The sequence below is a fragment of the Coloeus monedula genome (genome assembly GCF_965178545.1).
Source record: "Coloeus monedula genome assembly, chromosome: 2".
In the NCBI taxonomy this organism is placed as follows: Eukaryota; Metazoa; Chordata; class Aves; order Passeriformes; family Corvidae; genus Coloeus; species Coloeus monedula.
Window position 1 is genome coordinate 104,353,693 of NC_138782.1, and position 121,896 is coordinate 104,475,588.

A 121,896-nucleotide genomic window follows, 5' to 3' on the forward strand; every position below is an offset into this window, starting at 1 on the left:
AACTACTGATATACAAGATAAACCCTAATTTTTTTTTTATTTCTATCAGAAAGCGGCTTCAGAAATATTCCAGAATGAAAAATTGCTTAACCACAAAATGGTAAATCCATCAATACAAAAAATTGCTAAAGATAGTCTGCATTAATGGCAACTATGTTCTAAAAGTTTTCCTCAGTTCACCATATGTATGAGCTTTGCTTTAGCAGCAATGGTTTAAGATTTGTTCAGGAATAAACACAAGAAAATTTATTTCTGCAATAAATATGTAGATACTGCCTTGATATGAAAGCACAAGGTAGCTTTATTGGAAAACTATGTCTTTCTTGTAGCGATAATGTACTTGAAGAAATATTATCTATAAAATGGGTATCATTACAGATGTGTATGTGTGTGCAGGTTAACCATGTGCTGACTGAAGAGGATAGTTTGTTACTTACAGTTAGTGTAGGTTTCTGAGATGGTCTGTCAATACACATTTCACTTCTGGTCTGCCTGTATGCTGACAATTTTTTTGTATGAGTTAGCACTGTGTCCTGGTAAACTCTGGCATTTTGGATTCGAAAGCAGAAAGGTGCAGAAAGATAAAGCACACGCAATTCCCCTTCTTCACCCCAGCATAACATCCATCCAAGTCCCTTGGCCAGAGGGAAGCAGTATGGCTTACAGACAGTGGCTTGGGAGCAGAGTTACAGTGGGTTCATGGGACAAGTGAGGGCTCTTCTTAGAGAAACTGTCTGTGGTGTCCCTCCCAAGTACTCTTCACAGTGCTGGTCCCAGCGCCTCAAGGCAAATGTAGTAGACTTACTGCATGTACAGACAACTAAAACAATCAAAGGGATAGAACAGTTGCTCTAAGAAGGAACAAGGGACTAAAAAGATTAGAGTTCCAATCTGATGAGGAGCTAGCTGAGAGAGGGAATATAAGTTTTCTAGAATCACAAAGCACAAGTCTTCATCAACTTTTGCAATCCTAGAACTAGGGGTCACTTGATGAAATCAGTAAGTGATTAATTTAAAAGAAGTAAAAACACTTCTTTACAAAGCACCTAGCGAACTTCTGGAGCCTGCCAATGCAGAAGGCTGAGGAGGGAACTGCAGGTGTAGGATCATTAAAAAATGAGATAACTTGATGGACCAAGAGTCCATAAGCAGATGCTGAAAGGGCTAAACAGGGCTACAGTCTAACATTCCTAACACAACTGCTCCAGGTATGGAAGTCAAGAGGAATGAATTGCAGAAAGTGACCAGGCTAGTATGGTCTCCCTAAATAACATCTCCTGTTTCTGCTTTCAGAGACACAACACCTGGGCAGCTGGACACTGGTCTGACCCAACTAGTGTCATTACCAAGTTCTTTTTACACCTTGGGAATGTCATTCAGCCACCACTCAGATCCTAAAGCTTAGTGCTCATTCTACTGAAACAATGACTACCACACTCTGCCAAAACTGGCATCACCCAGAGATCTGCTATTCAAAGTAAAGCCATCTAAAGGTAGATGGAGCATAAGACCAAGTCATAGAGAATAAGAAACTGCTTTGAAGCAGAAACTGAGAGATATCTTATTTTCATCTGACACAAAAATTTCCTAGTGTCTCCAATATCAGAAGACAATATCAGTGAGTGACAATTAATGGTTGTCTTTGGGGGGGACGCTCCAACTGGATATGAGAGACCACATATAGTCACTGACAGCATCTGTGCTGGATTAGATCCTGGGAAAAAGTATCCTTTTCCGTCTGTGCTTACTGCAGTGAGGTGCACCGTCATGATTCTTGAGATGTATGTTACTAATTCAGAAAAGGAGCAACAAAAAATACCGGTAGAACACATATGCTCCTTTATGGGTGAATTAACTCATTATTAGTGGGATTAGCAAGAAAACATGTCTTTAATCCTGACATCTTTAAGTCTGTCATGTTTAAGAATACAAAGTCTGAAGATATTCCTTCTATACTTTTAATCCCACAGGGCTAGAGAGCTGTAAGGCGCAGTGACAGCTCCACCAGCACAGTTAGGCAGAAACATTACCCAGGGCGCACCCAAGCCTGACCTGGGATAAATGCAACAGCCTCATGAAAAGTAAAGAAGCGCTTGATGAACATGAACAACATCCTTAAAATACTTCTGGCAATTGGGGAAAAATAACTTGCTGCTTGTATAAAAATAGAAAGAAATGAAGAATAATTAACATCTGCAAAGAAACACTGCACAAGAAAAACATATGGAACTTCTATAGTAGATTATGCAAAAGAATACCCTTTACACAATAAATTTGTTTTACCTATGCATGAAAACCAGCTGCTGAGTCAGAGTCAGCCCACTCCATTTTTTCATGCTTTGGCTTTCAATTTAACTAAACTTTCTAGCACCTAATACAATGCTAACTGCTCATGCAGGGCATATAGAGCAAAGACAAATACCACTCTACCTACAGGCCTCTCTGGTCCCTCTGAATTCGGACAGGACTCTATCTTGAGAAGTGATACTGAGCCTTGATGCAGCAACTGCTGCAGGAAAAATGTGGAACTGAGAGCAAAGCCCAGGCGAGTTTCAGGTCCTGGTTAGTAAATCCTGCTGTGGCAGCTTCACACACCAAAAGGATGGTTTCTACCAAGGTTTTCTGCTGCCCTTTGGCACCAGGCAGTTATGAAGAGGAAATGTTACCACTATCCTCAAGAAATCACACACGCCATCTCCACAGCACAGTGTGTCTCCTCCTTTCCAGGCAGCAGAGTTTCCAAGCTAGTTAAAGCCAAGCTATCCTGCATAGCAGAGAGCTGAGATGTTGAGTGGCCCCTTGGAGAGCAGTGGAGGGCAGGGGGAGGGGACACAAATCCCCAGTGCTGGTGAGGAAGATGCACTTGCTCTGTCTCTGAGGACAAATGCTAAAGAAGTTGGCCATTCTCTGTGTTTGGACACCTACTGACAACTGATCTCATCCTTTCTTGGAAAAAGCTTTTCAACTATTCAGTGCATTTTAGACCTCTTTAACCACAAAGTTTCAAAGTAGCCTGGGGCATGGATGTATGGCATTGTGTTGCAATTGCTTCCACGATATTTGCAAAGGGATTGCTTATCTATTAGGTATTGTGCATCTCCCCTACTTGCTTCTTCCTAGAGGCTACTATGACGATCAATGCAATTGTGCTTAAAAGTCTTTTAATCCAGTATACAACCAACCACCTCTCTGAACAGCTCACACAATGTGTTTGCAAAATGACTACACCAAATATTCTGAAATTTTGATGTAGTATCTCCTTGTCTGCCACTTACCTATGAACCAGTGGAGATGTATGCCAAAGGTAATGGTGATGGAGGGAAAAGACAGCTGGTTTGAAATGGGACACTGGCACCTGGTCAGAATGGTTCTCATTCCTTGGTTGTAGCTGCTCAGCCCTGCTCTCGATTGCTCTAATTGCCAGAAGATAAGGAGGAACTAAAGAGGCAAATCTGTCTCCTCAGCCGAGACTTGCAGGTGAAAACCTGTATTCTAGCTCTTTCTTGCATGCCTGTAACAGTGATTTCCACTGCAACTTCTGTATGGGTACAGGCTGTTTGATTTAGTGACACTACATGAGACAGGAAAAAAATTCCCTTTGCTCCTCAATTACATTTATTAGATTTGTAATATATGAAAGCAAATGAAAACATAATTTTAGTTGGAATAAGAACCACAGGATTTTGTAAAGGAAGGCAGAATCCTTTACAGCCTTGCTCAGTGCATCTCCCCCTGAGTAAAACAGCATCTACTTCACATCTACTCAGGGATTTGATGCAGCAAGATAATCACTTAATTCCAGTTACACTAAGGAGCTGGAAAAAAATCTCCAACACGAAGAACAGCTTTGCTAGACACTCAGAAGAGAGGTTGCCTTAACATAGAGGTTTGTTGCCAACGCAGGGGCCTGCATTTGGGATGTAACAAAGAGGCCTCCAAGTCTGGCAAAAGCTGAGGACTATCATCTGCTCCTACTCTTTCATGTATGATCAATTGAAGCTGTGACAGATTCCAAAATATCAGAAAGGAATTCATGTCCCTCTGAAAGACATTGAAAGGATCTGGGGCACAGGTAGTGTTCTCTTTTATCCTCCCAAGTAGGGCACTGGGACCCAGGCAGAGTGAAACAAGTGGATAGGGTGAAGGACTGGTCGTAAGACTGGTGCCATGCTCAGAGCTTTGGGTTCTATGATCTGGGACGTGCCCTTGAGAGACTGGGAACATTGCCAGCAGATGGGGCACACCTGCACAAGTGGGGTACAAGAGTTCTGGGGAGCAAGCTGGTGGGACTTATTAGCCAGGGCTTTAAACTAGATTCAGTGCAGAAGGGGATGCCCTACTTGATGTCAGTAAGGAACCAGGAAACAACAGCCCTATAGCAGGGAAACACCTGCAAATCATCCTAAAGGAACTGGAGAGATCTCCTCCCAAAAAATGAAGAGGTCAACAAAAGATGAAGAGGTCAACAGCCCAGTTACACCAATGCACGCAGCATGGGTAACAAGCAGGATGAGTTGGAAAATGTGGTGCAATTAGAAAACTACAACCAATTGCTATCACAGAAACACAGTGAGACGAGTTGTCATGTATGACTGAAGCATGGCAACTGAGGGCCACAAGCCCTTTCAGAAGAGACAGTCTGGGAAGGAGGGGATAAATTGTGAAGAGCTGCCCCTGAGTAACATCCATGAACTGGTTGAAAGCCTGTGGGTAAAAATCAAGGACAGGACCAACAAAGGACACTTGGTGATGGGGGTCTACTCTAGGCCACCTAATCAGGGGGAGCCTGTTGATGAGGTTTTTTTGCTTCACATACGGGAACCATCACACTTGCAAGTTCTCATCCTGATGGGTGATTTCAAATACCTGGACATCTGCTGGGAAAGCAATACAGCTGGCTGCAAGCAATGCAGGAGACTCCTGGAGTGTGTAGATGACAGCTTCCTGGTCCAGGTTTTAGACAAGGCAACCAGAGGTGAGGCATTACTGGACCTGGTGCTCACCAGTGTGGATGAGCTCACAAAAGGAATTAAGATTGGAGGCAGCCCGGTGGTGACCACACTCTAGCCTGGTGAGCAGCAAAGTCAAGACCCTGAAATTTGCAAGGGTGAACTTCCAGCTGTTGAAGGAGTTGGTGAATGAGCTCCCCTGGGTAACTGGCCTTAAGGACAGAGGGGCTAAACAGAACTGGCATTTTTCTGATAGTACAAAAGCTCTCAATCCCAGTGTGCAGGAAATCAAGCAAGGCAGGCCAGAAAGTAGCACAGGTGAGCAAGGATCTGCTTCTCAAGCTGAGGAATAAGAAATAAATGCACAGCCAGTGGATGTAGGGACTGGTCACCTGGGGAGACTACAGATTTTCCCAGCTAGAAAAAGCCCAGAAGATGCTGCTGTTTCCAGTGAAGGAATGAGGAAAGACATTTCAGGGTTTTCAGTCCTCAAAATTTTCCTAAGTATGAACACCCAATTTACAGAACACAAAACATCATATTAATCACATGTGTAAGTTTAGGACCACAGCATGATAAAAACACTGATTTTTTTTTTTCCTCCATAGCTCACAGCATTCAATTCTGTTCTGATAAAACCAGTGGAAATCTTTGCCTTTTTCTTTCAAAGGGCAAACATGTCCTTTTACTCTCCCCTCAAAGGGTCCTTTGACTTTTCACCTCCCTTGGTTTTAGTTCAGCTTCCAACAACAGTCACTTAGGGATTCTGGGAAATCAGTGGTAAGTGCACAACACTTCTAATTTTTATCTCATTATTTTCAGTCCTTCCTGCCTACTGTTGGTGGGGCTTGGGGCTTTTTTTCATTTCTGGGCAAGTATTTTCAGCTTTCTCCTCATCTGCTCCATTCTGGAATTGCTGCTATCCTTGCCACTTCTCTACATTTTTGCTTTCCACTTGATGTTTGTGTTTAGGTATACTTCATCCACATTGTTTCAAATCAAACCACTACATGCCACTTTTGTTAGCATTGATCAACAGCTCCCTAATAATTGCTGCCTCTATGTTTAATCCATCACTAGACACAGAAGACCCTTGAAATGAAGACTGCAGATAATTTGTAGGATTATAATCCACAGATACATAATTCAATAAAGAAACTTAGTTCAACTGAAGACCACCCATACTTTCCAAACTAAAAATTAAACACCAAAGTAGTAAGATGTTTCTCTGGTTACTTCAGCATTTATCTTCTAGGTGTCTTTTTTGGCCCTCCATAAGAACATGAAGAGTTCAGATAAGCATTAGGGCACAGAAACAGAACACATCCATAAAATAAGGTACTCATTAACCGTAAATTTCAGTATCCAGATTCCTTACCAATATGCCAAGAAAATCAAGATGAAGGACTGGCAGGAATTTCAAGCCTGCTGTATATATTCTTCTGTAATTTCTTTTAAGATGAGGTGGGGAAAAATGTGCTTAGTTGCTTGTAAGACTCTTTAAAAAGAAGCAAAGATTTCTTTGAAGTTCAGAAACTTGCAAATATTTCAGCTCATGGCTGTTATATTGAACTGCTTGTTAAGTGCAGCACGAACAATCTGTTGCACTATTATTTTAAGAGATCTGTATACCTGCACTACTAATGATGCTGGCATTAAGAAAAGAGGGAGTGCATCCTTCATAAGACCAGATCCCGCAGTGAACTTCACATTGGCAGGTTATGCATCAGTCTGGAACTTGCAGCCAAACCAAGTACCAAGTTCCTACTTTCTTTTCTTTACAGTTTGTTTACAGCTTTTGTAACTTGCTTAATTTCAAGTCAATTTAGAAACTTTAGGTGGTCACCAACTGATCATTGAGTTCACAGGTGTGTCAACAAGACATTTGAATTCACTTGCATATAACTTATTTAGCCATGTTAACTGCAGCCATAGCAGAGCCCAGGTACCTGTGGAGGGCTGCTTACTAATGGCAGCAACACCAGAAACAGAAAAAGAGACAAAATATTTCAATAAGCAAAGCATCTAAGAACCTGCAGGGTGTTACACAGCACTGGAGTAGGGGCACAGGTATGCAGTGGGGCCTTTGTCCCCGTGCTGGGTGCTCAGGCCACTCCACAAAGGCACAGTACAGCAAAAAAATCAATTATGTAGGGTGGAAATTAGCTCCTGGGATAAAAGAAACAGTTTCAGTGTTTATCTGTCCGTGTCAATTTTCAAGTTAATGGTCAGTGACTGCTGAGCCATGCAACTGACTCAGAGGCAGACATAGCTTGGGACTCTGGTTCAACACTCCCTGGAGACTGAGCTTACTGATTAGATGTTCACTGACTAGAACTGGTGTCATTTGAGATGCCAAGATGAAATCAGGCTCTCCTCAGTGGTGCCAACAAGAAGGCAATGGGCAGAAACAGCTGTACAGGAAGTTCCACCTGAACATGAAGAAGAACTTCCTTTCTGTGCAAGTGACCAGAACAGGTTGCCCAGAGGGGCTGTGGGGTCTCCTTCACTGGAGATATTCAAGAACTATCTGGACACAACTCTGTCCAATGTGTTCTAGGACGACCCTGCAGGAGCAGGGAGGTTGGAACAAATGAACCACTGTGGTCCCTTCCAACCTGACCCATTCTGTGATTCTGCAGAGTGTGTCATCTGAATTCCAAAAATCTTGCTCCTGAACAAGTAAACAACTCTGGAAGACTCCATGTTAATAGTTTGGACTTTGTAAGAGACAGAAACATAAAAACTTGCTTCTTAACACTGACAAGAGACATCCCGTGCACTTGCAGTGCAAGGGATGTTGCTTCAGAAGGTCTGAGACATGTTTATGGAGAACAGAAAGGTGCATTCTGAAAAGCAGATAAAAACTGCAAACCAAATTTGCTGGGCTACAGGGAAAGCCTACAACTTTGTCACAGATACTCAGAAATAAAAGCAGCCTTTGAACTGTATGTTATATGCAGCAGGCTGCTGCTGATGAGCCTCAAATGGGAAAGCAGTGACAGATCAGGCAGCTTCTCTTCTAGTTGGAAACGTACCTAAACTGGTTTTGGGCAAAAAAGCTCCCCAGTTCTGTTTCTCATTGGAATTAACTCCTCACAATTAAGGCTAGTCCTTAATTTCATGTTTACTCAGTTTATTGCTTTTCTGCATTCTGCATTGTCCACATCTGGCATTACACTTTTTATTTATTTTAGTCAATATACATCTATTCATCAGCTGTGTTTGTTCTAGCTATGGTTGAGATGGCAATTTCATTCTAAATCTCTGCATACATTGATGGATACATTACCTTTCAACTGAATTTTCTCATGCTTGTTCTCAGGCCAGGACTTGCATATTTTTTCTGAAAGTTAGATGAAAACATGCGCTCCTTTCCTAACCTCCCATATTTAAATGTGAGAACACAACATTTTAACAAAATACTTTCAATACAGAGTGGATTTTTATTTCTCTTTTTTAGTCTTTCAATTTTAAAGCAACTCTGAAGTTATAGGAACAAGTGTTTCTTCAAATGCTATCAAAAGTGTGAGAAAGGCACAAGACTGTTTAGGAAAGGTAAGGTTTGTAAGGAAAAGGAACACCACCACTCCCATTTGTGCATGAACTCCAACGGAGGTTGAAGCATGTGACTGTGAGAAAGTTTGAGCCGCATTTGCATACAAATAGTTACAGAGCACTCAAATGAGTCATGAAAATTCACTCTGTTTCTAAAAATGAGTGGAAATGCTAATGCAATGGTAAGGCTGAGATTTCAATTGATGATAAGCAAAAATATTTACTGTTCTGGCTTCAAAGAGACAAACTTCTGCTCATTATTCCTACCTACTACAACAGCCCATGCAACAGTTGTTCAATTCAGATCTTGCCAGTATTTATCTACATACATTTTTTGATTATTTGGGTATTTTTTTAAGGGAGGGTGGATTTTTTTTGTGCAATACAACATTATTTTTTCCTGCATTAATGTTGAAGGACATTAAATCACAAGAGGTGATAGCGATATCTTATGAACAAATCATAAATATACTTAAATTCTGTGCCCTGGCAAAAACAGAATGGTCTAGGATGGTCTAATATGTTGTTCAGGAAAGCAAGAAAGGTGTCAGAGCTGGGATTTGTGCAAAGAAAAAGAAGGGAAGGGAAAAGAGATACTCTTTTTTGGAAGAAGGCTTGGGTGTTTACTTGCAGAGCTGTGTAAAAGCAGTATTAGAAGATGACAGAAAGTTAGGATGAGTAGTCTTCTGTCCCTACAATGACAAAAAATTTTTTTTTAAATTAAAAAGGCTTGAGTGCTGTTCAGGGCCCAGGAGACAAAGCAGCAGGCTCGCCACCACAGCTTGAAGAGCTCACTTTCCATTACAACCGATTATAAAAGCCAAGGTAATGCAGCCAACAGCACAAAGTACAGAGGATTTTTTTTTTTCTCCAGTACTAAGTGGAGCAGCTGAACAACTCAGAAAGATGACTCTCACTGACAACCCTGCTCCCAAACCAGCTATCATTAGCACCCATCCACACCACAGGTAACACTTCTATTGCTCTAGGGGAATACGTCACGTGAGGACTACAGGAACGAAGTACTGCCTGACTTTTGCAGCTGTCATCCTCACAAGCTGCCTGGTTTTAAAACATTAGCAAAAATGGCAAGGTAACAGCTTGTGTTTGTTCTGTCATCCCCCCACTTCAAGACCCCTGATGCACTGAGAGACAGACTGTGGGTCAGGTTCTGCTCTGCCCCGTTCTTTCTGTCGTTATTTACACCTGAACAAACTGAGTGGAAAACATGCAAAATGGTACCATTTTGTTTTGATAGTGTTTTACCCTCACTTCACAGGGGTGAGAATGAATAGACAGGGTGCAAGGCAGTGGAGAATCAGGGATTCTGTATATTAAAAAACAGTGCAGACAGCCACAGAAAGTGTCAAACACCATACAAAAGGATTGTTCATGCATTCATGCTCAGCATCTGTGATCTGGACAGTATAAGCAGTCACTACCTTTGGGCTATGCAGCTTTTACACGGTTTTGTTTATAAAATTTAAAAATCAGCAGACCTGCAAGGCTGAATGTTGCAGGATGCCTTGCAAACAGCAATCTCACCCGTTGCAGGAGCTTCTGGGGCTTACGCAGAGGAATTCCCTCATTATTGATAGATGGTGAAGGCTACTGTCAGATGACTGACACTGGCTCTCCACCACATGATACTGGAGCCCACAATATTAATTTAAAAACCTAAAACAATTTGAAGAATTGCCTGTCTGAAGCTCTGATTAGCTAGGATGCCTTCCCCTTGCATATGGAGTTGGGCAAGTAATAACAACAAAGAAGGAAGCTTTTCTGACACTCTGAAGGGTTAAGATCTGTGACTCCATCACCTCCCCAAAACAGATGTTTGATGCTTAAAGCCAAGATGTGCTAATAAAGCCTGCAAGGGTGGACTCTGCATCAGTCCCTCAGCCAGGCACAGGAGCTGAATTCACAGATGTGCAAGAGCCAGGAAGGATGGAAGCAGCACGGTGGCTAAAAGCAAACTGGGACAGTTGGTAGTGAAGGAGAGGGAAGGTAACAACCATCAGAGCCAAGAGCTGCTCCTGTCTTTGTCAGGTTCCAATGACTGCTGATGATTACTGAAATGGCATCATGGCCTTGTTGTCCCCAGCAGGAAAAGGGTTGACAGCAGATCCACAATACAAATAACATGAGCATGTTTTCACACAAGCTGCCGAGAAAACAATTTAACTTCCACTCTTCCCAGCTACTGTCAGCAAAGCCCCACAGACATGTGGGGGGGAAAGTGCATCTTAAGGAGTGATTTGAAGAAGAGTGGCTGGAAAGAATTTTCCAGACCTTCGTCCCACACATGGAGGCTAGGACACGGGAAAACTTGAAGATATCTGTGCAGTAAAAGGCCGAACACGTGGTAAAGGCCGAACGCAGGGTAAAGGCCGGCATCGCTACCAGAGCAAAGGTCATGTTCAGCTATGCAATAAGTTAATAGAGCTGAAAAGAATGGATAAAGAGTCCAAAAAAAGAGCAAGGGTTTTTTTTGCCTGGAGCACAGAGGATGTTAGGTAAGGTCAGTAGTTGTAGATGCAGGTTTTCCTCTTTAACTATCTGGTTTGAGAATTGATGGCGGTTTTTGTTGTTTGGAATAAAATCTCACGCATTCTGGGATTTTGTTTTGGTCTCCCTCATACTATAAGCACCCTTCAGAGCTATTAAGTTGAACAGCCATTAGTTAAGCAGTCAAAGATGGGCTCTGACAGGTTTCCCAAGCTGCTTCTGAAATGTATTTGGCAAATAAATTCCTCCTCATCTGCTAATTTCAGACTTTTAAAATAATTTAGCTCTCAAGTACATAACATAATGTTATTATCTTGTTCTTTACAATCTGAGGGCAGAATCTATTTAGAACGTGAGCAGGCTGGCTATGTGCAAGTGACAAGCTTTAGATAAAATTCACTTGCCAACCCAGAGCAGTAAAACAAATTCCCTCTCCACTCTCACAGGCACCTGTTATGCTAGCCAAAAAACAGCCACATCCCACATACACATTCACAAACACACCTGAAGCTGGATCTAAAGCCGTGAACTGACAGGGAGAGCCTTCCTGGGTCTCACTGGATTTGCATCAGGCCCCATATGTGTAAAGTATGAAGACTACTGAGTCTCCATCAAAGGAGTTTCCACTGCCTGTTTCATGTCTTACCCACAGCCACCCCCATAACAGCTGATTCACACAGACAGCCTGCTTATTCTATACAGGAATGTACATTTGCAGCTTATATACATGTGCTTCACTCCACAAAACACTACCAAAATAGCAGAAAAGAGAGAAATTGGCACACTCCAGACTGCTCCTTAAAACAATTCTGCAAGGTGTGTTGCTGCTCTCAGTACAGAACAGAGAGTATCATGTCCTCAAAAGCTATGCCTTTACCATTAAAAAAGGAGCATCTGCATTACAGCAAAAAACACCCAGTCAATAAAAAAATTACCAAAAACTTTCCCATGATGTTTTTTTTCCTTAATAGAATATATAAAAACACTTCTGAAAACAAAGTAGAAGCTCATGTAAAAAGAAATACAATCACACTTCAGAAGAAAACCAAGCTTATACTCCTGAATATTTTCTCAGGAAATTCTCAAAGAAGTGGTCTGATGTTTACAAGGCCTGTCAAAAACCAAGGCTTCATACCCCATTCTTCCCAGTTTAGACTGTAATTTAGAATTTCCATTGCACCAGTGAATGTCCCAAATGACCACTTCTAGTGTTTCTTATCTGAGGATTGTAAGCACCTCACTGGATCAACCCAGAACCTATGTCTCCTATAACCTAAGAAATTGATTTAGTTAGGGCTAAAATCACCACAGTTTACCTCACAGGTTGTCCTAACAGGAGACAGAAATACAAGAAACTTCTTCAGAAGCATTCACTTTCTGGATAGTGTTGCTTATTTTATCTTGACATTTCAAATGAAAGAAATCTAAATTGATGAAGAGATCTGAAACTTGAATTCTCCCTCTCCCCTGTTCCCCTTTATTCCTTGGACTTCCTTGTTCCTGCTCCAAGTCCTCATCCAGCTCTGACTGGTACTTTCTCTGGTCTCTGGCAGTCACCCTACTGTCACTGCACCATCTTGCAATTTCCCATCTGGAGAGCTGGAAGTAGAATCTCTCTATAGGCCCTGAAAAGGACACTGGAATGTCCCTTATTATAATTATTACTTCTGCCACTCCAGAATCTTTTCCCACATTTATTAGAAAATATTGTGTTCTACCCTCAAAAGGGATATTCCCTTTTCAAGAAAAAAAAAAAAAAAAAAAAGCTGTTATCTTTAAACCAATGGTAATGTGTGAAGCATCTGGTCAGAAAATATACTGGCTACTAACTCTAGCTCTAGTTCTGGATGCTAAACTTGTGATCAACAGGACCTGTTACTTCAGAGTGGTGTCTTCATCACATTTTAGATCTTTAAGGACAATTCCTATTGACTTCCCAGGTGATATAAACAGTCTCCTGACAAAGGTCTGCTCTAAATGACTTGTCCATTATCTCACATATAAAAAGAACTTTGTGGCAGAGACATGGATTAAGGTCTCCACAACATAATTCAGCTGTTTTAAGGAGCATCTTCCTTCTTTGTGTACCTTGTACAACCGAGGTAAGGCTTCCACAGAAAGCAACCTCCCTCACTATGTAAGTCCCATCTACGCCACAGAGGAAAATGCAGCCCTGCTAGTGAATGTTGCACAGCTAACAAGAGGCAGAAATGCACAAAACTTACAACTATGAGCATCTAGCCTAGAGGTTACACACTGTGGACTGCAAAACCCTAGCACTCCAGCAGACCACAGCCAGAAAAGCTTCTTGGTCAAAATCTAATAGCCACTGCTCATTCTTCTCAATGCTGTCAAACATGTCAAGTCACACACATACCAAAAAAAACCCAAAAGTGGAGAATTATCAAGAAAGTCTAAGAATCAACCCTGACATGGGACATCCACATCAAGGCCAGGGTGTCTAGTTAAACCACATACTGTCTGAGCTAAGGACAGCTGGACTCAGAAATCAAGAGTATCAAGGGTAGAGTTAGGCTTTTAGACTTCTGTATTAGGTAGAAATAAGTCATCACAGAAGCAACGATTTTCTCAATTGTCTGTAAACTGAGTCTTTAAAGACAGGCTTAGATGCAGACATCAACCAGACACTGCCATAAATCAAGTGAGGTGAATCCCATCTCCGGAACCAAGAGACCTGTGAAAGGGAATAAGGAACACAAAACTATCGCTAATGAGGTAAAAACAAGCAGAGTGATAAGGCGGGAAAAAAAGAAACTGTTAAAAGTCCAAATTCTGATTGTTCAACGGAGAACAATCCAGAGATCCTCAGCTAGGTAGGTCTAAATGAGCTGTTTTGTTCTGGCTCAAAATATTTTAACAAGTTTTTGCATCCTTTTCATATTTTCAGATCTCTTGTCTCTGCTGTAAACAATAGCTCGAGGTCTTAAATAATTTAATTTTAGTCCATTCCAAATTACTTTTATGTTGCCAAATTTAAAAACATATCCTTCGTATTTTGACAAAAGAAGTAGAAGGATTTCTCAACCATGTTTTGGAATAGATGAAGGCATTCAGCCTTATGGAGTGATTGACATGAACAACATGGTGGCATCATCTCCAACTGTATTTGTAGCTAAAAAACTATCAAGAGAACACGTTACTCTAATTTTGCCAAACTGGACATTTATTTTCCACAATTGTTTCTACAATCTAAAATTTGCAAAATGACTGGACAATAAGCCTTTGGTAACTTCTAACAAATATTAAATTATAAAAACACATAGTTTGTCTTTCCCTGAAATCATCCATTTGCAAAGAATATATGTGCACCAAACTCAGACCAGCACAGAAAATACTTGCACTCCAGTAATCTGAAAAGAAAGCTGGGTGACCTTTTGCTGATCTCTGATGAAACAATGAAGTACATAGTTGGGATTCATCCTGCAGTACACCACAGCACTGTTCCACATTATCAAAAATGAAAAAAACTATAGCTTTTTGAAACTGAAAATTGCAGGCTCATCTCTTCAGGGCCAGTATTAAAGGTGGTATTTTTAAAGGCATCCAACCTCCAGTTTTAGAAGTTAGAGACAGATTTTTCTGGGTACTCAAGTGCATAAAATGCAGTATACACTTATTCCATTTTCCATAGTACTTTACTTTCTTTGATTTAAATACAGAGCCTTTCAGCTTTCCGAAAATCCCAACTGTAGCCTCGTAATATCGTCAAACAATTTTTATGCATATTTTACACAGCTAGCTCCTCCCTTAAAAGCAGCATATAGTGCCTCTAGTCACCTAGACCATCTACAAAAGAAGTTCACAAAATGGCATGTAATAGTTTGACACTTACATTTCCAACACATGGCAGGCACCAGGATTCACAAGCGCAGACTAGGAACACACATGGCCACTTGGTCTTTAGGCTCTACAGGCTCAGCAATACTTCATCCCAGGATATTCCACTATCCATGTCCAGCCTTCTGATGGAAGGAATGATCATGATACAGAGACAGAACTCAACTAACTTTTACTACATATCCAAATTTTAAAGACTAAATTCAGGTATGATAAATCAGGAAAATTAGTCATCCGCAGTGGAATCCGCCTCACTTGGCATCTATAAGTCAGGCTTCTGGTTGAAATTGGTTGTCCGGCTTCTGCTGAGAACTGATGGTGAGCAACGACCCCCAGCAAGGAGATTCACTCCATCCTGAGAGAGGCGTCAGATGGGCCCAGAATGAATCACTCTCTGCAGGTGTCTCTTGTTCTCTCTTCCCACTGACTATAGAGAGATGAGACATAAAACCTCTAAATAGCTAAGATAAGGTGAGATCAACCTCACCCTCAAGAATGGGTGAGTCTGCCAGGCCAGCAGGCCCAGACTTCGGGCTTCTTGCCATCCAGGAGATGCCTTTACCCCTGAGCTACACTGTTAGGCTCCCTCTTGTTTATAATCCCTCTGGCCCTCTGAAATTTGCATCTGTTTCTTTACTGTGGCAAACTTGAACAGGATGGGTGGGTGTCCTCCACCTTAGCCTTATCTCTGGTTGTTAGGGTTGCTTTGCAAGCAGGAGGGAGTTTATATCACCTCTTATGAGGAGAACATTGAATCTGCATCCCTCACTTCCAGGACAAGTGCTCTCATGAGAAAAATTGCTTATGAGAAAGCAGCAGTTCTTTTCCTTCTTTGCCCCTGAACTTTCCGGCAGCTCCAGCTGCTGCGCCTTGTGCTCAGCTCCATGCTGTCAGTGTGCATTTAGCCATGATCTTGAGCACACCTCCTGGACCAGGCCTCTCCAGAGATTCAGACACATAGCTATTTTGTGATTCTCAGGGGGGTTTGTGCAGGCGACAGTCACTAAGAAAGTCAGCTTAACCTAGATAATGCTCATTCTGGGCCTATAAAGAAGCAAAGTTTTAACAGCCTGAGAAACTTCACTGGAACCCACGTGGTCCAACAGGACTTGTGAAGGCACACATGCATTTGAGATGTGGTACACATATTTTGCTAAACTGCACTTCCAGTACCCAAACCCTGAGTGGAATTAGGCTTTCCTGACCATACATTGTTTTTTTCTGTACTTTAGTTTAAAAAGACTGAGAATTATGTGGGTCCTGTATAACAGTAGCTTTGGTAAAGTTAAACTAGTACTGCCTGCTTAATATTACAAATCTTTCCACCATGGAACTGAGGTATTCTTCCTGAAGACAACAGGAAGGCCAGACTGACCAACAATTAGATGCCAGTTGCAGTACAGACTCAATTTCTTCTCTATGTTCATGAAATATTATTATTGAGCAAAAACAAAACACACAGAGCATACTACATAAACACACTTATACTTGAAATTATCATAATTTTACAATTTGGGGGGTCGAGTGGGATGTGTGTGCTTAAAACCATACCTGGAACAGATTTGCAAAATCTTCTCCCACCAAGCCAATTCCCATTGTATCCTTTTTTTAGTGAAATTAAGCCAAGCATTTTGCAATCTTATTCCCACAGGCCTGTACCTAAAGATCAAAATTGGGCCAAAGTGGGAGACTGAGGGGAGCTGGACCAGCCAGCCAGATAATTAACAAAAGAATAAGCTCATTTTTTTACTCCTTGGTTTATTCCTTATTGCATGTGGGGTACTGTCAGTAATCTCCTGCCTGGCCCCTCTGCCTTTCCTATCCTGACTAGATTTTCCAGAGAATTGGTGGGGAGTGCAAAATCTGCAACACTTTAGACCTACATTAATTTAAATGTATCACTAGAAAAGCTACACTAGATGAAAACCATCTGCTACACAAGCCACGCACTAATAAGTGAACTTGCTTGATCCTAGATTTTACTACAACCGTGCTAAGTTAGAGAGCCACCTAACTGGTTCACTGTAAGCACTTCTAGAAGACGATATGTAACTTAATTAAAACATAGACGTTGCATTAATAAAATAATTAAAGATTTTTTTAAAATAAATGTATTTGGATTTGAGTAAAAACCTCAGAGTTAATACATGGATCTAATACACCTAATACCAGTAGCACTTACTATGCCTTATATACGCACTTAATATGCTGCTCTCAGAAAGATTTCATGGCAATTTTCTTCAAGTAGAATCAGGTAAGCAACAGCCCTTTGCAGGTAGCAGTTTATGTAGCAAAGCCTTCAGGGCACTGGTGCTACTTACAAAAATGAGAAATCCTACAAAACTGAAGTAAACATTAGAACTAAAGCATCTGAATTTGGATTTGATATAAATGTTGCAGCAAAACCATGCAATTCGCATGGAAACAGCCGTCTTTGCAGGGTGGTGCTGGAAAATACAGTCTGAGTAAAAGGCATTTTACTGCACAACAGCAGTTTAGGAATACGATCATAAAATGATACACATGTCAAAACAGAATCTGAACAAAGGCCTGCCCATCCTATAGTCCAACACTTCTAGCCAAAGTGGAGATGTCTCAAAAGAATGAAAAAAACATTTATGTTTTGCCACAATACTTCTAAAGCATCCAAAAGTGAGGACGAAGGGGATGATACTGTGAAAAAGCAACATTATTCAAAAGCACAATGAGAAGAGAGGAAAAGATATCCTAAAATTTGGTGAATCTGTGGCATTTGCAACTACGGCCCAGGAAAGAACACGGTTTGGAAACGGAACTCAGGGACGGTGTATCCATATGTTCCTTGAAGCAGAACCCGGAGGGGTTCGGAGCGGGCTGGGTGAAAACGATGGGCAGGGCATTCTCGTGCCCAGTGAAGGACCTGGAGGCGAGGGAGCTGTGGTGCCAGCCCCACTGCCCAAGAGCAGCTGCCGGCAGGGCGGGACGCGGAGAGCCCTGCCAGGGGCAGCACGGGGGTGCCGGGAAGCAGGACTGCTGCTCCCAACAGCACAGCTGTTCGCAGACCGCCGCGGGAGCAGGGAGATGTCACCCTGCTGCTGCCGCGCCGGGGCTGCCCACGCAGATGGGGCGCGCCAGGGCCCCGCTCCCCAGCCGGGGGGGCACGGCAGCGCTGTCCCACGCGCGGCAGCCCCGCTCCGCCGGGCCGGGCCGGGTGACACCCACTGCGGTGGCACACGGCAGCACACGCACGACACGCGCGAGGCGGGGGACAGTGGCCGCAGCCGCACCCCTGCCAGCCGGGGCTGCAGCGCTGGGGACGGGGGCACGGGGAGGGCTGCTGCCGGCAGGGCGAGGAGTGGGAAGCAGGGAAAAGTAGAAAGAAAATTAAAAAAAAAAAAAAAATTTAAAAAAGTCCCTTCCCCCAAGGCAGCTGCGGAGTGTGCTGAAACCCCCTTTTAGGCACAATCAGCCCCGAGCATCTGGGCAAGGATGAGGTGGGTGCAAAGTGCACGGGGAGGAAATGTGTCAGCTGCAGCATCCGAGAGCAGCGGAGCAAGCTCAGACGGGAAATGAGCTTGCGAAGTGCACCCGACAAGATGATCGTGGGGATAAGTTGCTTCTATGGAAACTGCAGCCCGATGAACCAAAAAACAGTTTGATGGCAAAGTTTTAGCAGGAGCCGGCTCATGCCTGGTTTCAGCTACATTCCCCACCCCCTGAAGAAAAAAAAAAAAAGAAGAAGAAGAAAAAGCTGCACAATGTGTTTCTTGTTATGGACAAAAAAAAAAAAAAAAAAAAAAAAAAAAAAAGAAAAGAAAAGAAAAGAAAAAAAAAAGGGGACACAGGTTTTTTCCTGTATGGGCTACATCATATTAAGCTGTAAGTTTAGTTCTGGACAAACAATCTCTTGTTGCATCTCTGGGATGGAGGTTAATGAATTCCCACAGATGATGTTGGCCAAACAGTGGTCGGCTTGTGACTTGATTTCCAGCATCATGATGTGAGGGGATCAGTATAGAAAAGCACTTTGAAGGGAAGAGGCTGCCTACAGCAGGATTGTTTCTACAAGCTAATTGTACTGAGTGCAGCTGCACAAAGCTGGATCAACAGTAATAGAAGGCGGCGCAGACTTCCTGACGCCAGCCCCGCAGAGCTCCCACCAACAGCCTGGCAATTCCAGATTGTTTTCCAGACCTTATCTCTCCCCCAAGTTTTTTTTTTTTTTTTTTTTTCCTTCTTCTTCTTCTTCGTTCGCTTTTTTTTTTTTTTTTTTTTTTTTAATTTTCTGACCGGAACAAAAGTAACAGGAAAATCCTTTGTGAAAGTAGAAAATGCTGTTACAGATCGGTGCCTTTCGCAGAAGTTGTAACTAAATATTTTGCATGCGTTACTCTTCCACCCGCTCAAAAGAAAGGAGGAAAAAAAAAGCCAACCCCCAAACTTCTACAACTTTTCTTTGAATGAATTGGAAACGTGAGGCAAACAAAAGGGAGCGGGTAGTTAAAAGCGACCGGGTTTAGCGAGATATTTTACCTGCTACATTCAAAACTGCTGTATCAAAACATACTTGGACGCCCTGCTTGGACAGGCTGGATGGTGTCAATGACTTGGAACCTGGCCAATTTTAACAGGTTTTTTTTTTTTGGTTTTTTTTTGGTTTGTTTTTTTTTTTTTTTTTAGTTTGGTTTGATGGCTTAAATACGCGGCAATTAAAGCTATTTACATTATTACTGGATGTTTTAGATAGATTTCATTAGAGCCAGGGGACAGGGCCGCGGAGGAACTCGCCGGTCCCCAAGGGCGGCCGTAGCGCAGCCTCGCAGGTTCTTCCCTCAGCCCCCCGCCCCGCACACGCACCGGGGGGAGCCAGGCCGGGGGTGACTGTGTGACCCTGGGGCTGGGCTAGAAAGACCTTCAGAGGCGAAAGAGCAGGCAGCCTTCAAAAAAACCCGTGACTTTTCCTCTTAGAAAATACTTTTTTTGGGGGGGGGGGGGGGCGAGGTGGGGCGGCAGGACCGAAGCCCCCACCTTCTAGCCCACATCGCAGTCTGGGAAGCCCGGCCCGCTCCTTCCTGCCCGGGTCGCGGCAACCCGGCCCGGGGGAGCAGCCCCGCTGGGGGGCGAGCGGCGCCGGGACCGTTCCCCCCCCTCGTCCATCCGCAGTTTTGCCCGTTTCACTCTTTCCTCTCTCCTTTCTGCGGGCGCCCCCCCCCACCCCCCGCCTTCCCACATTCCCTCGCCCCCCCCCCCCCGCGGCATGGCGGGGCGTCCGGCGGCGGCCCCCGCTGCAGGTGCGCCCGGGAGGGGGAAGCGGGGCCGGGCTGCCGCCGCGGGCGCAGCCCCGGTCGCCATGGCAGCCGCCTGAGCGGCGCCGCCGGGCCCGGGCGGCGCGGGCGGGGGGGGCGGCGGCGAGGGGCTGATGTCACGGGGCTGGCGCCGCGCAGTCCGGGCCGGCCCCGGGCGCGGGGCGGGGCGCGGGGGCGCGGGGGGGACGGCGCCCCCGGGGCGGCCGCGTTCCCGTCGCCGCTCCGCGCACCCGGAGCCGCCGCGGGCTGGCGCCGGGCAAGGGGGGGGGACGCGCGCGCCCGCGGAGCGCAGCCCCGGGTTTGTGATCCGGGGGCGCGGAGGCGAAAGCGGCGCCTTGTGCGTAGCTTCGAGTGGCGGCAATTCCTACCAGATGTTTGCGGCGGCGGCGGCGTTTCGGGGCTGGGAACCGGCCGTAAAAGTCTCGGCTGAAAACTAAGAGGCGGACGCGCGGCTCCCGAGGCGCCCGGAGCTGCCTGGGACGGGTCCTGGGAGAAGCCTCCGAGGAGCAGCTCGCAGCCCCGCTGGTTTCGGGCTCCCCCCCTGCCCCACGGCCCCCCCGGCTCGCCGGGCAGCGGGACCGCCACGGCTGTGGCACCGCTCGTGGGACCCGTGTCAGAGCGCAGGAGCTCCCAAAGCTGGCGAGCCTCTGCCAAAGCTTTCAGTGCTAAAACAGCAGAATTGAGCGAATGAAATGTTATCAGCCGCTCGCCTGGGGGAAGCGGAGCCTGGCTGCTCGCGGGCTCTACTTCGCGTGCAGAAAGCGCACATGACAGTCATTTGATGACAGGGAAAATAGCCAGGTTAGCCCCTCCACACAACTCCCCGGTGTTCCAAAAAGCGTGCTAAGCCCTTGGTGCGGAAAAGCGAAAGCAATAATACAGGGTCCTCTGCAGCGCCCGGCCGGCCGGTTCTGCCGTGCTGCTGTGCTGTCCAAGAACTACAAACAGTGATGGGAGAAGCATGAACATATTTACGTTGGCTATTATTACACCAAAACCACTCAACATTTCTTCCACTAGTGCCTTCATTAGACAGAAATGCAAGTATGTTGCAGGACCAAAACGGGTGGCCGCAGGTCAAGTACCACCACTAATTGGTATCTTAGCGATGTAAAGGTTGAAGTCCCTCTAAGTGGTGATTTTAAGCAAGTCGTTAATTGGCAGGGTGTTTTTTATTTTTATTTACTCTCTGTAACTGCACTTGAACAGTGTACTTGTCTTTCTATCAGATTGAATGTCGAGATTCACTTTCACCCTTCGCGTTTCAAAACGCTTGATTTGTGTTCCTGTCAGCCTCGGCACCGCCTCCAGTCCACCCAGGAGAACAGCCGCGGGGCAAACACCCTGGTGTGACAGTCACCAAAGTGCCCTGTTAAAAGAATAGCCAACCACCGGCTCAGGAATGCCACGCTAACTGGAAAAAACACTGATGCGGCTCTTCGTAGCTTTGTCTTCAAGTGTCCATAATGTTCCTCCCTCACAGCCCCGACCCCCTTCGTGTAGCTATGCAACAACAGCGCAGATAAATCCCATATTTGTCTGCTTTTAATAGTTATGATTGGCAGCACAATCCTCACTGATTTTATGGATGTGTGCGTTTACTACGGTTTTGTTTGCCATGAACACTAACGCGCTTTAAGCATCCATGTGGTTTTACAGAATTGCTGCGATTTGTGCAGAATTTCATTTATATTAGTTGTGTATATACGGTCCCGCTTTCGTAAGTTGAACTTTCCTCAGGTAGTGTGTGCAATGGGAGGTGGAATCTCTGTCCGTTTGTGATACGGCCGGTAGTATAAGCAAAATATGAGAAAATACAATGGAACTAAACTTAAGAAAAAAATCAAAGTCACTTCTCCAGCTCAACAAAACAAAACAGAAAAACCCCGAAAACTTTTTCCTCTGGAATGTTTCTGGAAGAGGTTTCATTGGCTGCAACCAAAGCTGCTAAAAGTACAGCGTGTAGTAAGCATTTGCATTTGTCACCAGAAACAATCTTTGCATAATTAATGGCAGTACTGTGTCACGAGCACTGATAGGGCGCAGATGAGCAGCCTTTCAAGGGTAATACATGTAAATGCACTTCCAATATGCACATTTGCTTAATGATCTCCAATTAATAGCATCATCTGAAGTAACCCTGTTCTCAGGAAGCAGGGCGCTAGGAGTGACGCCTGCCTGGCTGTCTGGGTGCTCAGTGCTCCGTTTTCATCAGGACAGTAAGTTGCAGTGGGGTTTATAGGCTTGTTTTATCTTTAATCTTGATTTATTTAATTCCTGCTTACACCCGCAGCCTATAGCTCTGGCTGCAAACGCGGCCACTGACTTTCCCTGCCGTGTGTTAAGTGGGGACATGCAAGCATCGCCGGGATGCTCCAATTCACGGTGACCTGGGGAAGGCTCAGCCCTCGCCATCCCGCACTGCAGCGGGACCTGCGCATCCCGCAACGCGCACCTGGCGCGGCGCCGCCAGCCCCGCACAGCAGTGCGAGCCCATGCAGAGATCGGGGCAGGGGAGGGCAGGGGAGGGCCAGAGGGATGCCAGAGGGATGTCTGAGGGATGTCTGAGGGATGTCTGAGGGATGTCTGAGGGATGTCTGAGGGATGTCTGAGGGATGTCTGAGGGCCGGGCGGGAGCGCGCCGCTGCCGCCCCGGGCCCCGCGCGGGCCCGCGCAGCCCCGCGCACTATTTACTCCCTCAGCTGTGCGCGCGGCCACGCCCCCCGTCGCTATTGGCTGCCCGGGCGGAAGGCCCCACCAGTGAGGGCGCCCCGCGGTGATGGACGTGCGAGCGATCGCCAATGGCAGCGAGCGCGGGCCGGGCCCGGCGGCGGCCGCCATATAAGAGCGGCCGCGCAACGCCGGCCCTCAGTGCGAGCTCCGGCAGCGCCCGAGCGGCTCCGCAGCGCTCCGCAGGCTTCAGCCCGTCCGCCCCCCGGAATCGCTCTCTCCGCCCGCCTGGCAGCATGAAAGCCTTCAGCCCTGTGCGGTCCGTCAGGAAAACCGGCCTCTCGGAGCACAACCTGGGCATCTCTCGGAGCAAGACCCCCGTGGATGACCCCATGAGCCTGCTGTACAACATGAACGACTGCTACTCCAAGCTGAAGGAGCTGGTGCCCAGCATCCCGCAGAACAAGAAAGTGAGCAAGATGGAAATCTTGCAGCACGTCATCGACTACATCCTGGACCTGCAGATCGCCTTGGATTCGCACCCCAGCATCGTCAGCCTGCACCACCAGAGACCCGGGCAGAACCCTTCCTCCAGAACTCCTCTGACCACCCTCAACACAGACATCAGCATCCTCTCGCTACAGGTAGGTGCCTCCCCCGCGCCCCGGCTCGCCGCTGACCTGGCTCGGGGAGCTCGGGTGGCGTTAGCCGTGTCCCCAGCGCGGGTGGCGAGGTGACAGCACCCGCGGCGCGCTCCCTCTCCCGCGGCGGGGCTGGACCGGGACCATCCGATCCCGCCTCCCTGAGTGCTCGGCCACCTCGCCCTTACCCTGCTCTTGTTCTCTCGCAGGCGTCCGAGTTCCCCTCAGAGCTCATGTCAAGCGAAAGCAAAGCACTTTGTGGCTAAATCTAACGGTGAGTGCTGTGCGCCTTATTCCTAAACTTCGGGTAAAAACTGCCTCCCCAGGGAATGGGAGGCGTGATGGCAAGTGCTAAAAATAGGTCCTAAAAGTTGATTAGGAGATGCCTTTGTAATCAGTAAGAAATGAGACTAATAACTGAGTCTTGAGGTCCTAAGTGTGTGTGTGTGTGTGTTGCTGAGGTTCACCCAGCAGCACAGGCTGCTCTGATCCTGCTCGCTGCTTAATGCAAATTCTTATCTGTTCTTGGAGTCTTAACTTCCTGGGCCAAAGTGACTGATTAAGTTGGGAATCTTGGCACAATTCCTTGAATTCTGTGATGTGGGATTGTCTGCGCTATCAGTTAAATAAGTGACTGCTTTTAATCAAATAATTGCTCTAAGAGGCAGGCTGGCGCCTCTGAACATTGCGTTTACAGAGATCTAAATAAAGATTGGACTGAGAATCCTCTTTCTAGCCTTTCCCTGGAGTGTATGTTATTTTTATGTTCAATTTGTGCTCTTGAGAGCGAGTGTGTGAGCGTGTATGTGTTGCATCTGGACGCCAGGGTTTGCCCAATCTCTGAGTGTTTGGTTAAATGTTCAAACTGTGGCTTCCTCTCTGGCGCCAGTCTGTCCGGATCTCTGCCCTGTTAGCATTCTCCTAAATATGCTTCTTTTCAATCTCTTGCAGGTGTTCCACTGATGAGATTTTTTTTTTTTTTGCACAAGAAAATGTCTACAGGATTTTTTTTTTTTTTTGAGGTGCTGAATTTATTTTTCAGCTGTATATCTGGAGGGGGAAATCCACGTTCAAGTAAAAGGACCTTTAAAATTAATAAAGAAGAAAAAATCAAGATTGACCTTTATCCCCACCCCATTTTTCAACTTGGACTGAACCTAGTTATTTATGAAGAGACTCTTAAATACCCTTTCCCTAGTTGGAAGGCTTCCTTTATATACTATTCCCAACGTGGGGAGCGAAACAAAAATCTCACAAGGAGTTGCCCATTTTAAAGCAGACTTTGCCTTTTTTTCCAAAGGTGGAGCGTGAGTACCAGAAGGATCCAGTGTTCAGTTTTTTAGGAAAGTCTGTGGTCAGAAATTACCTTTTTGACACAAACCTAGGACTGAATGCTGTGTATATATTTATATATAAATATATATATGAGTGAAACCTTGTGAACTCTTTAATTAGAGTTTTCTTGTATAGTGGCAGAAATATACATTTCTGCAAAAAGTGTAATGATGTACCTAATCATGCTAAACTTTTTATAAAAGTTTAGTTGTAAACTTAACCCTTTTTATACAAAATAAATCAAGTGTGTTTATTGAACTGATTGCTTGCTTTATTCTTTGGGGACCAATTGTTTGCTGGCTTTGATTTGTGTTGTGGTTTTGTTGTTTGTTTTTTTAATACTTATACATTCTGTTACGAATTCATCAAGTAAAAATTCAAATATGTAGAGACTATAAAGAATAAAATTACCTGAAGTGAATAATTCTTGTAACTTGGAAAATCTTATTTGAGTGTATATTGCAAACTTCTAAGTGCTCTGCCTGTAAACAGTGTGAAAGGAACTAGAAAAGGAATTTATTACACAGGGGATGCTATTGACAAAAGTGCTTGGAAATGTACAAAAGCAGTTAATCCTGAGGCATTCCCATGGAGTACTGCCTTTTTTATTCCCTCCCACCCCTCTGAATGACTCAATTTGGGGTAGTAAGGGCCCAGATCTGTTAATTTGTGCTTAAAATAATCACTCAGAATTAAGGGTTGTGGGTGGTTATTAGTCCCCCAACTCCAAAAAGGCTTTGAATGTGAGAGTTGGTGATGCGTTAACATGGGATCTAGAATGATGAAGTGACTGTTGCCTTTCCTCACTGGAATTTTCATGCTTCCATGCAATATTTCAATGAAATGAGCTTTCTAATCAGTTGCAGCAGCTTCTCCATATGACTAAGATACTGAGAATTGAGCTAAATCGCTGTTGTGTTACTGATTAAACTTTGGCTGCTCCTACAGGGACTCTCTCCATAAGAATTAAATTAAGTTTGAAATAGGAGTCTAAATTCCTGAAAGCCAGAAATGGTTTATTCTTTCTCTTTTGCCCTCAGAAGCGATGCAATATCCCTTATTATTCCAGGGACACTTACTGTACCCTATGGCCTCACTGTTGATTAAAGATGTTTAGTTGTCATAAGACAGTGGATGTGGGAACTGTGCCTTATCAGATGACATTCTAATTTAAGCACACGCATAAACTTCCCCGAAATGGGAAGTTAAATTGTGGGTCCTACATAGGAATTAAAGAGAGTCACTTGTAATCTGAACGAAAGAAACTTCCCTGCTGCTTGGGGTAAGTTCAGCTCCCTGTCAGGCGCTGCGCTTTGGGCCTGAGGGAGCGTGTTTAGGGTTTCTGTGCTCTGGGGACTCTTAGTGTGAAAAGGCAGGAGCCTCACCTGGGGCCAGTAACACTTTCCCCAGCGAACAGGTGGGTGGGTGGTGCTCTGGGGCAGCAGCAGCTGCCTTTCCTTGCCCTTGACACCAAATCCATTCACGTAGGCTGGGAGAAAGCCAGCTCTGATCTCTTAATACTGACGCTGCCCTGCCCAAGCAGAAGCGCGCCCTCTCAGAGGATCAATGCAATCAGAAGACAAGAAGGGTTAGCAAAAGCTGGGACGGGCCGGGCGGGGGGGGGGTGGGGAGAGAAGGACACGGCCCAGAGCTGATCTTGCATCGCCCCATGCCCAGCCCCGCAGGGATTAGGGAAAGCTCCGTGCAGCGCACACCGGCTGTGCCTCCTGTGGCCAAACCTCGCTACTGTCTCAGCGCCCGGAGCGCAGGGCTCGTTCCAGCTTCGTGCAATCAACGTTTAACCCTGACAGCCCAGTAGTGAAATACTTCATTGCCGCAAATCGGCACGCCTCAGTCCCTAAAATACTCTTTTTCCTGTATATTTTACCCAACTCTTAATAGCACCACAGTCGGGGTTGTAATCAGAGTATTGAGATGTTTGTAGTTCCAAACCAGTAACAATCCAATGCAATAGCCACCAAATTTCACTGTCAAAACTAATTTTTCACCCTGCTGCTCATTTTAGGGTGAGACAACAGTAAGTCACTTTAAACCCACAGTTCATTTTATAAAATTAAAGAGCTGCAACGGTCAGATCACTGTAATTATTTTAAGATCAACCCCTTTAGGAACTAAGGCATTTACACTACGATATTTTTAAGCTATGGGATGATTAACACACTTGTAGAATGGAACCCATTTTCTTATCACGCATAGCCAAAAGAGAAATTCACAATTTACAAGGCGTGGGGAGCTGAGCAGGAAAACAAACAAACATGTTTTTAAAAATGTAAATTAAGAAAGGAAAAAAATTTCCTCTTTCAGAATTAACTAATTCCTCGACTTGACAATGCAATTCTACAATCAGAACTAGGGGCTTAAGCTAGGTCCTCCCTTAGAGATTCACTCTTTGGTTTTGTTCTTAAGATTTTGTCATTCAGAGATAAACAGCAAGGTCAAAGCTGAGAGCCCAAAGCCTTAACATTAATTCTTTAGGTTTCCTTGAAGATGTGGGATTTTTTTATTCTATATGATTGTCATTGTCCCCCTAGAACACATCAGAAAAATGTGTGACATTTTCACCACTTTCCCTGGCCTGTTTAATGTCTCTATACACAGCTGTTGTCCATAGTCCTGTTTATGTGTAGCTGAACACAACAGATCAAGAGGCGCTGCAGTCAAGTATGTGATAGCAAAATACTTTTGGTGACAATCATATTTAAACTCTGCAATATGTTTTTGAGTAGGCTATGCATGAGAGTCGCAAATACACCTATAGACACTTCCACATGGGGGTGGGGAGAAACAGAGATACAAGAGGATTGTCTCGTCTAGAAGAGAGGTTTCCAAACCTGGCTTTTCTTTTGCAGCGCCCTTCATAACACATGGCCCTGCTCCCAATCTTATCCCAGTCAGAAATCGACGGGCTCACACCCACAAGCGGTAGGAATCCCTCCAGCCCATCTCCAGGTAAGGGAAACGCAGAGAGCAGGCTGGGGATTGTTTACTCACCCCCGGGCAAACAGCATTGTGTCTATCGCACCGAAACCATTCGGGAGCCACTTGCAGAGCCAGTGCCAATATTTTGACAAAAACATGACCGAGAGCGCTGCCTCGGAGCACGGGCAGGACGCACCTTCGGGCCGCGTCCCCCGGCGCGGGCTGGGCGGCGGGCGGTGCGTGGAGGGCCAGTGCCACCCTCCGGGCCGGCCGCGCACGGCACCGCGCTCCCAGCGCCGCCTTCTCTGCGCGCTCCGGGGAAACGGCGCTTTGGCGAATTCTGCTCTGCCAAGCTGCGAACTTCATTCCCAAGAAGTGACACCTTTTGTAAAACCCTATAGAGAAATCTGCTTTGAAATACCAAATAGTTTGCCCGTACCGCAATGGGAAAAGCACCATTTGACAGCACTAATTTGTATTTGACTCTGGAAAGAAAAACATGTTCTCTGAACAGTCTAGTGCGTGTTAAGGATTCTTCTATACAACACTTTGCAGTCTGGATCAATTTATGCAATATGATACAATATAATAGAATCAATAGATACAATAGATACAATTATAATTTGCTAATGAGAATTAGCTGTGAGTAAGCATATTTTCCTGTTTTTACCACTGCCCCTGCTTACTTACAATAAATGATTTACACAGCTTTTACTGGAAGCTGTAAAGAAGAGGGATAGCAGAATGCAACTGTTGCATGGCAAAAGAAAACACTGGCATTGAATTTGTTCAGAAAAAGGTTTTCACAAATGTACTCTTTAAAACTACTGTTTTGCAAAGGGATCAATATTTTCCGATTCTACAGATAAATGAAAATGTTGGATCTTTGAAATCAAATTTGTTTTACTCACATTACCATATTCCTCTCTAGAACAGCTATTAAGTTATCATAATTCAAAAATGCAGGAGCCAAATGCAAACACTATTTCAATAAATCAAAGCTGATATTGCAACAGCCACTGGTTGTGTGAGCCACTAGCTAAAGTAAATTGAAGGATTAAACAAAGGACAAAACAAACAAATGCAATTACTTTTGGAGTCACTCGTGGTAACTGAGAGGAATTTATATTTCAGTTGATTGCTTGTCTTTAAAAAAAAATTTAAAAGGGTAGTCACTGCACTGGGCAAGAACTATAATTAGGGCCAAACTGAGAAAAATGAACTGCACAGGAAGTGCTGCAGTGGACTTACTGCTGTTAGCTGCCCTAGAAGACAGCACTTTACTTGCTATTTCACAAGAACACAATGAATGGATAGATAAAAAGACATTATGTGAAGATACAAGGCCTATCCAGATTTGAAACAATTAAACTAACTGCATTACTTGCCAAAAAGAGTAAGTTTTTATAATTTCTAGTAAATATCACCACAAAATACACCCTGTCTGCAACTCAGAGTTTTGTGAATAGATCAGGTATTTCTCCTTAAAACTAACTGCCTGAAACAGCTCTTAAGTTTTACTACTGATGGCAGAACTTCAAAAGCTCACACAGAGTTGCTTGTGGGTTTTTTTTTCCTTCTCTTCTTAAGAACTGGACTGTAAACCTGCTGAATTTCTCTTTCATTTGGAAGACAACAAATTATTTGGATACTTACCATCTTGCATCTGAGCAGACAGAGGACCAGCAGATTTGCCTCACTGGAGGCTACCTCTTGCTAACAGCTGCAGTATCTGATACTTAAGGAAGAGTGCAAGATCAGCTTTGGGTGGTACTTCCTCCATGTACTCTCAGCATCTCATATTCTCCTAGAACAGCTTTCCTCATATTTTTGGCGTGGAGGTTCATTTTGATGCACTGTTTGTCAATACGGAACTTGCATATCCTGCCGGAGTGACACCTGTCATCTTATTTTTCTCTTGTCCTGAGAAGAGATGCAGTGCTCTGAAGGGGGAGAGAGAGGCAAAGGGGGAGAGAGAGGAAGAAAAAGGGAGGACAGAAGTAACATAAGACTAAGTATCTCCTGCATATTAGACTGGAAAAGATCAAAGTAGCATGTCTGGCCTTAAAAAAACAGTGAGGTTGAAGTTTCAGTTGCGTTTTCAGTCTTGTGCAAGTTTCTTTCACTTGGAGTAGAGAGCCCAACCTCCACCCCAGATGGACCATCTCACTCAGGCACCCCACAGAACTGAGCTGGGTTGGCTATGTCTGATACTAGCACCCCAGGGAAATTTGGTATACTAGAAGACCTCTAATAGCGTCCTTCAGCCATATTTTCTGTAAACCTCATTGCCCACCCACAAGCTTTTTGTGACCTTTTAGAGATCTGTGCAGTACTTGAAAAGAAGGAATGTGATAACAGTCTACTGTAAACCACTTTAGAGATCAGAGAATAGAGAAGAACTGGTGCTCAACGACAGATGCTGCTGCTGGTGCTGAGATTTCTGCCTTGTTCAGACCACTAGCTTCACACCCAGCTGTAACATATTAATGCCTCTACAAAAGACAGTCTCACACAACATCAGAAAGACACACAGACTTCAGGGGAACTGGGAGGAACTGTTTCTCATGGACATCATTATGCAGGAGATCAACTACAAGAAATTCTTATTTTCCATTCATTAAGGGTAGAAGAGACTTGTTCCAAGAACAAGAGTAAACAAAACAAAAAATAAACAAACAAAAAACCAAACTAACAAAAACTGGACCAAGAACCTGAACATGTAAGTATCTTTTAAATTTCAGATTCAGTGTCTACATGAGTTAATATACAGGAATAAAGTGATGGGCAGGATATTTCAGAAAGACTGGTCAAGCTACATACCTACAATTCACAACTTCTTGGAAAAGTATCTTCCTAGTGCTTTTGTATTTCTCCTCATAAGTATATGAGAACACAGTGCCACTGCTAGGGGTTTGCTTCTTTGAGTTAAAAAAGTTTGTGTCAAATGCATTAAGTAAATCTCCCATTAGTACTCTTCAGAAGATACAACAGTTAGAAGGCTGAGTAAATCACACACCAAATCTATAAACTCATAGTTCATGTTTTTAGACAGTTTTGAATACTTACTATTACTTTTATTACTATTTTACAGGGCTTTGAGGTAAGAAGTATTTTCAAAAAAGATAAAAGGAATGTGGCTGAACAGTACTTGTAAGCGGAAAGGACACACTTCTGGAGAGATAGCCAAGGCAGAAACTTCCTGGACTATGGAAGTCCTGGAAGGAAGCAGATTTGTTAGTTATGAGCCTAAAAATAACCAAAATTTTTCAAATAGAAGAAGAAACTCAGAAGCCAGGCATCAAAGTGAGAAAACAAAGCAGGTACTTTCAGATTTATTGGTCTTCCACTGAGAAGTATGAAGTGACAACACCCTGCCACAAAAAAATGGAAGTGTGACTACAAGTGGAAGAATGAGACAAGAGGGATATGCAGGAAAAAAAGAGTAAGTGATGTAATGTACACACACATACAAGAAAATCCTGAAGACAATTATTTCGCCAGGGAAAGGGAAGAAAAGTAGGTTTTACACAAAGAATCACAGGTAATGAAAACATGGAAAACACAATGAATGAGGTAAAAAAGAAGCGTCCATGTAAGAAAGAGGCAGAACAGAAGAAACTATATTTGCAATGTAGAAAGTGAATGCAGTCACAAATTCTACAAGAAAAAAGCAGAGCTATTAGAATAAAAGTATGTAAAACTTACTTGTCTCGTGAAGGGGGTGGACAGATTTATTCTTCAGCCTCTCTGAAGAGTTTTAAGAAAGAGCTAAAAATCCCTCTTCTAATTCCACAGTATTTACAAATATAAAATGCTAGTTCCAGCTGGCCTTGCGCCTCAATCGGAATATAAACGATTCTTTTTTTCCATTTTAGAGATTATTCACACTGCATAACCTATGGAAAATAAACTAGGATTTTAGCCCTTGATAACTATACCTCTCATAACAGACTAAATTTAACATTTTCTAGGGAAAAATAAGATAATTAGCTGTAAAAGTATTTCTTTAAGACTTCCATTTGCAGGTTCAGTTGCTAGGAAAATTATGAATGAATCACCTTCAGTAACACAATTCCTGCCAAGCATACAGTAACAACAAAATATTATCATAGGAAGCATGTAATTCACTTAAAGCAGGGGGAACAAAAAAGTAGGTCAACTTTGAGAACTTTTTTTTTTTTTATTCCATGTTGGGGTTTATTAGAGTTATTTCTGATTAAATTTTGTGTATTTATAACATACATAACCTCACGTATGATTTCAGGGAGTCAGCAATAAATGTGTAAACAGATATGTAATGAGGAAAATTTTTTTATATTGTTTACATTAAGAAAAAAAAGTGGGGTTTTCTCCTTCAGAACTATATGCAGCAAAGGATAAAAAGGATTATGACTATGTCAAAAACAATAGACATGGTGAGCAGAGTTCAGTAAATGACAGAGAAAAGGAGGACTGACGCTAAAACTGAGAGTTCTGTGATTTAAATTTCTCTATTAATCAGATTTTCTAGTGAAAGTCATTCACTAAGAAACAATAACAGGTTCTTTTGATATACAAGTTTCAGGCTTACAAAGGAAAAACAGCTCTGTAAGTGCTATTTTTGAGGGCATTAATTCATGCAGTAACTCAAAGGTTAGAGAGAGTGGATGTGAAGATCCAGCATTTTTCCAATCCTGAAAAATACCTCTGTAGTACAAGTGGGAAGCATGATTGCAGTATGTGAGTAAGACCTAAGCAAACTTTCATTCTCTCAAGTTGGGTACCAGCACCAAAGAAGATTGTCCAGTACAGACTTCAGTGTAGGAGACAGCCATGAAGATACATAAGGCTGTACTGACACCTAAATCTTTGCAACCTGACTGCTCACAATGCTTTAAACAGCTTTTTCAGTCATCCTCATCATCTGCATGAGCTGACCTAAAGGTAGCAGACTGCAGCATAGACATACCCAAAACCAAATGCCTAAAGGCTTCAGTGAAAGTATACTTGGAACTATTACGTGACATAATCAATTACTGGATATCTGTCCCTATCTTGGAGACAGTGTCACATTGAAACATGGGACCTAAAGGTAAATGTAAGGTAACAGAGCAGCAATTTGATGTAATCATCACAGAAAAAGGTCTCGAAGCACACTTGCAAAAAAGACTTTCAGAGAGAGATGCCTCTAAGCAACTGAGTATTTTATTGAAGAAATGTTTATAGACATTCTTCTGTTTCCTAGAGAGAAAAAAAAAAAGCTTATAAATGTAATCAATTTCAAGTCTTAAAAGTATTAGTTTACTATCTCTTAGTCTCTGAACTATTGCTGAAATGTATTTTTAATTTTTTTCATCAACTGATGACTTCCACAGCTTTCTTAAGCACTTAATTACAAGTCAGGAAAGAAAGTTCATTTCATTTGATTCCTATACAGTTGGTGAATGATTTAAGGTGTCCATGAAAACACTTAAAAGCCACAAAATCTTCTTACCTTTCCCTTCAAAGTTCTGGCATTTAAGCAGCTCAAACCAGTAATTTATCAGCTGTTAAAGGTGATGAAACAGGGCTTCACTGATGTGGGGGGAAATACAATCTTGTGGTTAAGACTTTGAACTGGGAGCTATAAGATGTAGTTCTTAGCCCAAATTTCCCACAGACTTTGTATGCGACCTCTGCAAGTCATTTCACTCCTTAGTGTTTCTATCCATGTGTAAAAATGGGAAATTTCATTCTCCCTCTCAGGAATTCTCATGAACTAGCATGTCTCATACTGGGCTACCTTTGTAATACTATCAATGGGAGCATCTTGGGCATTAAAATTGGTCACTTATCATGTGAAATTGTACCTGCCACACACTCAAACAATTGCTAGTCATGACTTGGGAGTTACATGGCCCAGAAGCCCTCCTAGAGCAGCATTATGTTTTATAGAGTATCAGAATCAATATCAGCAGGAGAGATTCCATTGCAATAGGCCAAAGAATGGTCCTTATCCTGGTGGAAGCATTAACATAGGTTCAGGTCCCAGTTTTGTTTATATCACTAAGTAAAAAAGAGCCAGGGAGAAAGCATAAACACTGGGCAGCCACAGATCCCTGTGTGAAGTAAAAGCAGTTTCTTTGGCCTGAATGCAGATCAGGTAACATGATTTTATGTCAAGTACTTGAATTCTTCCAAGATCCATACATTTAACTATCAATGTTAATAACATTGTAACATGAATGCAAACACCCAGCATGGTAATAGACTGGGCATGAGGTCACTGTGCAAAACACAAGAGTCATACTTCTGACTGGAAGTCTGACCATCAAGGGCAAGAACAAGGAGCTATTAATCTGATATGTAAAATATACTGCTTTGCTTCTCCATTTGAATTAAGAGCTACTGTATCCCATATAACTGGAACATAGTCTGGGGTTATTGTTATCTTTGCCTCCAACCAGCTTTGAAATAGAAAGAGCCAGGCAATACAAAGTGGGACCTTTTGCATTTGAACTTCTATTCATGGACCTGCTCCAAGGGGAATTTGGCTGTTTTTCTCTTTCACAGGTATTTACATCGAGGCCTACTCCATCAGTGAATTTCCCAGAAACACACACAGTTTGGCACATGCTGTTTTTCTTTTGGGAGCCTCATCGGTGCTGAACACAGTGACGGCTGATGTTTGAAACAAATTTCTGTGCATTTTGCAATGTAAAACCCAAAAAGTGCAAACCAGAGTGGAAGGAGGTCATCTTATGATTAATTCACTTGCATTACTCTCAAACCCTCCCAGAGAATGAAATTCCACAACTTAGCATCACTGATATTGCTTTAGTAGAAAGCTTTTATTTTCAGAATACTGGGGAGGGGTTTCCACCATAAATTAGAAGCTGATTACTTTGTGCTCCACTGATGTAGCTTATAATCTTTCTGTAACAGTATTTTACACGTGAAGAAATCATGTCCATTCAACCTTCCTCTGAATCCAACTCTTTCAAAATTACATACCTCTAAAGTCATATTTTCTATATGTTCTTGCCATTCTCCTCCATTGCTTATTAAACTTGCTCAGGTCTGGACACAGTAGACCTTCAGCAGCAGGACATACCTCTCCTGGACTGGATAACACTCCTATTTATTCACCCATCAGACATTTCCTTTCTTCCCTCTCACTTCCACAGTATCACTTACCTTCTTAGCTTACTACTGGTTTAGTAGCCACACCAAAACCCCATTGCCCTCTGCAGTATTTCAGTGGCTTAAAATCAATTTTATATTTGTGGATTTGATTTCACTTTTGTAAGTGCAATATTTTATACTTGCCTTTACTGAGTGGCATCATGTTAATTTACAATCTTCTGCATATCAATAATTCTGTCCTTTGAGATAAGGCATGTTCAGACAATAGCAAACTCTGAGATTCTACCAATAAGGTTGCTTATTGAGGTACTGAACAAGAATGGACCAAACAGACCCCTGTGTGACCCTACTCTGACATGAGATAACTGATGATCACTGGCAGGTTTACCTTTTCCAGCAGTCTGCTTTCACTCCATTGCATGATTTGCTTAAGCTTCGATGATAAAAGTCTTACTGCAGTCAAACATATCACATATGCTGTATCCATCTTCTGCAGGCTGGTTACTCAGACAAAGGAGGAAATTGGAAAAATTTGATAAGGGGTCATCCCTGAAAACTTAACATTAACTTTCAAACTTGAACTTTAAACACCTGATAAATAACAAAAAGCTTGATAAATTAAGTTCTTCCAGATGTCAAAGTAAAGATAATTCCCCAGGCCCTCCCTTTTTGCCTTGAATATGATTCCAGGTAGTCCTCTCCTATCTTCTAGTAGCTGTATTTCCACGATACTGCTGTCTCTCCGTTTCTCCAAGAAAACTGATCATGGTTTATAGATTGTTTTGATTGGATCCAGAATTTCCACAGGAAGCACACCTTGGCCATACTGATTTGAGGCTGTCACTGAAAGAAAAATAAGTATTCTTAACTTGCTATCTGGACAAAAAACTATTGGTATGCTGGACAGGTCTAAGTATTCAGAACCTCCCATTTCTGATGTCAGTAGTTTTCTTTCTTTAATAATTATTGATTTCTTAGTATGGCAGAACTCCCCTGTATAATTTAGCTTCCTAAGATAATTGGAGAGAAGAAAAATATACAAGCCAGTTATATGGAGTCAATTTATCTTGGATTTTTTCTGTTTCTGCCTGTTTCTTTCCAGAAAGCATTACAAAGAAGATCTTATGATAGCTAAACATGAATGAATTTTGAAGATATTTTCTTCAGAATTTTGAAATCTAAATAATTCTAAGATACCTGAATTGAATACATTTCGGTGCTACATAGCATCAACTTGGAAGATTTTAATGACTACCCTCAGTTATTTTTTTCCTGAAATCTCTCTTCTTCAGCAGTGATTTACTTTCTTAGAAGTGTTGTTCATTTACATATTTATATTGTAATTGCACATGTTCCCAGGCAGCTAGGAATTTTCAACCTTTGCACTACCCACGGCATGTGTTCACACCACATCCTCACACATACTTCAGATACAGGTGCTGTGTCATCTCAGTCCTGGCTCCGCTACAGAACTCCAGGGTTCTCAGAAAGACTTGCCCTTGGGTACAACCTATGAATACTTTTTTTCTCCATTTTTAAATGTATATTTAAACATCTCCGTGCATTACTCTCAGTAACCTGGAAAGAGGTGTCACAGTCCTCATTCTAAGACTGACAGATCAATCTTAGGAGCTCAGCAGCAACCCCCAGATTCCTGTGTGATGCCACAACTCTTGCTGAATATCAGCTCAAAGCCTGTTGGCTCTGCTCTGAGCAGAGAAGAGCTTCACAACTACAGTGGGGACTCTCAAGGGTTGCCAGAGTTCAGATGAATTGCACCACTCTGGGCAGATTCCACCATAGACACGTCATAAATCATCATCCTGTTTAGCAGCCTTTACAGATAGTGTTGCTTTGCTACTAACATGGTCCTGGACTTGATTCTGTGAAGACAAAGTAACCCCCTCTTATCATCCTGGTAATGAAAGAATGGCCTAGGTATGGGAGGCTACATAAAATTACATTCCCTAGTTAAAACACAGTTGCTTGGGCAGAGGGGAAGCCATAGGACTTCATGGATGCTTTATCCAAAAAAGTGACAGTGGCGGGGACATTCCTAAGCGTGGATTTCACCTGCTCTCCCAATGCTACAATCTGAAGAGACATGATCATGAACGGCAATGCTGTAAATTCCACTGAGGTCCTGTCCTGCAGTCCTCGTCCTGATCATTACCTGCTTTGTTCCCGTTGGTCTTCCACACAGGAAACAATTTAATTCAACCTAGAGAACCCTTAAGAACACTGAATGTGTGTGGCTGGTGCACCAAGGTAACGCTGCCAAGTGAATGTGGAGCAGAAAACGGGATGGTTGAGCTTTAGCTCCATCAGAAAGTCCAAAGTCTGGACACTCAGCCAAGAGAGCAGAAACAGAAGGCGTTTCAGAGCATTCTCTCATAGAGCCCTTTATGCTCTTGATAAGGATCTCTCCCATAGCATGGGAACATCAGCACCCTAACCCTGACAGACACCCAGTATTCACATTGAAATAGGAAGGTTGAATGGACTAGAATAGGAAAAGAATTCTTCAGCAGATCGGAGACTGGATAGAGATGTTTTTTGAGATTTGTTATTGACAGACATTAAAAACAAACAAACAAACCAACCAACCAACCTAAGGTTATTTTTCCAGAAAGACTAGAAAGGAGCTCATCATAGTAGGAGGATGAGTGTCTAAGTACTCTGTCCAACTTTTCACAGCCTGAAAAGATTCCTGAAGAGAAAAAACTCTGATAGGTTTCTGCCCTCCCCTGAACTCCAGGGGCTATTTAAATATAGGTTATTTCTATAATTGTTAAATATATTTAAATTTTCTTTTTTTTTTGTCTACTGTCTCTGAAACTAAAAAAAAAAAAAAAAAAAAAAAAAAAAAAAGTTAAAAAAAATTGAAGAACCATGAAGTAGTTGACAGAACCTGAACCAACTGATCTTATGTTTTAGAAGCCATTTACTCAAGCAAAAGAGTCATGGTCCATCTCAGATAAGTACTGGCAGGTCTCTGCTAAAAGACTAGTCCAAACAAAAGTAACATTTTTTTATGAAAGTCCAAATAATTTCAAGGACAAGAATAAAATAACTGTCCCCTTCCTATACTGGAAAATTACAGAAGTGCGACTACTTTCCTGAATTTGAATTTTAAGCATAAATGCCTTCTCTTGCAAGTCTAGGATGAATCACCATTGTACTTTTTGCTTGAGAGTAAAGTGTCTATGCAGATAAATTAGTTCTATGGATCTCAGTTTTGCAAAGTACCACCAGGTGCTTAAAGAAATTACTGTACAAAAAGATCTGAAATCTGATGTGAGGATAAAAAATAAAAAATAAAAATTACTGAACATCGTAGCCATGGACGGCAAAACTAAAGACTCCGATTCATATTAGCATATAAAAAGATCTGATGAAGCTGAGCTAGTCTGTCATCAGATGGAAGAGAGGCAGAAGGTAGCACAGATGGTGAAAACAGAGGAAATTATTCATGGTTCCTCGTCACACCTTGAAAGAAGCTACTGAAAAGATGATGTTAAAAATTAAGACCAGAAGGCATCCTGGAACAACAAAACCTCTAAACCCTCCTTTATATTCCAAAGGTGTAAATATGTCCTGAGGTTAAGTAGGCTTATGGTTTGATGATTTGTCTTTTACAGAAAATGAAAAAAATAATGATTTCTTTTTATCTTTCACAGTAAAAATACCTGAACACCAAAGGTTGACAAGTCTTGAGTCTTTAAAACAAACGTAGAACCTTCCAAATTCTTCAGATTACTTGAAAGTAAGTGATAGAATGTCCTGCATATAACACTATTTGCAGTGCCACTCAGACCTGCATCATCAAACCCAACTTAGAGAACCATGAGGAAAATTAACTCTTCCTGAGTGCAACCATAAAGTTCTTCTAAAATCTTAACAGACTACTTAGAACGCAGATGAGCCGACAACTGTCCTTATCCTATGAGCAATCATTGCCTGATTATTCACCAGGAATAGATGCAAGGAAACAAAGAAGCAGATTTTCCCCCCACTAAATAAAGATCGAAGGTTTTTTCCATTGGCAGATATAAATTAGTGCACTTTTTTTCAGATGTGTCCATAATACCATCCGCAATAAAGATATCAGATAAAATGTATTTTAAAACCAGCTTTGTGGACTGTGGATGTGTATATCCTATGAATTTTCTATGACCTGAGGAAGAAGATGGAGAGAAATGAGAAAAAGATTTATTGTATAACTTAGATCCTACCTAGGCTGCAAAACCTTCCTCGGGTAAAAACCCCCACCAATTAAAAATCCTCATCCAAGCAAAAAACACCACCACCACTGCAGTACAACAGCATTTTCTGCCATTGCTGAAGTGGAAAAAAATTGCAGTGTACAGCAGTTCTGAGGTTATCATGAAAAAGTTGGGGAAGGTAAGTCACACTGTCAGCAACCAAAGCCCCAACTACCAGTCAGGTGTTGAGGCAGAACTGAAACAGTTCCAGGTACACAATGTTCTTGTGCACTGAACACAGGGAGTGGGGGCAAGACAAGACAGGAGCATGTCCAACAATAAGGGAAAGCAAATACATACCCAGTGCCAAATGACTGACATGCCCAAGACATTCAAAGCTACAATCTTAAGGCTTTGCCACAAGGAGAGGACCATAAACAGACTGCAAAATTTAGTCAAATAGGGAATGTAGAGAAGATTAAAAAAAAAAAAAAAAAAGCTGGGTAATGAGAAAAAGTTAATAGGAATCTTCAGTTTAGATTTCAGGAGCTCTTACTGTTTAAATGAACATAAAATAAAGGTGGTCTCTCATCAAAAGTCCAGTTTTGACTGGCAGATGAAAGCTCAGGACCCTCTGAAAAAACATATGTAATCCTGTATTCTACTGCTTCTGAGGTGGGAAAGGATTTTTGGTGTTCAAAATGAACTTAGGAAAATTTTGCTGCCTCTCAAAAGTACTATAACAAATGAGGGAGATTTGACGGTACTGCAATATGTAAACATATTCAAGAATATGGATTGCTTTTAGCCAAGCACAAACCATCACATTATTTCAGAAGAAATAGTCAAAACCAAAAAAGTTAAATCTCTGCTGATTGCTTCCCTGTGGTTTAATTAGTGAGGCAAGGCAGTAAGGCATCACAAAATTTCCGTTTTAGTTTAACTGTTCCCCACAGTCAGTATTTTATGCCTTTGTTTTTATTTCTAGGTTCCAGGGACATATACAAACTATTCAAACTTTTCCTTTTGTTTTCTACCATGAGAAATCCTGGACACAAAGAAAAATCTTATAATGGACCGCTAGCATTCCTTTCCTCCTCTTCTCCTTCATAAACAATAGACTTACTGTACTCCAGTAATGATATACAGACACTCTGGTTTACTCACAAAGATAATTCTGCAATCCAGGTTATTTCTGTAAGAAGCAACGAAGATATGCAATGTCAGTACTCAGACGTGAAACATGAAAGAACCCTGAACACTGTGCTGTGTAATGGCAGCTCTAAGAATTCACACAACAAAAAGTATGCTCTGTTGCTAGAATCTCATTTTTAAAAGAAATATACACCAACTCTCTACGAGAGACTGAAATGGTTAATGGCTTAAGCACTGTAAAAATCATCGGAGGACTTCTGCCCACTTTGACTTTGCAACAAACTGCAAAGCAGCAGCTGTTCATCTGCAACCAGCGCAGCCTACCCCATCCCGACTATGCCTACTGCCTGGAGGTTGGGAAGTGACGGGCACTTGAGATAAGATAAAGGGGTGCTATTGTCCAATCATCCCAGGCTCTGGGGAGAAGAATGTATCCACAAGAGATCCTGGAGAGAGACTGGAATGGTGATAGCTCAAACATTCAGGGGCAAGCTGGCGATGTGCAAAGTACCCGCCCAGGGGCAGAGGGCGAGCCCCTACAGTGTACAGGTGGTGTTGAACAAGATAAGGAAAGAGGCAAACCCTGAGGCTCGGGGAGCTGTCTATTTGTCCTTACTAAAGTGAACTCAGCTGTGGTAACTGCCTTGCCGGGAAAGCACTGGGACATTCGCCCTCAGCCTGAAGGTTTTCATCTCTGCCGATGGGCCGTATGGACTGGACTGGGCTTACCTATTAGACAGCGCTAACGTCTTAGAAGGTGCCAAAGGCTTCCGAAGTGTCTCGTGAACCACAACATTAATCCACAATCATCATCCAGTGTGAAACTCCCCACCCCAGGAGAGGTACCTGGGCGTTCCCACTTGAACCTGAGTTGATAAAAACTTAATAGATGTTGTGTTTTAGGGGGTTCTGTGTGACTTCTCCCACCACCTGATGGTCTTCAACCACCACCTTGACCAACAGACATAATTGCAACAACCAAGTGTTCTAAGGACACCTTCTGGCAGTGAGAACTTTCTACACCTGTCCCTTCCTTATACATTTTTAAGTGTATATTGTCATATTACTACAGATAATACGAACCAAAATGGCTACATACCTGCTTTCCATTGCAAGTAAACTTTCTGCAATAAACCCTACATATATTTACAAACACCAATCAATCAGTGTCTTTCACTCTAAGCTACCCCAAGGGATCCATTAACAACAATCTGGGTTACCCCTGACTTTCTGGGGGTGGGTTGTAACACTCTCAGTTATAACCTTTTGCTACATAAAATATCACACAATCTCTCACCTCTCTTTTCTTTCCTCCAAAAGACTCTGTTCTAAAATATCCCAGGGATTTTTTTTACTTCCCCTTCGGAAGAAGGTGACCCCAAGATATGACAGACTAGGAAATTGGCCAATAATAAACTTTAGAAGTTTATCCACTGTCACCATCACAACAATTTGGGGGAAACACCACCTGTAAATGCTTTTTAAAGCCCAAACATTTGGTGTTATCAGCATCAGTCTTAAAGAACTACAATCACTTCTGACTGCAAAAACATTGCTAAGAATCCTGTAGCTCTGAGTCTTACTTCATGGAAGACTGGGCATAAATTTCTAAACCAAAACTTTACCAAAATATTAAGCGTATCACATCAAACACACACATGAAAATAAATATGTTAGATTCAAAGTTTGGAAACATGGTGTGATATTATTTATACTATGACATTTTTTGAGCACCCATTTTCCCTTCTTTTTTTTTCTTCTGTTTGTTAAAATTCAGAAACCTGTGAGAATATGTCAATCTTATGAAACTGTTGTGTATTCCCATGGAGAAAGATTCTAAGTGAAGTTTTTCCCCACCCTGCCCTTAATCTGATTAAATGGGCCTTAAGAAAGGTAACTGAAATCTCGACAATACGAAGCATAAGGCTGCCAGAAAATAGCATGTAAGCTTAGTACAGTCTTTCCAGTCTTCTCTGCTTAACTGGAACTGGAATTTTGCAGTAAGTTGTCCTCCAATACAGCACAGAAAAGACCAAAATCCCAAAAGCAGTCTCTATCTCACACCAATTACTACAACGTTTTTCTCTCATGTGTCTGAAAATTAACTACTTGGTATGAACACTTTTATTTTACCACCACTGTAGCTTTCATTTATGGAACCTCAAATACTCAGGTATTACTTTTCTTTCGCAATTTCTTAGTAATGTGTTTAGAAACTTAAATAAATCTGTAACAGATTTAAAGCTGATCAAAATGATCAAGGCCACAGGGTGCAACATGTTGAACTGTGGCTCCTCTGCTTGTGTTAGCTTGTACAAAGAACTTCCCATGTTCTTACAGTGAGGACCAGAAAACTTCCCATGAGAGCTGCACATGTAAAAAAGAGGCTTTGTGGATTCTATTGACAGAAGTGAACAGTTGAGCCTCAGACCACAAGAGAAACCACCTATTTTCACCATTCTGTATAAACCCCTGCTAAGTGTATCTCAGGAAAATTTCCCAAAGACTATATAAATAAAAAAAAAAGGGAAGAAACCAAAAAATTTAACAGTATTTGAAAAGAAACTTAAGAAAGTTAGGGACTGAAAACTTACCAACATCCCGTACCTCTTCTGCTGTGTGGGCAAAGTCACATAGGGTGATCAGATATCCCAGAGTGACCACGACAGGCACAAACCGGAAACTTTTTTCCAGATCTTCAAGAATTTTACCAGACCATCATTTTGTTGCAAGTTTTACAACTGAAATGTAAGAATTGCCCTCTCTCGCTTCCTCAGAAACTGCAACCCTGGAAAAGGCTGGCAAATAGCCACAAGAATCTCACATAAAACTTGGAATGTTACTTGCATCCATTTTTTTCCTTCCAGAAGCGATTTATTTTCACCCTATCACGCAAACTTATCCAGGCATCATAACAGGAGGACAAGCCAAACTGTGCTCTTAAGATTCAGTTAGACAAAGTAGTCATGGTTTCAAGTTCCTGTATGTTCAGCCATCTAAAATTAGAGTGGATACATAAACTATCATTACAAGAGTTCTGCAAAGTAGCGAGTACCAGAAATGTTTGCAGTTGTCTTATTGTTTTATACTTTTCATTGATTTCAATTTTTCATGCAACTCTTGGGTTCCATGATTCCCACAAGTCACAGAGCTAACATTTAATATTTCAACACTGAAAATTGTTTATGGTTTCTTAACTTGAAAAATTGTGCAACTATGCAAGCAAGTAGCCATAGAAACTGTGGTAGAGGAAAAAAACCAAGTTTCAGCTAGGAAACTGCAGGGTATTTTTATTTCTTGCAAATGTTATTCTGTTATATTCTACATGTAAAAAACCCATTAAACTAGCATATACTTCTGTTACATACTAAAGGACACTTACTACTGTGTTGTATTAAGTACTCCATTTCTTTCTTTGTTTTCTCCTCTCTCCCTTTATTATACTACCACAGTTTCTTCTGTTAGCTTATGAACACCTGTATAAAAAAAAATTAAAAGAAAAATTCACTCTGCCTAGTTATTTTTATGCAAGTAGATTCTGAGAGTCAGTATATTTACTGTCCTGTTAAAAGCCAGCTTTTATGGCATGCTGTTCTTAAACCGGCTATGAAGCAATCATACTTGCCACTTCTAGGAACTTTGCTAGGAAGGCATTAAATAACAAGTCAATTTGATGATATAAAGTACACCCTGTACTACCATATAATGCAGTTAGAGCAGTCCACGAAACTGGACTGACTGAACCACTGTTTGGAACTGAAATGACTTTAGGTACCCACATCCCATGTGCGACATGGATCAACATACCCAAAGGGAGAACAGCATTAAGTCCTGAGCCATCTTACACGCACACTTTCCTTGTAACTATTGCTTCCTAGTGATGGTAAGCAATTACACTGGTATTAGCAAACACAAGACAGAAACACTGAGAAGTTTTCCACTCAACCACCTCTTTCATCCCAACGTTGGTATTTTTATGAAGACTTGAGGGATAAAACTTTCAGGAAGAAAAATACCTCAAAACCGTATGAAAATCTGTCATTCATCTGTTTGGAGGACTTAAGACAAAATTATTCAAAATAATTGGTTATCTTTTGTCAATACTGTATGTCCAAATGAAGAAGGCTACACTTGTCTTTTCTAACAGAACAATGATTTTAAGTACCTTTCTGTCAAAAGCTTTTACATCCCAAGTATGTCTGAAAGCAGAGTAACGTACTCTTTATTTTTAAGATTAAGAACTCAACCCAATAAACTGTTCTCAGAGATTTGGCAAACTATCATTAAGCTACACAGGCTTTGGGGGCTTCTTACTTTGTTTTGGGAGGCTTTTTGACTGAACTATTAATCTAATAGTGCACACAATTTTCCAGTACTTCTGTGACACTCTGATGAGTAAATTTTAATTCAACCACATAACACACCAACTAAAACCAGAAATGGACAGATCACATCTCCAGCCCTCTAAGTATAAGACATCCATGGAATGAAAAAACAGAGATCCCAGATAAAGACAGTTTTTCTGTTGACTCTGGCACAGAAATGCATCCTCTTGATTTGGAAAACAAAGGCCAAGACCACAAGGTCCCTTGGGAAGCATTTGGTTGGAGATGCACTGGGACACAAGCAAAGCTGTGCAGAGCTACCAGCACATGTGACTACCACAAACAGCAGGAATACTGCTCTGGACTAGTTCAAGGCAGCCACCTCTCTGCAGCTCACAGCACTTCATCTAGAAACATCTGCTTTGGCAATTTCATTTATCAAATGTATTTTTATACTTGATGCTTATTTAGTATTAACAATTATATTGTTTTAATGCATTTTAAAAAACTGAATCCATGAAGTACCTTAACCATAACAACACGGGTTTAACATTTTTATCAAGTGAAGAAACAAAATACTGCAACTAAAAAGAAATTTGGACACAAGCCCAACATGCCAATTTATTTTTTATTTTCTTTCTACTAGCAGACTCTAGCTTGAACAAATCTTTCTCAAAACCATGCAGATTTCACTGGTCAGTACAAGTACTTGCTATAACATCATTCGGGTACATTACTTAGATGATAAAACAAAAATCTTCAAACACTGTACTTCAGAAATAAAGAATCTGGAGTACAGCTTTGACAAGATTCCAAAAAGTATGCATTAGTTTTAAAATGGCAAACACTGCTTATTTTTCTTTCCATAACCAAATGATAAACACCGTACCAAGGAAAAACCACACACAGCCACAAATGCTTCATAAATTCAAACATCATATTCATACTTTATCCTTACAATATTTTAATGTGGTGGTTGCATCTACTGAGACCATCTATTTAGTGACTGCAAAATTGCATATCTATAATAAATAATGGATCCACGAAGTCAATGATAAGGTATTACCTTATAAATAACAGCCAGTTCCAGTGACACATCAAGACAATGTTCCTTACAAACCTTATCACCACTCTACCCAAAGTTCACAAATTCAACAGTAACTACTGAACATACAGAGAGCAAAAGCATACATATAGCCGAACAAGTACCTTAACACTCAAATTTCAACATATGTAATTTATCTTGCACACATTAATTCACAAATTAATGCAAAGTTTGGTAAGGGTGTCATAGGTTGTGATATTCAATGTTCTGGCATCTTGTACATCAAATGGCAAGGAAGGACAGTATTAACTTTACTTGCAAGTATGAAGAATTAATGGAATGTTTAGAGTATCCCAATAGAAAACAAAATCACATTGTACTTTTCATAATTAAACCATACTTCTGTAAAATCTGCCCCTGACCAAATCTTTGCATAGTGTTTTAACAAAGAACTGATTTTCCATGCTGACAGCTACCGCTTTTATATGTGGGGAAGGTCTGAAGTAGTTTGCTTCTTGTAAAAATTACTCTTCCTTTCAGAGAAAATGACTGAAAATAATCTAGGCCTTCTTTTACAATATTAAAAGCTTGAACTACAGAGCTTAATGTAACCACCAACTGACAAAGAATTCCAAGCTACAATTCATGGGCATACTCTTTTTAACCTGGCTGCTTTTCACAGGATACTCTCTCTCTCTTCTCCAAAACCAGCCCCCTCTGAGGCTGCAACGGTGTGGAGCTCTGACGAATCTTTGGAAAGCCTGGTGTAACTCGAACGCTGGCCTCGCTTGTGAGCAACGGTCTTCAGGTTCTCATTCTGAACTGCAGTTGAATTGGAACCCGAGCCAGGCTGCAGGATAATTTGAGCTGGATCTCTGATACCTTGTATTTCTTCAAAATTTTGATTAGCTCGATTGCTTGGAGCACTGTTGTTATTTAAGGTGACTGTACTAGGGGTTCTATTTAAATTATAGACTTTCTGGCAGGCTGGCCAGCTCTCTTCGGGGCTACTTGCTATCAGGCTGCTTTCAGAAGGGCTTTTCTTATCTTCTGAGCAAATAGACATGCGAACCACAGCTGGATCTTGAAGGCCACTAAGGCTGTGTGGAATTCCTCTTTTTGCACTGTGACTGTCATCTTCAAGCTCAATGAGATTTGCCTTTTCAAGTTGTGAATCATCTGCTCCTTCATTGTGAAGGGAATGATTTGGAGAACTTTCGCTGGATCTTACACCAGAGTCAGACGAATCTTTCTTATCCAAAAGGGCATCTGTCAAATACTCCTTTGCTTTGATGAAGGTTCTAATAGGTTCAGAACCATGTTCTGGAGATTTGGGCTGCTTCTCTATTTTGATATCTGTTTTCTTATCTTTACCTTCCTTAAGAAGTGGAGTATTATCTGATTCTTCAGTTCCTGACTCATCTTCATCACTGGGAAGTTTCTGATACCGGAGAGTAACTCCCTTAAGCTTTAAATCGGCAGCCTGGAAAATACTTGTTCTTTCTGAAGACTTCTTTCCTGGGAGAAGCTTGGAACCAGACTGATCTGATTTTTCATCTTCTTCAGTAATAGGATCCAAAGGAGACGCATCGTTAGTAGAAACACCTGAAGTACTGTAATCAACATCACTCCTCTTCAGCAAAAAGGACTTTCTTCCATCATCTTGTTTCTGTTCACCATCTTTTCCTTTTTCCTGTTCTGCACTGGAGTGCAAGGAGCCCCCCGAGGTGCTCTGGCCCATATAGAAAGCACTTGAGCTATGAGGGGAGGACCTCCCACTTACTGTGGTAGAATTGGCACCTCCTTCTAACTGTGACATTTGAGCAATATACTCTCTGTATGCATCTCTGTACTCTGCCTGCACCTTGTCAGTAAGCTTTGATATTTCAATACTAGAATCTTGAGAGTTAAGACTTGAAAGACTTGGAGTTCTACGAGTTTGTGACTGGAAAAAAAAAAGAAGAGAGAGAGGTAACAGTTAAATGAACTATTTATTTTTACTTTCATCGATCTTAAACGAAATAACTCAGAGCATTAAATATGTATTTAAATTATTCTTTTCATTGCTGCAAATAAGATTATGCAAGTGAAATTGTAAGCGCTGTAATTAAAATATGTTTATTATAATCACTTCTATGCAATCTCACATACACACACAGAACTTATAAAGTTTTCTTATTGTTGGTCTCCATAATGGAAAATTTCCACGAAACAAGCATTTTTTCCAGTGCATTTGAGGCTAACTCTTTTGAGTATATAATTATAAAAACTTAATTTGTATGTCAAGATGGGCTTTTCTAATACATTTCACACATTTACAAAATTAGCATTTTATATTAGAAAGACAGCAAGAATTCATCTAAATGTTGAACATCTCTCAAAAACATTTTTAAAAGACCCCTACCCTACATACTTCAATATATCCTGGCAAAATTCCATTGCATATATCTGATTTCAGAAAAATCAGTTTTCTGACAAACATAATTCTCTCTGCCCCCATGTCTGCTTTTAGAATTTGGTTTTATTTCTCATTACCCTACTCTGATTTGATAGGTAATAAATTAAACTGATTTCCCCAAGTGGAGTCTCTTTTGCCAGCGATGATCACTGTTGAGTTACCTCTCCCTGCCCTTATCTCATCGTACAATCCTTCCATTTTATTTCCTCTCCCCTGCCCAGCTTAGGAGGCCAGTGATAAAGAAGCTCTGGTGAGCACCCAGCATCCTGCCAGGGTCAACTCACCACAACAAAGAAGCAGCAATACTAATCAGTATTGACTAAAAAAATTCTAACAGGTGAATTTTCTTAAGGACAAACTACCTTTCTCATTCCTTTGATTCAACTTCAGATAACTACATGGGCATGAGAAGCACTGTTTATTCAAATACAATAAATGTGTGTAATGCCACTTTGGTCTAGAAAAAACATACATTGATACTCTGTGAAAATGGGCAGTAAGGGTAAGCAGTATCCTACAAACATACACAAGTATGCATGCAGATACTCAGAAGTATATGAGATAGAAATCTATCTCCGGGATATATACCCCAAACCCACTTTCACGGACAATGTTGATTATTAAAAGTATCACCTATAGTTACGAATTTGGGGTGTCTTTTTATTTTGTTGCACCTTCAAGATTTTTTAATTTACTTTCAGAGATGAAAAGGGTTCACCCCACTGAGTTGGGCGGGTTTTTTCTAAATTCTAACCACTATTTAGCCCCCAACTGATTTGTCTTATTTCTTAAAAACAGACAAATGAAAATCCAACACTTCAGGTGGTCTCATAAGATGCAGAATAAAACTGACCACAGCCTATGGCAGAAACCACAGTTAGAGAAGGATGTCAGTTCTGGAACCTATGAATAGGTTATGCATTGTAAGGACAAGGTTCTGATGTCATGGAGCACTGTAGTTGTCCACTATCAAAAACCTAACAAATACATCTGTTGAATGGGCTAACCTCTGGTTAGCACATAGCGAAAATATTTCATACACAAAGCCTGAATACTACAAAAATACAGAAGCCTTGGAGGACACCACCCTAGGCTGGATGAGAAAAGCATGATAGCTTTAGTTTCTTTGTCATGAAGAGTGATTACTGGAACAGATGAATAGTTTTCAGATGGCAAAGACTGAAGACTTCAACTCAGAGTACGGTTAGAGTTTACATCTCTGCAGAACTAGGCTTTACCAAGACTGAGAACTGAAAGCATCTGAACTGTCCCAGAGACTTATTTCTTGACCTGTCTGTATCCAAGACTGGAAAAAACCTCTTTTCCATGCGGGTAAGCAAGCAGAATACATTTCTCTATTAAATACCTGCCAACTTAAGTTACTATGGCGTGGAGGAGCTTCATCAAGACCAATTGTGTTGAGTTCTTCAAAGCTGAAGTTCAGCGTGTAGGGAGCTTGACCTGCAAGACCTGTCAGCTCAGTGTGAGGCAGCTCGGTGCTATGGCCAGGACGGCGAGTAAGGTCACTGTGAGGAATGGCAGCTGTAACATGCTCCGTTGCTCCACGAGGATCTTCCTGAGCAGCCTGATTTTCTGAATTTCTCATTTCAAGTATCTTAACACACAAAGAGAGACAGTTTAAATGTAATTACATGAATAGAAGAAGTTCTCAAAATTGATAAACAAGAATTCCATTAAAAATAGGAATGAGGAATTCACAGCTGTAAAAGTGTACATGTGTATGCAGTTTTGACCATGGAAAAGTACAAAGAAAAATAATTTAATTCTTGTTACTACTCAAATCCTTGAAAGAACTCCTATGCCAAAAAATACATAAATTCTTGTAAAACTAGTAAGTGATAAATTACAAATTTTAAAGAAAAACCAAACACTTTGTATCTAACAATAAATCTCATCATGTAATTCTCAGTGTTTTCAAGACTGCCTTACAGTTGAGAGACATACTGTTATTTCAAGAAAGAAAACCGGCAAGTCTAAAAATACTTAAGAGAAAACTCAGTTCTCTGCAATGCGTAACCCTCACTGTAACAAAGGCTGGCTGCCCAGTTCCTTGCACTTATTATTACACATACTTTGAATTCCCTGACTAACTTCAACAGTAGGACAGAGATTTCAGAAAGAGTTAAGTTCTGACCATTTCATTAAAGTAGGCAAATTTGGAAAGGGAAGCCACACAGGAAAAAACAGATCCCACAAAAAAAGGAGGCAAAACCTCAGAGTTCACAATCCATTAAGATGCAAATCCATAGGCAACCAGTTATTCATTAGTGCTTAAGGTAAAAAGACAAAGTAACAAAATAGCAGATGCATGCATGCTTTAAGACAATACTTACAAACTTAAAGATGATGACAACAAGAAAGCAACCAGAAAGAAAAAAAGATTCATATGGAAGAAGACTAATTTATGATGACCTGAACACTGAACAGAAAGTCTTACCATGCTCCTGAACAGGTGCCAGTCACCAAAATTCATATTCATTTCTTTTTTCAGTTCATCAATGTTGCACTGAGCCAAGACACGGCCATTTATATTTGCCTAAAACAATAAAACTAAATAATGTAAATTATGGATACAGGACTCATGGCATGGCAGTAATAGACTAAAAAGATAGAGGTAAAGCTGGATGCAGACTACTAGTGAAATTTCCCGAAGTCACTCTTAAGTCCACTTCTATGTAATAACCATGTGTTTTTATAGAAGTATATTTAGTGACGGTTGCTGATGAACGAGAAACACCTGTGTGTCATGGAAAAAAATGGAAATATTAAACCCATTAAAAATGTGTATATGAAAGGCAATATGATTGTATTCTATAAACCGACATAAGGAAACAACACATAAGTGGTGGAAAATTTCAGGAACAATAAGCCACATTAATCTGCTTAAATTGCTCCAACTCAGAACACAAATGACACCCAAGCATTTGAAGATAATCAGACAAAGAAGTCCCAGGCAGCGTCTGACCCCTGGCTTGAGGCATCTAAGATCAAGTACTACCTCCATTAAGTTCCCTCTCTGCATAAAACAGGCTTACATTCCTCCCATCATCAGAAATATGTAGGGACAGAAGATTAGACTTCCTTCTAATGTTCATCATCAATCAGAGATAAACAAGAAGTGCTTAAACAACATCTATATTCTAGAAAGATGAGTCCTTACATTCAGAATGTTTATACAGCGCTTAACTTCCAAAAGCACCAAATTCAACACAGAACCATTTTCATTACATAACAATGAGAAGTATTTCTCTTTATACCATGTATCAGTGTATGGACAGAATGTAAAAGAGGAACCATGTCTTAGGAGAGCTGCCAGAAAACAGAAGACCCAAGTTGAGACCACTGCTTATACTGAGGGATCTCAATGGTTTTGTTCCCATATCCCAGCAGATGGTCTTAGTCAAACCAGGAAAAAGACCAGGCTAAGCCATTTTCATTCTTCTTTGATATCCCTTCTAAGAAAAGCAAGAATATAAATAAGAGGAATCTCATTAGAGATAACTGATGAGCACATTCTTTCTGCACTCTGGAGCAACAGAAGCAACTGAAATCTTTTGCAGCTTCACTTAATGACCTGCAATCTAACATCCTACATCTTGTTTTAAGTAACTTCACTGAAGCTTCCTATGATAAACCTGTCTCTTAATCCTTGAATCAACATCCTTCCTGTATTATTCAAGACATGATAGGTTCCAGGACAAAGCGAGCTCAGCAAAAACACTGACTAATGACAACCTTCATATTTTCCTCTTCTTTCTTTGTAAAAAGAGCACACAGAACAGTGAAAAAAAAGTTAAAGAGCAAAAAAAATTTCTGCATTAATGTATCTTTCACAGAAAAGAGGAGAGGCAGAAAAACATACAGTGACCTTCTTCCGAAGCAAATAGATGTGGACTGCGATAAAGAAATGGAACCATCTTCACCACTCATTTACAACAGGAGAGATGTGCCAATTTTTCACAGAGAAAAAAGAAAGGGATATTGCTACCTAGATACAGAATACATTTGCAACACTTTTTATTTATTTATTACACATGGCAATTTTGAAAACATTTTTCTTGCTTTTCTCAGAATAACCAGTCTCACCAGCATTTATATTTCTGACTGTTTGTCCTTTCCAACAGAGCACATTTTCTCTGAAAATTAAATAGCTGTATTAAAATGTCCTCCAAACTTGTCATGCACAGAACTCAGGATGTTACTTTAACATTTGATGTATTTAGATACACATTTTCAAGAAAAGAGGCAACTAAATATTTCCCACTCCTTGGGTATTTCCATGTTTAGGAACTAAATACATTAATGAAATTCAGCTGATACCTTTTTTATAGTTGCAGAATACTGAGGTAGCATGCTCTGGTCCAGACCATCTATCTGCTTTAGCTTCTCACAGACAGCTTCCACACTCATTGTGCTCAGAGATACATGCGATACTCCTGCAGCTGACCCTGTGCCTGCTCCTGCTCCCTGCAAGTGAGAAAATGTCCACATAAGACTTGTTCAAATACTCAGTACACCCAGAAGTTCACAATACACACTAATACAAATCAAACTGTGTTCAACTACATTTTAAAATTAAGAGATGAGAATAAGATTGCACAGGCATTTTTAATTACTATCAGAATATCTATATACTGGAGAACAGTCATTATATGTATTTATAGGAGAAAAAAACCAGCATCTTGAGTCCTGCCTTTATGACAAATTACACAATTTTAAGAAAAGAAACATAAAAATCAGAAATATTAAGTACGAGTTAGTCAATTTGCAATGCAGTTTCACCCACAAGTTTTCCCCTAACTTTAGTTGTTAGTTTGGTTTTGGGATGTTTGAGTTTTTTCTCAAATAATGCAGATACAACCTAGATTTTTCTGTCTTAAAAACTGCTGCTTTATTATCAGACAAAGATGACCTAAAACTCGAAGATACTCAAAACAAAGATAACTCCTCAACTACTTGGATTAAATGGGTAATTTTAACAGTATCTGTTCATTTTCCAGAGGTTCCTTCAGCTCTATTTATGCAAGATCAGCCAAGGGGCTGTATATCATAGCACAGAAACAGCAGCACTGCAAATGCTCTACAAGATACTATGAGGATGCTTCATGTATCTCAAACTTAGGCATGATTGAGGTAGAAATTATTTATAATTCAGCTCTGTAACACAAAAGTTGTCCTGTTAATGTTGCCAGCTTCTGGGAATTTCAAAGGAAGGGTGGAAAACTAAAAGAAATGTATCTGCAGGTAGACAGTATATTAAGGTGGGTTCTTAAAAAAACCACGTTCCCCCTGGATGGGAACCTGTGCACAGTAACATCAGTAATTCCAAATTCCTAAAAGCAAAATCAGAATCAGTTCTATCAGTTAGAAAATATTTGTATGCTCTCCACCTGTGAGGGAGGTTGCATCCTCCCTTTTTTCTGAACATGAAGTTTTGGGTTCAGTATTGTAGACTGTGCACCAAACAGCTCATTTTGGGAGTATGCAAAAGAGCTTCTAAAGCATCAGAGGTCATCATCGCACGTATAAACCCTGGGATGTAAAAGTGCATTTTGACTACCCAGAGTTCAGCTAATCAAGTTTTATTATATTCCTCAAATCACCAATGAAGGCTGGTTTTAGAGTTGCAATATTGTCCCCCATTTTTATTTAATTATGTCTAAATTGTTTAATATTTCAGAATTAATATAAATTACTAGATCCCAATATATTGCTTATGAAAACCAAGGGTTATCACAGAGAATGCCATTAACCTTATCTGAATTATCTAAACCAGGATATTTACAAAGAATTTATTCAACTAGTCATTCCAAGACAGCAATCCAAAACCCCATTATCTACTACCTCAGAGTTATTTCTGACTTACTGTTATCAAAGATATCCTGATCTGGGGAGCTAGGCACACTCCCCACCCAAGCCACTCTGAGTTTCAAAGTTTAGATGATATTACATGTAATTACCTCAAAGTTTTCCACCAGATGTCCTTGAAATGGACTTTAAACTGTGTAACTATCAGCTTCATTCAGGAACACTACAGGGGGTTGTGGGGAATTTGAACCTTTTGAACACACTTGCCTGGAAATAGCTGGGGCACTAATTTTTGTTTCTCTAACCATTCATAATTCTTTTAATGTTATATAAACTGGATAATAAACAAACAAAAGATATATCTCATTTTCTGGGAAGGCAATCTACCCTAAATTATTGCATAAAAATTAAACATTTTAATTCCACTCCAGTCTAGGCCCTTAAAACTAGTGCTTGGTATTCCTTTTGAGGACAAGACAGCTACTTTTCAGAATCTGCAATGTCTCCCTAATTAGGTGCCTACAATACCTAATTAGTTATCATATAGGCATCTAAAGGACAAATTTCAGCTCTTTAGTCTGATTTTTAGCACAACTAAAATCTGTATCACGTCATCAAGCCAATCATTAAAATGATGAAAATGACAGAATGAAGCTTCACCCATAATCTATTTATCATATACTTTTTTATGAACATATTTGATTTTCCTCTTTAAAAAATCACTGTGGGTTTTTCTTCAGAATACCAGCTTTATCCATTATTTCCTCATAAACACACTATTTACTATTGGCATGAGTTAGATAATATATCAACAAGGACAAGATACTAAGTTAATTAAAATCTTAATTATTTTTTGCTTATCAATTAAAATAAAAGAAACTGTTAAAGCCAAATACATTGTGGCACTACTAAAATAAATGATCCCTAAGCAACATGTGTTAGCAATTGCCTTTTTTCTCAAAATCTATTAAAGACATTATCTATGATACATCCAGAAATAAATGAAGAGAAGTTTTAAACACTTCTAATTCAACAGATCAAAATATTTTTCTAACAATCAAGGACAAGCCATTCTTTCTGCATGCATTAAGACTGAGTTTAGAAACATTGCTTTCAGTGTATAAAAAAGATATGTAAAAGCTGAAATATTTAGACTACTTTTTTTAAGTGTGAACTGTTTGAAATAGATGCACATTAATCCAAATCATTCTTTCTGAAAAGCACTCTCTGAAGAATAAGTAATGAAATAGCTTTAGGGATATTGTCATCATGTAAGTGAATTAAAACTGTACTTAAACTGACACATTTTTCAGCCTTAGTGGTTTTGTTAGAAATGCTTACAGAACATTAGTCTGAAAAGTATTTGCCATGCAAAAGCTAAAAGCAGCTTGTCAAAACAAACCTCAAGGCTAGTAATGAGCATTAGTTTACAGACAGCCCAGCATGAAGCACCAGTATGATAGCTTCTGGAATGACTCTGAAACAAGTGAATGAGAATTCACAGAAAGTAGCTGTACCTGTCTGATTTTGTCTAACCCAGACTTACACAGCTTTGAGAAAAGGACAAAACACAATTAAAAGAAACAACAGCTTCAAGTGACATCACAAAGAGCAAACATACAGAGAACACGCTTTGAAGTAAACAGAGGAAATCAGGGTTAGGACAGACACAGGATATTTTCATAATGTGATGAAACTTTTAAAATAGGTCTTCAAAATATACATTTAAGATATGCTATACAAATACTATTTTCAAGAGCAGACTATTTTGTTTTGCATTTGCAAAAAAAACCACCTGCTATATTTTGTTTTGCGTAAGGTTTTATATTGTTTCTGACAGAAAATCCTCCTTTTGATGAAACATTCTCCTGCCATTTCAAGATCACATTATACCACTAATGTACCTCAAATAACTTTGCAAACTTCTACCTAAAGAAGCTTCTATCTAAACGTATCAAATCTGCCAACTCCCCTCATCCCCCGCCCCCGAAAAAGCCCCAAAAACAAACCAGCACCATCCACAGAATAGAAAAGTTATTTCTTATAAGCACAACTATTCAAAGCACAAAAAAGCTACACAAAAGCACTGAAAAATCCCTAAGAAAACTCCCATGCCACACATTCTCATTCATGCTCAAACTTTTGAAAAGCACTTCCAGTTTCTTAAGAAGTACTGTATGTTTATCTTTACTACGTGCTCTAGGCCACGTTAGTTCTCATTCAAAGCACACATACTACATCTTAAGGGATTATATATTCAGTGCAGTATGAAAAAATGTATTTAAACAAAGTAGTTATATTGGAACAAACTACTTCCTAAGAAGTCAAAATTAACAATGCAAACTAAAGCACAAAACCAAGTTTATGACAGATAAGTGTTACCATCTCATGACTGATAACACTGCAACCCACCTACAAACTCTTCAAAAGGGCCCTCTAGAAGTTTTTTAAGTTATTCAGAAATAAGCATTTGTACAGTAAAACCAGTAGAAATGTCAAAGGCCAGCATCATAAGACCATTTTCATTAGTGATTCAAGCTGATAACCTAGAATTTGCAACACACCTTCATGCTGATACAACTAAATAGATGGCATTTGGTCAACTTACCAGTTCGACATCTACGTTTTGATCCATTCAGCAAAGAACAGTAAACAATGGTCTGAGATAGACGAGTTTTATCATCAGCAACACAATCTAAGTACAGAAGGTGGCTGAAGTAAAATTCTTGATACAGGATGACTGTTCTCAATGAATTCCTGATTTCTACAAAGCTAACCTAGACTTATACAGATATTATGACACTAATGATGATGGTCTGAAATTTCAGAACTTGGTCACTCCAACATCAGACTGACAACAACAGCAGACCCATAACTAGATCACATAACAGCCTCCACACAGCTCTGTCAACTCATGCAATAAGCAAAAATGATGATCTGTATGAAAAAAAATTCTACTCCTGAGTAATTCTGTTTTTTCACCCTGTTATGACTCAAAACATTCAAAACAATGATTATTCTCTATTTTACACAGAAGTTGAAACATTTCTGGCTCCTTGCCAGTTTAGCATGAAAGACAATTTTGATTCTACATGCTCCTCTTGTTTTCAATCACTAAACCAATTACACATCTTGGTGTTCATTAACTACTTTGTGCAGTTTTTTAGTTCATTTAATTACTTTGCATGCACCAAGCCATTTAATAAGTTGTATCATTTTTACAGTAGCAACAACCCATCAATTAAGAGCTACCTAAATAGCTGGATGAAATTACTGTACCCATCATCTACAGATAATTGTAGCACATAACACAAATATAATATTGTTTCCTTTCATAGAAAATTCAGTAAAGTTGACAAAAGAAGTGGGTTAAAGTACATGAAACCCTGATAAGACATCACATATCATATCCTGACTAGCAACCTTCTTGTCAACTTCCCAAGAGACTTAAAAAAAAATTTCAAAGTTTTAGATTTATACCATAGGTTAAATATGGCTAAGTCTTAGAAAAATATAAGATCTGATATGCTGCACTACAGAGATTCACAATAAATTAAATTAAAAAACAGATCTAACAAAATCCTCCATTAGCATTATCTCAAAGAGTTTCTTTTTAATGTTTTAATTCCTGTATTTCCTTACTCAGAGGCAACAGGTTATTTAACTTACAGGAGTCTTTTAAATTGCTGTTTGAAGCTGCAGCCTAAATGTGCTTTAACATACACACTCAGAGCAGCAAGCAGAAGAGCAACCAGTTCCAGGTCTGCTGCTGGAATTCATTCACTACTTTGCCCCAAGACTAAATCCTATTTTTCCACTTGTGTCCCTTCTCACTCTCATAGGGACACACACTCTTCAGCCATCATGCTAATACTTTTGAGAAAGTCCTTAATTCTCCTTGCACTGACAAATCTCAAAGGTCTGGCAAAAGAATGGGATACTGAGATAAGGAATCAAACACAAGGATGGCATCAGCATCTCCAAAGGAAAAACTACTCCAAAGTTATCCCTTCACACAAGGTAGCAAATGACATGGGAGAGGGAACTTTAGTGTATCTTTTCCATTGCACTGCACATACGTGGTTTCTCAGTGAAAGTTATGTACAGTTAAACACAGTTTAGAATCTGTGTGGGGTTTGATTTTTTTTCATTGCACAACAGTAGAAAGACCTTTTTGCAATGATTTACTAGAAGAAAAAGTAAATGCAATCCAACTATTCCTGTTGTCAACAATGACTGGCAGCAAATATTAAGAGAATCATGAGTGTCACATTAACCTCTTTGTTTTGGTATAAATCATGATTACCATAATTAGAGTCAAAACACATACCATAAAGATGACATCTTTGTATGAATACTTAGGATAAAACAAAACAAGTCATGGAAAAGGTAGTTGTTAACATTCTGACTCAAGAATAAGCTTTTGACTTGCAATGTTTTATTTTTCCATTTCTATCAAAGTTGCCTTATACAGTGTTACCTGCAATAGCTTTATGTCACCAACTAAAGAAGCAGGGGTTCGGGCAAGAGAGTTGACTGAAGCAGAAAAACACAATTACCTCTAAAACTTACACACTGAATGACCAGCTGTCATTCTACACTTTGTTTAGCTACCACGACACTTTACGGAAAGCTCACCACAACTACTGAGAAAGGCAAGGAGAAAACTACAGGGGAAAATAAAGTACATCTTACAAGTGAAATATTAGCTCTTAAATTCATTCACGAACTACATTAGTTTTCAACTACTCTATTTGCCCACCAAAGCCACTGATGCAGTGTTAGTGAACTGCAGTTACGATTAATGCAGACTCATTACTGCTGAAAAAGCAATGAGATGCTAAAATTTCCACACCACATGACTACTCATTTACCATTGAGGGGTCTGTGGGTGAAGGAAGCCCCTCATCAGCATCCTCCTTGATAACATCCTAACAACAACAAAATATTATGGTTTGGGTAAAATGATCAAGGGCTCAACAAAAATTATGAAGTAAACAGTGAATGAGAATGATCTCATAATAATACATAATTTGATAGAAACACATTTGTTTTCTTTAAGTGATTAAAGCTTTAACCACCTTTTAACAGCCTTGCTCATTGTATCAATACCCTAGAATTAAAGTGACTGACAAGTGAGGCTTTACTTTTTTATCTTTCCTTAGTTCATAATTCCATTTGAACAGCCATGTGTCAGTAAAATAAATACTGTTAAACAGGAAATTTATTATTCTATAGGAAGCTAGAAAAGTCTCCTTGTTTTGCTCTTCTAATGGGTAAAGTTGAATTATATGTACTTGTAAAAACTCTTAGGATAAAATGTATTTTGTTTTACTTAAATATTTAACACATTTCTTGTAACATTTTCATTTGACCTTTCAGTTTCTAGCATTGTTTACAACATTAAAGGATGCAATTCTATCTTCTCCAGATACAAAGAATTTGTGACATATTATTAAAATAAAATTGAACATAAGTTTACGAATAGTGCTTATTTTCTTATATCACTACATCTATTTTGGAACTATAGTACAGTTGGCATTTTCATTTCTATATTTTTTGCCAGTAGCACAGGTCATTGTCCTCTAACCTTTATACATGGATGCTAGAATTGGTTTTCCTCTGTAAGGAATTTCTAAAGTTAAAACAAAATACATTTACATTACATGTTAATAACACCTTTGCTTAAAATATTTATAATATAAAGCTTATACTTGTCTAACAAGAGAATCATCATTAATAACCTTCATTTTCATTACTCACTATATTTATTGTCTAGGTTAGTATTTGAATTACCCTTCAAAATACTTACTAGGCCATTGCTCTGATCTCTGGACAAACTCGTTTTTAGTGGTGGACGTGAGATGAGATGAGAACTGCCAGGGTAATACCTTGGCATGTAAAGATATGGGGCAAAGAATGGCTATGGGAAAAAAAAAGTGTAACAAAAAAGGGACAAACAATTACACAAATCAAAATGTAATAATAAAACAAAAATCATTACAACAAAACACATCCTCTAGTTGAGTTTCATAAAGTAAAAAAGAGCAATTACTAATAGCTTTCTTTACTTTTTGCATTGAACCATTGAACAGAATTCAATTAAAAGCCCTGGAGTGAGTTCTTCAAAATCCCTCAGGAACTGACCCCTTTTTTCCTCTGAGCCTCTGGGTGCTCTGGTACAGTTTTCTGGAGGAACAGAGTCAGAATGGTTTTGGTAACTACACTCTGACATCTGTTTTCAATATGGGAGAAGTATAATTTAAGGATAATTCTTACAATTTCACTCTCTGACCTTCTAAATTCAAAATCAGATGCTCAGTAAAACTTTGAATTATTCATAATAGCCAAGACAACTGTACCAAATAAACAAAAAGTGTGATACGTAACAGCATCACTATAACTTCCCATATTTGTGGCATCCAACCTGAGGGCTTCCACAAATGCTAGATTTTATAAATGTATGAACAGCAATATTTGAGCTTTGTTTTGTTGGAAATACATTAATGCATGTTGTTCAACACAAATACCAGTTTAAGGGACAGCCTTAATTTAGACTTTAGGAAAAGCAGAATTACAGTGCTCATTGCTTTCAACTCATTACCCAGTTCTTAAAAAAACTCCCAAAATAAAAAAAAACCAACTAAAAACCAACAAAACACCATAAAAACCTAAAAGAAATCTCAAAACAATGGCTGTATTACTGATTTCTGATGTTTCTATATGTAGCGTTTTCAAAATTGTATTATCCAGATATTTCACAAGAGAACATATTATCTGATTTGTGTTTCTGCACATGACAAGATTCTGATTAGTCTACTGCACGAAATTCAGTATAGAGTAAATAATTCTATGACTCAAGGGAGAATCCATGAGGAAGAAGTAAAATTGTTGAAATATTTCACTTTAGATTTGCCAATAAGGACTTAAAAACTTCTGTATTCAGAAGCTCTAAATGAACTGAGAAATTTAAGTTTAATTTCTGAGTATATCACTTATGTAGACAGCATATGCTAGACTTCAAGCACTTTATGGAAAATAAAAATGGTTCCATATTCTTAGCTGCTAGAGGTAGACTCTGAACACTTTCACACAATTACCACAAAAATTTCATATGCTCTTCCAACATGTGAAGTTACAGAATAAGCATTGTAACCATTAGTCTAAATGGGAAAGCTTGGTTACCTAGCCTTTGCCCTATATTATTTGGCTAGTATAAAATGATGCAGAAAAGTTCACTGAATTAAAACTATTCCACTGTCATAAGGCACATTCTAGAAATAATACGAACTTTTTTTTAAAAGAGAGATTAATTTCCAGAAAATACCACAGAATAATTTAATGCCTCAGTTTTCCACTAACAGCTTAAACTGTGTGGAAAACCCCCAAGCATGAAATGCTTTGCGATCAAACTGCATTCAAGTGCCCGGCTCTCACTGCAGAGCCTTTTCTCTGCAACACATAGGGAGCTTGCTGGTTGCATGACATCAAACTACAAAGCAATGGAAAAAATCTGCCCACTAAGGCAATTATCCCACAATTCTTTCATAATTTCTAAGCAACCCCTGAGCCCATTTCAGCTACTCCACTGTTTCCCAACTGTGGGATTAATTCTCCATTACAGGCTAGGCTTTACAGACTCCACCTTCATTTGAAGTACAATACAGGTATCACAAAAACATGAGATCAATAGAAATATACATTGGGCATAAACCAGTGTAGAGTCTGCAGAGAGCCTACAAAGCTCAGTAGATGTAGCAAAACATCATTTTTTCAAGATACCAAAGAATCTTCTCCTCTTTTGTCAAAAAAAAAGTATTCACATACCATAATTTCTTGTTTCCACCCAGGAAATCCCAATTAGACTTGCCTACTGCTCCGACCTTCCCTGTAAGAAACATCTTCACAATGATCCATGACAGCAGCAATTTTGAGAAGCTGAACCTGAATTCAGCTTTTAGCTAGGCCATTAGACAGTAAATGTCCAGCATAGCCCTATACTGAGAGCCTGAGTGCTAAATTGAAGAGCTTCTAAATGGGACCACAATCTTCCCTTTAAAGCTAACCAGAGGGAGAACTGGGTTTTAAACGAAAAATTAATAGATTACATCACTGGAAATTCCAGATCCATAACACAGAAGTATCTAAAGAAAAAAGAAGAAACATACATATTTTTTTTTAAAAAAGTATTTCCTAAAATCAGACAGAGCATTTTCCCCAACAGCTCAAACGTTTTGTTCTTAAGCATAAATGAATGCTTAAAGACAACAGGACAGGAACCATTTACTGGTCAGAATACCCAGAATTTAGGGTGTTTTTGAATAAAATCCAGCCATTTCCACAGAAGTATTTGAATCCATTGTGTTTTGTCATACAAGTATCCAAGACTTCTCTTGGAAACTTCTCCTGGGGACAGTCTATTCTTCAGTTGCTATTCTTTTTTTGTGAACACCATTTTTACAAAAACCTGAGAAATAAAATGTGATTGAAAATGCTGAAGGAAACAGTTTTTCAGGATGAATTTTCTACTTTTAAAAGCGTCTCAGTATGTGGTGTCCATGACAGTACCTTTATGAGTCCAAAGTAATGAACACAGTTCTCTGACACACTAAAAACAATCACACTTTAGAAGGGCAGTATAAAATTCCAGAGAAAGGCCAAAATTGAAGTATTTTAGTCTTCAGCAGGCAAAAAAGTAAGCATGCTTGTAAGCCTTAACACAAATGAACAAATAAACTCATTGTAAGAACAGCTTATGACTCACCAATAATTGTTTCTCTGATGCTTATTGGAGCAAAAAACCCCCACACAGGTTTCAACAGTTTATCACCCCTGACTTTAAACCTTGTCATGTACAGTAACACAAAACAGAGCAAAACAGACACAAAAACAGGGCTTCAAATGAAACACCTACTTGGACTAAGCTGAGTTAGTATCAGCACAAATATTCATGTGTCAAGCATTTATCAGTGTTGAACTACTTCAAAATAAATGTTATTTTCCATTATTTTCAACAAAACAGCATACTGACACTGTATTGGAGGTATACAAGAATAATTTTAGAATAGATAACTTTAAAAGTTCTGGCTTACATATAAATTTTTTTGCCTTGGTTAAAAAACACTGATTTAAGAATAACTCAATTTACATTTCACCTTCCTAGGTCATATGTTTATCTACAGTCAAATCTACTTAAAGCTGAGGCTATTTCCTGTATATAGAAGTAAGCTATGACTTATATCAGCTCTCTGAGGTTTTTTCATGATAGTACTGCAGAAAAAAGAAAGTGAAAAATAAAGTTTAAAAATACTGAATACATCCCACAAAACCAAAAAGTTTAAACTCTATTTGACTATGCAGCAAAGCACTCCATTCAATTTTCACATGAGCCATTCCCAGGACTATGTTTTCCGAGGCCCACAAATAGTTCAAAAATGTATGTTTTATGCAATTCATGTTAATTCCTTTAAACTAGTACAACACCAGCTTAGGGAAAAGATCCCAGAATAACTTTAAAAATAGAGACAAAAGGGAAGACAGACATACATTCTTATAATGTAGCTCCCCACTTGAGTTTCTGTATGTTATACCAAAAATCACCAAAAAAAGACAGGAGCCCTCCCAATGTGTGTGAGCATGTGAACAACTGAGCAAGTTTACCCAAAAAAAAAAAAAAAACCGCCCTGCAATATCCTACAATTAAGCAGTGTCTCGAAATTATTTTTCCCCTTTGTAATTTGTTTTTCTGATGAAATTTACCATGTTTCTTCCCCAGACAACAGCAACTGAACACTACTGAGAAATTTGTCAACTTTTGGACTTTTCTCCACTCCTAAATAAAACTTGCATGGGCATTTTAATATTTAATAAATGACATCTGCAGTATTACCAGACTAAATCAGAAGAATCTTAACTGGATCTCGATTATTTACCCGATTGTAAAATGGATGCTGAGGTCCTGTCATACCACTATAGTAACTGCTGTGAGGCTGTGGGGACAAAACTCCGCTATTGAAAGGCCCATTGAAAGAGGTTGTCGAAGAGCAAGCTGAGGAAGGCTGACTGAACAGAGATGTTGCTCTAGCTGGTGCCTCATGTAAAGGCAAGGTGGGATAAGGAAGTCCTCCAATATTCATCTGATCTCTTGCAGCACGAACATCTGAAAAATAAATACGTAACAAGAATAAGATTTTGCTTGAAATATCTGGAAAAGTTTTGTTTGCCAATTCATTAAAGTACGTTTTTTTGTATTTAACTCCAATCAGAACTCATCAAGTAGAACATCAAGAAGAATGTCAAATTTCAGCTGGATTTGGTTGATTTCTCTTGATGATCACATCTACACAGGAGTCTTTAAGAAAGGGTGATTTATCACATAAATTTATGCAATATATTACATGTCTCTAAATATTTAGATTTTTTTAAAAATGTGACATAAAGGAATGTAACAGTCACTCTCCAAGAGAAGCTGCTTCAAGGCTAGTCTGTACCATGGCAGAGTGACAAATCCCAGCACACAGAGGCCTCTTCTGATCCACCAGGGGCTGTAAGTGCTCTCAGAGAAGGTGCTAAGGAGACCTGGGAGTTGCCAAAGAAACCAAGATCCTGAACAAGCCTCAGCCCAGGGAGTGTGACAAGGTAATTGTGCAGCCAGGGGTGCAGGAAGGGCACAGTCACCCTACTCAAGAGGTGAGCTCCCTTGGTGGTCATCATCCCCTCAGAAGGAGATTGGATATGGTATCCACAAGGTAGAAACCTATAGTCCTCTGCACTTGCCAGAAAGGATGTGACAACCCAGACAGAACTCCCATCCAGGTCTCAGGCTGCAGGGGGGCCTGGCACCAGTGTCAGATGGCAGCAGAGACAACAGCTGTGTGAAACATGACCAGGCAGACAACCCTGGTCCAGCCTGGTGGCAGCATTAAGTACAGAAGCAGAAAGATTAAGAAGCAAGAGAGTTGGAGGACAGAGACTGCTGGAATCATGCTCTGACCTCCCTGAGAAAGAACAGCCACCAGAAAAAAAGCCAAGATCCAGGGAACCCTGTATTCTCCCCCCAGCAGGCAAAAGGTACCTGTGCCAGGGGACATTCATGTTGGACATCAGGAAGAATTTCTCCACTGAAAGTCTTACAGAGATCAGCCAGGAACTTGAGGTAACAGAAGCCAACAGGGAAACACCACTGAAATACCTCAGAGGAATTAAAGGGTGTTCCTCTAAGAAGGTGACACAGCTGACAGCCCAGATGAGGTGCCTCTACCCAGTGCACACAGAGTGGGCAACTCACAGGAGGAGCTGGAAGCCACTGTGCTGCTGGAAAGCTATGACCTAGCTGCCATTCCAGAAACTTGATGGATGAATCCTATGACTGGAGTGCAACTATTGATGGCTACAGACTGTTCAAAAGAGACAGGAGAGGAAGGAGGGGAGGAGAGGTTGCTCTCTACATCAAGAGATGGATAGATTGCAAATTCTTAAAAACAGTAGCAAGGAGGACCCCAGGAACTAGTGGCCTGTCAGCCTCAACTCTATGCCTTTGAAGATCATGGACCACATCCTCTGAGAAGTTTTGCTAAGGCACATGGAGGACAGAGGTGATTCAAGACAGCCAGCAACAGCTTCACCACAGGGAAGTCCTGCCTGACCAACCCTGTGGCCTTCTGTGATGGAGTGACTACATCAGTGGACAAGGGAAGGGCTACAGATATCATTTATCTGGACTTCAACAAAGCTTTTCATATACTCCCCCACAGTATCCTGCTCTCTACATTGGAGATATATTTGATGGGTAGACTGTTACATAGGTAAGACACTGGGTGTGGACAATTGCATCCAGAAGTTAGTGGTCAATAACTCGAGTCCCAGTGGACATCAGTGACAAGTGGTGTCCCTCAGGGGTCCATAATGGGACCAGTGTTATTTAATATCTGCATTAATGACATGAATGAAGGAATCAAGTGCATCATCAGCAAGTTTGCAGATGACACCAAGCTGAGTGGTGCAGTTGACACACCTGAGGGACAGGATGCCATCCAGAGGGACCTGGACAAGCTCAAGAAGCGGACCTACGAGAATATTAAGAGGTTTAACAAGATCACCTGGGTTGGGTCAACCCACAGTAACAATCCAGGCTGGGCAATGAACAGATCCAGAACAGCCCTGCTGAGAAGGACTTGGGGGCGCTGGTGGATGAGAGGCTGGACATGACCCAGCCATGTGCCCTTGCAGCCCAGAAAGCCAAACATGTCCTGGGCTGCATCCAAAGCAGCGTGGGCAGCAGGTGAGGGAGGGGATTCTGCCCCTCTGCCCCCCTCTGGTGAGACCCCACTCACAGTGCCGCATCCAGCTCTGGGATCCCCAGAAGAAGGACATAAATGTATTTGAGCAAATCCAGAAGAGGCCACAAAGATGATTAATGAGGGATGGAACACCTCTGCTGTGAGGAAAGGTTGAGAGAATTGGAATTTTTCAGCCTGAAAAAGAGGTGGCTTTGGGGTGACCTAACTGTGACCTTCCAGCACCTGGAGAGAGCCTACAGGAAAGGTGGAGAGAGAATATTTACAGAGACAGGACAAGGGGGAATGGCTTCAAACTTAGAGTAGGTTTGGATTAGATGTTAGGAAGAAAATCTTTACCGTGAGGGTCGTGAGGCACTGGAGCAGGTTGCCCAGAGAACTTACAGATGCCCCAACACTGGAAGTGTTCAAGGCCAGGTTAGAAGGGGTTCTGAGCAACCTGGTCTAGTGAAAGGTGTCCCTTCCCATGGCAGGGGGGTTGGAACTAGACCATCTTTAAGCTCCCTTCCAAACCAAGCCATTATAAGACTCTAAGGAACACCTTTCTACGACAGCTGGTGAGGGGTCAGTAGCTCTGACCGAGGAAGCTGTGACCGGTCCAGAGAGATGGTCCCATGGAGGATTGCCTTCCCGAGGCCCGGTGTCTTCCCTCAGCTGCTGGCAGGAGGGCCTGTGCAGAAGCTGTCAGCTCTTTAGTGATTGTCAGCTCGTGATTTCAGCTCAGCTCTGCAGGGCAGCCTCCAGGACAGACCAGGGAGAGAGACGAGAGGCCCGTACAGCTGTTCCACACGAGGCAGCTTTATCAGTCCGTACTCCGGCGAAGGGGAGGCCAAGCACAGGCTCTCTCTGCCCTCGCAGGGGCAGGGGGCTAGCTTTATAGGGATACAGGGGGTGGGTGTGAGAGGGTAAATGCCAATGGGCTACAAAGGATCTGCACAGGGCCTCCCAGAGGATTCTGGGTCTGTCTTCTTGCTGTAACTGAAGAGTAGCTGCCTTCCCGGGGGAGTCCTGCTGGGAGATTGTGCAATCTCCTTATCTCAGCAGATGTCCCTCCAGGGCAGTGGCTGGGCATACCCTACACCTCTCCTATGAGAAAAGGCTGACAGAGTTGGGGTTCTTCAGCCTGGAAAAGACTTTGTTTCACTGACTTCATTTCACTTCTATAGGGTTTTACATATATTTTCAAAATTGTTAACAAAGATGTGAAGTCAACTCGCATCTCTTCTACTAAAATATAATTGCTTGTATTGGTTTCCTCCATCTCCTAAAGCACTCTGTAAAGCAAGAACAGTGGACTCCTCCCTCCAAAAGGGAAGCTTTAGTCTAGTATGGTCTGGCTGTTACAGCAAAACTATTAAGCAAAACTGAATGGCCTCTTACCAAAGTCAAATCAGACAATCTGAAGGTATGATATATTGAACAAATGAGTGTTCTGTGTGACATGCCAAGTAGCTCAACTTAAATAAAGAATAGATTTGTCATTTTCCACTTATTTGAAAGCATACTCACCTGCAATTATTTCTCGTAGCTTGGGATCCAAGTTCACAGTACAAGGCAAAAAGGTTCTTACATCACGTGCAACAAGAACAGGTGTTCGTGAGGATAAAAATACTTCAAAGTTCCGAATATCTGCATCAATTTCAAGTAGAGGTTCAACATCTTTAGTTGTAGGAATATTCTTTGAAATTCTGGGGGGCAAAATTAGATACATCATAAACCATATTTATTAGAATATGACTTCAGTTTACAAAGTAATATTCAAGGGTGAAATACTAGTACACTTGCACCCATTCTCCCTGCTTTCTGAAACATAAAAGAACACATAAAGAGCTGCACTGTCTGCAGAAAGATCAGTGTAACTTTTTCTAATATGCAAAAAACCTCAAACTTCTGAACAATCTGATCTAATGGTATGCTTCAGAGAAATGTCAAAGAAGCCATACATTAGTAATGTCAAATCCAAAGTAAGCGAAAGTTAACATTTGTCAACTTCAACCTCAAATATCTATTCAAATTCCTATACCCAAATCAGAATTCCATGGTAAAAACAATCTCATTTTTAAACTAACTTTTTGTAACAGGAACAGGCATCCTAGAAGTTGATCAAAATCTAACCGTGCATCCACTGCAAAAAGTGGGAAAACAACCACCTGCTTTCAAGCAATTCACCTTCTAAGAAAAAGCCACAAACAAATGAAAACAACAAAACCATGAGACATGATCAATGTAAGGGACTGTTCATGCATTATGGCTATTGTCAAGCAACAGTGGGGGTTTTGTGAGCACTAGTATAAAGGGAAGTTTCAGGAAGGAACAAGTAGAAGGATTAAATGTTAGTCTTGTGGAAGTTTATGAAAAGCTCCTACCAAGCAAAGTGATGAAGGCTAACACTGTTGGTCAGACGGACCTATCTTATTTGATGTTTCATCTCATAGTACTGGTATCTCATATCAAATGAGAAATGTTAATCTAAATTAAAGATTACTAAAATGAAAAAGTATTTCTCACACCCAGCATAATAAAAATGTAAACAGTGAAAGAACGCACTGAGAATGGTGAATACAGTTACAGTAATGGCTATAAAGTGACTGTGACAGCACTCCATATGGATACCAATGAAGTAACCTCACTGTACAAAAAGCAAAAATAGAAAAAAACTGTGAGGAGAAAAATATAAACAACTTTATATAAATATAAAATTAATTATTATTTTAATGGCTCTTTTCAAAGACATATCAAGACTACAGCTCCATGATAAAGAGCAAGAGCATAGATATGCTGGCTGCTCTGTGAGCTGCTGAAACTTGCTAAAAAGAAGAAGGTAGCATAGAAAAAAGAAAGTGTAAGAGTTTTCTCTGATTATTGGACAATTAAAAGATCTAAGGCAACTACCAGTGCTGTCATGGGGGAAATAAGTGCACTGATGCATGGATGGGAAGGGAGGAAGGAGACTCTCATGCACACTCAGTAAATCATCAGTACACCAGGAATCTCTTACATTAAATAAATTCACACTCACATTGTATCTATGAAGAGGAAAAAACCATAAAACACTTTAAAGAAACCCCCAACTGGTTGTAATTTAATTGTATTTTTAATAGAACTAATGAACTAAGTCTACCATTAGCTGAATAATCTTACCCTAGTTCACAATTTCTCTGCTTTTAAAAAGCAACAATCTTTTTTTATCTTTATTTTTAGATCCTCCATAAACAGTAGAATTTTATGTACCATGGGATTATTCCAGAGACAGAAGTGGCAGATTTACACAAAATACTTAGCATTTAATGTTAAGAAAAATAAAAGAATTGAGAATCAATGTTACATGCTTGAAGTAAGTGCAACTCCATTACATTAAAAATGTATTTCAGCTGTGCTAATCTTTCAATCTGATCTTTTAAGACATTCTTGCCATATACTAAGAGTAGAATTAACAAATTCCTATAAATTTTACCAGAAAACATCTGAATGGACCATGTACCTAACAGATGGAGAATACCACCATGCCATGCTGTCATAAACAGTATCTATGAATAACTTCATTCATAGTGAGAGGCTACTTTGTAGCACAGGAAAAATGTAACAAATATAAAGCATAAAAGCAAGTGTAGCCTATTTTAACAAAGGTTCTAATTCTGCAAATCATTATGAGACACTGTCCAGATGGCAGTAGGATTATCCACTCTGGGGAAGTTCAATGTATGTAAGGCTTCAGAGACTCCAGCCTTAAGAGAATAAAAAGTGATGCATCTGTGAAAAGACAAACTGGACACTCAAAGGTTACAATTTCAAATAATGGGAACACTTCATTCTCCGGCAGAGTTTAAAGAAATCTAATAGAAGCTGAAAGCAGTCCTAACCTCAAGAAGTGAAGGGCCAAAAGAAAAAATAAGAACTTTGGCAGTATCAAAGAAAAGCTTGTATACTCCACAGAATCTGAGAAGTGCATATTTTACACACTAATATTTAGCTACTACCTGAAGTTGTTCTATTTTGCCTTATATAAAACTACAACTAAACTGACTGTAAATGTGTCTGTTTTAAATCAAACATCAACAAATGGTGAAAAAACCCAAGATCCTTAACACACACTTTAGTTATGTATGTTAGTTATATATATTTACTGTAAGTATTTGAGTCAGGACTTCAACACCGGAAAAGCAAAAATTAAGTCACTTTTCAAGTCAGGAACTGAAGAGTTAAAAAGTGGCCTACTTCAACACTTCAATCTACAAATAAAAAGTCAAAAGAGAATGTGACATAGATTTAAATAAAACACACAGCTGATGAATCACATGAAACAAATTAGCTGATTTTTAATGCCAGCTCTACTTAAGTCTGAATGTGAACAGTGTTCCGAATACGATGAACAAAGCTACTGTTCAGAAGCCAATAGCCCACTGCTGGTGCGCAGATTGAAGTCTCTATTCTAACCTCCTGAGCTCAATGTCTTAAACTACGCCTTTGAAAGAAATATTTATGTAAATGATAATCTTTTGGCAAAGAGCCACAAAAACCATACGTGCCTGCACTTCTCAGATAAAAAAATAAAAGGTTAGCATGTAAAGCACTTTAGGAGTTACTTTCTCAAAAATATTAGCATGCAGATCTAAAAATAAAGCACTGTGAACACACTATTCTCATTTTGAGGCTAGATTCCTGAGGCAAAAGAATTATTTTTAAAATCAGAAGCATCAAAAAGTGTCAGTGTTACAGACTGTCTGTTTCCAGGAGAAACTACTTGAATTTAGAAGGAATGAGGCTAAAACAAAACATTACATTGATTGAAGTGAACCTTAAAAATTCATTCCACTACTCTTCATATCTCTTTCCCATGAGCAGGTGAAATTAAAAACTGCTTTCATTGTGGAATAAGTTATATTCCAACAATGATGAATTATTTCTGCTTTTTCCTCAAATACAGATAACTTAGTACAAGTACACAGAGGCACGTCATCTTACCTTCCATTCAAGAGACTGTAAATAAGATTCACATTTGTTCTAATTATGTTCACCTTGTACTTCCACGACTGACTTAGAAAATAACCACCATGGTCTGACAGTGTGTCCAGCACTGAATATTGCCAGCATAGCTCAGGCGAAGGTGCTAAGCTGTTGGGCTACACATGGCAGCCCACCTATTGACCATCTACTTCACTGCCCTGCTAGGTGGTGGCAAAATGGCAACAGCCAAAATCAACCACCTTCATCTGCACTGGAGGCTGCACTAGAGGTGCCCACACAGCCTATGTCATTGGTTACGTCAGGCCCTGAAATATGCCAACAGGATTTACCCACCTCTTCCACCCCAGGCAAGGGTTTTGGGGCCTGTGCTCAAGGCTGGCTCTGATGCAGAATAGCTGAGGAACCAGGCTGTGGTGACAGGAGCTGTGAGAAGCATCACTGGAGGGCTCTCTTGCCTGAGTTAAGAACAGCTTTTAAGCTCAGGCCTTTAACCTTGGTCCTCCCCTGAGCTACATTTATATATATACCTTTGGTCTTGACCTTGACCACTGGCTTAACTTCCTGCCTTGACCTAAAACGTGCCTTGTGGCTAGAGGCCACCGGGCTGTTTGCTGTCCCTGGTTACCGTCACTGAACCTGCTCCCACCTTCCCATTTGGCTACTGTGGGACTGCTCCCCTTGTTCACAATGCCGTGCCTGCCTTGCTGTCCTCCTCAGCTCCCTGCTCCTCTCTCATGGAGCAGCCTGCCCTGCTGTTCCCAGACTGGTGAAAGGTTAACTTCTTACAAGCCCTCATACCCTGAAGGGCTGGTCTCCCTGCTTTTTCCAAACCTCTCTCCCTGAAGGTGAAAACAAAGAAATGCTTCAAATTTATCTTTGCACACCTAATTTTTTTTACCTCGTCTGTTTCACAGAAGCAAGCAACTGCATGGACAAGAGTCATTTAACTTTTTCACTCCATAAAAAGCAAATGACTTAATTAATTGCTATTAAATAATAGAGCAACAGAAGGCACGAGCATGAAGGCATGTCATGTTTTATCTATCATGTGCTTTTTAATTTTTTCCTCTCAATACGGTACAAGTCCAAAATGTTGCTTAAAATAATTTGTCATTAAAAATGAGAAAAAAATTTTTCCAGAGATTTGATACTGAGAAACACAAAACTAGAAAACCTCGGCTGCTATGGAATGCAATATGAAATTTTGATGCTTAACAGTCTGCTAATTAGACATCTGATCTCTAATACCTAATAATCAAATCCTACTAATACTATGCTTTGCTCTTTAGTTACTTATCCTACTTTTCTCATGTCTGGTCAGTATAGTGACAGTGTTAAAAGCTCTCACCACAAATGGCTCCAGAAACTTTGCAGTACTATCAGCAACTGTGCTGCAAATATTCTCTCAAACTGAAAATTGCAACAGGTCATTTGGACACTGAAAAAGAACATTTGCTTATAAGCCCATTCGTATAAAGACAGGAATAAAAAGTCATTGCACACTCAATACTATAACATAAGGAACTAAATGATTTATCTCAATAAAGACCAAAAAAGAGAAAGCTATAGTTTGATATATCTATGTAGACAAAAATTCAAGCCCCCTCAGCGCATATTAAGCAGAAGAGACTTCACGGAACAGATGCAATAGCTATTTAAAAACTCCTATTACCATAGGTATTCAGGAAAGCTTGCTTTGCAAAACTGACTCTATTCAAGTACCAGTGGATAAAGCACCTCTCCTCAGTGCTCCCACTTTTGATCATTTCGGAAAGAAAAAAAAAATTCCGATCCTTAAAAGATTGATATTTATTAAACTAATCTTCCACACCCAGTATCCTGCACTGTCACTGAGCCATATTAAAAAGTTCTGGTTTTTAAACAACTCTCCAGAACACACCCTACATTGGCATACTTTATGATTAAGATAAAGTGCTGAAGCAGTTACAAATGCCCGGATTCATTCACAGCTTTGCAGTGCTATTTGAATTACAAAAGGCAAAAGAATTAAAAAAAAAAAAGGTGGGCATCAACCACCTACTACTCAACTGGTACACTGCCTTTTAACACTGAGACCGCACTATTAGCCCAGTAGGAAACATAATAACTTTATGTGCCCTGCATTTTAAGTAAGAGACAATAAAAGGAAATGGAAAAACAAAAAGGTTAAATATTTTAGAAGTAATGCCTCACTTTGAGGTCTACAAGAATACTAAATTGTCTACTTAAAGGATGTGATTTATTTAAACCTGGCCTGGGCAAAGATGATTGCAGAGAACATTATAATCGGAGTCATGAATGTGGCACCTTCCACAGCTTTTTCATTTTTAATTTCTATAATCACTAAATAGCTACACTTCTTAAATTAATACATCAATAGGCATTAAGCAACTCACAAATCCCTCAAAAGTTCATTTCACCCTTTTTCTTAAAAGGTGTTTAAACAGTGTCAAAACTGGAATTAACATAATAACCTTCCAGAAAAGTTACATTTCAATGATCTTGCTCAATTTTAACATTTAAAATTTCTACAGATTGGCTGAAAGCATGTAACATACTTTTCTAAAAGAATAATTCAATAGATACGTGTCTAAAGCACTGTAATGAAAAAGTAAACAGATAATGCTTATCATCAGTTTTTATTTTACTTCTTTTCTTCTTACTTATGTATATTAACAAAAAAACCCTCAAATGATTTAAACAAAAGCTTTTAGCTCAACACATAATTGCCAACAAAATTACAATAATTGTACCAATTAAAATAATCCTGAATGAACAGTTTGTCATCTTAATGTTCCAATGGTTTATAGAAGGATCTACTTAATTAGCTGAAATTGCTTTTCAATGTTAGTATCAAATGTCATTTGTTAAAAGTTGAACGATTTTGAAAATAATTTAACAAAGCAATTTTACAAAACACCAAGAACCAACATTTTCTTTTCAGCTGAATAAAGCAAGCAGATGTGTCATCAAATTGCTATAAAAATAAATGAGCCTTTATATGGAGAAAAATAAATTTTACTACTAGTGCTACAGAATACTATGTTTTTATGAAATCAAATTCTTTAATAATTTCATATCATTTATATCTCGGTGGTATTTTTAGTATTCTATAAATATACTTTCTTAAATTGAAGTAGTAAACAATGAAGGAGAAATATTCCACCGTACATGAAACAGAAAAATGTTTTAACCTAAGTGATTTCTTAATTTGATTACCATGGGTGTATCACACAAGAGCTCTAAACCTGTCAGGAAAACACGGCACCAATGAAACCACGCGATAGAACTACAAATCTATAGTAACGAACTGCCGTTTCACTTGCAACTAAATTCGTTTTTATCCATTTAATTTCAAGAAAAAAGGAAAAAAATAAAAGAAAAACAGAGGATGAGTTGTGTAGTAACCTGACATTAAGTATTTCTCTGGTTACCATTATTAGAGATAACTGTTCCTGTGGTTGATTTCAAAAAGGGATAACTTCAGTAAAGACCAGAAAAAAACCCAAGCAAGATAATATACCAGTGCTGAAACTGGACTAGAACTGAAGAAATTAAGAAACAACAATTCTTTTTATTATTGATAAATTAGACAAAGCATGTATATTCCACAATTCATCCCTTGGAATGGTGTTAAGAGTTGCAAAAGCATTAAAATGAAAGTAATAAATGAGCTATGCCTTGCTTAGATCCTTTAGTTCCCTTGATCCCCCCCAACCCCCCTCTCTCCTCCCCTCCCCCCCCCAAAAAAAAAAAAAAAAGCTGAAATAAAGAAAGCTGTTATGCTATTCTTCTTCTAAATTCAGTGCATTCTGCCTCGGCACGTCGCACTGCCATCCAATTTGCCATCCATCATAGGTAGGCATGCACACATATGTGCACAAAGACTTTATCACAGAGGTTAAATTAAGCCCAAGTGATGGATGAATTACACGTTGCTAAGTTTTAAATAATGGTTACCTACAATTCTGAGGGAAGTATAACCATTTTCTTGTCCTGGAAAATATCTTTTTTTCAAAATCAAAGAGCTAGGATTCTTGATTGCCATAGCTTCCTTTCCAAAGTTTCAGCTTTCCAAAAAGCATATTTTCAAGGAGATTAAGTAAGGGTGAAGATCCTAATCTGAACAGATGGCTCATGAGAGTTTCTTCTATCCTGAGCCAAGCTCTTCTGTTCTAATATTTTTAATAAATACATAAAAATAGTATCAGAAATTCAGGAACCATCAGCTATTTGCAAATATCCTCATAAAAAATTGATAAGTCCGGTCTTAATATTCCAGTTTGGCCAAAGCCCCTGTCTTAATACCCCACTTTGGTCAAAGTCTGTGCAAAGAATGACAGGTAGGACTGCCTCTTGTGTCTTCAAGCTGACCCTTGTGCCTTCAAGCCTAACAAGCAGATTAACCTCAAAAGCAGCCAACAGGAAGCACTTCAGTAGAAGGTTGTGTGAATACCTGAATTCTGTAGTGTTAAATAAATTGTATATTCAGTCACGGGGACAAGCATCCTCCCCTCCCCATCATCTTTCAGCACTGAGACAATAAGTCATGGTCTCTCTTCGGACTATCTCCTCAGATACACCAGCATTACATTTCTCACAGTTTCAGCAGGTAATGGCTAGAATTTTATTCAGAAAGATCCAGAACTTAGATCCTAACCCCGTAAGAGAGAGGACAATATTTATCACAGATCTATCTAATTCCTGGGTGAATGTTCTACCTATGTCTGATATCCAGGCATAACCATGAGGAAATTCTCATGGATTGTCATCAACTTCATACTGACTTTCTTCTTTCCAAAGAGCTTTCTGTAACAGGTAGTAGCTCTGGCAGTATGTTCCCTGCCATTTTCTTTTTAAAGGCCAACTGAAACTTTTCTACAGTGGCCTTGCCTGCCTAGACAACACATCAGCACCGGAAGGTTCCTGCACCTTGTCACGCAGCCTGTCCCAGCACTTGGTATAATTAATTTAGATACGTTTATCTTCCAGTTAAAGTAGCCTTTGCTGCTGTGCTTTGTGTTGAACCTCATTCTTTCCTCCTGCTACAAACATGCTCAAACCACATTCTTTTTGTCTTTACTTGGCTTTTTAAGGGCTTCAGTTACTGACTGAATAGGTTCTAGGTGCAAGGTAACCTAGGCCTTGCTTTAGCAATTCTGTGCATTCACAACAGCAGAACCGTTGATTTCACAGGAACTTCAGGGGTAAAAATTCAGACCATCCATAGTTTTTCAAGTGTTTAGAAATTTACAGTTATTTTCTGAAATGCAATACAAGACATTCTTGAACTCAAGAGGCACATGCATGCCTGAAGTTTCACTTTCAGTTGTAAAAATCTTACAGTCCAGCTACTAACAGGTCTAAGAAGTGGCAGACTGGTAAATCTGCCATATCCAGAAGAGAACTGGTTAGCTCATAGATACAGAAACTCTCCCTAATGCCTCCAGAAGGACAAAAGCCTCCAGAAGGACAGGCAAGAGAGTTACAAAATTACTTCAGTGATTTCTAGGAACATCTTCCAATTGACAAAGTACTGCAGACTTTTATTTCTGCCATGATAAGAAGGATACAAAGACATAAAATGTGTTCAGCAGATTATCTTATTTAGTGAGGCAATTTAATGAGGAAAGGGACTTCAACAAGAAGACATTTCTTCTCATACAATCAGCTTTAATAGCATGATTTTTGTTCAACAAGGCGGTAATATCAAATCCCTGACATCTTTAGCCTTAAGAAGTAGAAAATATCAAGAAACAAAGACAACCAAGACTCACAGTCTCAAAATGAAATGAAAAAATAAGACTTTTGGGGAAAAGAAATAAATGAATCAAATGTCTTAAGAATGAGGAGGGCTTGAGAAGAAAGGAGAAAGCAGTCCAGCAAAATCGGGACTCATCACTGCTTGATGTAAGACTACAGCTTTCCTCAGCCTCTTAAATACATTTGCTACTTTGGTACAACCATTTTGAAATGTGATGATTAGAAACTCAGTCTTCAGAATTTAGAAAAATTACGTATTTGTATAACACAATGCATTCTGCCCTTCCATGGACTTGTTAGGAACTCCTAAAGCTACTGTTTCATTTTCTGACTGAGGTGGGGCACTGCACATTTTTCAGAGAAATCAGCAATAATTTCTTAATTCCTTTCCTTAGTGCACATTGACCATCCACTACTGTGTTAGCAGGATTATAGGTTAGATTATTTTCCCCAGTAAGGTATGATACGTATATGCACAATGACTTTGATCTGCAACTTACTCATAGCTACTTCCACAAGCCTCTGTGAAACTAGTTATCCTGGTTATACCCCCACATGGCATCTCCTCCCTCTGTCAGACCATTCACAGGTATGTCAAATAGCATAAGAATTATCTTTGGAAACCTCACCTGGAAGTTTCTCACGAGACACATACTCCTATCTTTCACTTCCTTCTTTTGTTTTCCTGAGGCAATCGCGTCTGTTATTATCTTAGATTTTAACACATTTAGATATTCTTAGATGAAGATCTTGCTTAAAATGTCTTAAATTTCAAAATATTTCCTTGTCTTCTTCCTATGTTCCTTGACTCTGTTGAGAATTCAGTTTCTTGAAGTGTATCTTTTTTCTACAAAAGCCACAGTGACTTTTCCCAAGATACCATTTATTTAGATCTGGCACTGTCATTTATTCTGGTGTCATGGACACTTTATTTGCCTTCACAAGAGAGCACATTCCAATAGCTGGCTAATTTACAAGTCAGAAAAGTCTCAGTTGCAAACATTCAACAGAAACTTGCTTTAATCTGACAACTTAATTCTCTTAGAAATTTATTTGCAGAAAGCCCACATATTTTATTCCACTTCAGAGCCTTAAAAATTTGCCTTTTGCAACTTCTGCAAACCACTTTGGCATTACACAAAATTGACATTAGGAAGACTCTTTACAGTAACATGGAAGAGAATGCAGCACAACATAAATATTAACTCTACACCACAGCTATAAATAAAATGGTAAAGATAATTAAATTAGACCAGGATGGAGAGATGGGTAATGACAGTAGTACGCTTGACCACTGAAGAACCTAAACACAAAAGGGGAAGAAGAGGCAAAATGAGAATTAAGATCTTAACCTGGTAAGGAGAGAAACTACATGAAAATCCCAATGATGAGAAAAGGCAACACATAACCTGAAGGAGTAAGTACTAGTACTAATAAATACACCAGGTGGAAAGCAAGACCAACCAGACCAGCAATGAGAGAGAGGCTGAAATGAGAGGACAGAAATAGGATGATACAGATACAGCAGGTTGGTTTAAGGAAGTAAAAACAGTAAACACATTTTTCTCAAGAATATAGACTGAAAGCAACAAAGCAGATTCAGCATTTTCTTCTCAAAATTTGCCACAGTTACAAAGCATGGGCCTGGTTCCCCTCTACAAAAGATTCAGAGCATAGTGCCTCTACCTTTTACTGTAAGAGATGTTAAGTGACTCCAGTTCATAAAGATTCTTCACAGAGGTGTGCCTGTGTCACAAACTGAAGCCTAATTTTCTTTAGGGGGTTGTGATTTTTCTTTCTCTGTTTTGGGTTGGGGGATTTTGTGGGGTTTTTTGTGTTTTTTAATTGTTTTGTTTGGGTTTTTTGTTTTGGGCTTTTTTTCTTTGTTTGCTTTTTGGTTTTTTTGTTTTGTTTTAGTTTGGTTGTTGTTTTGGGGGGTTCTGTGTTCTTTTGGTTTGTTTTTTCATGAGGGTGATTTTTTTGTTTGTTGAGTTTTTTGTTACAAACCCTGGCAGAAAGTTCCCAATATAATGTTCAGTAGGTTTTTCATCTCTGCATAGTATGATACAGGAAAGATACACTTCTGCTGACAGACCTGGTTTCATACTCATCAATACAGTCTTCAATGTTCTTCACAGTATCTATAGAAAAAGACAAATTTACTTTCCCCAAGGAGCCTTCACAATAAGAACATATTAGTTAGCTTTATTTTTAATGACAAACTGAAGCACAGATGTATAGGTATACTTATTTAGTTACCAATTTGAGATATCCTTTTTTTTTTTGAATACTCCACCAACTAAAAGCAGAGCTCTCAGCAGCTCCAGATATAGCTCTGAACACTGAGTACTTAGCAGTATCAGCCTACAGAATCATAAGCTGTACACCACCTCCCCACAGAGGCACAAATACTACCCAAGTGAAAGGTACTGCAGAGGTGACTAGTCCAGCATCATGCAAACTCTGACAAGCAGTTGTGGAGCAGTTTTTAGTTGTCTTACTTTAGTTATTTCATTCTTTTCAACTCCAACAGATAGCACTGCAATGTGAAAGAAAATGGCCCTCTCCTTTATTGCAGTTTGCAAAATTAAATTCTGGACATTACAAGATGGGAACCTCATGGAGGCAAAAGAGCATATAATCATGGAAATCATATATCAATGTGCCTGCAAAGAGGGGAATTAGATAAAGACTACATTTATTCTTTTTCTTCTTAGTGCTTGACTACCCGATTCTTTTCATCGTCCTGTATTTTTTGTATGGTGTGAAAGTATCGCTTTCCCTCGGAAATACTGAAAGCAAAGGCTCTGGCGCCAGCGCTCCCCGCGGCTCCGCCGAGCAGGGAGCGCCGCCTGCCGGCACCGCGCCGCGCTGCACAGCCCCTGCGGCACCAGCGCTGCTGGGGACAGCCCGCCCCGGGGACACGGCCGGGGACACGGCCGGGGACAGCCCGCCCCGGGGACACGGCCGGGGACACGGCCGGGGACAGCCCGCCCCGGGGACACGGCTGGGGACAGCCCGCCCCGGGGACACGGCCGGGGACACGGCCGGGGACACGGCCGGGGACAGCCCGCCCCGGGGACACGGCCGGGGACAGCCCGCCCCGGGGACACGGCCGAGGACACGGCCGGGGACAGCCCGCCCCGTGGATACGGCCGGGGACACGGCTGTAGGGCACAGCCCGCCCCGGGGACACGGCCGGGGACACGGCTGGGGACAGCCCGCGCCGCGGGACACGGCTGGGGACAGCCCGCCCCGGGGACACGGCTGGGGACAGCCCGCGCCGCGGGACACGGCTGTAGGGCAATACGGGGTTAACTGTCCCCGTCACACCCTCAGCGCACAGACCGATTATCCACCCTAACTCTTCAGCCAAGGGGGTTGTAACAGATCAGTTTTTTCACACGTGGTATTTTAAAACCTGGAAAAGCAACTGTAGTACCAAAGCATTCTCCTTAGACAGAGGATGTGATCCACGTGCGAAACTCAACAAAGAACCTACAAGACTCCTTTCAGCGAAGGGAGATGTCCAAGCAGCAACCCTAAGACTGTAGTGTCACAAAAAAAGTAGTTTGATACAAACTATTCAATACTAGGAAAACTATATACTTGATTCTGCTCTAAAATATTAAGATATTAAAAAAAACCCTAACCTTGAAGAACAAAAAACAGAGGAAGTAACACAAACTCAGTACAGGAACAAGCTACATAATTATCAAAATCTGGTATCTATTTATGAGACTCCAAATGGGAAAGCTGCTCTATAAACTAATAAAACCTAGAAAACAGAGACTGAAGTTTTAAACAAGGAACTAACTTTGAAATGATGCTGAAACAGTTATTTAAGCCAAGTTACTTTAAACAGTTGCAGATAAAAAGAATAGCAATGACACCAAAAGGATTGCTTTGGATAAAACAGAATTTTTAGAGCTCTAGATAATGCCAGAGAAGAGTCCACAGACCTTTTCATACTCAGCATATGGTAAAGATGATCACCCAAATCACCAGACAGATGAGACCTCAGCTTTGTCAGTATCTCAGGAGAGTTACATATTTAGTTCCTTACACAGAAGCGGCTGAGAGACATCAATTCTCCTGAGCAAGCAGCAACATGATTGTTAGGAAACTTTTTTTTTTGTTAGGAAGATAAAGAAACTAAGTCTTTTAGCTTTATCATTTTCATATCAAATAATCCTGTTGGTATTTTGTGCTAAAGAGAAAATCCTGGATATTGGTCTTATTTTCCTTTTCCTTGTTTTTCTGGCATTGCAGGTAGAATACAAACAGCTTTCCTTAAAAGATGATGATCACCTTCCCTTTTCCAATACATGCTACAGGGTTCTTCACTCTTTCTTCACATTATGTACTCTAGTTTTATACACCAAAATTACCTATACCCTTGTAACTGTCAGTTATGAACTAGCAGTCTACTCAAGTGGCTGTATCACTTCCAAACAAACTGCATAGCAAGAGGTACAGCACAGCAGCAGTCATGAATCTCCTCCACACCTTAACTAATAAACCATGACATGCTCCAGCTGGCACTGGGCATCAACAGCTCAAGTGTTTGTACCAACAACAAACAATCCAGAACCCAAAGAAGTTTTTCACATTCAATTCCAAATGTCCTTTCCTTTTATTCATGCTGGTTTACTACAGATTTAATATCAGTTAATACTGGAATTAACTGATATCCACTTATGAGAATAAATCAGGTGTCTAATATCTCCTCTGGTTTATCAGAAGACAAACTTTGTTATGTCTTGAAGACAGCTTTGGACTTCAAAAACTCCGAAGTGATTTATCACTGTAGATGCCAATAATCAGAAAGCTGCAATGAGTTTGTTGGATAAATACTGACAATAAAAAAATCTGAAACATGACAGAGAGCAAATCTAAATAAAGAGAAGTTTGAATGAAAAGCATGACAGGAAAGAGAATTCCTGATGATTCTGAATTACTGTATTTAGCTGATCACATAAACATTTATGACACTAGTTGTGTGAACCCACAGTGGAAAGATGGGTTCCCAGTGCTTTACCTTTGATTTCACAGGTATATTACACGCACAGAGGAAATGCAAAACCCAGAAACCAGGTCCATACTCTAGAGAAAAGTGTTTTCTAATCATGCACTTAATTTACCTGTGAAGTTCGGTATTTCTAAAACAATCTTCCAGCTTGAAGCCACTTCAGCCTACTACTTGCCCTCCTCATCTGTTTTCAATCCTCAGCCTCATCACGCCCAATCTGTCCTTGGCCCTTTACCTTCTGGAATTTCTGTGTTCAGATTTTAACGGCACTTCAATTTTTCATTCCTAATACAACTCATTCAGTCATCTTTCCCAATCAATCCTAACTCCATTCTCAACACTTCAACCATTCTCAGCCCGCCCCAGACCCTCATACAATTCATCTCCTATTCCTTGACTTTCAGTGCAGGGCACACTTCCAATATTTTCTCTCCAAGTTCATCCCCCTGGACCTTGCAAAGCCTCTAGGTTTTCCGGTAACTTGTTCAATCAGTCACAATCTTCTCTCTTTACCTCAGCTGTTCTTTTCATCTGATCTCAACTATATTTTATCCAAGTCAAACCTACCTTTCTTCTCCCTGATTTTGATTCTCAGATTCTGCTTTTCTTCTATAGGCCCCACTCTCAGTCACATTGTCTCTCTTCCATTCCTCCCACGTCATCAGGCCACAACCCACACATCCTTTCTCACAAGCAGAGGGGTTTGGAGAGAGATGTTCACTGGCAGCTCGGGGCAATGTGTTCTCAGTAGCAAAACCTAGACAGCTCTGTTGGACAGCAACTTGTAGCAGAAATGGAGAAAGTCATGCCTCTTTCTCACACCCCTTACATGCAGCACATGGCATTGCCACAGACCACCTGCTAAGCACAAAACCTTCAGAGATTTTTATCAGTAAGGGCAGTTTTTGCAGAGCTTATTTCAGAGTAACAAAGAATTGGAAAAAATATTCAAATTGTAGCTTGGCCAAGGTAAAGATGAAAATGACATCAAGAGACAAAAGTACAGCTCGCTGCCTGTGAAAGAATTCCTGCATAGTTCTCTTTGGCTTAAATACAAAGCATTCATTCATACATGGTGCATTGCAAAAGCAATGAAACTCACTTCGAAGTTTTCAAAAATTAGCAGAAGAGGGTAAGGTTGTGGGAATCTTAGATTACAATCTGATAGATGTTCGAAAGCCATGTTATTCTAATGATCATTAATAATAACTACTATTTTAATCACTGAAAGTGCACACCATCACCAGTATAATGACTACCTCTCATAGATGGTTTTTAAAGTCAGGTGATCCGGAACACCTTCGGTCTCTTCAAGATGCAGGATGAGCCATGATGTTCTGTATGGCCACTGCTCTGTGAGATTGATCCAACTTGCCAGTCTGTCCCAATTGAATGTGATCTGATTAGCTCTCAGTAAACGACCTAACAGAACAAGGAACGAGAGAAGAAAACAGAGAGGATTTTTTCTCCCTTTCGAAAGATACCTTTTTTCCCCTTTAAAGTAACAGCTATGTTACTTTGTTAAGTCCTTTCATCTGATCGGTGAGCTTCCTGCTACTATATTTCTAGCTCAGTAAATTCAAAATCATCACAAGTTGCATCTAAAAATATAATTTTACAATTTAATAAAAATCCTTCCATATACTGGCCAAAATATGAGACTCTCCAAAACTGTCAACTTCAGCCCCAGGTTAAACACTGCTTACTATCATCCTGCTACTGGTGAATCTTAACTTAATTCAACAAAATTCAATAAAGAATTTCACACAGAATTAATTTCTCTATCTAAACACAGAATTTCATGCTAATACTTTGATAGATTTTCTATGAACTGGCATATGAAATGTGGTCAAAACAAGTTAAGCATACAGTTCCCAACTTCAAGAGCCAATATAGTAAATTCAAAGCTATAAAAAGGACTGTCTTAAGTTAATAAGGCAAGGTATAAATTACAAATAAAGTTATTTCAAAAAACCAGAAAAAGTTAATGCTACAATTTATGCATTTGAAGTTCCAGCAAATGTTCTGTAATTCCTTTATTAATATCTGTAATGACACGTAGCCTACAGCCTGAAGGCTCTGCTCATAAAGCTGTTAATGAAATCATGCCTAACCACAGACTACACTACACTAAAAGTGCTCTGACGAGGTTTTTTTCAGCTTAATTTTACAACTAACATTTTGTGATTTTGTTACTTTGTGATTTTGTTTGACAAGCTAAGAGACAGCACTCTTCTTTATAAGATTAGCTTGGAATTTGAGGTCTGTTGCAGATTTATGCTCTTAACTATATACAGTGTAAAAAGTAAGTCAATTTCTTTGTTCTGGGTAGCTGTAGGGCTACACAGTGCCTTCTAGTGTCTGTAACAGAAAAGACAGAACATAATCACTCCCCATTCACTTACTACTACATGATACAGGATTTTATTAAACCTCCACAAGCCCTTTTCCAGTTATTTCCAGTTTTTAAACCTTAGAGATACCAACGTCTTGACTGTGTTTTGCTGAAGAAAAACAGGTCAGAAAATGTTTTCATTAGTTCCACACAATCATTTAGGGAACAAGGACTCCAAATATTCATAGAAAAAATGAACAGGATATATACCTGGTTTTTCCCTCAAAGCTCACCTTTTCCTCACTACAATCTTTGTTCCCACTACAGTATTATGAAATTGAAAAACATAATTTTCTTATCCCATTTCAAAATCAAAAAATTCAAAATTTCCTAAAAATGTAGACTAGAATCATTTGCCTTCCAACTGAAGCCGATGAAACAACAAATATTATGGATCTTTCCAATTCTGTGTAGAATGGTCTATAATGTTTTCTTACATTCTAAAAGAGTTTGCTTCAGAAGGATCTTCAAAAGCAACACATGGACTGACTTGTTAGATTTAGTTTACACACTAAAAAGTCTGAGTGTAACTACAAGCAGCCAAAGCACCATACTGTTTTTACTGCACGTGATCATGTCACACTTACCCGTCACTGAAACAATATTTAGCAACCTCCTCATGGTTTGAGGGCTGATATCACTGAACCAATCCTCTGTAACCAACAGCTTGGTCAAATCAAAAGACATTTGACGTGTAATGGTCCTCTGCATCTGGCGTCTTCGGTAAGTATCCTGATAATGATACAAAAAACCAAGGAATACTGGTAAGTATCAAAAGCTTTTATGTACTTCAAATACTTCAGTTTTACTTGATTAAAAGTTAGAGACTCTGGATAAGTCTGTGAGGCTGACACTAAATATCAAACGTACAAGAATTTAATTCTGATTTAGCTGTGTAACAGCTGAACATTATATCCACAGAAGTCAAGCAGTGGTAAGAGTTACACATTTTACTTCCACATCAATTGTGAGAGGGCAAAATAGAGGGGCACAGCAAAGTATTTCGTAAAAAGGTTACTATTTTCAGCATTCCCATCATCACTTCCTATTGTCTCTCAAAAGACTTATACCATCCATTTACTAATTACACAAAAAAATTAAAATAACCATCAGGTTCCTCTGCTACAAAACTCCCAAAGTCTCTACCTATGGCAGCTCAAAAATCTCAGAATCCTCAGATTCTGTGTTGCTTTTCACAACTTTCTAGATACCTTTTATTCAACTAGTTTGTGATTCTATGTAAAGATGAAAGAACAGAAAGCAGGAAAAAAAGGTGGTAGACATTACAATACAAGTCTAGTACTTAACATCTGAAATTCTTTGATTTATTCAATTACTGCCCCTTGTTGCAACATCCTGCAACAAACTGATTACACAAAAAAACCCAAAATATACACACAGACACAGACCATAGCACCTATCAGATTTGCTATATCATCTCAGAATTCACAGAGAGCTGCATTTAATTTTTTGTGGAAAGGAATATTTTGGTGAGCAAGCAAACTTCTTCCTCTTTACAGAGCATCAGTCTACTGATTTAAGAATGGACTTTTCCTGTGTGGATCACTTACAAAAATTTCATAAGAATGGTTTGATAAGTCTTCCAAGTTCATGTTACTGAAAATGTCAAAGAAAAAAAAACAGAAAAGAAAAAAAAGGTTTTACCAGTAACTATTTAGACTAAAAATCTCTCTCACCCGCCTGTTGAGAGCAGTTTTGCTACCAAGCTTGGTCATGTCTCCAAGACTGTTCTGAGAAACTCTCCTGTCAACCTCTTCATGCAATCCTATGGAAAGGAAAACAAAGGTAGGCATTTTCTCCAGTCATATGCATTTGACTGGCCTATAAAAATAACACTAATGATCTGTCAATTCTTTAAACAGTTTCTTCCAAAACCAGATCCAGATTTTGGATCACTGGTTTTGTAACGCTCATACCACCCTCCTGCATAACCTTACCTGCATTATCTGCATAAGGAATATCCCCATTGGTTGTTGAAGCTACCATCAGTTTTTTTGCATTACTAAGCCCTCGGCTGTTCAGAAAAACGGGCAAATGGACAATATTTCGCATGTAATCATGGCCATTTATGTTTGAATCACGTAGAACACTGTTGAGGTTCTGGTTAATTGCCTTTATAATAATGTGTGGGTCACTTGCAAAAATTGCAATGAACGGGCCTTTTGAAAACAAGACTCGCACCTGTAAAAGACAGTACACCTTGTTAGCAAAAACTAACTGTAGCTGCAGATCATTTGAACACTTGGCTCAACATTTCATATTCACTCCTGTTCAAGGAATAAACCTGAGAGGCCAAGAGGTGTACAAAGATGTTAGCTTCTTCTATATGAGATATCTAACATTAGGAACTAATCCACAGTTAGAAATAAGCACACTCGAAAATTTAACAGCAGAATTTACAGTGGAAATCATCACCACAGATGTATCATGCAGTAATGTCCCAGTTCCCCCCAAATATTTAGCATTTAAGTATTTTTCATCTAAAGTACTTCAAGGGTAAATATGAAAACTCTCCAAGTATTTTCAGTTTGTTTCAACAGAATAATTACTTTACATAGTCTATATTTGATTCTTGCAAACCTTTTCAAAAGTACTAACGTGCAATTTAATTTTCAACTTCTAAAACCCATCACTCTTAGCATTAGAATTATGCCAATGTACACAAATATTAATCACTGCAACATAGCCTTTTTTTACAGAAAACACACAATAACCACATGTATCTGAGCTCATCTGTGCAAGAGATCATGCATATAATCCAACATTATCTTCATAAAACGATCCAACTCACAGTATCAAGCATCTGTAAAACCTTGTCCTGTTCACAAGCATCCAATCCATCAATAATTACAACAAGCCTTGTCTGATTCTGAGTGAAGCTGTCAATGGTTTTTGCCATTTTGGCCATCAGTTCCACTTCACATTTCAAAACCTATAAAAATGAAAACAAAGAAGGAAAAGACATCTCTATAATACCTAAAACTAATAAAAATACATACATTCCTTTTGCAGATTGCTATTTGTCCCAAAAATACTTCAGCAAGATTACAAGAATAAACTTACAAACACTCAATGTGAAAACTCCTAAAATGTCACTTCCAACATACTAACTTCCTATTTCACCTATTCCACTTTGATATAACAAACTATCCTTATTTAAATTCCATTACGATGTTAAGAAAATATTTATGCACAGTAAAACGTTATTTCAGAAATAAATAAAAGAGCATTAGTAGCTTCAGCTAGTCCTCAAATATTGCTTTGAATAAAAAGTACAGCGAATTTTTCTATCTGCCTTCCAGCCAAGCACATTATGCTATTACTCTAATGCTCAGTCATTGCAATTCAAGATATGCAGTGTGAAGATTTGTTAAGCTTTTCAACATTGTTACACATGTAACAATCTGATCTCTTAACCACTAGATTCATTAGAATGTGCACAATCAGATGACATACAATAGATGAACAACTCTCCTGAAATACCTACTTCTCTCCTTTGATGATCAGCAAAGGGTAAACCTAACTCCTAAATGGCTGAAGTTATGTCGGATAAATACCACTCAACAAACAACTGTCAAGAAACACAGCACCAAGACACAATCAGGTACTCTGATGCAAAATCATGGCACCAGGCATGTTGGCATCAGGGATTCTCAAAGGGCAAAGAGAGCCTTTGATCAGGAGCCAGCAGGGTTAACAGAGCTTTAAACAAGACATGACAGGGGAAGGGGATAGTATCACGCATGCCCGTAACAAGCTGTGGGGTGACACACCAAGGTTAAAGGGATGCACTGCTAGTGAGCAGCTGCTGGCTCTGAGATATGGTGGCCACACTGGAGCACGCTTGAAGTCTCATGGAGATCAGCAGGGGGCTCCTGAGGTAACAGAAGCCAACAGGGAAACACCACTGAAATACCTCAAAGGAATTAAAGAGTGTTCCTCTAAGAAGGTGACACAGCTGACAGCCCAGATGAGGTGCCTCTACCCAGTGCACACAGAGTGGGCAACTCACAGGAGGAGCTGGAAGCCACCGTGCTGCTGGAAAGCTATGACCTAGCTGCCATTCCAGAAACTTGATAGATGAATCCTATGACTGGAGTGCAACTATTGATGGCTACAGACTGTTCAAAAGAGACAGGAGAGGAAGGAGGGGAGGAAGGGGAGGAGAGGCTGCCCTCTACGTCAAAAGATGGAGATCACAAAGAGATGCCTCTGAGAAGCAGCCACAAACTGGGTAAGTCACTGCATAAAAATCAAGGACCAGACCAATAAATGACACCTTGAGGTTTGTGTCTGTAACAGGCCTGATAAAGGAGAACCTATTGATGAAGTCATCGTGTCCCAACAACAGGAGGCATCATGCTCATGGGTTCTCATCCTCCTGCGGAACTTAGATGACCCCCAACATCTGGAAATGTAGCCTCATGAGCTGTCAGCAATCCAGGAGATTGTTGGAATGCATGCAGGATATCTTCTTCAGCTAGGTAACAGACAAGCCCTACTAGAAGGGAAGCAACACTGAAGTGAGCTAATTGGGGATGTCAAGACTGGAGGCAGCCTGGGCTGCAGTGATCACACACTGGTGGAGTTTGCAGTCCTGAGAGATATGGCTCAGGTAGGGAGTAAAGTCAGGACACCGAAATTTAGGAAAGCGAACTTCTAGCTCTTCAAAGAGACAGTCAACAGGACCCCCTGGAAAACTGCCCCCAGGGACAAGAGAGCTGGCAGATCTTTTAAGGATGCTTTCCATGGAGCCCAAAAGCTTGCAATCCTCAGGTACAAGAAAATTGGCAAGGAAGACTAAAAGCAGGCTACACTGAGTAGAGACCTGCTACTCAAACTAAAGACCAAGAAGTAAATGCACAGGCAATGGAAGCAAGCACAAGTATGCTAGGAAGAGTATAGGGACACAGTCTGGTTGTGAAGGGATGTGGTGACAAAGGCCAAGGCACATCTGGGGCTGAACTTGTCAAGAGATGCAAAAAATAACAAAGAGTCAATGGCTCAGTATCCCAGTGGATATCAGTGACAAGTGGTGTCCCTCAGGGGTCCATAATGGGACCAGTGTTATTTAATATCTGCATTAATGACATGAATGAAGGGATCGAGTGCATCCTCAGCAAGTTTGCAGGTGACACCAAGCTGAGTGGTGCAGTTGACACACCTGAGGGACAGGATGCCATCCAGAGGGACCTGGACAAGCTCAAGAAGTGGGCTCATGAGGTTCAACAAGGCCAAGTGCAAGGTCCTGCACCTGCGTATTGAATTCCTGGTGTTGATCCAGGCTGGGCAATGAACAGATCCAGAGCAGCCCTGCTGAGAAGGACTTGGGGGTGCTGGTGAATGAGAGGCTGGACATGACCTGGCAATGTGTCCTTGCAGCCCAGAAAGTCAAACATGTCCTGGGGCTGCACCTAAAGAAGCATGGGCAGCAGGTGAGGGAGGGGATTCTGCCCCTCTGCTCTGCCCTGGTGAGACCCCACCTGCATTGCTGCATCCAGCTCTGGGGTCCCCAGCACAGGAATGACACCAGTGTATTGGAGCAAGTCCAGAGGAGGCCACAAAGATGATCATAGGGATGAAGCACCTCTGCTATGATGAAAGGCTGAGAGAATTGGAATTTTTCAACCTGGAGAAAACAAGATTCTGGGGAGATGTTTATTGCAGCTTTTCAGTGCCTAAAGAGGCCTATAAGTAACATGAAGACAAACTTTTTATCAGGGCCTTTTGCAAGAGGAGAAGGGGGAATGGTTTTAAAAACTAAAGGACAGTCAATTTAGATTAGATGTAAGAAAGAAGTTTTTTTAAAATGAGGGTGGTAAAACACTTGCACAGATTGCTCAGAGATGTTGTGGATGTCCATCCTTGGAAACATTCACGGCCATGTTGGACTGGGCTCTGTGCAGCCTGATCTAATTGGAGATGTCCCTGTTCATTGCAGGGAGATTGGACTGGCTGACCTTTAAAAGATCCCTTTCAACTCAAACTGTTTTATGATTCTATGAAAAAATATTTGCACAACAGATTTTTATACAATATATTGGCTGTAATCTACAAAGGTAACAATCACAATGTTACATTTTACTTTCAAATAGGAGCATATAGGATATCTGATGACAGCCTGAGAGTATATTTATCATTTTATAGATACAGGCTGGCAAAACAACAGTATTTTCTATCATTTTTCATTAAATATGTGGACTGGTTTGGAATGTTCTTTCCTTTCTTAGCAAAGAGGTCTTGCTGACAGACAAAGTTGGGCTTGTTTTTTCACCTTTAGAAGATTCTCAGTTATTCTTTCTAATCTTACTATCTAAAGTAAGCTTTTACTAAATACTGGTAATTGAGAATTGTTTTCCAAGTACTTTCTTCCCAGCAAAAATAAAATCAGAAAATTGAAATCCCAAATTGAACATTCCTGATTAAGCACACAGGTCTCATACGCTAAGAACAATTACCACTGGCACAGAAGTGCTCCCTTCAGTAGAAACTCACCAAGCCTCATTCTCCTGTTGTGCGACTTGGCCTGGTTAAATTAATGATGCCCCAACTTAATAATGCTCCATGTTTGGGGGTTTGTTTAATTCCTTTTAAGGGCCAATTCATACAAATGCTCACCTTCATGAACCCCTCGCTTTTCAACTTGTGAAGCTTGGAGGCAGCATTGTGAAGACGTTTTCTCTGAGAATTCAAAACTGAATCCATCACCTGCCACCACGTGCGGCAATTCAAGAAAAAGGCCAAACCAACAATACAGGTCACCGTTATAAGAATAACATTCACTGTCATGTTGGCTGATTCCACATTAAAAATTGCCAACAGGGCAATTGCAGAAACAACGCAAGACAAGATGAATAGGAAAATCACAAAGGATGGGAGGCAGCAAGTTTTCTTCCATTTCTTTTTACCTAGGAAACAAGTATTGCTGTTAGAATTAATGTACAATGTAATGACAGGAGAGTGCAAAAATCTATTAACTTGCATACTTTTCATAAAACACTAACTGGCACAAAAGCTTACTGCTGTGTTACCACCCAATCACAAACCAATGGAAAGAAATTAACTATTATTTGCTAAAATTATTGGAAACTATGAAGCAGAGATATTCCCTTAATCTTCAGTTTATTTCCATCATTTCAAGAAATCCATACTGAATGGAAATTACAATTTTGTATCAGTGTTATCACCCCTTTTGTGGAATCTCTTTGTAAAGTGTATTTATGTAAATAAATTGTAGGAAAACAGTACGGGAACTACTCAGTTTTAAACTGGAACCTGGTACTTACATAATCTACTAGTAATGGTACCACTGAAGAACTAAAGCAAAACTGCAAGCTGCAACCTGAGGTCATCCTTTCTTGCATGCTAAAACACACACAAACAGGAGAACTGCAGCAAAATACAGTTTGGACAGATCACAAGGGCCCCAGAAGAGAGTACAGAGCTCCTGACTTCAAGTGTACTGATAAGAAAGAAGCAAATACTGCAGTTGGAGTTTAGCATAGCTAAATCAGTGACCAAAGAAACAGCATTTTCCAAAGCAGCCATATCTGCCTTTAGGACCTGTACACATCCAGTGGTGTACATCTAAAAGACTGGTATCTTTTGTACACATTCGTTGATAAACAAAGAACAGAACAGCAATGATCTAAAGTAAAACTATGACAGCTAAAAACCAGTATTTCAACTAGAGGAAAAAAAATCAAATTTTAAATATGTTAAATAGAAAGAATATCCAAGGTTTATATGTGGCCCATATTATTCTATACACTGAGATATGAGCTGCAAAAGTTTTTAACATTGCTGACATACATGACTCATAGGATTGTGCTGCAGGACAAAGCAAGAGAAGTGCATAGTGACAGAAGCAAGGGGCAAGAAACAAAGGGTAACAGCTCAGATATAATTAGATTCTGTTCTAGATGTAACCAGAAATATAAGCATCCTTTTATTAGAAAGGGATAGAACTGCATTAGAGAGACACTTAAGAATCATGAACAATGAAATGACAATTGAAATAGGCTTGTCTGCAAGTTTACAGACATAATTTAAAAAAAACTTAAGATACAGAAAGCTAAAAATAAACCCTATGGAACGCCTGTGAACATCTAGAGATAATAAGCCTATGATCCTAGACCTGTAAACAACTGGAGAAAAGGAGAGAATGTGCAAAATCACCAAGTAGATAAAATTTTAAAAATCAATTAGATATTTAGGCAGAGGATAGGAAGGCAACAGAGCCAAGGATCAGAAGACAATGTAAGATTACAAATGAAAGGGAAAAGATGATTACTGAAAATAATCACAAGAAGTCAGCAGTAAACTGCCATTCCCAAGACAACTTCAGGAGAAATTACAGCATCAAGAAGGCTGTTCCACTGAGGTTAAGGAGAGGGACAGCAGAATCTAACATGGAAAAAAAAGGGTGAAAAATTCCACACATCCCTTTCATAAAGAACACTTAGTGAATTTGAAAAAGAACATTGAAGAGTAAGTTGTGCTCAGCACACAGCTGAACACAGCATGTTTTTTCCAGCCTCTGCAGTACAGAAGAATCTAAACATTTAACTTTGTGAGAGGTGACAGATTCCTCAATTTGTGGACAAAAGCAAATGAGAAGTAACTGACACAAACTAAACTTAAAGTTCAAGTAAGTCCTCAATTAACTGGAAGTTAAGCTCCTTAACTTTTCATGATATCATACTCAACTCTGCGTATTTATTTTTCTAGAAATCTACAGACGAAACAGAATAAAAAAGCTTCTTCCATTTGGATCAAGCCGGTACATTTCATCCCATCTTACTAGCACTGATCACAGCAATGCATAGGATTGGACCAACATGTTATACACATTTATTATTTCCAAGAATAAGTAGTGGTCACTCATAAAAGCTCTAAATTAAAATCTAGTACACTAAACAAATCCCTCTTAGCAATACACAAAAACATACATCTCCCTTTATCTGACTCAGACACAATGATTTAATTGCTATGGAAATATGCTGCATCTATAAGGATGTAATGTAAATACACATTTCCACTGACATTTCTGAATACTATACTTCACAGGAGATATTCCTTTATTATATTAATAAAATCAAGATTAGCAAATAAAATGGGGAATTTTTTTCTCTTCCAAACAAAGACTTTCCCCTTCTCTATGAATTTCTGCACAGCTACTTCTAAAAAGAGCTTATAATGCAAAAAACAGAAGCCCTGGTAACAGTGCACTGAAATGGAATAATCGGAAATGTCATTCAGGTAAAAAAAAAAAACCTTGTGTATCTTCTGTCTTGAAAACTCGAAATAGCCTTGTTGCTAGGAAACCAAATTCCCTTTCACACGCATCAGAGAGGGTAGCAATCATCTCAGCCAGTGAAGTCTCTCCACCCACACTGGACAGTCTGTTGTAGTCCGTAAACAAAAATCTGAAAGAGAAAAAAACAAGTATTTTGTATACTTCAGAAAGCTTTAAATATTTTCTGGCAACTAAAACAAAGTCTTGCTGCATCTCTGTAGTTAAAAGTTTTTTTAAGTGGTATAAAATGTAAAACACTTAAATATTTTTTTAAAAATCTACATGGAATTTAACTACTTCTTCTCCATTTATCAACTTCTTCTTTGCCCCACTTCCTATTCTAAAACTTGACTTCTTAAAAAGAAAAAAATGGTCACATCACTAATAGTACCTCAGATGACAGAAAAACCATGAAAATATCTTTATGATGCCAAAACGTAATATTGACAAGACTTTTTAAAACTGCATTCTGATCTATTTTTAAATATTTATAGAAGATGAAAAAAATTTCAGAAACACAAGAACACATGAAAGCACCATGAGGCTAAAATAGAAGTCTTTAAACAATAGAAGTAAATGAAATTTTAAAACACACAGCATAAATTTTCTTGTTTTCAGGTAAACCAGAAGCTTTGAACAGTCTGATGCTTTACTAATAGGGAGGAAAAAAAACCCCCAAACCTTAAGAGAAGTAATCAGTGAAACAACCATTAAACGTACATAACACACAACAAGCTATACCAGAATATTCTTATTTTGTCTGGTATGAATTTTCATTAGTACAATAGCCAAAATCTCTAATTCTGAAAAGTACTAACTTTCACCAACTTTGGCAGGTTAGTAGTGTTTTCAAGAAAAACTATCTTTTTCACACTGTAAAGCTTATGATCTTCTAAAGCTACTGTTTTTCAAACGGGAGTCTCAACAACTTTTCATATGATGTTAAATGGGCACATTAATATGCACAGTTGAGAAGTATCAGAGTGAGCCTGACTGATTCATTCAAGATTAAATAAAGGAAATAACTAACCTGACAGGTAAAGCTTTAGTGGTTTGCTCTGGTAATTCTGGTGGGTTCACAAACATGAGTTTGAGAAGCAACTCTAAATATCCAACATGTCTTGCCAACCTTGTACTTAACACCCAGGCCCAGTTCCATCTCTCCCCTTCTCTCCGGCCACCAAAGTAAATTACAGCTAAAATATTAAAAATTAAAAGGATGTTATGGTTTTATTTTAGCCAACATTCACAACTGAAAGAATCATGAAGTTTGAACAGATAAAGCATGGAGTTCTGTAAAAAAAGTTAATGAACTTTTAGCAGTTAGGCTAAAACTGAGAATGGTAAAAGTAACACAATGAAATTAATGAACAAAATTCTTCTTTGTTCTCAAGAATGCCCTCTCACAAATCACATGCAAAACACAAGAAAAGGGTCCAAAGAGGTCTTATTGTCTACAAAACCATTGAGTATTTTTTCTGAATGGCAAAGTATATCTACAAAGCAATACTTAATTCTAAAAATAGATAAAAACCTTCACAAATTCCATATAAGACTTACTGAAGAAAATGTAGAGAACAGCTAAAAGGCTGAGTGACACTGCTATTCCAAGCTTTGCATCCACTGTGAAAGCAAGCAATAAACCCAAACCTCCACACAGCAAAAGTGTGAGGAATACAACAAGCCAGGAGAACTGAAACAGAGGTTCAATCTGCTGTCCTGCAAAGGTCTTCATTTCATCTAAAACAAAAAGATAAAGACCAGTTAACATGTGAAGTCACTCAAGAACAGATCATTTTTGAAAAAAAACTTTTCCAGCAGACTGTATAACTTATCCCGATTATTGATCCAAAAAAGATAATGATATTTGAATTTTTCTTCAAGCATTAGTGCAAAACCCTAAGTTTTCATCTATGCAACGAATGAAAACATTAAATGCACAATACTCACACTGTTTGCAGCAGATTTTTCACTTTTGAAAGCATATTAATAGTCATGCCATTTCCTATTCTCCTTCAAAAGTGTGAAATGTATTTCACGACACCAAGAAAAATAAATCCACCATATCTGTCAAAAAACCCCATCCAAACCCCAAAATCTCAATCACTGAAACACGGACTGTGTTCCTCAAGTAGTCAGATATAACAGTACAATGTGAAGGCTGCAGTATTATTTCTGTTTGTTGATTCTTATCTACTAAAAGAGGAGTTCCTGAAGGAACTTATTTAGGTTCTAGGGAATCAGAAGTAATAGATACACAATCCAGAATAAAAACAGTAAAGAGGAACAGGAAGAAAACACTGAGAAAGTGTTTTAGAAATGTAAGAGCTCATCAGCAATAAATGTCACAGTCAAAATACATATGCTTTTTGTTTGACATAGAACAGGAGGTGAAAAAAACGAATGCAGAATCCCATTTTGGCAAATACAGAAATCACAGAAAGTAAGAAACACCAAGACTGGTAGAAGTATTTTGAATTATACTGAAACATCTCAGAAAAACATCCTTTATAAGAAAATACTAAAACTACATAAGATGCCTATTTCCACCAGGAAAAATATTGACTCATTTCATATACTGCATTTGCCTTCCTCTGTCATTTCAGAAAGTTCAAAAAACTCAAAGTAAGAAAGAGGAAAGGGGAAGAAAACTAGATGCAAAGAAAATACACTACAGAGAATAAAATATTAACAGCCTGAAAATTGTTCTTAAGCATTAAAAAGACACATAGGGTGCACAATACATAAATACTGCAGCAGAAGAGTTCTGAACCTGATCTGACATACAAACAGGCCCAGCAAGGCATATTTTGGCAGCCAGACTTCCTCCAGTACCTAAAGGGTAGATCCACTGCTGCAGGAAACTCACAGGAAAATAGGCAGCAGCACTTAAAGACTGCCTTGGCATTGTATAAATGAACAAAGCAATCTATGCATGAACTGACCACAGTAAAATTCGAATCCTTTTGTCATAGAAACAGAGACCAGATACAACATTACATGGACTAACAGCCCTCACGAAAACTAGTAACTCCCATGTGATGCTTTTCATAAATAGACTGGAAGTACTGAAAAGACTAAATCAAGTTTTTACCTTCCAGTTTCTTAAGCAGGAAAGATTTTCCACTTCCCCACTGTGCATATAAGCCTACACAGATGGGTGGCTGCATGGTTGGCTCACTCAGAATATCAGCCAAAGCGCTGCTGTACAGATCATACCCCAGCATGTCACCATCAGATTCCGTGGGAGACAGGTGTCCTGCAACACAAATACTGTGCTACACAACTTTGCTCTAAGAAAGCTCTTCAGTATGATAATTTTCATACATAAAGTCACGACACATTCACCCGTAGTTGTATATATACTCCTGCCATATAACAGCTCTTATTATTTGCACATTCCTGTTCAAAGGAATTTTAAATCATCCACATAATTGATACATAATTATCACAACTATTAAAGCCTACCACAAACTCAACATCCCAAACCACAGGAAGTCAAAGGAAGTAATTCCTACACAAGCAAGATCCAAATAAAAACTAAGTGATCAACAGAAGCCACATAGTATCCAACATCTAAAGCCAAAATAAATGGTATATTTGACCTTTGCCAGGCTTTTAGAGTGATGGGTTTTTTTGCCAACTGATTATTTTTAAGCCTTCCCATTAGGTGCAACGTTAAAAAACCTGTAGCCACTTTTCAATACATAACTGAATAAACTGGATTCTCAATATATGAGTGATTAAAAAAAAGAAATACTTACTGGCACCAAATATCTGTGTCAAAATACTCTTCTGGTGGCTACAGTCAATATTGTAAGGGGTTTCTCCTGTTTTGTTGGGTCTATAAAGCAATCGACCATCTTTTGGATTTCTTAAGAGTAATTCAGCAAGTTTACGGCTTCTTCCACGAATAGCAATGTGAAGTGGAGTATCTCCTTTCTGCAATTAAGTGAAAACTAGTAATATCTACCATGAATTCCTAGGATTATGGACAGACCATGTGTTCAGCACAGTTTCACGTGCATTATTTCCTTGAAATAAATCTTAAGGCATTCTCAAAAGCATCAGTCCCTTACAGTAAGCAGTTTCCCCTTGAAAGAGCATTACAAATGTTTCAGAGAAGACATGTGAAAAAGCAGTTTTAGAATGCTAAACCTCAGACACTGTCTTCTTTCTTAAATGTTTATATTAACATTTTAAAGTTCATGGAAACTGTAGTCTCGATGTAAAAACAAACGTCTACTGGCAAACTCAAGAGACTTGTTTGGAGCAGAGACACTGCTTGTTAGAATTGTTTCAATGTCTGCTCAGACTTCTCAAAAAAACATCCCAGTAAAAGCTTTCTTATTGCATCAAATCAACATTATTACTTACTTGCCCTAAATAAATTAGTAAGATATTAAAAAAGCATCACATAAATGTTCCTATATTTAAAAGATTTGCGGTCAAAGTAGGTAATGCATAAGAAGACAGCAATAACCAGTTTATTTGTCCTTGGCATCCTTTAATTTAATGTCTAATAATCAAAAACTAACATTAGCGACAAATAACAACCATTCTCTGTACTCTTCTTCAAGTGTATTAAGAACTCGTTGTCTTATCCATGAAATTTTTATTTCTCACCTGGATTTTTTTTTCAAGTTACTAAGAGCACCCTAATACAAAACAAAACAAAACCCAACAATATATTAATGGTGGAAACAAATTTACACTTAAGTATTCTCAACTATTTAATTATTAAACATATGGGAGACTAAGCACATAAGTATTATGGTCTATTTAATTATTAAGCATATGGGAAACTCTCTGTATTAGCTGCAAAAATCCTGCTGCAAAACTAAAATGATTAAATATACTGAAGTAAACAAACAATGCTCTTTACCTTGTCTACAGCAGAGACCTTAGCTCCTTTATCCAGAAGAAGCTCTACTATTTCAATATTTCTCATCTTGGTTGCCTTTATAAGCGGTGTTTCTCCATCCTAAAATGAAATTGTAGGACTAATATAAAGATCTCTGTATACCCAAAACCATGAAAAAAATAGTTTGGGAAACAAATTAAATCCAAAACTTTTAAGATGATCTTAATTAAACATGCTACTGTGTAAGTAGCAATACTTTAGCACCTATGTTTGTGAAAAAGTATCCCAGACCCAGTTTTCTAGATTGATTGTCATCAAAGAACAAAATACACTTCTGTCAGTAACAGTGTCAAATAGAGAAAGACAAAATTCAGATATAATACAAGATATTCAAAGAGACTTCAATGCTGTGCCAACTACTTCCTTTTTTTTTTTCCTTACTGCTGCACAGGCCTGAAGTCATATCAGAAACCTCTTTCCTCAATTTCCAGCAGCACCTGCTCTTTACTCCTTACTGCTGGTCATGTCAGTGATGCTGAGATAAAGAATCCAAATGTTCCCTGCTACCAAGGATTTAATAGCAAATCATATTTATCAACAAGGGAACATTACTATTGCTGAGAATCCTCATTTCAGAATTTTTTTTTTTTAACAGTGTGCAAGGTACCAACAGTTCACAAAAACTGATTTTAGTATGATCTTCACATCACATAGGAGTTGAGAAAAGAACAGATATTAAAAAAAGCAATTAAATTAAAATTCTAATTGTTACCTTGGTACACGTCTCAGTATCAGGATTGCATTGCAAGATATCCCTCACCATTGTAGCATTTCCTTTCTCAACTGCCCAATATAAAGCAGTTTTATTATCCTAAAAAAGAAGAGTATTAAACATTAACAGTGTTTTCATTCAGCTGGATTAATTTCAAAAACTGCATGTAAAGTACAACCACTATATATTGAAAACAGCATATAACACAGCAATTTTTAGCACAACTCAAGGCAAAGGGAAAGGTCAGCAAACCTAACTGGCACAACAGTAGAATTTAGGGGGGAGGATGCAAACCTGGCTAGGGAATATAAATCTATTTTGGAAACCTTTGTGAAATATATTAACAGCTTTAGCAATCCAAGCAGACTGAACCTGTCTTGAAAAAGCTTCCAAAACTACATGTAAGTATTCAGTTCTAACTCAAATACAGAAATTACCTAATGAAATAAAACAACTATTTTTTTCAGAAGCCCTGCAAGCTGGAAAGCTGTAAAAGCAGATGGACAAGAAAGTCAACACAAAAAACCAGAAAGTTGATCAGCCAGGTATCTTATCAATAAACCTGGGGGATGGTTCATAGCTGCAAATCTGCTTCTGTCATCCTTATTTCCCCCCACTGATGTGTGCTATCCCAGAAAGTCTTCACACCTGCAATCACTTTGCAGCCTAGTGACTGACTCTTTCTGTTTGATGCACATTTGTGTAGAGACATTTAAGAAAAGCCTCTGAATGCACATCTGCTTCTAAGCATAGCAATGTCAAAGTGCCCCTAGCACTTCTACCTTGCTTGCTTCTTTCATTTGCAGCTCTTTCTCTTCCACTCTTAGGCTTCACAGCAAACTGAGTTTAAAGCTTTCCTCAGCAGTTTAACAGGCCTGGTCACTAGGATTTCTTTCCTCTCCAACCACTTGGGTTTCATCCTCTCTGTCCTTCAGTGAGCTGGTTTCCAAGGCATCAGCCTGAGCTGTAGATCAGCTACACAGCCAGGCACAGGTCTGCCAGGTGGTCCCAGCTGGGTCCTTCCCCCTCCCAGAAGGGCTAAGGAAAACACCACCTGAGCCCTCACCTGCCTGGGCACTCACTCTCAAGTGCCCTACAGTCATGTTTTATCTGCTGAAGGTATCCGCTGGCTAATAAGAATGAATGATCAGCAAGGAACACCGCTGCTGGAAGGCTGGACAAGGCTCAGCAATCTTTCTGAAACATCACAAATTTGGGCAGTCAACACATCTCCCCAGAATAGGTCTGGCTGGCAGGCAGGTGCTGCAATGCCAGACAGCAGGGAAGTTACTCCCAGCAGGGAAGTAGTGCTCATCTCCAGTTTTGATACTGCTGGTCCTAAACTATGATCTGAAGTGCAGAGCTAGAACCTTCCTCTGATGGTACTGACTCCTGCTGTGCCTCCTGTAAGGCCACAGAAGTATTCCACAGATCAACCACCGCAAATTGCTAGTCAGGCAACCTCACACTGCCAGAAGTCACAAGCTTCCCTGCTACCTAAGAGGTTGCATTCTCTTGCTGTTTCTGTACTGCCTCAGTCACATCAAGATGTTGAAAAGCTTCAGTTTTTCAGACCTATGTCAGCAAGAAAGCTCAGACACATGGGTTGCCACTGGCAGGTTAGAGGAAGAGATCCAAATGCTACTTTTACTTAAAAATAAGAACTTGTTGGCTTCTCAGAGAGGCTCTGCACCAGGAGCAGGCACTGACCCTTTGCAGCTCTCATTGCCTAGTTAGTTTTGTGTTCAAACTTGGGAGAACATGTGTGCCCACAAAGCAGAGCAATTTAAACAGCTTCAAGCAAAAGAAAGCAAGTTGAATGTAACAATAAAAACAAGTACCATGCTGAGTAAGAGAGCTTCCACTGGAAGAGTAAAAATAAAACCTTAATCGAAGGACAGAAAAGAAAGAAGGGGTAGGTAGAAAACATGGAAATCATTGACAATGTTTAACAGAAAGCAACACAGAAAGTTAGTGAAGAAGACAAGAAACAACCAAGCACGGTGACAACCACTGTGACAACAGATATAATCTCAGGTGCATCACATTTCATGGGTATTATATTTAAAGTATCACTAAAATCATTGTATCAACTGTCTTCAAAGTATGTCATTATTTTAAATCTGTTCAGTAGTGCAGATAAAGTAAATGCAGTTTACAACTTTTGCTTTTCAACAATTATACAAATTAACTGAAAAAACTGTGTTTAACAAGCCATCATAATTACATGCACGTTATATCTTAAAACCTGCCCAGCAATGTGATGTATTTTACTGTTTGATGGAATTTGAGTTTCCTACAGAGCAGACAGACCAAATTTTAAAGCGCTGTTCTCAGGAACACAGTATAAACATTTGGCATTCAGGTTCACATCCGATTTAAGAAGAAGTTTAACATTTACTTACCTGACCTCTGATATCTATGTCAGCGTATTTATGGAGCAGGGCCCTCACAATTTCAACGTGACCACCTCTAACAGCCCCAATTAACACTGTATCTCCACTCTAAAAAAATTGTGAAAGAATATTGAACAGGAATTATTATGATTTATCAAAAAGAAGTGCAACAGAGAACGAATTACATACACTATACATATTTTACATTAATAATCTCCACTCATTAAAAAGAAATACAGAACTATTTTTTGTATCTCTGAAAAAATGGGTATAAAATAGAAAAAATTCTGAACATTTTTTTTTCAAAGAGATGAAATTGTTCAGGAAAACAAACACTCTGAAATAGGTCTAGATTAAACCACTTCTACAAGAACTCAGCATAAATTAGTAATAAATATGAAAAAACCCCAGTTGTTTTCTATTCATAGGAAGACCGGTCATATTAATAAACTCCTTGGAATATTGTGTGTCCCCGTGAGACATTTCACAGCTGACAAAAGCTCTTCATGAATTTAGAATAAATTTATGCCTTTGTGCAGATTTGACTGCTATCTTGCTTACATACACTATGCTGTTAGAAAGAAAAAAAGCGAAAGACTGATTTCATCTCAGATCAAAAGAAAAAATATTTTGGTGTGTTAAATGGAGTTGTATACACATAAAAGTTACAGTTGTGCTCAAGGATTCTGATTTTAACACACTTAAGTACATGCCAGAATTTCAGAAATTACCTTATACTCCTGAAATTGCCTAGTACTCCTTCTATGATGAAACAGGAAAAAAAAATAAAAGTATAGCAAAATCACAGGTGTGGAGCTCAGAGAGCTCAGCAGTAGGAAATGTCCCATCAATCAGTCATTACGTACTTGGCTGCAAACCAAGAAATTTTCTTTATCAAAACCTACTCTAGCATCTGAATCTAAGAGAACTCATTGTTAGGTGTATTTTTGGAATGCAGTCAGCTGTGGTGAAAGCAGTAGTTTATCCTTCCTAAAAGCACAGAAATGCAGACTGCTGTAGAACATTGTGGCAGAAGAGGTGCTAAGAAGGATTGCAATGTATTTTCTTAAATATTTTTGAAGTTTTGCTTTGATATATGCCTGAGGTCAAATTTTTTGTTACATACAACACTCTAGCTCAGTACACTGCCATCTAAGACATGCACTGACTCTTGAAATACAGGACAATACATCCAAAAATCCTTTTAAATTTAAGAGGCAAATATTAGGAGGCTTTCCTCTATTCTCTGCAGTCCCAAGCAATCCAACTTAAGGATTTGGAATGCAGCCTCAAAAACTTATTACCACTCTGAACTAAGTTACTGACCTTGATAGAGGCATCTATGTTTAGGTATCTAACCAACTATAGCCTCAAGGCTGCAGTGCTTGACCTGTCTCTGACACTTCAGAAACACCTGACTATCAAGAGGGCACTGCAGACAGTCCAAAGCACCTGTATAAGCAACCAAATAAAATCCTGAGCTGCCAGCAAGCAGATTCACACTCTGGGCACTGCTCATGTCACATCTCTACTGAGTAATGCACATTACATTAGGTCAGGTACACAGCGCCACATTTACATCTCTTAACCCAGAGCTGAAGTCTTCCTCTCATATATGCAAGTTTTCTAGTAAAAAGTTACATTGTAAAAGATAAAGGTACATGCTGAATTAAATATTCTTTTTTGTAGAATCCATGGTTTACAGTTTTAACAGCACTACCCTGCCCCAAACCTACAGATTAGCTCAGTACTAGTCTTGTGTTACAGATATGACAAATGCCCTATGTTCTCAATTCAAGAATCTCAAAGAAAAAGAGCAGTTTCTGTGGTATTTACCACTTAACATACTTGTAAAATAGCAACACATAAAAATACCCCTAGATGGCAGAAAAATTAGAAAGCAAGAAAAATCACATATTTACAGATCTACATACACTGGTACTTAAACATATATTATCTATATATAAAATGACAATTATGATGAAAATTGACTCACTCTATCAGGAATGTTCACATAAGTTCCAGCATCAAGAAGATCCTGCACAATTTCAGTATGTCCCTCCTTTGACGCAATCATCAAAGCTGTATTTCCATCTTTATCTGTCAGGTTTACATTTGGGTTCCTTTTCAGTATTTCTTTTACGGAGTCAGTATAACCACCCTTTACTGCTACAATAAGTGCAGTCATAGAATTCTTTAAATAAAACCAACAGATTTTATTGTACAGTGGATATATCATTATATCAGCAGTTCAAATAACAAGAGACCACTCACTGACATCACGCTCTTAATCATTCAAATGCTACTTCAGTTTTGTGTTTTAAAGTGCACCAAAAAACATGCTTTTTAAAAACAAAGACATAAACTAAGAGTAATAGTAGAGAACACTTCAAATGCAAAAAGTATAGTTCGGATCAGTTTATTCCATCTCCTGAATGCCACACATATGATAAAATAATTTTCTTGTCATAGTATTATCAGAGCACCCAGGTCTACCAATACTGTTCACAAAGAGAATTTTTGAAAAACTTCAGAAATAATCATATGAATACCAAAAGTTTTCCTAATTTTCCACTTAACTTTTAATGGATTTTTTTTTGACAAGCAATTTAAATGTAATCTGTTTTACTTAAAAACATTATGCAGCTGAAACTTCTGAAAAAAATCCAATTTCTGAAAAGGTTCAGTCACCATTATTATTTTCAAGAGATGCTTTGTATTTGATTTACTTTTCAAATAGCACTGAGGAATAAGCTATTTGATGTATCAGGCTTGGATACTGAATGAATTTTGACAGTGTTAACCTTCAGATAACAATTACCTAAATTAATTTATGTTCATTGAAATTTACACTTAAGATATCAGTGTGTCCACTGTCAATAAAACTCCCTAGGCACATCAGAGTTTTATTGAAAGGAACAAATAAATTTCAGTAACTCTCACATGCAGTCTGCAAAGAGCTGGAAAGCAACACACTCCAACACCAACATTTCATCTTGTTTCATGTACTTCTTGGTATTTTTATTATTAAAAAAAAAAAAAAAAAAGCAGGTCACACAGATGTACTTATCACTGGAAAATGCACAGTTACTTACAGCTCCTTCTTGATCAACATCAGCTCCCATCTGCAGCAGGTATTTCACACATTCCAAATGACCTTTCCTTGCTGCCCAAACCAGTGGGGTGGTTCCATACTGAAAAAACATCCACAACATTTTATCATACTGCTCTCTGTATTTAGTATCCCATACAATCTAGCATTTACCCCATACTTTATTGCTTTAGTTTTTACAAAGACATAATTTGGTCTCATGAATTAACACAAGCATTTGAAAAGACACTTCAACTTTTCTTTTCTAGGTGGCAGCTGTAAGAATTCTTTTTCCATACAACCTAGGATAGCAAGCTCTCCAATAGCTCAGAAAATAGAAATATGTTCACAACATCTTGAGCACACTATGGAAAAACCTCTTTCAAGAATAACAACTTACTCTAGCATACTAATTCTAATCTCATGGGCAAAATATAACAGCAAGTGCTTTTCTGATCAAGAACTCAAAGAATTCCTTTTAAAAGAAATTTATCAAACACTACAGAAATTAAATGTTATATAGGTATAGCTTACTTTGTCAGAGCAGTTCACTTTAGCTCCATGCTGCAGTAAGAGATGGACTATATCTGAGTGGCCCCGTCCTGCTGCCCAAATAATTGGATAAACACTGTATTGCTTAGAATTAAAAAACAAATAAATAATTATTGTCTTACATATTTTAATTATTTTACATCAACAAAACAAGTCTCAAGAGAAGTTAAATCCATAGAAGAATGAATATACAGAAATAAATCCAACTACATTATCAGTACTTGTTACCTAGTACATTGCCTAGATGCTATCTAGGAAGATGTCCACTCTTCTGAATCAGTTTTGATTCATAACTCTTTAAACAAGGTTTGTAAATTCACACTGTCATCTTAATAGGAACATTTGTAAGGCAGAAAGGAAGCAACAGACAGCTATGCAATATCCCTAACCAATCAGGACTGCAGAGGAGTTGTGCCATGCACACAGACACTGCATATGTGAACCAGAGAAAATCAACCATCACAAAGGTTGTTCTGGCCACTGGGGTTCTTCCTTCATTGTTCACTGCCTCAAACACCAGAGAACTGACAGTATAAACAATTTGTTCAGTGCCTATGCTTTTGTAGAAAACACTTATAAAATAAACTGAATCTCAAAATCTTAGGGTTTTTTTCTTCTTCAACATGAGTGGTATATGTTCATATATTCTAAACTATTATGAAACAATTAAAGCAAATTATGGTATCTAAATTGCACACATTAGTCACTCCATTAACTTCTAAAGATGCAGAAAAATGACAGTTGTTAAACAAGTAACATTAGATACACTAGTTATCTTTTCTATTATTTCCTCTCCTGATAATTTCAATCTTAGTATGAGCCATACACTCATTTGCTTCAATTAAAAAAATTCAAAATTAATAAGAAAGCCAGTGGCAATCACACAGATTATTAAAGCAAGCCCTATATAAAGTACAGTGATTAATGTCATACTGCAAAAAATGCACTATGTTTAATCAAGATAATAAGATGAGTGTATAGTTCAGGACTTCAAACACTTGGGAGGCAGCGGCGTTTAAGACCAAACCTTACCATTCCTGTGATGTTTGGATTTGCTCCTTTCTCAAGCAGCAGTTTAGCCACTTCAGTACGGCCTTTGTATGATGCCCACATCAGGGCAGTCCATCCTCCCTGGCAAGCACAAGTCAAAGAAATGTAAAAACTGAAAAACACTTAGAAATCTAACTAATAACTTTTATTTCATTTTGTATTTCTCCTAAGACTATTCTACAAATCCAAAATATAATAAGGATTGACCACATAATGTTGTAATTCTATTTATGTAGAATAAATAATAAGCTCCTGCAAAACTTGGGAAAACATCATGTCCTTAATGTTGCTGAATACTGAATTCAGATTTCAAATGCACACAAATTCAACCACTAGACTAAAAAAAAAAGCCCAAGAAACATACCACAATCTTAAAACAAAGTCTAGAATCCAACTCAATTAATACGAAAAGTTTACTTTTGATTTCTGTAACAGAGATAAGAGCAATTAATTTCAAACTACACTGGTGTGTTCATTTAAGTTTGTAAACTAGGAAACAATGAAGTTTCACTGCCTAAGGCATTTGAAAGGTCACGTAAACAAATTTAATTTTAAAATAACAGTATGCCTCCAATAAATGTAAGCACAATTTGTATTTATTTCTTTATAATACACTTTTGGAGATGTGAAAGATCCCTCTGACTGACAGAGGTCTAGAAATCAAGCACTTGGGCCATGTGAATCTGCTAAATGTTAAATGAAAAATCTTGGTTAGTGAAGATGCTCCAGGCTTCAGACAGAGCAGAACTTAAATTAAAGGAAGCACTTGAACTCACCCATAGTGGTTTTCCACACTCTAACTTAAGCAGAACAAAATTAGGCCTTGCAGGTACCTAATTTCATCTTCTGTCAATGGAGACAGTTTACAGCTCTTCAGAGCCATCTACCCTTAGAATGGTGTCAGCAGCTTTTGTAACTCTTTAGATAGGCTGGACTGAAGCGTCCACTTTTCCACTTAAAAATTTGGCAAGATGAATGAAAACAAGGACTGCTGTATGAACAATCACGGCTACCCCAGGGAAAAAGTAAATACGGACAGGTATCTTCTGGGAAAGACAACTTTTATTTTACCAGAATACTTAAAAAAACAAAGCCACTACTACCCAAAAAAAACCCCAACAAAAAAACCCCAAACCAACCCTCTTCCTGCAAGAAAATCTCACCCACACAAAACACACCCAAAAATCAAACTGCTCTTCAGTTTAGCTTTTTTCCAAAGCAAGTTAAGGGGGAAAAAGCAGCCCTAGTAAACCAGATGCCTTTATTAACACTAAAGCAATCATTTTACAAGTGTAAAAAACAATATCTAACTATATATTCTTTTCCATTTCAGTCACAATGAGTACAAAATGTAAAAAGGAAAGATCTTTCCTTAATTTTATGGAATTGAAAATCTCCAATTCACAAAACTGTTTTTCTATTTGATTTTTACTCTAGGACAACACATACCAAATCCCGATGCTCCAAACTGACATTGTAATTGAGCAGCTCTGCTACAATAGCTGCATGTCCTTCTTTAGCTGCTGAAATAAGAGCTGTCCAGTTATCCTAGGAAGAAAGAAAAAATGTTATAAAGTAATATTCAATATTTCAATACAAGTAACCTTGTTTTTCAAATGCTTAATCCACAACATATGGAAATACAGAAGCCCTTAAAATAGCTGTCCTTTAAAAAAAAAAAAGTACTAATAAACTCACAGTGCTCCAGTTACACACATGGAAATACAGAGCAACTACTCCAAATCTCAGCTCCAATTAAGAGCTCTCCTACCCAATATCTATCTCTTTCCACTCCTCAGTTCACTGCAGGTTATCTTAATAAATATATGGAGAAAGCAGCACCTCCAAAGGATTAGGGAATGAGTTTAAGACACTGCAAACTGCTGAGAGGGAACAACATGATAACCAAGACCACAGAAAACACTGGCAGTGGGTCTCCACATAGTGTGTGACAGCACCCAAGGGACTGATATGCAGAGTAATCTGGACCACAGCTTTTCACATTTCTGATCACTTCGGGAAGATGTATTTTCCCTTGCATTATGCTTATTTTCCCCCCACTGCTCAAAGCACATCCAAGTGTGGGCTGATTTTTTATATGCCACACACTTATAAAATATAGCAACAGTTTATAAGGTAGCTATCCTTCCTAGAAATATAGAAACTGTGGCATTTATAGCAATTATAATAAAATGTCTCAAAACAATAGAGACTTCGTTGGGTTTTGTTGCTTTGGTTTTTTTAGGTGACAGATTCCATAGCAGACCTTTCCTGAATGTCCATACTGCTACACTTAAACTAAGTGCAGAAGTAAAAAAAAAACCAAACCCGAGCAATATCCTTTTCCTGTTTATCACTCTTCACTGGAATATACAGACCTTTCAAAACTTTCTAACAATATCTCTGTCCCATTCACTTGCTTTGGGCATCTTTCATCAGGAGTCAACCTCTTTTGCTGAGGCACGAAGACAATTCATAAATTTGAAACGCCTCTCTGCCACTGTTCTGGCTTTCACCTGAAATCAACCTTAAACCTAAATTCTCCCTATGTATTTACTGGAAAAACACCAAAACCAAATGAAAAAACCCCAAACAAATGAACAAAAATCCAACCCACTGACATACCTCAACAACACTAAGATGAGCAAAACCACTTGGACTTCATCTCTGATGCTGTATTTCTCTATCCTAATTTCCCAGAAGAAACGGCAGCAAGATTCAGCAGAGATCAAGATGTTTTAAATGTCTGAGGGATACCCCTACTCCTCATGAGGATCCAGAGAAATAAAAATCTAAGCAATTTTGAATAAAATTTCTCTTACATGTCATCATTTCCCACCTGCTTTTTTCCCTCCTGAGCTCAACACTAACCTAAATTCCCTTTCTTTGCCTGCCCCTTGTAATTTCTTGCTCCTCCACTGTTACATACCACCACATAAAGCACTAATACTTACTGCATCTTCCAAGTTGCAATTAGCTCCCTTCTTGAGAAGCTCCTGGACAATTTCTAAATTGCCTTGCTCAGCAGCCAACATAAGTGGAGTCTGGCCATTCTGAAATCCAAGTGACAGGAAAATAGATGCATTGGGAAGTGATAAAAATGACACACATACCCACACAATAAAAACCCAGAACCTACAGGGCAATGTTGTTTCCATTTTTAACTGCCAGTGAGAAGTTGTAATTAAGACTGCTGTTTAAACCACACAGCATTCTTGCAATAAAAATGGAGAACATGGTATAAAACCCTGTCCCACAGGAGATTATAAAACAAACACAAAAAACCCCAAACATTTCAGACATTAAAAAGGGCTATGAAAAGAAAAAAGTTACATTATTAAATAGCTACCTTTCTGAATGATTTGCTTGCTGAACACATCTCCAATACGAGTTACATCTTTACAACCTGGAGCAACTCAGTCACATTTAAAAAAATAATAAAGAAAGAAGTCTACCTTAGGAACCACAATGGCCATTAAAACATGCACACTGATTCAGAGGAACAGCTGCTAAAGCCTTGGAAAAAATAGTCAGTTTCTACACCCCACTTTCATCTGACAGCATAAGAAATACAGACATCACTCCTGTCCCCTGCAACATGGATTCTTAGCAGACAGTCTCATCTCAGGGAAGATGAAAGATAGAAAACCTGGTTTATTTGCCTTCAGAAGTGTTATAAAAGTCAGAATCTGTCACCCTTCCATCAGACTACTTTCGCGTCAGCAAATTTCTGAGATACAATTGCTCTGCATGATGAAAAGTAAAACTTGCTAAATTTTACAGTAAATTTATTAATTACAACAAGTTTAATAAATTAAAAGAATTTTTCCTGACCTGGCTTCTATTTTTTCTCTCTACCATCCAGAAAACTCAGATTATCTAGTCTCTAAATAATGCAAAAGCTACATGTTAGGAGCTATATACCAGCAATTACCCTGGAAAGAATAAAAATGAATGCAGAATCACAATACAGTAGTATCACTAATCTTCATAACTGACACAATTAATACTACAATTAATAACAATATATGATGACTCTTTCTGCTCTTTACACACACAAAATTAGAGAAATGCATGGATTCTTTCAAAAACACTTTTTGGCCCATCAGCTGTTGCCCATCTAATTACATCTATAATACAATTTTTCACAAAGAAAAATTATGCTCTCATGTAAGTTTATGTTGTTATAACTGTACATTGTATACATTCAAAAGGACACTGTTGCTTTTAGATCCTAAAGTATATTTTGTATTAACAAGAAGTAATTTTTAGGTCTCGTCATTAAAAAATTAATTAAAATGCTCAAAAAATCAAGAGAAAATAAACCACTACTTTTTAGAAAAGATCAGCTCTCTTTGAAGGAGAAAACAGTCATAACTTTTGCTCTTTAATATATGCAAGCTAATAAGTTGGGGATACACATGCCAAGTGATTTCAGAAATCATGACTGACCACTCTGCCTTCTGTGATGACATCACCGGTCAGTGGATGAAGAGCTGAGACGTTGTTTATGCCATATCCAGTAAGGATTTCAACACTGTCTCCCACAACAACCACAGACACTAATGAAGTACAGGCTAGACAAATGGACAGAGAGGAGGACTGAAACTGGCTGCAGTGCTGGGCTCAGAGCACTGGGATCAGCAGTACAAAGTCCAGCTGGAGGCCAGTCACTAGTGCAGGGAATCGATACTGGGATCTTATTTAAGCCCTTTATTAAGGACTGGGGCAAGCAGACAGAGTGCTCCTGCAGCACCTTTGCAGCCTGGACTAAGTTGGAGGCTGATGCACCAGATGCTTGTGCTGCCATCCACAGGGACACTGACAGGCTGGGCACACAGGAACCTACCGTACTGAGTACAGGTGTCTCGTGATACCCAGAGGAAACTGCACTTAATCTTTGTGAAGAGAAGCTGGGACTGCCCTGCGCCAGACACAGGCAACTCCAGCTGGCTCCAACCAACTCACCCCAGGACACAGGACTAGATAATCCCCAGGGATGCCTTCCAAGCAGTGCTTTACCAATACACACAAAACCCCCTATTTTAGCCTGACCATTCTTCTCACCTCCTTCGAACAGTTACTACTGTTATCAGTCTGAGTGTCTTCCACAAGCGGATAACACAATCCAAATAAAAGTATGTCTGGGAAAGAAGAGGCTGTGGATGGTAAAATTATTCCCTCCTGCTAGAAGTGCCAGACAGCTGCAGACTGGCTTTGGTTTTCTGAGACAGATGTAAAATTTTCTACAGGGGTACTGAAAACATCCCTCCCTTTTTGTTAGAAGACTCTCAAATGTAAGTAGAATGTTATAATGTTTTAGCAGCCATCACAAAGATTTCACCAACACAGAAACAGAAGATAATTACCACATCTGTGCTATCCAGATTAGTTCTCAAAAGTTGCCAATGAGTCTAGACACTCCACAACAACTAAATACCCATATTTCTCACACGCACATCAAGTACTGTCTATATGTACATCACAACTCAGTCTAAGTATTGGAATGACCAAATTATAAAGCAGCACACCTGTATCTTTATAGGGAAATCAATTAGTGGTGTCGCCTTACAGATTAGCATTCTTGCAGTCTGTGAGAGAACAGAAGATTCAGAATTGAACATGCAGAAGCTCCTTCAGTACCAAGAGCAGAAAGAAAGCACCATCAAGGGAAAGCAGAGGCTGTTAGGATCAAAGTCTATCACCCAAGGCAAGAATCTATCATTAGCTGTTAATTCATGTGTCTGGTATGAGAAAGAAGAAATCACACAAACGGAATGATGAGCAAGGAAAAGGCAGAGAGGCTGAGCCCTCCCCTCCTTAACTGAAACTGATGGTGTTAATGAACAAAACCATCCATACACAAACTGACTGGGACATCCCAGCTTTTCTGGCAACTGGCCACAGTCAAGATAAAAATGATTGGAAACAATGTGGGTGATCCTACCATTGGACAAGTCACTGCAGCCTGGGAGGTCCTGGCATCAGCAAACCTTGGCTTGCCAGCAATCTTTTTAGATCTCCAAAGGCACTCTCCTTTTGGTATTTTCTTTTTACCCAAGAAGAAAAGATGACTTGGCAGGTCCAAAACTGGAAACTGAATTGCACTCAAAGCCACTGAATTCCAAGGAAGAGCTAGCATTTAAACAAAACTCCTATCATTATACATATGGACTGTCCCTGTAAGGGGTTTAAAACTGATGTAAACCACACACGTCTGTCTGCAGAAATTACTTTCTCCAATGCAATAGATCAGAAGACTGAAAACAATAGGTATCAGGGAAATGATCTCTGCAAAGGCAGTTAATGAAACCCAAGACTACATTTAGTCCCACCAATAAGTGAAGAAAACTTTTGAAAAGAAGGTGAAGGCAGTGACACTTGATAAAATCAACATGAACTGTCTGATTTCAGCCATGTTGTTGAAAGGAATTGCCAGCAGAGGGAACAGATATTCCCCTTCTCACATATGCTACATGCCAGGTGGTGAGGTTAATGTGTATGCTCTGAAACTTAAAAAGTCTCCCATCTCAAATACCTCCGTGTATGTGCATACAAAGCATGGAACGAATGTGCCAACAAGGAAAGAAAGCTATCTTAATTGAAACCAGATCTGCTAACTACAGTAAGGCTGAATTCTGTACATTGTTTTCACATCTGCATGATGCTTTTTGAGTTTGAGTAACATACGCCATTGGACTTCTTTCCAAAAAAATATTCTTTCCATCTTATGCAGATTTGAAAAACTGATCAAAATAACAGATTCTGAATAATTCTCATATAAACTCCCTACTGTGTATCAATACTTCCGTGTACTCCTGGTAACCTGTAGATACATATTTTTTCATCTAGATGAGCACATGCTCATGTAAGTTGCAATATATGCTCTTATTTGGACTGTATAACAAAGTATCTTGACTGAAAACGAGGATGTGAGGCAGGGATTATCATCATACCAGGTCTCACCCCAAAACAAACAGGGCACATGCAGTTGCATCTGTGAACTAAGAACCAATTCTTAGCCACAGAAATACAGGTATAAACTCCATTTACAAAGTAAGGATGGAGCTGCATTTTCCAGCTCAGAAGAACATTCTAGAAAGCAAATACTATGAAAGATGCTTGAGGTGCTGACAGAGACCGAATACAGTGTTCAGGTTATGCAAAGATAAGCAATCACTTAAAAACAAAACTGAAATTTGTATATTAAATAACCAGTGGATTCTCACTAATGATTCATTCTGTAACTAACAAGCTGCAATGTGAAACTGACCTTTTCAAAAATCATCTTACCTCATTTCTCTCATCGACATCCCTGCATTTCTCTAGAAGCGCTTTCAGAGCAGGAACATTTCCTTCTTCTACGTAGGTCAACAGACTCTGACTCATCAGACTTGCCATCTTCACACAGTATTTAAAATGCCTCTAGATAATAAAGCTTACCTGTATTTCAGGAAAGGAAAAAAAACCAGCAAAGCATAAGTAATAGGTATGACATTAGAAAGCATGAATTGTATATGCTAATAAATTATTGGTGGGGTACAAACACCTGCCATTCTCCTCAACAAAACACTGTGGAGACGTGCATTAAAATGCACTACATTCCCATGAAAAGTCTTAACTCTTTCTAGTTCTTAGAAAATTACTGGAATTCTTTTAGCTGTTATGTGTTGTCTAAATAAATATTCTAAATGGAATGCATAGTAGTTTCTGTATATACAGCATCACAGGAATATTTGTATATGTTACATACTTTATATGTACTATTTACAATATAACCCTTATCCTTTATGTGCATAAGCAGAGCATTGAGACTAATCAGCATTACAAAATACAGTGATTCTATCTAAATTGCAGCCATATGGAACTCTGAGAAACGCCATTTACTAAATCAGTTATCACCAACTTTATGCAGACATGCCTGCATGTGATGGCACATTGTTACTTGCTAGTCAAACTTAACATGGCTTCTGTTAACTGATTATGTTTTTAACCTCTAATATGCAAGACAGCAAAGGTTTTTCTTTCTTAAGGCAGACCACTAACAACCATTTCAGACTTCCTAAAAAGTTGTGCCCAGTAAGTTCGGAGCACCAGTAGTATTACAGTGCCAAATTTATACATACACAGCGACAGAAGCGGAGTCACTCACTGCACCTAAATTTAGTTTCACTAGATGCAGAACAGGTCATGGGGTTAAATACAAGGCTCCACCACCCCTACACACCTTTCTCCTCACCAGTGGCTGACATGATCACGCTCTCTGGCTTTCTCTTCTAATAGCAGAGGAAAACCTCCAGTTTAGTATCAGCTAAAGCCTACTGCTTAGGCTATTCTCTCCCAGGGAGAAGCCAAAGACTAGTGGCTTTCCCAGGCAAATGTTCTTACTTTTGTTCTCAAATCAAAGCAGCCAGGGAATTTTTCTGCACTTCCAACTGAAGTGGAACAAAAAGAGATGAGAGGAAGACAGCAGGAACTTCACCATGCTTAGCACAGAGAAGTTAGTTTAGATTTAGAAATTTAAATAAAATTATCCAGTTCCACTTTCAATTGCTGACATAGTCGGTAACAGTATAACACCATCCTTTCTCCTTTACCAGTTGAGTATATATAGTCATACACAGCACTGTCACAGTTTATTAGATACAGCCTGAGCTCACCTACAGCACTGCAGCCACCACGCGACCCACATACAGAAATGCCTTGTTCAAAACACCAGTGCCAGCTAACACCTCAGTTAAGATGACAGCAGCTCTGGGTACGTGCAAATACAATTCAGGTGCACATGAATGTCTAATGACAAAAGAAACTACAGACATTGTTTAAAACTTACATCTAAAACCAGTAAAAAAAAAAATCTAGATTCAACCTGTAAAGCCCAGCAGCAGTTTTCGTAGGCACTGCTGCCAGTCTGTCCCACAAGAAAGCTATAAATAAACTAAGAACACAAAAGGTTCGTCACGTTTACCGTACAGTTAAATTACCATCAAAGGGGGTGAGCAGCACAACAGTGGTGTTTTATATTTGTCTTCATTTTCTTCAGTAGGAGGAAGAGCCAACTAAGAGGTTGCAAACTTAAAAAAAACACTAAACCACACGAAAAAATGAAAGGTTTGAAAAGAAACAGAGATTTTACTGACTCAGGGTGGATACACAGGCTCCTACTGCCATTTCAGACACAAAAATACCAGGAAAGTTAGCATCTTGCCTGGCATCCAGCTACCAGTCCAGAACAGCCCACCTCCCTTACAGCCAACAGCAGCATCTTACAGGCCACAGCAGCATCTTACAGCCCTATGCAGGTGTCTCAGATATTCTCAGTCACCTAAAATGACATTAGATATTCACACGCACCTGTATTCCTCCCATTAGTTTTTATATATGACAACAGAAATCCATGAAATGTGATTTGCTTCTAGCTCCACTGCCACCACAGGCATTTTCTGCTTTTCCTGTGCAGTCTCCCAGCTTCTCTCCTGCAGCTGTACCTTCAATACCCATGCTACTTTCCATACCAAATATTAAATTGAAAACTGCATTAAGAACATCCCCAAAACATGACTAAAAATGTCTCACCAAATGAATTATACTCTGCAGTTGCCATCAAAATTTCACCAATTAATCCTCAGCTAGTGTGAAAAGAAAGAAAGTACTCAGAATTGCTTTTTGCTCAAAGTAAGATTCTTCCCTTGATGATCCCTATGAGCAGACAGAGGGCAGAGGCAGCCCTGCTGCACTGTAGATAAGCATACTGCTTCAGAAATTCCAGGTGGCAACAGTGCAGCTTCTGCCTTCATGCAGAGCTGAATCCTTAGAGACAACTTAAACCTCTGACTAACAGCAAAGCACCCAATGCCAATGAACATGTCTAGCGATGTGTCTAGAAACTCCATATATTACTTTTATAAAATGATAAAAAATTTGTACCAGTGAACCATCTCCAAGAATATTAGTATGTCTTATCCCCTATGCTTCACTGTCACATAATATGCCTTTCTTAGAATTAATAACAGTCTATTTTATAAAAACAGGAATCACAAAATCAAATATTATAATTATGCACTTTATATCCTCATGCTTTTATTTGCCCTTTTTCAGGCAAGCTTCTTGGAGCATCCAAAAGATTAACATCACTGGAGGGCTTTGGGAAGGCACAGTTTAGGGACAACAACAAAAACCATCAAACAAACAAAAAACTCCCCACCACTCCAGAAACAAAGGTAAATAAAAAAAGGGTGGTATTAAGATTTTTGGAAACTTTGCTTTATTTTTTCCCCACCAAGAACAAAAAACATGCCCGAAACAAGCCTGAATGGGTCTGTTCATTAGACATTCACTCATGACAGCAAGTCAACATCACTTGAACACAGCCACAGTCCACCTTTTTATTAAACAAAATATATGTTATTATGTTATGAAAATTAGGCACTGTACTCCAAGTCCATATGGGTGCTGGTCACTGAAGTGTGATTTCCTCCCATGCTTCAGATTTCTTTTAAATAATGATAAAAACTGAACCAAGATTCTGAGGAACAGTCTCTAGCTGTAATTCATTCTAAGTAATTCTATTCTGGTCCTTCTGATGAAAAATGCTCCTGAAATACATATTCAGTTTTCAAACAACCCAGGAATGAAAAGAAAACTCTATGTCTTACCCTTGACCAAATTAAAAGATGAGAACTTAATCCCTGTCAAATTACATAAATATAGTGCAAAACCAGTATAATTCCAGAACATCCTATACATAAATGGTCCTTAATTGCTCAATTAACACATTTACTTTTTCTTTGACACAGCAGAAGTATTTTCACAATCTGTAACAAAAATTTCAGTTCAAACCAGGATTGCGCTTGGAAACCAATCCCCTTTCCAATAAGGATTAATTCTATTATTTTTCTCTCCCACCTAAGTGAGCCAATTTCCAGTGCACAAACCTGCTCTTCATTCATAATCCAAACTTTCAAGCTTGGAAATCTCACAATGCCCTTGGGCAGCAAATCCTGGTATTTTATAAAACTAACAACACACCAAGAACTATGAAAAGTTATAAAGTGCACAAATGCTCAGGCAAAGGCAATGTTTGCACAGGGATTAACCTGTTTTTGTAAGACTCTCACATCCTGAGCTGATGCAGACAAATATTATCACTGTTTAGGAAAGACGGCAAAAATTTGTCAATTTAAAAAAATATGATTCCTCTCAACAGCACCAATATTGACAGCAGAGGTCCTGATAACTCAAATCTGCAGGTGTTTCATGTATTCTCAGAACCTCTTATCAGTTCCTAACTACATAACAAATATTATTACTCACTAAATTTTCAAACTATCATATTTTTTACATAGCTCTTCCCCATTTTTTTTTATTGTGCAAACAGTGATCTTTTCTGAATAAGGATCAAAACTGGTCAACAACTCTAGCATTACTGAGAATATCTATTGAAAACAAAAAAAAGAAAGTCAAGATAGTAATGACATTAAATTCATACTTTTCATCATACTATGAATAAACTGTTGCCTACTTTTTAATGCTTCCTTCCTTCCTTTTCCAGACACAAAGGCTATCTTCCCAACATGCATCACTGCGGCAGATCTTTCAGCTAACTGTAAAAGGAGATAATTACTGTGCTGCTGAAATCTGAGCACGTACAACTCAAATGTGTAAATGCAGAGCATTTCACCCTTAAGAACTGCAAACGCCATCTTTTCAAATTAGAATTAAAAAAATGTGAAACACAAGAATTGTACACATCAAATTTATTATAAAAACCTAACAAGTCAGTTTCATATTCTCACGTTTTCATGCTTTATGATGGCATAAAGAAATGAAAAACATGCTGAAACATCACCTTTACTCACACCACACAGAATGCTGCTAAAACAAGCATTGCCCAGCCTTTACAACACCTCATTGTAATCCCTTCCTAAACACAAAGAGATCACAAGTCAGGCATCACATTAAGTGGCAAATATTTTAAAATATTCTTTCTGTTGGGACTGAGTCAACCAGCATTTTGTTTAAAGAACAAATTTTGAGAACAGCTGAAATGAGCCTCTAAAAATATTAATTTATGGTATTCAGAGTCAGAGAGAAACAACAAATCTAAGTTTCCATAAGTAGTCTACACCCACACCTCTTCTCCAGTGTCTGAAATTCCAGTGTGACTAATGACCTTATGCTGCATTTCTGCTTTTCCTTATTTATCTGGGAACATTTATTCTACTTCTCTCAACCACATTTCTGTTATCCAGGTGAGAAGTATTTTTTTTAATTACCTTACTTTTTGTTACTTTATCACAAAGAACAAAATAGTGTAACTTCAAAGTATCAAAAGACACAAAAAGTGAACTACAGCTAGACACACAGACATTCTTATTTTGAAACCCAAAACCAATAAAACTAAAAAAAATTTGCACAAAAGGAGGTCTCTATTGTAACCATTATAACTGCACACAGTAAGAAGTAGGGGAAATTGGAGATACACAAGTCCTTCTTTTCTATCTTATGCACAAAAGGCAACAGCCATTTCCAAATACGGTAGTGACGGATTTTTTGTTTGTTTTAATAAAATGAAAGAAACTGGGGATTACATACAAAAGACTCAAAAGATGTAAATCCATATTTAAAATACAGGGCTGGTTGTCAGCTGATAGCAACTATCAGACATGCCTATGTTCTACCCTGGTTAAAAAATGAGTTAAAATAAAGCGTGAAGTATCTAATAACAGAATTTATACTGATCAGAGAAATCTGTCCTCCTATAAGACAAAATTTAAATATGGTCAATGAACAGTAACATATTGCTAAGAACATCTGAATTCTAAGACAAAGTTCAATTCCAAAACAAAATACAAGATGCTCAGTCCTACAGATCACTGTTTCTGGCTTTAAATACATCAAATAAAAGAAAGCAAACAGAAACAAATACAAACAGAAGCAAACAGTTACCAATATTAATAGGGTTTTTTAAATTATACCAACCAACACAAATCAATTGTCAAAACCTGTATAAAATACACAAAAGCACAAGAAAGTCTGCAATGTCATCTTACACAGTCTCATTTGGCAAACACGTTTCTCTGTATGATAAAACCGAGGGTTTGTTAGTCATAGACACAAGTTATATGACAAAAATCTAACTTTTAGAGTGTTTCCACTTAAGAAAAAAGTGAATGATGTGATGTAGAACTTTAAACTAATATGGCACCATTTCGTAAGCTGTTGTCACACAGAATTTCAAGCAGATTTTAATTTCCTAATAACCAATTTATTTTAAATAAACACTGTGGCAGAACAAAGAATAGATGCCTAACCAGTAGACAAAAGGATGGGTTTTCTTACATGTTCTGATCTCAGAAAAAGATCTTCCATTTTTCTTTCAATTTCTTTACTATTTGATGGGGGAAGGAGTGTCAGGTAATTAATCCGGCAATGACTGAAACACTTTTCCAGCAAAAGACATATTACTGTATTGTTCCTCCCATTAATCCTTTACCAAAAGTTATAGAGAGGAAATCGCTTTTCCAACCAATTTTTAAGCATATATGAGAAGTGGCAAAGCCCTACTACCTTTAAGACATTTTGCTACTCTTTCAGTGATGTCCTGTGGCAGGACCTGAAGCAATGGGCAGAAACTGAAACACAGAATCAATTAAGCTGGAAAAGATCTCTGAGAGATCATTTAGTCCAACCTATGATCAAACACCACGATGTCAACAAAGTGGTCTTTCCTTAAACACCTCCAGGGTCAGTGATTTCAGCACCTCCCTGGGCAGTCCATTCCACTGTCTAACTCTTTCTGTGAAGAAATTCTTCCTAATATTCAACCTAAACCTCCCCCGGCACAGCCTGAGGCTACATCCTCTTGTGCTATCGCTTGTTACCTGGGAGAAGAGCCTGATCCCCACTTGGCTACAACCTCCTTTCAGGCAGTTGTAGAGTGATAAGGCCACCCCTGAGCCTCCTTTTTTTTCCAGGCTGACCACCCCCAGCACTCCCTCGGCCGCTCCTCATAGGACTTGTGCTTCAGACCTTTCACCAGCTTCGCTGCCCTTCTCTGCATTTGTTACTGTGAGAGTGACCCAGCACTGGCACAGATTGCCCAGAAAGGTTGCAGATTCTCCGTCCCCGGAGACACACGAACAACCTCTGGGCACAATCCTGCGTGATCCACTCCTGTTGTCCCTACTCGAGGAGAAGGGTTAGACCCGATGACCTGGGGAGATCCCTCCCAACCTCAACCGTTCTGTTACTGTTTACCTCGGAAATTAGATGCCAAAAACTTTCCTGACGGGTCGAACCCTTATCTACCTTTCCGAGTCGACAGGAGAGAAACACGGTACAAGAGGCTCCTCCACCCCCGGGACAAGGGTGACAGGAACTCCCGGCCATGCCCGCGGCACCCGCGGAACGCTTTACCCACGGTGCGCTGTCCCCGACACCCGCACACAGAGCCCGGTCCGCCCCGCACACGCCGCCGCAGGAGCCCCGAGACAGAGCGGAGCGGGCGCGCCGCTGCTCCCGACCCGCGGCCCTGCACAGAGGGGACCGGGGCGTGAGTGTACCGGGCCCTCAAGCCACGGCGGCCATGAATCGCCCGAGCCCAGCGCTCCTCCAGGCCCCCGCCGGGAGCGGCCCCGCGGCGCCCTTTGTTTGGCAGCGGGAGCGCCGCCTCCCCCACAGCCCCGTGCCCTTCCCCTGCCCTTCCCTTCCCTGCCCGGCCCCCGCCGCCCGGCCCCCGCCCCCCGCCTTCCCGCCGCTACTCACCCCACGGCCGGGGGCACTCTGCCCCTACGGCGGCTGCCCGGGCCCAGCCGGAGTCTGACACGGAGGGAGGCGGCGGCCCAAAGCGCGGCTCAGCTCGGCCCGGCGGCGCCCGCCATCTTCCACCGCTGCACTCCGCCCGCCCGGGCCGTGACGCGCGGGGGCGGCTCCGGCCGCGCCCATCGCCGCGGGCGGCGGTAACAGCGGGCACAGGAACCGCCCTGCCCGACGGCGCCGCGGCAGCGCCAGCCCGGCCCGCTGAGGCGGAGAGCAGCGCTGGGCAGCCTAGAGGGTGGCACCTTCCTGGAGAGCCCCCAGCAGTCACCCCCTCCACCCCCCCCCCTCTGCTTTCTGATAGAAAATAAGGGGGGAAAGGGTTGTGAATAACTGCTGCCAGATGTACGGACAGACTGGGGAACGAGAGGCTGGAAAGCAGCGCCGCCGAAAGGGACCTCACCTCGAGCCCTGCGGGCAGTTTTGGACACCACTATAAAAGAAAGATATTAAGCTGTTAAAAGAGCGTCCAAAGGAGGGAAACGAAGATTGTGAAGGGCCTTGAGCCGAGGAAATACGAGGAGTGGCTGAGGTCACCTGGCTTGTTCAGCCTGGAGAAGAGAGGGAGAGGAGACCTCATTGCAGTTACAAGTTCGTCCTGTGGGAAAGAGGGGGGGCAGGCACTAAACTCTTCACTCTGGTGACCAGTGACAGGACCAGAGGGAACAGCATGAAGCTGAGTCAGGGGAGGTTGAGGTTGAATATTAGAAAACGTT

At 39.7% G+C, this 121,896-nt stretch overlaps 2 protein-coding genes across 3 annotated transcripts; one reads left to right on the forward strand and one right to left on the reverse strand.

The window, feature by feature from the left end:
- The first annotated feature begins 23,042 nt into the window (after positions 1–23,042).
- ID2 (inhibitor of DNA binding 2) lies at positions 23,043–25,098 on the forward strand. The gene is made up of 3 exons (XM_082302322.1): positions 23,043–23,472; positions 23,679–23,743; positions 24,421–25,098. The coding sequence occupies exons 1-2, from the start codon at positions 23,125–23,127 to the stop codon at positions 23,733–23,735; spliced, it is 405 nt and encodes a 134-aa protein (XP_082158448.1). The 5' UTR covers positions 23,043–23,124; the 3' UTR covers positions 23,736–23,743; positions 24,421–25,098.
- A 20,046-nt stretch (positions 25,099–45,144) lies between these two features.
- On the reverse strand, positions 45,145–121,268 carry KIDINS220 (kinase D interacting substrate 220). 2 transcript variants are annotated; one of them, XM_082303274.1, is made up of 30 exons: positions 121,130–121,268; positions 113,657–113,806; positions 109,318–109,416; positions 107,813–107,911; positions 106,346–106,444; positions 105,296–105,397; positions 104,766–104,864; positions 103,667–103,864; positions 101,680–101,778; positions 99,275–99,373; positions 98,524–98,622; positions 97,403–97,580; positions 96,733–96,897; positions 95,199–95,378; positions 94,669–94,834; positions 93,617–93,768; positions 90,959–91,248; positions 87,132–87,272; positions 86,278–86,521; positions 86,017–86,105; positions 84,907–85,051; positions 83,184–83,346; positions 67,674–67,852; positions 63,801–64,027; positions 59,681–59,791; positions 58,743–58,799; positions 52,381–52,527; positions 50,498–50,596; positions 49,406–49,654; positions 45,145–47,526 (listed from the first exon to the last, which is right to left on the reverse strand). In XM_082303274.1, exons 2-30 carry the CDS (start codon positions 113,762–113,764, stop codon positions 46,258–46,260), a joined length of 5,352 nt encoding a protein of 1,783 aa, XP_082159400.1. In that variant the 5' UTR covers positions 113,765–113,806; positions 121,130–121,268; the 3' UTR covers positions 45,145–46,257. The 2 variants fall into 2 exon arrangements, with proteins under 2 accessions (XP_082159400.1, XP_082159401.1); XM_082303275.1 differs by lacking the exon at positions 58,743–58,799.
- Between the last annotated feature and the right edge of the window lie 628 nt (positions 121,269–121,896).

What these genes read in the sequence shown, in the direction of transcription:
- ID2 (XM_082302322.1), top strand. Translation starts at nt 23,125, where the DNA reads ATGAAAGCCTTCAGCCCTGTGCGGTCCGTCAGGAAAACCGGCCTCTCG. An exon ending in TCAGCATCCTCTCGCTACAG is followed by an intron (nt 23,473 to 23,678) that starts GTAGGTGCCTCC and finishes GTTCTCTCGCAG; the next exon opens with GCGTCCGAGTTCCCCTCAGA.
- KIDINS220 (XM_082303274.1), bottom strand. Translation starts at nt 113,764, where the DNA reads ATGGCAAGTCTGATGAGTCAGAGTCTGTTGACCTACGTAGAAGAAGGA. An exon ending in GCTACGAGAAATAATTGCAG is followed by an intron (nt 64,028 to 67,673) that starts GTGAGTATGCTT and finishes TTTATTTTTCAG; the next exon opens with ATGTTCGTGCTGCAAGAGAT. An exon ending in GGCACCTGTTCAGGAGCATG is followed by an intron (nt 49,655 to 50,497) that starts GTAAGACTTTCT and finishes TTGTGTGTTAAG; the next exon opens with ATACTTGAAATGAGAAATTC.